Here is a 144179-nt window from a genome sequence, read left to right as displayed (position 1 = left end):
AATATCACTGATGAACATCGATGCAAAAATCCTTAACAAAATTCTAGCAATCAGAATCCAACAACACATTAAAAAGATCATACACCATGACCAAGTGGGCTTTATCCCAGGGATGCAAGGATTCTTCAATATCTGCAAATCAATCAATGTAATACACCACATTAACAAATTGAAAAATAAAAACCATATGATTATCTCAATAGATGCAGAGAAAGCCTTTGACAAAAGTCAACATCCATTTATGATAAAAGCTCTCCAGAAAGCAGGAATAGAAGGAACATACCTCAACATAATAAAAGCTATATATGACAAACCCACAGCAAACATTATCCTCAATGGTGAAAAATTGAAAGCATTTCCTCTAAAGTCTGGAACAAGACAAGGATGCCCACTTTCACCATTACTATTCAACATAGTTTTGAAAGTTTTGGCCACAGCAATAAGAGCAGAAAAAGAAATAAAAGGAATCCAAATTGTAAAAGAAGAAGTAAAACTCTCACTATTTGCAGATGACATGATCCTCTACATAGAAAACCCTAAAGACTCCACCAGAAAATTACTAGAACTAATTAATGAATATAGTAAAGTTGCAGGATATAAAATCAACACACAGAAATCCCTTGCATTCCTATACACTAATAATGAGAAAACAGAAAGAGAAATTTAGGAAACAATTCCATTCACCATTGCAATGGAAGGAATAAAATACTTAGGAATATATCCACCTAAAGAAACCAAAGACCTATATATAGAAAACTATAAAACACTGGTGAAAGAAATCAAAGAGGACACTAATAGATGGAGAAATATACCATGTTCATGGTGGAAGAATCAATATAGTGAAAATGAGTATACTACCCAAAGCAATTTATAGATTCAATGCAATCCCTATCAAGCTACCAACGGTATTCTTCACAGAGCTAGAACGAATAATTTCACAATTTGTATGGAAATACAAAAAACCTCGAATAGCCAAAGATATCTTGAGAAAGAAGAATGGAACTGGAGGAATCAACCTATCTGACTTCAGGCTCTATTACAAAGTCACAGTTATCAAGACAGTATGGTAGTGGCACAAAGACAGAAATATAGATCAATGGAACAAAATAGAAAGCCCAGAGATAAATCCACACACATATGGACACCTTATCTTTGACAAAGGAGACAAGAATATACAATGGAGAAAAGACAATCTCTTTAACAAGTGGTACTGGGAAAACTGGTCACCCACTTGTAAAAGAATGAAACTAGAACACTTTCTAACACCATACACAAAAATAAACTCAAAATGGATTAAATATCTAAATATAAGACCAGAAACTATAAAACTCCCAGAGGAGAACATAGGCAAAACACTCTCCGACATACATCACAGCAGGATCCTCTATGACCCACCTCCCAGAATATTGGAAATAAAAGCAAAAATAAACAAATGGGACCTAATTAAACTTTAAAGCTTCTGCACAACAAAGGAAACTATTAGCAAGGTGAAAAGGCAGCCTTCAGAATGGGAGAAAATAATAGCAGATGAAGCAACTGACAAACAACTAATCTCAAAAATATACAGGCAACTCCTATAGCTCAACTCCAGAAAAATAAATGACCCAATCAAAAAATGGGCCAAAGAACTAAATAGACATTTCTCCAAAGAAGACATACAGATGGCTAACAAACACATGAAAAGATGCTCAACATTACTCATTATCAGAGAAATGCAAATCAAAACCACTCTGAGGTACCATTTCACGCCAGTCAGAATAGCTGTGATCCAAAAGTCTACAAGCAATAAATGCTGGAAAGGGTGTGGAGAAAAGGGAACTCTCTTACACTCTTGGTGGGAATGCAAACTAGTACAGCCACTATGGAGAACAGTGTGGAGATTCCTTAAAAAACTGGAAAGAGAACTGCCTTGTGATCCAGCAATCCCACTGCTGGGCATACACACTGAGGAAATCAGAAGGGAAAGAGACACATGTACCCCAATGTTCATCGCAGCACTATTTATAATAGCCAGGACATGGAAGCAACCTAGATGTCCATCAGCAGATGAATGGATAAGAAAGCGGTGGTACATATACACAATGGAGTATTACTCAGCCATTAAAAAGAATACATTTGAATCAGTTCTAATGAGGTGGATGAAACTGGAGCCTATTATACAGAGTGAAGTAAGCCAGAAAGAAAACACACCAATACAGTATACTAACACATATATATGGAATTTAGAAAGATGGTAACAATAACCCTGTATATGAGACAGCAAAAGAGACAGTGATGTATAGATCAGTCTTATGGACTCTGTGGGAGAGGGAGAGGGTGGGAAGATTTGGGAGAATGGCATTGAAACATGTATAATATCATGTATGAAACGAGTCACCAGTCCAGGTTCAATGCACGATACTGGATGCTTGGGGCTGGTGCACTGGGACGACCCAGAAGGATGTTATGGGGAGAGAGGAGGGAGGAGGGTTCAGAATGGGGAATACATGTACACCAGTGGTGGGTTCATTTCGATATTTGGCAAAACTATTACAATATTGTAAAGTTTAAAAATAAAATAAAATTAAAAAAACAAAAAACAAAATAATACAATATATGCAAATTACAAGCAAATATGTAAAATATACACAAGAGTAGCAGATCACCCCAAGATAATTCAAACGAATTTAGTGAGTTACTGAAATAATTAAGAAATTCTCAGTCAAGTTCAGTTTGGGTACATATTCCATCATGTTTGTTCTCAAGGTATTGGAAATCTAATTTGATAATGCCCTTTATGTGATGGAGTAATACTCTAAATGACTTTGACTAGGGCAGTGATAGTTCATAAATGGTGACATAATTCTTAATAATAATCTTTCTCAGAAAATGGTTTGCAGCCTTATCATTGGTTTCTGTAGGCAGATACATTTGCAGAAGAGACAAAGAAGGAAATAAGAACTTGTATTTAGGCCAGCCTTTCTAAAACATGGGACTATTGAACTTTGGGTACAGATTTTTTTTTTTTAATGTTTTAGGGGTTAACCTATGCATTTTAGAATACTTAGCAACTTCCCTCGACTCTACTAAGAGATCCCAGTAAGAGTCAACTCTCTTACTGGCAGTGTGACAACCAAAAATGTCTCCAGATATTGCCAGATATTTGGCTGACAACCATTGATTTAGATTAGCAAAAAATAACAAATAGGTGGCCCTCATAAAGGACTTTGGGCACTCATAATAAATGCCAGAGTACTGCTGACTTTGAGGACACGTTATGAGTATCGTAACTATGTCATCATTAATATGCTCCAGAATGCCTTGCTGTTTTCTATTTCCTTTTTTTTATCATGTAGCCTCACAATAGCTGTATCCCTGATACTCCAATAAATGCATATAAGTTTTTCTATGCTCTGAGTAGCTTATTCTTAAGCTTAAATGGATAATGTTGAAAGGGTAGAGATGCCTTTTTTATTTGAAATCACTCAGTTATTAGCTCTGGAAGGTTCATGGGTGGAACACCTCTATTCCAGTTGGTAGGATTTTCACAAGGCCACTAATGGCAAAACATCAATGAAAATAAATAGACTATATGCAACTGAAAGACAAAGACCTTTTCAAATAAGCACTTGACACTCCTTTTCTTTTTTCTGTCTCTTTTTCCCCATCTGAAAATTGTCACATGAATTCAGCATTGAGCGTAGAACAGGACAAGTTGTTTTTTTTTTTTTAATTTAATTTTATTTTTTTAACTTTACAATATTGTATTGGTTTTTCCATATATTGAAATGAATCCACCACAGGTAAACATGTGTTCCCCATCCTGAACCTCCTCCCTCCTCCTTCCCCATACCATCCCTCTGGGTCGTCCCAGTGCACCAGCCCCAAGCATCCAGTATCGTGCATCAAACCTGGATTGGCGACTCGTTTCATATATGATATTATACATGTTTCAATGCCATTCCCCCAAATCATCCCACCCTCACCCTCTCCCACAGAGTCCAAAAGACTGTTCTATACATCAGTGTCTCTTTTGCTGTCTCATATACAGGGTTATTGTTACCATCTTTCTAAATTCCATATATATGCATTAGTATACTGTATTGGTGTTTTTCTTTCTGACTTACTTCACTCTGTATAATAGGCTCCAGTTTCATCCACCTCATTAGAACTGATTCAAATGTATTCTTTTTAATGGCTGAGTAATACTCCATTGTGTATATGTACCATAGCTTTCTTATCCATTCATCTGCTGATGCAAACTAGTACAGCCACTATGGAGAACAGTGTGGAGATTCCTTAAAAAACTGGAAATAGAACTGCCTTATGATCCAGCAATCCCACTGCTGGGCATACACACTGAGGAAACCAGAATTGAGAGAGACACATGTATGCCAATGTTCATCACAGCACTGTTTATAATAGCCAGGATGTGGAAGCAACCTAGATGTCCACCAGCAGATGAATAGAACAGGACAAGTTTTAATAATTAACCACCCACACAGACACTGCACTGGCTAATTTTACTGACACATGAACCCAGGTTCTCATAGCCATTTGGGGAGAGGAGAACAAAAAGGCTGCTTTAGAATAGACCTATTCTCTATGTTTTCCCATGAAAGTAGTACACGTGTGTGCAAATCAACATAGGTGTAAACATTGCCTCTCTCTTTCTCTGTTTTCTTCCTTCTTACCTGACCATGATTTCTCTTTAATTTCTTACTTGACTGTGATTTTTCTTGTAGCTCCTTGAAAAACTAATGCAATTGCAGGCTACATTGATAGATACATAGATATAAAGTTGGGTCTATGAGGAAGAGCATATCTACTACTTGGGGCCATTCAGCACACAGCTGTGTTGGGGCATTTTTAAACAGTAATGATAATAACGCATTTCAGAGTTACAATGAGCTCTTCTCTTAGTGCCAGGTTTTCTCTTTATAATGTCTGCCTTTATATTCTTCAGGATAAGTCATATTTCAGCTCCCTTTTTTATCATTTTAGGTAATGTTAAGGCTCTAACTTTAAGGATTCTCTACTAAATTTGAATCATCCCATGATAACCTTCATTCCATTATTTTCTCAGATTTTTAAACATGTTAATTACTAGGTAGGATTTGTATCAGAGAAGGCAATGGCACCCCACTCCAGTACTCCTGCCTGGAAATCCCATGGATGGAGAAGCCTGGTAGGCTGCAGTCCATGGGGTCGCGAAGAGTCAGATATGACTGAACGACTTCACCTTCACTTTTCACCCTCATGGATGGGAGAAGGAAATGGCAACCCACTCCAGTGTTCTTGCCTGGAGAATCTCAGGGGCGGGGGAGCCTGGTGGGCTGCCATCTATGGAGTCACACAGAGTTGGACACGACTGAAGTGACTTAGCAGCACCAGGATGTGTATACTTTTATTAATTTTAATCTATATACCTTGAAAATTTGTGAGAACTCAAGACAAATCCAGTTTTTATATTTGTAGCAAAGAAAAGAGCAATTATTATTTGTCTCTTATGATAGGGATTCAGTACTACTTCTTGTCCTGTCAATATAACGTGTGTGTGTTCAGTTGCTCAGTTGTGTCTGACTCCTTGTGACTTAGTGGGCTGTAGGCCACTAGGCTCCTTGGCCCATGGAATTTTCCAGGCAAGAATACTGGAGTGGATTGACATTTAAATACAACTTACACAATGACTTAAGAAGACTTGTAAGAGTCTGACCTCTATCTGTGCCAATATTCAACAGTAAAAGCTTCTTTTGATAGTAAAATCCTCATCTTCATCCCTGATTTAAAAACTGATTATCTATCAGAATAGATTCCAAATAATCAGTATTAATAAATGAGTAGAGTAACAATGGTTATGTGTTCATTTTATTAAAATTCAAGGTAAATCTTTTATTGTATTTTCTTAGAAAATGTTATTTTTTGTATAAATTTATCATCTTTTTTATATCACACAATATAACCTTCATTAAATTTTGTCCATCTATGGAAAAGTCTTATGGAAATGTTGTCTGCAATACTTGGCAGCCTAGAGAGTTGTTCTTACTTTGATGTGTTGTGATTATAATAAGTGTGATAAGATATAACTTGTTATTGATATAATTTTTTATTAAATCGAGTGTCTATTTTTAATTGTATTTTTTCCCCTGAGATCTACCTACAAAAAAAAAAAAAAAAAAAAGTTGAGGTTGAAGGACAAAGGTGGATCATTGGTAAAGAATCCACTGCCAAAGCAGGAGACACAGGAGACACATGTTAGATCCTGGGACAGAAAGATCCCCTGGAGAAGGATCCCTGTATTCTTGCCTAGAAAATCCCATGGGCAGAGGAGCCTCGTGGACTACAGTCCCTAGGGTCACAAAGAGTTGGACATGACACAGCGACTGTGCATGGATGCACAAATAAACCTGAGGTTTTGTAGAAAAGAAAGCATAGTGTTTGGAAGGAAGAAAACACATTTTAGCAGGTTTCAAATATCAATGAATGGACATACCACAAACATTTTTGTTTATAATTTATGAAAATTTTATCAATGACAAAAATTTTAGAACTCCACAGGGAACTTTGTTCTCTTATTCAATGGGAATATTTATATTTGAAATGTAATCAAGTTTAGTGGATGATGACATGCAATGCTCTCATTCTAAAGACTCACTAGGTATGTCCTCATCAGCTGCACTGTAGAATTTCTCAAGACATTTTAATTCATGAAGTTTATAGGTCTTTTTCTTGCAATCATCAATATTATGTGCCAAAGGTTGTGAATTTTTTATCTTACTTTGAATTTTATTGAATGTCATTTTTGCATTCTAGCATTCAGTTCAGTTCAGTCGCTCAGTCGTGTCCAACTTTTTGCGACCCCATGAATTGCAGCAGGCCAGGCCTCCTTGTCCATTACCAACTCCCGGAGTTCACTCAAACTCATGTCCATCGAGATTGTGATGCCATCCAGCCATCTCATCCTCTGTCATCCCCTTCTCCTCCTGCTTCCAATCCCTCCCAGCATCAGAGGCTTTTCCAATGAGTCAACTCTTCAAATGAGGTGGCCAAAGTATTGGAGTTTCAGCTTCAGGATCATTCCTTCCAAAGACCATCCAGGATTGATCTCCTTTAGAGTGGACTGGTTCGATCTCCTTGCAGTCCAAGGAACTCTCAAGAGTCTTCTCCAACACCACAGTTCAAAAGCATCAGTTCTTCAGTGTTCAGCTTTCTTCACAGTCCAACTCTCACATCCATACATGGCCTTGATTAGACGGACCTTTGGTGGAAAGTAATGTCTCTGCTTTTGAATATGCTGTCTAGGTTGGTCATAAGTTTCCTTCCAAGGACTAAGCGTCTTTTAATTTCATGGCTGCAATCACTATCTGCAGTGATTTTGGAGCCCCAAAAAATAAAGTCTGACATTGTTTCCACTGTTTCCCATCTAATTCCCATGAAGTGATGGGGCCAGATGCCATGATCTTAGTTTTCCAAATGTTGAGCTTGAAGCCAACTTTTTCACTCTCCTCTTTCACTTTCATCAAAAGGCTTTTTAGTTTCTCTTCACTTTCTGCCATAAGGGTGGTGTCATCTGCATATCTGAGGGTATTGATATTTCTCCCGGCAATCTTGATTCCAGCTTGTGCTTCATCCAACCCAGCGTTTCTCATGATGTACTCTGCATATAAGTTAAATAAGCAGGGTGACAATATACAGCCTTGACGTACTCCTTTTCCTATTTGGAACCAGTCTGTTCCATGTCAAGTTCTAACTTCTGCTTCCTTACCTACATACCGATTTCTCAAGAGGCAGGTCAGGTGGTCTGGTATTCCCATCTCTTTCAGAATTTTCCACAGTTAATTGTGATCCACACAGTTAAAGGCTTTGGCATAGTCATTAATGCAGAAATAGGTGTTTTTCTGGAACTCGCTTGCTTTTTTGATGATCCAACGGATGTTAGCAATTTGATCTCTGGTTCCTTTGCCTTTTCTTTTTTTTTAAATTTTATTTTATTTTTAAATTTTACATAATTGTATTAGTTTTGCCAAATATTAAAATGAATCCGCCACAGGCATACATGCGCTCCCCATCCTGAACCCCCCTCCCTCCTCCCCCACCATACCATCCCTCTGGGTCGTCCCAGTGCACTAGCCCCAAGCATCCAGTATCGTGCATCGAACCTGGACTGGCAACTCGTTTCTTACATGATATTTTATATGTTTCAATGTCATTCTCCCAAATCTTCCCACCCTCTCCCTCTCCCACAGAGTCCATAAGACTGTTCTATATATCAGTGTCTCTTTTGCTGCCTCGTACACAGGGTTATTGTTGCCATCTTTCTAAATTCCATATATATGCGTTAGTATACTGTATTTATGTTTTTCCTTCTGGCTTACTTCACTCTGTATAATAGGCTCCAGTTTCATCCACCTCATTAGAACTGATTCCTTTGCCTTTTCTAAAACCAGCTTGAACATCTGGAAGTTCATGGTTCACGTAATGCTGAAGGCTGGCTTGAAGAATTTTGAGCATTACTTTACTAGTGTGTGAGATGAGTGCAATTGTGCGGTAGTTTGAGCATTCTTTGGCATTGCCTTTCTTTGGGATTGGAATGAAAACTGACCTTTTCCAGTCCTGTGGCCACTACTGAGTTTTCCAAATTTGCTGGCATATTGAGTGCAGCACTTTCATAGCATCATCTTCCAGAATTTGACATACCTCAGCTGGAATTCCATCACCTCCACTAGCTTTGTTCGTAGTGATTCTTTCTTAGGCCCACTTGACTTCACATTCCAGGATGTCTGACTCTAGGTCAGTGATCACATCATTGTGATTATCTGGGTCGTGAAGAATTTTTTTGTACAGTTCTTCTGTGTATTCTTGCCACCTCTTCTTAATATCTTCTGCTTCTGTTAGGTCCATACCATTTCTGTCCTCTACTGAGCCCATCTTTGCATGAAATGTTCCCTTTGTGTCTCTAATTTTCTTGAAGAGATCTCTAGTCTTTCCCATTCTGTTGTTTTTCTCTATTTCTTTGCATTGATAGCTGAGGAAGGCTTTCTTAGCTCTCTTTCTATTCTTTGGAACTCTGTATTCAGATGCTTATATCTTTCCTTTTCTCCTTTGCTTTTCACTTCTCTTCTTTTCACAGCTATTTGTAAGGCCTCCTCAGACAGCCATTTTACTTTTTTGCATTTCTTTTTCATGGGGATGGTCTTGATCCCTGTCTCCTGTACAATGTCATGAACCTCATTCCATAGTTCATCAGGCACTCTGTCTATCAGATCTAGTCCCTTAAATCTATTTCTCACTTCTACTGTATAATCATAAGGTATTTGATTTAGGTCATACCTGAATGGTCTAGTGGTTTTCCCTACTTTCTTCAATTTAAGTCTGAATTTGGCAATAAGGAGTTCATAATCTAGCTGCTGCTAAGTCACTTCAGTCGTATCCGACTCTGTGAGACCCCACAGATGGAAGCCCACCAGGCTCCCCCGTCCCTGGGATTCTCCAGGCAAGAACACTGGAGTGGGTTGCCATTTTCTTCTCCAATGCATGAAAGTGAAAAGTGAAAGTGAATCTAGCATTAGAATGCAATTAATTGTACTTCTGAACATACAATTTTGTGACTTAAAATTATAAATAAGTAATATAAATATAAAGCATTGAATTTGGGGAACAATTTTAAATAATATTTATAATAAATGCTCTAGTCAAAGTGGGTCTCCCTTGTGGCTCAGCTGTTAAAGAATCTGCCCACAAAGTGGGAGACCTGTATTCAATCCCTGGGGCTGGGAAGATCTCCTGGAGAAGGGAAAGGCTAACCACTCCAGTATTTTGGCCTGGAGAATTCCATGGACTATATAGACCATGGGGTCACAAAGAGTCAGACACAAAGAGTCAGACACAAAGAGTCAGACACGACTGAGCAACTTTCCCTTTCACTAGTCAAAGCATTTGAAAATACATTACATATATAAAATATTTATTTCAATGTTATTTTATATGATAACCATATAAGGACTATATGTTTACACACAAATGCACATATTAAAATATATATTTTTTTCTCCATGTGTAGGGTATTTGATTCAAAGATGGTGAAAAATCCTGCTCCGTCTAGTGATCTACTATATATTGCAACATACAGAACTCGAGGGATTTACTATGTCTCAAGGCAGATAGTTCTTTTGCTAGATGAACGTGACAGTGACCAGTATCCTCTTTAAGTGGACTGGGAGCCATGTCTTTCTAAGTCACATATTAATCCTGATTCTGCTTTCAACAGTGACAAAGAATAACTTTATGCTCTTTCTCTGTCCCTTGACAGAGCTTTAGATATTTGAAGACAGCTGTCATGTGTCTTCACTAAGACCTCTTTTCTCTGGGGAGAAACTTTCTAGGCTTCTTCCTCTTATTTTTTTTTTCTTTTTTTCTCTCTCTCTCACTTTCTCTCCTTCTCTTTCATTTTTTCTCCCACTATGCTTCATGCACTTCCATCAGCTCACCATTCTGGATGTCCTTCACTGTACTGTCTCTTATTTTTCAATTCCTCTTTTAAAATCTGTCACCCAGAATTCAACACAATACTAATTCATGTGGTTTGAATGGTATGCAACACAAGTTTAATAGTATTATGTTCTACTCTCTAAACTTCTATTAATGCAATCTAGTAAGAGTACACAAGTGATTTTAATACTACATTACACCATTGGTTTATTTTAAGATTGTGTTTAAGATATCAGAAAGATAATGATAGCCAAAGGTTGATAATACTGGACAAGATGAAGCAGGAAGGACTGGTCATAATTTAGGCCAGCAGCAAGGTGAAAGCTGGACTAAATGGCCTATCACAAAAATTACAGGGGTAGAGAAGATCATCAGTGGCAGAAGCTAGACAAGGGATACCAATAAAAAATGACAAATACTGGACAGAGCTATTTCACTGGAAAGCGAACATTTTGGCAAACAAAGAGTAATTAAGAAATCTCCAGGTACTAAAGAATCAGAGTACTTTTAAAACATTTGAGGGAAAAGGAACCCTTTTTGGAGTACTCTGATATCCCAGTATTATTAGCATTCAAGCCTTAATTTGCAGTGTGAATTTCAATACTTTTACTTGGATCCATTTTAGTAATAAGGAGATAATTTATTAATTTGAGATAAATTAACATAATAATTGATGACGGGTTTTTAATTTGTACAACTGCTTTTGGCAGCAGCTTAGCAATTGCTACTAAAGTTGAAGATGTAAAATTTGAGACCAGTAGTTTTCAGTGTCTATCCAAAATTTCTCTCATATATGTAAACAAAGAGATGTATATGAGCATCCTCAATACTGTCTACAATGACAAAAAAGGTGAAACATTTTCTAATAGAGAAACAAACAACAATTTATTAACTGAGGTTAAAATGACTATATTAGATCTTTATATGTCTCCATAGTAATGTGGGCTTCCCAGTTTGTACTAGTGGTAAAGAATCCACCTGCCAATGCAGGAGACCCAGGAGACGCTGGTGCAATCACTGGGTCAGGACGATCCCCTGGAGTAGGAAATGACAACCCACTCCAGTATTCTTGCTTGGAAAATTCCATGGACAGAGGAGGCTGGCAAGCTACAGTTCATGGGGCCACAGACAGTCAGACACAACTGAGCAATCAAGCACACACACATACACACAGTAATATGGGGAAAACTGTTGGCCAAAACGTGGTAAAAATGGTACCAAATATATCGATAGCCAAAATAAGTATAGAGTACATTAACTTAACTGTTAAAGAGAAAGGGACTCTCAGATTACAAAACAATAAAATATCTAAATAGAGTTTAAGAGAGACACATAAAATAATACCAAAGAATCAGTAACATATGTATAATTTTCTTTAAATACATGTCAAAATTAGAAATCAATATAGAACAAATTATAAAATACAATTTGGGGAACTTAAAAGAAATGCTGCTAAATAATAAATGAATTAAGAAATCATAATGCTAATTCACACTGACCATGGGGTTCTCAAGGCAAGAATATTGAAGTGGTTTGCCATCTCCTCCTGCATGGGACCATGTTTTGTCAGAACTCTCCACCATGACCCGTCTGTCTTGAGTGTCTCTGCATGGCATGGCTCATAGTTTCATTGACTTAGACAAGGCTGTGATCCATGTGATCATTTTGGTTAACTTTCTGTGATTGCGGTTTTCTTTCTGGAGGTGGTGAGATTATAGTTCTTACTTCTGTCTGCTCTCTGATGGATGAAGGTAAGAGGCTTGTGCAAGCTTCCTGAAGAGAAAGATTGTCTGTGGGGAAAACTGAGTCTTGCTCTGGTGGGCAAGGCCATGCTCAGTAAATCTTTAATCCAATTGTCTGCTAATCGGAGGGGCTGTGTTCCCTCCCTATTAGTCCTTTGGCCTAAGGTGGCCCAATCCTGGAGTTTACAAGCTCTGTGGTAGGGCTACTATATGCTTAGTCCCTCAATTGTGTCTGAGTCTTTGTGACTTCATGGACTATAGCCTGCCAGGCTCCTCTGTCCATAGGGATTCTCCAGGCAAGAATGCTGAAGTGGGTTGCCATGCCCTCCTCCAGGATGGAGACCTCCAAAAAGGACTTATGTCAACACATACCTCCTGGAACTGCTTCTGCCAGTGCCCTGTCCCCACAGCACACAACTTCCAATCCATGCCTCCTCCTCTGGAAACCCTAATAATGCTCACAGGCAGGTCTGACTCAGTCTCTTGTGACATCATTACTCCTCTCCTTGGGTCCTACTGTACACAAGGTTTTGTTTGTGCCCTCCAAGAGTCAGTTTTCATTGCAATCCCAAAGAAAGGCAATACCAAAGAACGCTCAAACTACTGAACAACTGCTCATTTCACATGCTAGCAAGGAAATGCTCAAAATCCTTCAAGCTAGGCTTCAGTAGTACGTAAACCAAGAACTTCCAGGGTACAAGCTGAGTTTAGAAAAAGCAGAAAAAACAGATTTCAAACTGCCAGCATCTACTGAATCATAGTAAAAGCAAGGAAATAAAAAAAGAAAACATCTACTCCTGGTTCACTGACTATGCTAAAGTCTTGGACTGTGTGGATCACAACAAAGCTTGGAAAATTCTTAAAGAGGTGGGAATACCAGAGCACCTTATCTGTCTCCTGAGAAACCTGTATGCAGGACAAAAAAGCAAAAGTTAGAACTATACGTAGAACAACAGACTGGTTCAAAACTGGGAAAGGAGTACAAAAAGACTGTATATTGTCACCCTGCTTATTTAACATATGCAGAGTACATCATGCAAAATACCACACTGACTGACTCACAACCTAGAATTAAGACTGCCAGGAGAAACATTAACAACCTCAGATATGCAGGTGATACCACTCTAAAGGCAGAAAGTGAAGCTACCAAAGTGAAGAGGAAATAGAGAGTCTCTTGGTAAGAGTGAAAGAGGAGAATGAAAAAGTTGGGTTAAAACTCAGCATTCAAAAAACGAAGATCATGGCATCAGTCCCATCACTTCACGGCAAGTAGGTGGCTAAAAAATGGAAGCAGTGACAGATTCTATTTTATTGGGCTTGAAAATCACTGCGGACTGTGACTGCAACCATGAAATTAAAAGACACTTGCTCCTTGGAAGAAAAGCTATCATGAACCTAGACAGCATATTAAAAAGCAAAGACATCATTTTGTCAACAAAAGTCCTTATAGTCAAAGCTGTGATTTTTCCAGTAGTCACATATGGATGTGAGAATCGGACTATAAAGATAGTTGAGCACCGAAAAATTGATGCTTTTGAACTGTGGTGCTAGAAAAGACTTTTGAGAGTCCCTTGGACAGCAAAGTGATCAAACCAGTCTATCCGGAAGGAAATCTATCTTGAATATTCAGGAAGGACTGATGCTAAAGCTCCAATACTCTGGCCACCTAATGAGAAGAGCTGACTCATTTGGAAAGACCTTGATGCTGGGAAAGATTGAAGGCAGGAGGAGAAGGGGACAACAGATGAGATGGTTGGATGGCATCACTGGCTCAATGGATATGAGTCTGAGCAAACTCCAGGATATTGTGAAGAAGAGGGAAGCCTGGCATGCTGCACTCTGTGGGGTCACAAAGAGTCAGACACAACTTAGCAACTGAACAATGAACAACAATGCTAATTAGAAAATATTTAGAACTGAACAATCTGCAGAACATATTAGGGTTAGTGGCTAGAAAGTCTCAATATCATACAATAGTCAATTGTTACCTAACATTTAACTTCAGTGTAAATATTAAATACCTTTTCTTAAAGTTTTACAAATTCATGTAGAAAACAAAGGACAGAATTGCCTATGCAATTTTGAAGATATGTGAGGGTATACTTGCCCTCCACATATAAAAATCTGATATAAATCTAAATTAAGATGGTGGAGTGCTAGTAAAGAAATAATAAAGGTAAAAGGAAAAATGCTCAAAAACAGCTTATTGTAAAAACTGGAAATTTGCCTGTGATGGAGGAGTCACTGCTTTTCACCATTTACAGATGAAGAAACAGGCACTGAGTTTTAGAAACTTGGTCTAGACTCTGTAGCAAGCAAGTAGCTCAGTCTACTCTGTCCCAGATTTTTCAGTGTGAGGATTTGATATTGCAACCTCTATGCTGCTGAGAGAGAAAAGGAAATGTGTGCTATAAAGAATCATGTGGGAGTCACTGGTATTGATCATCAAACACTTCTGGTGCTCTGTCATTCGGTGCACATGATAAGCTGCACTTCTCAATTGATTTTGGAGATAGGCATGATAATGAGAATTGCTTTGGACAACAAAATGGGAGAGTACATAGGGTATCTCACTGCCATGCAGAGGGTGAAATGTCACTGTATGATTTAGATTCTATGTTTCTCTCCCTATGCTGTTTTGATTGGGTCTCTGACTGAATTTGCTGACTATGTCATTTATGTAATTTGAGCAAAAATCACACCTTTGTTATTTGAATCCACTGATAATTGGCAGCATAATCTAGCCCTACCTAACAAAATCAATAATTATGTGAAAAAAAGACAGACTGAAAGACATATCACTCAATCTTTGTACCTAAGTTAAACCATGAAATGCATTTTTACTTCTTTCAAGGCCACACTTTAACTCATACAGACTTTAACTCACAGTTAATCCAGTCAAAGAATTTTTTAATTTAAAATGCAAGGAAGTAATAAATTAATCCCCTGGATTCAAAATGTCACAGAGACAGATTGGGCTAATGGCTAAAGCTCTATATGGTTAAACTTGTGTTTTAACATGAGTTAAAATGAGCCACTGACCCTAATATGTTCTGCAGATTGTTCAGTTCTAAATATTTTCTAATTAGCATTGTTGTTCATTGTTCAGTTGCTAAGTTGTGTCTGACTCTTTGTGACCCCACAGAGTGCAGCATGCCAGGCTTCCCTCTTCTTCACAATATCCTGGAGTTTGCTCAGACTCATGTTAAAACTTGTGATCTCTCCTATAAGAGAGATCTTGATATTTAAGAGCCAAATCAGAAAGGAATCAAATAATGTTGGTATAATTCTTTTCAACTGGTCTGAAAAGCCAAATAGTAAAGTAATGGTGACTTACCACATTCAGATGATCTCCTGGGAAGAGGATAAATGAAGTATTTAATTCCTGCATATGATTCAAAACCAGGAAGCCAAATCCCAGCTTGTGTTTTGAGAGTCAACCATCAGGGTAATTTCTGGCAAGAGCTCTTCTATTCTGTTAAGACAAAAAATGTATGAACGATTCAGATTAGCTTCCTGGCTTGATGCAAATCACAGGAAATTGCTTAAATTTCTACTATTCCTTCTCTACAGAGAAACTGCCTGTGAGCAATTTTCATTTTTTATTCATAGAACATAGAAAAGTTGGTTAGTAAATTTTATTATTATCAAACACAATAGCTTTGTCAGATATGTGAAGTGTCAACTACCATTTATAAGTATCTAAGTGAAAGGAATGAAATATTTTAGGGCTGTACATGGAAAGACATAAAACTACAAACCAATTTGTGCACTAAAAGGAAAACTATATCAATAAAAGTTTTATTTTCTCAAGTTAAGAAATAGGAATCTCTCTGATGATTAGAAAACTATTTATTCATTCATCCATTTTAAAAATTCTTTTTCAGTCTTATTGAAGTTCAGTTTGGAAAAGGAAATGGCAACCCACTCCAGTATTCTTGCCTAGAGAATCCCGTGGACAGAGGAGCCTGGTGGGCTGCTATCCATAGGGTCACACAAACTTAGACACAACTGAGGTGACTTAGGAGCAGCAGCAGAGGTTCAGTTGCTAAGTCATGTCCAACTTTGTGACCTCATGAACTGCAGCACTCCAGGCATCCTTGTCCTTCACCATCTCCCAGAGTTCACTCAAACCTGTGTCCATTGGTTGGATGACCCACCCAACCATCTCGTTCTCTGTCATGCCCAAGAGTCCCACCACAAAAAACAAGAACAACACTCTTCTATATTTTCTGAAATCTTTATTTACATTTTGCTATTTTTACCATAATTTTAGCCTTTAACTCATTTCCTATTTCAGTTTATTTTGACAGAAAGAGTATAGAATTTGAACTCAGAACTAGGTTTCAATTGGAGAAGGCAATGGCACCCCACTCCAGTACTCCTGCCTGGAAACTCCCATGGACAGAGGAGCCTGGTAGGCTGCAGTCCATGGGGTCACTGAGAGTCGACACGACTGAGCGACTTCACTTTCACTTTTCACTCTCATGCATTGGAGAAGGAAATAGCAACCCACTCCAGTGTTCTTGCCTGGAGAATCCCAGGGACGGGGGAGCCTGGTGGGCTGCCGTCTATGGGGTCACACAGAGTCAGACATGACTGAAGCGACTTAGCAGCAGTAGCAGCAGGTTTCAATGCTAAATCTAATAGTGACCCTCTTGGCTTAATTCCATAAATTCACAAAGCCTTAGGTTTCTGATCTCAAAACTAGAACAATATTTACTCCATAGGTTTTATTCTAATTTGGGAAAATTTATAGAAAACTTCTAAAATGCCTAGAGTACTGTTATTACTCAGTTGCTCAATAGTGTCTGACTCTTTGCTACCCCATGGACTGTACCACTCCAGGCCTTCTTGTCCTTCAACATCTTCTGAAGATTGCTCAAACTCATGTCCATTGAGTCGGTCATGCCATCCAATCATCTCATCCCCTGTCATCACCTTCTACTCCTGCCTTCAAGCTTTCCCAGCATCAGGGTCTTTTCTAATGAGTAAGCTCTTCTCATCAGGTGGTCAAAATATTGGAGCTTCAGCTTCAGCAGCAGTTCCTCCAATGAATATTCAGGACTGATTTCCTTTAAGATTGACTGGTTGGATATACTTGCAGTCCAAGGGACTCTCAAAAGTCTTCTCCAATGTTGTTTCATTGTTCCATTCTGTTGTTTCATTCTGCTCTTCCCTGGTGGCTCAGAGGTTAAAGCATCTGCCTGGAATGCGGGAGACCCGGGTTCAATCCCTGGGTCAGGAAGATCCCCTGGAGAAGGAAATGGCAACCCACTCCAGTACTCTTGCCTGGAGAATCCCATGGAGGGAGGAGGCTGGTAGGCTACAGTCCACAGGGGTGCAAAGAGTCGGACACAACTGAGCGACTTCACTTATGTTGTTCCATGTCCAGTTCTAACTGTTGCTTCTTGATCTGCACAGAGATTTCTAGCAACAGGTCAGGTGGTTTGGTATTCCCATCTCAAGTGATGGGAATACCAGACAGACTGACCTGCCTCTTGAGAAACCTATATGCAGGTCAGGAAGCAACAGTTAGAACTGGACATGGAACAACAGACTGGTTCTAAATAGGAAAAGGAGTATGTCAAGGCTGTATGTTGTCACCCTGCTTATTTAACTTCTATGCAGAGTACATCATGAGAAACGGTGGGCTGAAAGAAGCACAAGCTGGAATCAAGATTGCCGGGAGAAATATCAATAACCTCAGATATGCAGATGACACCACCCTTATGGCAGAAAGTGAAGAGGAACTCAAAAGCCTCTTGATGAAAGTGAAAGTGGAGAGTGAAAAAGTTGGCTTAAAGCTCAACATTCAGAAAACGAAGATCATGGCATCTGGTCCCATCACTTCATGGCAGATAGATGGGAAACAGTGAAAACAGTGTCAGACTTTACTTTTTGGGCTCCAAAATCACTGCAGATGGTGATTGTAGCCATGAAATTAAAAGACGCTTACTCCTTGGAAGGAAACTTATGACCAACCTAGATAGCATATTCAAAAGCAGAGTCATTACTTTGCCAACAAAGGTCCATCTAGTCAAGGCTATGGTTTTTCCAGTGGCCATGTATGGATGTGAGAGTTGAACTATGAAGAAAGCTGAACGCTGAAGAATGGATGCTTTTGAACTGTGGTGTTGGAGAAGACTCTTGAGAGTCCCTTGGACTGCAAGGAGATCCAACAATCCATCCTAAATGAGATCAGTCCTGGGTGTTCTTTGGAAGGACTGATGCTGAAGCTGAAACTCCAGTACTTTGGCCACCCCATTTGAAGAGTTGACTCATTGGAAAAGACCCTGATGCTGGGAGGGATTGGGAGCAGGAGGAGAAGGGGACGACAGAGGATGAGATGGCTGGATGGCATCACCCACTCGACGGACATGAGTTTGAGTGAACTCTGGGAGTTGGTGATGGACAGGGAGGCCTGCGTGCTGTGATTCATGGGGTTGCAAAGAGTCAGACACAACTGAGCGAGTCAAAGGCTTTAGCATAGTCAATAAAGCAGATGGAAAGGTTTTGGTGAATTCTCTTGCTTTTTCTATGATTTAACAGATGTTGGCAATTTGATCTCTGATTCTTCTGCCTTTTTAAAATCCATCTTGAACATTTAGAAGTTCTTGGTTCACATACTGCTGAAGCCTGGCTTGGAGAATTTTGAGTGTTACTTTACATGTGAAATGAGAGCAATGTGTGGTAGTTTGAACATTCTTTGGCATTGCCTTTCTTTGGGATGGAATGAAAACTTACAGTTTCCAGTCCTGTGGCCACTGATGAGTTTTCCAAATTTGCTAGCCTACTGAGTGCAGTACTTTTACAGCGCCATCTTTTAGGATTTTAAATAGATAAGTTGGAATCCCATCACCTCCACTAGCTTTGTTCATAGTAATGCTTCCTAAGGCCCATTTGACTTCACACTCCAAGATGTCTGGCTCTAGGTGAGTGATCATACCCATATGCCTACAGCATATGAGGTGCTCAATATATGTTGGTCCCCTTAAATAAGTCAACTTCTTTAAAATTGAGAAAATATGTGAAAAATAATAAAAAGTCAGTTTAAGGCAGGGATCTCTAAAAACATAGTTATGAGATAGTAGTAAATACTAGACAATAGATATTATTTGAGATTAATACAGATTATTATAGTATAAATAAATATTGCTACATATTGAACTTTGAATATTTGTTAAGCACTATCCTAAGTAGAAGAAAATAAAAGAATGAGAGTATCTTCTTTAAAGTGTTTATATCTATGCATCCTTCATAGTCTAACTGAAGTGAATTTGACTTCTTTCATCCTTTGCCTGATTTTTCTTCTTAAAATGGCAAAGTGTTATGACTGAGGAGGATGGAGATTTCAAATTAGAGAGAAAAGCGTAAGGCAAGAAAATTGGGTTGATTTGGGGCAGGCCTTGGCTGTATATTATTGAGAGTGTACATGGTGGGGAAATGGGTTTGAAGAGGTGAAGATGAAGTCCTTCAAAAAACAGAATAAATTACCATGATCACAGTCCTGTTTTCAAAATTTTATTTGTGTTCATCCTAGGCAGAGGAGATATCTCCATTTATATCATTCTCATATATTTTTATGTCACTGATCTTGGTATATAGAATTTGCATTAGTAAATTCTGACTGGAGAACTATTATTTGTTACATTGATTATATGGTAAAATTTACTCTAACTTCTAGACAACAACTTATAAGTGAATTTTTGAGACTGCCTTTATTGACTGTCCATATACTTTGTAGACAGAAACTAAAGAGTATGTGGAAAGAGTTATAAATTGATGCCATATTATGTAACAAAGAGACATTTCTTCAACAATAACAAAAAATGAATTAAAGAAATGATGACATGTAACATGAGAGTGTGAAGAAGTTATATTTTCTCAACTATTTAACTTAGGAAGTATCACAAAATATGCTATGTAACTGAGATCTCAAGCAACGATCAGTTCAGTTCAGTTCAGTTGCTCAGTCATGTCTGACTCTTTGCAACCCCATGAATTGCAGAACACCAGGCCTCCCTGTCCATCACCAACTCCTGGAGTTCACTCAGACTCACGTCCATCGAGTCAGTGATGCCATCCAGCCATCTCATCCTCTGTCGTCCCCCTTTCCTCCTACCCCCAATCCCTCCCAGCATCAGAGTCTTTTCCAATGAGTCAACTCTTCACATGAGGTGGCCAAAGTACTGGAGTTTCAGCTTTAGCATCATTCCTTCCAAACAACACCCAAAGCTGATCTCCTTTAGAATGGACTGGTTGTATCTCCTTGCAGTCCAAGGGACTCTCAAGAGTCTTCTGCAACAAGTGACGATAGAATATGCCTATTTCAGAGGACTGTTAGTGACTATGGAGTACCGCATACACCTTGATGACATCCAGTATTAAATTTTATTCAGAGAAAAAATGTTTGGATAAATAAGCTGTAGAATTTAAGGATAAAGTTACTACAAACTTCTCTTCTAGAAACTGGAAGTGTTTTGCAAGTCATCAGTGTGAAAGTATAAAAGAAGTCAAAAAAAGGAAAGAGTAGATCTCAGTTTTTCTCATCTGCAATCTCTTGTTCAAAAGGAATGCCTATTAAGACAGAGAATCACAAAAGTAGATCAAAGTAATCTACCTGCCTTTACTTCTTTTCCTTTCTACTTCCTCCTATTTTATCCTATTTCCTTGGCCAGGATCCAAGACAGAAATCATATCCCTAGATAATTTTATGCCCAAGAAGAAATATTATCTAAGAAAATATCTTGGAGATGATTCTTCTTAAGATGACCCTTCTTTCCCTGATTTGATTCACCAAAAAGACTTTTTTCCCCTTACTCTGAGATTATTATGAGTTAGATAACTCAGCATTATTTCAACCTGGACTCCATCCTGGGCCCCTCATTCAAAGAAAACCTAGAAAAGTTTAAGTCATGAGCCACCTTTTATGTGATTTAACACAAATACTACCTATTTAATAGAATGTTTAAGACCTGTTAGAAACAACTGATTACATCATTTGCCCTGGCAAGGCAGAAAACAATAGCTTGCTATTTGACATAGGCTTAATAAGATGAGGGAAATTGATTAGGGGCCTTTAAAATGTCAAAATAGTTTAAGAAAGCTGACCTGTGCATGTGCTATTTCAAAGACTAATGGTAATAATTATGGTATAAACTCACACTTAATAAAATGCAGCAATAGACTTTATGATAAAGAAAAAGAGAAATCTATGTAGAATTATTATCTTCCTGCTGAACGTGACACTGTCAACCAGGAAATATTTCAATTATTTCTTGAGGGTTGCTATTCACTGGGAATATATCCATTGTTTTCAATCTCCTTGAGTTAGATTAATATGTGTGATATCTTACACCAGAAGACGTTTTGATTGTCATGGGGAGAGAGTCATTAGAACATAACCTTAATTCAGTGGTGACTAGTGACATTATTTTAGTCATTGATAGCAACTTTTATTGACAGAATAGCAACCTATTCTTATTCACAATCTGTCAACCTCTTCTGAAGTCATTAAACTTAAGCTCTGTATGACATAACTTAATATTAGAGGCATTGACCTTCAGCAATTTTGTGTGAACATGGTTGACACCTATAATGGTCACAGGAAGTTCAGACAATTAGATTGAAAAAATGAGTTTCACTGTATAACAGTATACTCCACCCCCAGGTTTTATTGTTGATGGGTTAGATATACATCATGTCAATTTTTAAAGGTATGTTGCCATCTTGAAATATTATAGACATACTTATCCAAAATCCCTCAATGACTGGAGAATGACTTTCTATGTTTATTATATTTTTTAAAGACTGTTAACAGCAGAGGATTCAAGGGAAAAAAAATTGAAGTGATAATTGCGTAAGTCTACAAACAGCTTTTTACTTCTCAGAGATAAGTACTCTGTAAGTATACAGTGGTGAAAATTTTGCAATATCATTGACATAGCTATACAAATATTCCACCAGATTTTGCACTAGTTTATAATTTATGAGTATTAGTTACTGAGTAGTGAAGAAACAGCTATCATTACACCATCTAGAGTTCTCATACCACTTACACAGCTGGATTATCTTCTCTTCATCTCTCCACATATATGTATAACTAAAATATTTCCAATTGTTTATTGCATATATTTTATGATATTTAATAAACTAATAGTGACATACTGAGCTTTTAGCTAGATTAGCATAAACATTACTTAATAGTTGAGTGTGAACATTGTAGTTTGACAATATACATTCAGATGCCAACTCTTGAACTTCTAGCTCTGTGATCTTGGAAATGTTGATTAGCAAGTTTCACCTTATTTATTCAACTACAAAATGGGAATAATTTATAAATATATTATTTGTAATAATAGTATATTTCATGGTATATTAAGTAAACTCATTGCCTGTCCCAGAGCAACTATTCAGTATGTTTTATTTTGCTTCTGCTAATAGTGATGGTGATACTATCATATGTTGTATGTTTGCTGCTGCTGCTGCTAAGTCACTTCAGTAGTGTCTGACTCTGTGCGACCCCATAGACGGCAGCCCACCAGGCTCCCCCGTCCCTGGGATTCTCCAGGCAAGAATACTGGAGTGGGTTGCCATTTCCTTCTCCAATGCATGCAAGTGGAAAGTGAAAGTGAAGTCGCTCAGTCGTGTCTGACTCTGCGACCCCATGGACTGCAGCCCACCAGGCTCCTCCATCCATGGGATTTTCCGGGCAAGAGTACTGGAGTGGGGTGTTGTATGTTTACCCTGTGGCATTTCAACATTAAGGCTAAGAAATCTATTAAATTACATAGGTTGAGCTGAGACATTGAGAAATTTAGATTTGGTTTTCAGAGTTGAGGAATGTAAGTTCTATTTAGTTAGAATTAATCGTTCACAAATAAGTGAGCTACCTATGTTTATCTGGATCGTTACAGGCTTTTGAGTCCCTCTCCTTTCAAAGTCTTCTGTATTTAAACATTCTGTTTCTTTTACGCTGTGATGCTGAGGCATTTTATGTTACAGTTTCAGAGTGGAATGGCATAGTATGGAATATCTAGATTTCAATTCTATTTCTTCAAATGAATAGCTGGATTTTTATTCTATAAGTTATTGAGTCTTGTTAACCCTCCTTTTCTTTCCAAATGTAGAGAGTAAACATTGAAGAATTATTTTTAAATGTTTAAATAGTCAGATCCTGGATTCTGAGAGATTTGGGTTTGAATATACACTCCACTATTTCTTGGCAGTATGATAATGGGTAAACTAATTGAGCTCTGTAATCATCAGTAAATTGAAGTGGTAAATTGCAGTGTAAATTGAACTCTGTTAATTGAAATGGTATATGTAGCTACTTGGGCTTCCCTGGTGGCTCAGTCGGTAAAAAATCCACTTGCAATGCAGGACACTTGGATTCAATTGCTGGGTTGGGAAGATCCCCTGGAGGACAGCATGGCAACCCAGTCCATTATTCTTGCCTGGAGAATTCCATGGACAGAGGAGCCTGGCAGGCTACAGTCCATGGGGTCACAAAGAATCGGACAGGACTGAGTGACTAAGCACACACAGGTAGCTACTTCATTACTTCATAAGAGTATTTTGATAAATAAAACACTCAAAACAATTTACAAATTGGCCTCATAGAGATATATGCTCAATAAATGTGTATTACAAATAAGTAACAAAACTCTATGGGAAGTACTTATCAATTTTCTTCCTTTCTTTTCCCACTTGAAACATAAATATATGCTTTGAGAATGCTTAAATCCAGATTAATGAAAGCAAATCCTCCAAGAGTCAAGGTATTCCTAGGAGACCTCTAAATTAGGTCCACAGACAGTTGATGACTGTACTTGTATGTGAAGACAGCCCTCAATAGACACACTGGTCAATACACGTATTAGAATTGATTTTCTTTGGATGTTGTGAGCTTTCCCTATGAAAAGACACTTTTTTCTATAGGTATCATTTCTGCCAAATGAAATCCAATAGCTTTGTTTCTCCTTTTTAACTATTATACACATACTTATGACAAATGAATGGAGCATGTTTTTCCTTTCTTCTTTTTTGGAGGGGAAATGTTGTTAATGAGGCATTTCACGGGTTGCCAAGTTGGTTTTCTATCACTGGTATTAGTAAACTTTAGAGCAAAACATACAGGTTTAAATGTTTTTCCCTATATACACGTATGGTCAGAAGAGTATTTTAACTGCACATATCAATTTGTCAATTAAAGGGATGAAGGCTATATTCAAAGTAGTTTAAGACTTTAAAAACAGTCTCAATGTCACTCAGCACATCAGAGTTACCCATTACAGGAGTCATCGGCCTCCCTTTGCAATAAGCATCTCGAGGTCCCATGCTGTTGATATTGGCTCAGGAGAAATAAATAAATTTGTCTTTTCCAGTTGTCCCTGCAACTTCTCTAAAACTGTCAGTAAGGCTTCTGAGAGACCATAATAGGTTGCAAGCCTGACTTCTCAAAACAATTTCAGTGAGTTTTAAATTGCTCAAATTAATATGTTCATTTTGGGGTAGGAAATCAAACTTATAATGCCGATTAATTTATTGCCTAATTTCAACTGTGTGATTTCAAATTGATATTGCTTGTCATTTCTCTCTACTGAGAGAAGAAACAAATTAGACAAGTACTTTAGATAATTCTATTATTACATTAAATAAAATGAATGCACAATTACTGCTTTAGCATTGTAATTTCATATTATTAGAGGTATGATACAGTTTCTTAGAATCTCAAACAAAGTAATACTTAATTTTAAATAAAAGTTATAACTTTGCAATGACAGGTAAATTTCTAAACCCTTTGGACTGTGACACAGCTATTCTTCTGTAGATGTTCCTAAATTTCCCCTCCCATCAAACAAAACACAGTAGCCTTCATCTGCAGGGTTATGGTCATCTTTCTATTTGCCTTGGAATCCATTCTGAATCCTTTCCTGTCCTGCTCTGTATTGCAGAAAATTATATGATTATAAATCATAATCTCTTGCCTACTTGCTTTTAAGGTGATTCAGTCAATGAGAGTCTTCAGCAGAAGACAAAGTTGGGAGGTGGTGCAAGATGGTGTATTTTTCATCTTTTTCTTGGAGCAGCTGAATCTTCACTAGACAGCTTTTAACTTCTGTGATCTCAGCTCTAACCAAAAGGAGCTAGTACTTTTCTAGTTTCCACCTGTTTGGCAGGAGCTCCTGATATCTAGTTACATAATTTACTCTTTGTCCCTCTAGCCCTAGAGATGAACATTTCTTGCTGTTTCATCTTTTAGTTATTTCATTGTCCTAAATCTAGAGTATGTGTATTTTCTGACTGAATCCTAACTAATACACTTAAGTTAAAAAATAAAATATCTGGCCTCTACCTACAAGAAACTATATTCCTTTTTTCTGAAATCTTCTGGAATTTAGTCATAATAGATAAATTACATTAAAGAACTTGCCAGAACATTTTCCAGAAGAAGAAAGGTCTAAAAGTATATTTTATTGGTTATACCATTTACACCTAAACTATATGAAAATACTGCATATCATCAGGTTAACTAATGTACAAAGGAAGAAAATAATCATATGATTATCATGATTCAAAACAAAGAACATTTTTTTTTAATTCAAATTCAGCATGTGTGTATGTGTTAGTTGCTCAGTTCTGTCCATCTCTTTATCATCCCATGGACTGTAGCCCACCAGGCTGTTCTGTCCATGGAATTGTCCAGGCAAGAATACTTGTGTGGGTTGCCATGTCCTTCTCCAGGAGATTTTCCCAATCCAGAGATTGAATCCAGGTCTCCTGCATTGAAGGCAGATTCTTTACCATCTGAGTCACCAGGGAAGACCTCAAATTCAGTACCCATTCTTAACTGAAAACACACACACACACATACATATACCCACACAGACACTTGTGAAAATCTTAAGACACTATAAATTTTAAGGTATTAAGAAGATTAGGGCTCAAGTCATAGAAAAAATACTTTTAATGGTAAAATGAAGTTTTCTACTGAAATCAAAAGAAGCATAAAATCACCTGCTGCTATATGATCATGTAATTTTGTTTTTAATCAATCCAATATGACTTAAAACAGAAATAAGAGCTTTAGTAATAAATAGAATAAAGATAAAATTTTGACCATCTGCTCTGAAAACCTAAAAAATACTGGGAAAAAATCAACCAAAAGAATAGGAATAATTAGTTAATTAAAGTCAATAAAATATATAAAATTATGTAACAATAATTAGTAACACATGTTCTTGTAATAAGTAGTCAGAAACATAAGAAGAATTAATTCACAAGGACACAAAATTTTAGAGCCATTCTAACAAAACATGTGCAAGATTGGTATGTATGTATGTGTGATTAAATGAGAATATAGTATATTCTGAATGTATAATATTGCATGTTAATTATTCCTAAATGTGCCCTAATAACTACTAAATATATTTGAGTCATAATAAGTAAAACAATATGATACATATAGACTGAATAGAATCTCAACTAAAGAACTTAGAGTCCATGATTTTGACTTTTGTTAAACAGATTTTTCAGAATAACTTGGAGGAGGTAAATATTTAACAATATTACCTAACAGAAGCAAAAGATATTAAGAAGAGGTGGGAAGAATACACAGATGATCTACACAGAAAAGATCTTCATGACCCAGATAACCATGACAGTGTGATCACTCACCTAGAGCCAGATATCCTGGAATGTGAAGTCAAGTGGGTCTTAGGAAGCATTATTATGAACAAAGCTAGTGGAGGTGATGGAATTCCAGTTGAGCTATTTCAAATCCTAAAAGATGATTCTGTGAAAGTGTTGCACTCAATATGCCAGCAAATATGGAAAGCTCAGCAGTGGCCACAAGATTGGAAAATGTCAGTTTTCATTCCAATCCCAAAGAAAGGCAGTGCCAAAGAATGTTCAAACTACTGCATGATTGCACTCATCTCATGCAGTAGCAAAGTAATGCCCCAAATTCTCTAAGCCAGGCTTCAACAGTATGTGAACCGTGAACTTCCAGATGTTCAAGCTGGATTTAGAAAAGGCAGAGGAACTAGAGATCAAATTACCAGTATCAGCTGGATCATTAAAAAAAGCAAGAAAGTTCCAGAAAACACATCTACTTCTGCTTTATTGACTACATCAAAGCCTTTGACTGTGTGGATCACAAAAAATTATAGAAAATTCTGAAAGAGGTGGGAATACCAGACCACCTGACCTGCCTCTTGACAAATCTGTGTGCAGGTCAGGAAGCAACAGTTAGAACTGGACATGGAACAATAGACTACTACCAAATTGGGAAAGGAGTGTATCAGGGCTGTATATTGTCACCCTGTTAATTTAACTTATATGCAGAGTACATCATGAGAAATGCTCGGCTGTATGAAGCACAAGCTGGAATCAAGATTGCCGGGAGAAATATCAGTAACCTCAGATATGCAGATGACACCAACCTTACTGCAGAAAGTGAAGAACTAAAGAGCTTCTTAATGAAGGTGAAAGAGTTGGCTTAAAACTCAACATTCAGAAAACTAAGATCATGGAATCCGGCCTGATCACTTCATGCCAAATAGATGGGGAAATAATGGAAACAGTGAGAGACTTTATTTTTTTTGGCTCCCAAATCACTGCAGATGGTGACTGCAGCCATGAAATTAAAAGACACTTGCTTCTTGGAAGAAAAGCTATGGCCAACCTAGACAGCATATTAAAAAGCAGAGACATTACTTTGCCAACAAAGGTCAATCTAGTCCAAGCTATGGTTTTTCGGGTAGTCATGTATGGATATGAGAGTTGGACTATAAAGAAAGCTGAGCACTGAAGAATTGATTCTTTTGAAATGTGGTGTTGGAGAACACTTGAGAGTCCCTTGGACTGCAAGGAGATCCCACAAGTCAATCCTAAAAGAAATCAGTCCTGAATATTCACCAGAAGGACTGATGCTGAAGCTGAAACTCCAACACTTTGGCCACCTGATGTGAAGAACTGACTCATTGGAAAAGACGCTGATGCTTGGAAAGATTGAAGGTGGGAGGAGAAGGAGACAACAGAGGATGAGATGGTTGGATGGACATGAGTTTGAGGAAGTTCCAGGAGTCTGTGGTGGACAGGGAATCCTGGCGTGCTGCAGTCCATGGGGTCACAAAGAGTCAGCCACGACTGAGCGACTGAACTGAGTTGAACTATTATCTTATTTAATATAAAAGCTACCTTAAGTTTCTACGTTCAGAGTTTTCTTTTTAAAGGTTATATTTCCTTTTGGGTAATCTCTTTAGTTTTAAAATTTCATCTAGAGCTTCCCTGATGAATCAGCTGGTAAAGAAATCCACCTACAATTCAGGAACTGTTTGAGACCTGGGTTCGATCCTTGGGTCAGGACGATCCCCTGGAGTAGGAAACAGCAACCCACTCCAGTATTCCTTTCTGAGAAATTCCATGGACAGAGAAGCCTGGTGGGCTCAGTCCATGTGGTCATAAAGAGTCAGACACAACTGAGCACACACACACCTCATCTCTATGAATAAGGCCACCAAATCATTCTCTTTATTCTTTTCTTTTTCCTGATAATGAAATGCATATTTCTAAATAAAGCAAGTCCCGAACTACGCTCAGGATTTTTACCCACTTCATCAAATTGTGATCTCATTTTCACTGACAACCAGCTAGCTACCTGTTCCATTTCTGTCTCCTCCGTAGTTTTGAAAAAAAATAATTGAGAAAATTTAAATGATCAGTTAACACTCACAAAAATGATATGGTGTGAAAAATGAAGATGTCACTTTTTCTGTATGATTCTACCTCCCAATGCTTGAGTGATAAAAAGATAAATAGCTCATTCTGCTCTGTTAGGAGGGACAGACTTCTCAGTAATAACACTGTAACCATGGATACTAAAACCACCTCTTAGTCTTCAGGTGCTAATTATGTTCAATACTACTCTTTCTAAAAGCCTTGTTAATTTATGCGCTCTTCAAGGTAACTTATCTAAATAGTTTTTTTTTTTAATGTAGATCTAAAAAGAGGGAAATTGTATATCCTTCCCAAAGTCAATGCGCAAGCATAAATGATCATTTCCATGCTAATGATGAATTCTATTTATTATGAAACAGCTATTTAAGTAGTTATTTACATATAATTCATACATTGAAGTACTGCTGCTGCTGCTGCTGCTAAGTCGTTTCAGTCGTGTCCGACTCTGTGCGACCCCATAGACGGCAGCCCAGCAGGCTCCTCCATCTCTGGGATTCTCCAGGCAAGAACACTGGAGTGGGTTGCCATTTCCTTCTCCAATGCATGAAAGTGAAAAATGAGAGTGAAGTCACTCAGTTGTGTCCGACTCCTAGTGACCCCATGGACTGCAGCCTACCAGGCTCCTCAGTCCATGGGATTTTCCAGGCAAGTGTACTGGAGTGGGGTGCCATTGCCTTCTCTGACACTGAAGTACTACATTAACATAAATTTTAATGTATAGAATATGGCTTGCTATCAGTATTTAAAAAATAGATAATGTAATTTCTTACAAAGTTTCAGAATGCATACTTCATTTAAAAACTGTGTTCTTTGGAGACATTATTTTTAGAATCCTTGTAAACTTTTAAATTTTGAAGAATGTTGCCTCATTTGGTAGGCACATTAGAACTTCTATTTAGAGGTAGGATGAAGTAACAAGCAAAAGACTCAAACATAACAAGAGCATTAGATATATTTGTAAGAAATTCAGATCAGTTGTCTCAGGGGCAAAATATTCAGCAGAGCTTTTGGTGGAGACAAGGAATTTCAAGTATATGGTTACTTTGGCACTCATGGCATTTACCTTATTCGGGAATTCCAAGGAGTCAGAGTGAACACAGAAGCACACAATGTTGGAAAAACAGCATGGGGAATTAAGAAAAGTGATCTAAACCTGCCAGAGTAAGGGATCAGAAAATATCAAGATTTCAGTTGAAAACTCTGGAAGCCAACTGACAACCTAGAGAATTCCATGGACAAAGGAGCCTGATGGGCTATAGTCCATGGGATCGCAGAGTTGGACACGACTGAGGAACTAACATATAGCAGAAGTAAACTAAGTCTCACCAAAGGTGAAACCCAGGATTTCCCAAGCAAGAATACTGGAGTGTGTTACCATTTCCTTTTCCAGGGAATTTTCCTGGCCTAGGGATGGAACCTGTGTCTCTATAGGCAGATTTTTTACTGTCTGAGCTACCATGGAAGCCCAAGATGAAACCCAGTTTTAGCATATCATGTGCGTGAGCCACCCAGAAAGCCCAGGGCAACATATCCCTAATTAAATGAAGGTGATCAGTCATCAATGAATCAGCTTAGTAGCAGAAGTGGCGAACACTGTTTTCCAAAAAGATAACATTAACTTAAGTACAAATAATATGTGTGTGTGTGCTCAGTCATGTCCAACTCTTTGCAAACCCACGAACTGTAACCTGCCAGGCTCCTCTGTCTATGGGACTGCCCAGGCAAGAATATTAGAGCGGGGTGCCATTTCCTCCTCTAGAGAAGCTTCCTGACACAGGGATCAAACCCACATCTCTTGTATCTCCTGCATTGCCAAGAGGATTCTTTAACACTAGCACCACCTGGGAAGCCGATATACAAGCAATCAAATATCATTAGGTATGTTCTGAAGGAGATAAGGAGATGGCAGCATCTTGAAATCTATTTTGTATCTTTAGTGGGGACATCTTGGCTAAAGAAAGAACAAATGCAAACATGCTAACAACAGACCTCCTAGCTATTTAAGTAAGAGAATTCTTAAATGTTGAGTACTATTAACAGAAAGTAGTTGGTTTATGTAGGTTCTCTATGGCAAACAATACTGAAATTTGTGAATGTATAGCTAAGCTTGTTTCAGAACGTCAGGTAAACTATATAATTTAAAAACATAAATCTATTTTATAAATTAATTGGCTCACTCTATTTAAGCAATATACCATATGCACTGCTCATCTTCAGCTTTCTGGTTAAATCTAGAGCTGAATGAATCCTGTAGTGGGAAAAGAAGGAATTTTTACTGCTCTGTTTTATCCCAGAGATAATACCTGATAGATATATCACCGAAGGAGCCACAGAGAAATTTCTAGCTATTACTTCTATGCAAAAGGATTAATTTCATTCATTGACCAAAAGACCACCAGCTGCTATCATGCCACCATATTGGAAAGTATCCTAAATCATAGGATCAGAGGTTCAGGTCACTTCAGTTCAGTCACTCAGTCATGTCTGACTCTTCAAAACCCCATGAATTGGAGCATGACAGGCCTCCCTGTCCATCACCAACCCCGGGAGTTCACTCAGACTCATGTCCATCAAGACAATGATGCTGTCCAGCCATCTCATCCTCTGTCGTCTCCTTTTCCTCCTGCCCCCAACCCTTCCCAGCATCAGAGTCTTTTCCAATGAGTCAACCCTTCGCATGAGGTGGCCAAAGTACTGGCGTTTCAGCTTTAGCATTATTCCTTCCAAAGAAATCCCGGCTGATCTCCTTCAGAATGAACTGGTTGGATGTCCTTGCAGTCCAAGGGACTCTCAAGAGTCTTCTCCAACACCACAGTTCAAAAGCATCGATTCTTCAGCGCTCAGCCTTCTTCACAGTCCAATTCTCACATCCATACATGACCACAGGAAAAACCATAGCCTTGACTAGACAGACCTTTGGTGGCAAAAAAATGTCTCTGCTTTTCACTATGCTATCTAGGTTGGTCATAATTTTCCTTCCAAGGAATAAGCGTCTTTTAATTTCATGGCTGCAGTCACCATCTGCAGTGATTTTGGAGCCCCCCAAAATAAAGTCTGACACTGTTTCCACTATTTTCTCATCTATTTCCCATGAAGTGATGGGACAAGATGCCATGATCTTTGTTTTATGAATGTTGAGCTTTAAGCCAACTTTTTCACTCTCCTCTTTCACTTTCATCAAGAGGCTTTTGAGTTCCTCTTCACTTTCTGCCATAAGGGTGGTGTCATCTGCATATCTGAGGTTATTGATATTTCTCCCGGCAATCTTGATTCCAGCTTGTGCTTCTTCCAGCCCAGCGTTTCTCATGATGTACTCTGCATGTAAGTTAAATAAGCAGGGTGACAATATACAGCCTTGACGTACTCCTTTTCCTATTTGGAACCAGTCTGTTGTTCTATGTCCAGTTCTAACTGTTGCTTCCTGACCTGCATATAGGTTTCTCAAGAGGCAGGTCAGGTGGTCTGGTATTCCCACCTCTTTCAGAATTTTCCACAGTTTATTGTGATCCACACAGTCAAAGGCTTTGGCATAGTCAATAAAACAGAAATAGATGTTTTTCTGGAACTCCCTTGCCTTTTCATGGTCCAGCAGATGTTGGCAATTTGGTCTCTGGTTCCTCTTCCTTTTCTAAAACCAGCTTGAACATCTGGAAGTTCATGGTTCACGTATTGCTGAAGCCTGGCTTGGAGAATGTTGAGCATTACTTTACTAGCATGTGAGATGAGTGCAATTGTGCGGTAGTTTGAGCATTCTTTGGCATTGCCTTTTTTGGGGATTGGAATGAAAACTGACCTTTTCCAGTCCTGTGGCCACTGCTGACTTTTCCAAATTTGCTGGCATATTGAGTGCAGCACTTTCACAGCATCATCTTTCAGGATTTGAAATAGCTCAACTGGAATTCCATCACCTCCACTAACTTTGTTCGTAGTGATGCTTTCTAAGGCCCACTTGACTTCCCATTCCAGGATGTCTGGCTCTAGGTCAGTGATCACACCATCATGATTATTTTGGTCATAAAGATCTTTTTTGTACACTTCTTCTGTGTAGTTCTGCCACCTCTTCTTAATATGTTCTGCTTCTGTTAGGTCCATATCATTTCTGTCCTTTATCGAGCCCATCTTTGCATGAAATGTTCCCTTTGTATCTCTAATTTTCTTGAAGAGATCTCTAGTCTTTCCCATTCTGTTGTTTTCCTCTATTTCTTTGCACTGATCACTGAGGAAGGCTTTCTTATCTCTTCTTGCTGTTCTTTGGAACTCTGCATTCAGATGCTTATATCTTTCCTTTTCTCCTTTGCTTTTCAGTTCTCTTCTTTTCACAGCTATTTGTAAGGCCTCCCCAGATAGCCGTTTTGCTTTTTTGCATTTCTTTTCCATGAGGATGGTCTTGATCCCTGTCTCCTGTACAATGTCATGAACCTCAGTCCATAGTTCATCAGGCACTCTGTCTATCAGATCTAGTCCCTTAAATCTATTTCTCACTTCCACTGTATAATCATAAGGGATTTTATTTAGGTCATACCTGAATGGTCTAGTGATTTTCCCTACTTTCTTTAACTTAAGTCTGAATTTGGCAATAAGGAGTTCATGATCTGAGCCACAGTCAGCTCCTGGGCTTTTTTTTGTTGACTGTATTGGAGAAGGAAATGGTAACCCATTCCAGTGTTCTTGCCTGGAGAATCCCAGAGATGGAGGAGCCTGCTGGGCTGCTGTCTATGGGGTCGCACAGAGTCGGACACTACTGAAGCAACTCAGCAGCAGCAGAGCTTCTTCATCTTTGGCTGAAAGAATGTAATCAGTCTGATTTCAGTTTTGACCATCTGGTGATGTCCATGTGTAGAGTCTTCTCTTGTGTTGTTGGAAGAGGGCGTTTGCTATGACCAGTGCATTTTTTTTGCAAAACTCTATTAGTCTTTGCCCTGCTTCATTCCGTATTCCCAGGCCAAATTTGCCTGTTACTCCAGGTGTTTCTTGATGATCAGAGGTTAGTCTTTTTTAATCATAAGATTGGGAATTCAGGACATGCATTGGAATTAATTTAGTCAAATCATGTAATTTCATAAGTACAAAACTATTCCAAGAAATGTGAGATTTGATCAACATCTTGTAACTATTTTCAGATAAACCAGTATCTAAAAACATTTTTAAATTTTTATCCAAAATATTTTTAAACACCATGTTTCTCAGTGACACAATTTTTACAAGTCCATCTAATTAAAAGCAATAAGGAACATATTTGTGGTCTATCTTACAATGGACTGTAGGAAATCAATAAGTTATACTTGTTCCCTACACACATTTTTTGAGCACTTGAAAGAAAACTACTGCAGATGTCAAAATCAATTCCTGAAATGAAAGATACTTGACTTTTTTTGTTTTTGTTTTTTCTGCAATTTGGTGAAACTTTGTAGTTGAGATTTTCCTGAACCTCTTCAAGGGTACAACATTTTGAAGTGAAATGCTCCAACATTTATTTGATAGGCTCTGTACACAGGTAGAGACATGAAGATTCTCTCTACAAAATAATGTTTTAAAATGTTTGTTCTTTTTTGTTAATGCTTGTTCTTTTAATGTATACCATATATAGACAGTGACTATAAAATCTGGAGACATATAGAATATATTTTTGTCTTGCAAATAATATCAATATATTAAATTTGTATATAGAGCTATACTTTGAAATGACATAGCCAATAGTTAACTCTCCACCCAGTATCACAAGCCCAAACCTAGGAGTTATTCTTGACTTTCTCCTTTTGTTTACTCCTATAATAAACAGCAGGATTTTCTCTTTATTTTACCTAATAAATATCTTTAGTTTGTCTATTTTTTAATCTCCTCTACCGCCATATTAGTCCAAAATTTTTAAAAAATTCTATTTGGGCACAGTGGATGACTGAGGCCAAGCCTAGTGCCATCATCAGGGCTCCCCATTTGCCTCACATAACGACCTTTTCTCTGCCTTTTGTCATTTTCTAAGGGGTGGTGGTGGTATTGCTATCAAACTTATGGGACTTTTTTATGTTTTATATTGACTCTGAAACATGGGTCCAGTAATAAAGTTAGGATACGCCTTTGCCTTTGGTGCAGCTAAAATAAAAATAATGTTTCTTTTCCATCCTTGAATAAAACCAAAAACACAAAGATATACGGTCTTCATTCTATCACAAAAATTAAATTCAGATTGATTTTGTGTTTGCATGGATAAAAAATAAAAACGTCATCCTTGGGCTCCATCAATTTATGGCTGCATCTCTAAGCCTCACACATAACTAATCTAATAGGTGCTCCTTCATGTGACTATTTGTTTGGAAAAAATTTACTAGGTCCTTACCAAGGTATATTTTATTTTCCATGTAAGCATTTTCACCTATTTCTTCTTTTCTTCCATAAAGATATTTTAAGAACTATCCTCCTCCTCTATAATCCTCTATACATGCACACATTGATATGCATTATAAATTTAATGTTTAAAATGAAATGCAGCAGTCAAGATGTGGAATGGCCAGGTTGGAGTATGCTTAGAGTTGACTTTATGCCAGAACAGCCATTAAAAATCTCTTCAGCAGTATTCTTGTAGTTACTCTAAATCTCCTTATATTTTTCCCTCTGAGGTAAAATGTATATATACTGAAATACTCACAGATTAAATGAAATTTGATACATTAATACATTGAAACATCCACTGCTTTGTTCAAGACTGAACATTTCCTTCACTTCAGAATGACCCCCTCAGTTCCCTTCAAGCAAATTCCCACTCCACATAGGGTAAAAAATTCATATTTCTATTCCCATTTATTAGTCTATTTTCTCTGTTTAAAAAAAATTGTGCAAACCAAAAAATATAATATGTACTCTATTGTGTCTGGCTGGAAACACAGGAGATATGGATTCCATCCCTGGGTTGGGAAGATCCCCTGGGGGAAGAACAGGCAACCCACTCCAGTTTACTTTCCTGGGAAATCCCATGGACTGAGGACCCAGTAAATGGAGTCACATAGTCAGACACAGCTGAGCACACGTACATAACTTTATTCAACATAATATTTCTGTGATTAATACATATCATTGTATGTATTTATTTTCGTTTAGTTTATATTGCTGTTTGAGCATTCTTTGGCATTGCCTTTCTTTGGGACTGGAATGAAAACTGACCTTTTCCAGTCCTATGGCCACTGCTGAGTTTTCCAAATTTGCTGGCATATTGAGTGCAGCACTTTCACAGCATCATCTTTCAGGATTTGAAATAGTTCAACTGGAATTCCATCACCTCCACTAGCTTTGTTCATAGTGATGCTTTCTAAGGCCCACTTGACTTCCCATTCCAGGATGTCTGGCTCTAGGTCAGTGATCACACCATCATGATTATCTGGGTCATGAAGATCTTTTATGTACAGTTCTTCTGTGTATTCTTGCCACCTCTTAATATGTTCTGCTTCTGTTAGGTCCATATCATTTCTGTCCTTTATCGAGCCCATCTTTGCATGAAATGTTCCCTTTGTATCTCTAATTTTCTTGAAGAGATCTCTAGTCTTTCCCATTCTGTTGTTTTCCTCTATTTCTTTGCATTGATCACTGAGGAAGGCTTTCTCATCTCTTCTTGCTATTCTTCGCAACTCTGCATTCAGATGCTTATATCTTTCCTTTTCTCCTTTACTTTTCCTTCTCTTCTTTTCACAGCTATTTGTAAGGCCTCCCCAGATAGCCATTTTGCTTTTCTGCATTTCTTTTCCATGGGGATGGTCTTGATCCCTGTGTCCTGTACAATGTCACCAACCTCATTCCATAGTTCATCATGTACTCTATCTATCTGATCTAGGCCCTTAAATCTATTTCTCACTTCCACTGTATAATCATAAGGGATTTGATTTAGGTCATACCTGAATGGTCTAGTGATTTTCCCTACTTTCTTTAAGTCTGAATTTGGCAATAAGGAGTTCATGATCTGAGCCACAGTCAGCTCCCGGTCTTTTTTTTTGTTGACTGTATAGAGCTTCTCCATTTTTGGCTGCAAAGAACATAATCAATCTGATTTCAGAGTAGATTATCTGGTGATGTCCAGTTGCCAACATCTGCTGGATCATGGAAAAAGCAAGAGAATTCCAGAAAAACATCTATTTCTGCTTTATTGACTATGCCAAAGCCTTTGACTGTGTGGATCACAATAAACTGTGGAAAATTCTGAAAGAGGTGGGAATACCAGACCACCTGATCTGCCTCTTGAGAAACCTATATGCAGGTCAGGAAGCAACAGTTAGAACTGGACATGGAACAACAGACTGGTTCCAAATAGGAAAAGGAGGACCTCAAGGCTGTATATTTTCACCCTGCTTATTTAATTTCTATGCAGAGTACATCATGAGAAATGCTGGGCTGGATGAAGCACAAGCTGGAATCAAGATTGCCGGGAGAAATAACAATAACCTCAGATATGCAGATGACACCACCCTTATGGCAGAAAGTGAAGAGGAACTCAAAAGCCCCTTGATGAAAGTGAAAGAGGAGAGTGAAAAAGTTGGCTTCAAGCTCAACATTCAGAAAACAAAGATCATGGCATCCGGTCCTATCACTTCATGGAAAATAGATGGGGAAACAGTGAAAACAGTGTCAGACTTTATTTTGGGGGGCTCCAAAATCACTGCAGATGGTAACTGCAGCCATGAAATTAAAAGAGGCTTACTCCTTGGAAGGAAAGTTATGACCAACCTAGACAGCATATTCAAAAGCAGAGACATTACTTTGCCAACAAATGTCCGTCTAGTCAAGGCTATGGTTTTTCCAGTGGTCATGTATGGATGTGAGAGTTGGACTGTGAAGAAGGCTGAGTGCCGAAGAATTGATGCTTTTGAACTGTGGTGTTGGAGAAGACTCTTGAGAGAGAGTCCCTTGGACTGCAAGGAGATCCAATCAGTCCATTCTGAAGGAGATCAGCCCTGGGTTCTTTGGAAGGAATGATGCTAAAGCTGAAACTCCAGTACTTTGGCCACCTCATGCGAAGAGTTGACTCATTGGAAAAGACTCTGATGCTGGGAGGGATTGGGGGCAGGAGGAGAAGGGGACGACAGAGGATGAGATGGCTGAATGGCATCACTGACTAGATGGACGTGAGTCTGGGTGAACTCCGGGAGTTGGTGATGGACAGGGAGGCCTGGCCTGCTGCGAGTCATGGGGTCGCAAAGAGTCGGACACGATTGAGCAACTGAACTGAACTAAACTTATATTGCTGTGGTAGTATGCCATGGCTGAAGCACACCAAAATTTCTTTTTGTTTTTTGTTCACTTTTAGTGGATATTTGAGTTATTTCCATGTTTGCAGCTGCTGCTGCTAAGTCGCTTCAGTCGTGTCCGACTCTGTGCGACCCCATAGATGCCAGCCCTCCAGGCTCCCCCGTCCCTGGGATTCTCCAGGCAAGAATATTGGAGTGGGTTGCCATTTCCTTCTCCAATGCATGAAAGTGAAAATTGAAAGTGAAGTCGCTCAGTTGTGTACAACTCCTAGCGACCCCATAGACTGCAGCCTACCAGGCTCCTCCATCCATGGGATTTTCCAGGCAAGAGTACTGGAGTGGGTTGCCATTGCCTTCTCCATTTCCATGTTTAGCTTATGAATAAATCTGCTTTGAACATATCTATACAAGTGGCTTGCTTGGTTATTTTATTTTATTTTTGGTTTGTTTGTTTGCTTTTAGACATAACTAAGGTGTTGCGGAGAAGGCAGTGGCACCCCACTCCAGTACTCTTGCCTGGAAAATCCCATGGATGGAGGAGCCTGGTTGGCTGCAGTCCATGAGGTCGCTAAGAGTCGGACAAGACTGAGCAACTTGACTTTGACTTTTCACTTTCATGCATTGGAGAAGGAAATGGCAACCCACTCCAGTATTCTTGCTTGGAGAATCCCAGGGACAGAGGAGCCTGGAGGGCTGCCGTCTGTGGGGTCGCACAGAGTTGGACACGACTGAAGTGACTTAGCAGCAGCAGCAGCAAGACAGACGTTGAAAGCCAGTCTCAGAAGTTAATGTTACTTAGCTTTGAGAAAAACTGACAAATAGTTGTAAAAAGGAGTAACATCATTTCATTTGTCCACTAGCAATGTATAGGTGTTTTGATTGCTTCACATTTCGCCAATGATTGATGTCAATCTTCTTCATATTAACCATTCTTTCTGTGTGACTTGGTAACACATTGTGATTGTAAAATGCATTTTCTGATGACAAATAAACTGAGCATCTTTTGCCCGTATTTATAATATTTATTTAGGTTTCTGACTATGTATTGATGTTCTTGAAATATTTTGGATATGAATCAATTTGTATTCTGAGTTGAATTGTATGAATTATGTATTCATGTGTCATGTACAATGTACATATTTATTTGTTTGAAGTAACTTGTTCTAAGAAAACTTTCCTTACTGAAAAATCACTAAGATGGTCTCCTTATTTCATCTTAGACTTTGCATGTTTCTTGCTATATTTAGGACTAGGATCTATCCATTTTGTATGTAAAGTCATATAGGTGAAATTTTATTTACTCATTTTTTTAGATATAAATATTGAATTTTTCCAACATCATTTGTTAAAAAATTTTCTATTAAATTGGCTCATAATTTCAAATTAATTGTCAGTATAAGGAAAAGTATTATATATATATATATTTGAATTTATTAGTAAGGATAACTAAAACATCTATATCAATTCTGAGTCTGCTTCCACTTTCTTCCTTCCTGATCATGGGTCCTATTTTCATGCTTCATTAAATGTCTTATATATATTTTTTAATTTCATTTTAGATATTGTGGGGAAAATCTATAGAAACTGAAAGTCCCTTTATCTATTTGTCTACATCTAAAACAATACTACATTGCTTATGATGATTGTAGCTTTATACTTTAAAAAAGCATTATAATTTTTATTGCTATTTATTCACCTCTCTAGTTATTGAGTTTTATCATATGTCTTTAGCTTGAAAATTTTCTTTTGGATTTACTTGTAGTAGAAATCTGTTGCACATAAATTCTCTAAACAATTGACTGAAAATGATTTGCATTGCCTTCATTTTTGAAGAATATTTTTTTCTGTATGCAGAGTTTTAGGTTGACTATTCTTTTTCTTTCAGCACATTAAATCTATCTTGCAATAATATTTGGCCTCCTCTCTCTTTCTCCTTCCCTCATACCCTCCCTCCTCTTTCTCTGCTTTTAATGTTTTTTTTTTTTTTTTTCCCTCTGTGGTTTCAGCAGGGTGACTATAATGTGCCAAGGTGTGCACCACCACCCTCTCCCCCTGCCCTTGGGCTTAATCTCTTTGAATATTTCCCCTGTCGCATTTTCTTTCTCTTTTTGAAGATCCAACTGTAAATGTTTTAGTGCATTCGATATTGCTCCATAGGTATTGAAGGTTCTGCTCATTTTTCACTGTTTTCTTCTATTCTTATATTAGTTTGCATTCTGGCTTACTTATCTTTTCTTGTGTTGGATTCAGTCTTTTATTGAGCCCTTCAAGTGAAATCTTCATTTTATATCATATTTTTTCTAGCATTTCAATTTTACTCTATTTTAAACTTCTATCTCTCAGCTAAACACTCTCATAAGTTCATTAAGATTTTCCATGTTTATAATAGATCCTTTAATATCTTTATCAATTACTTTAAAGTCCCTCTCTGATAATTAAGGCATCTGTATCAGTTCTGGGACTGCCTCTACTTTCTTCTTTCTTGACCGTGGATTCTCTTTTCATGCTTTATTAAATGTCATGTAAATGTTCTATTGCTAGACAGACTGGAAAAACTATAGAGCTTTCAGTTAATAATGTTTATGCCTACTAAAGGCATGTCTTCTCTTTATGGCTTCATGTTTGTAGTACTAAGTCAATCTAGTCTCTAGTTGAGATGAATCAGCTTTTTGGCATATTTAGTTTGGATTCATTTAATTATTAAGTTCACATATTCTGAAGGCAAAATTGTAACATGTTTTTTAGATCTCAAGATGCAAACATGAACAATATTCTGGAGACGTTTTCTTTTTCAATTAACAACTCAGCCCTCAACTTTCTTAACTGTGGGATATTTCTGTCTGTTTTTTAGCTTGACTACCAGTTTTCTGAATTTCTGCAAAATTCATTCTACTTTCCTGTTCCACTTACCCATTACTTTCTTCATCTAAAAAAATTACTTCTTTAGTTGCAGAAGGGCTTCCCTGGTTACCGAGATGGAAAAGAATCTGCCCACAATGTAGGAGACCCCGTTTCAGTCCCTGGGTTGAGAAGATCCTCTGGAGAAGGGAATGGCAACCCACTCCAGTATTCTTGTCTGGAGAATTGCATGGACAGAGGAGCCTGGAGGGCTACAGTTCACAGGGTCACAAAGAGTCAGACACAACTGAGTGTGCAGGTATTTGATGAGTTTCAAAGGTGTGTGTGTGTGTGTGTGGCACCTGCATGCTCAGTCATGCCCAACTCTGTCCATGGAATTTTTCAGGCAAGAATACTAGAGCGGGGTTGCCATTTCCTACTCCAGGAGATCTTCCAGACCCAGGGATCAAACCCAGTCTCTTATGTCTCCTGCCTTGGCAGCCGGTTTCTTTACCAGTAGCGCCACCTGGGGTAATCAGTGACTTGGTTCAGTGTCTGTCTGAGCATTTGTGTCCTGAATTCAACTTGAGAAGGCCTTTGACTCTCAAGGAGGAAAATTCATTTTGCCTGAGAGCAAACTCTGTCAGGTCTCTTGCTATGCTTCATCATACTGTGTCATGCATGTGAGAAGGTTTGTGAGAAAAATGTGCCAGGTAGATAAAAATGTTCCCTGGTGCTGCTCAGGGTACTAACCCATCACACTAAACAACACACAAGTATAGAAATTCATTGGATGCTGGCTTTACCTCTGTTTATGATAGATTTTTCTTCTTCACAGCTCTCTGACAAAAATGGAAGAAACCATGCTTCTCTTTTCTCCGAGATAGGGCTTGTCACTTCCCTGTAACTTAGTTAATTTAGGTTTCTTTGTAACCTCTGCTCTCTGATTTTCTTAATCTCACATTTTGTAGTTTATCTGGCAAGTTTCTGTGATCTGAGTGATGACCGTGTGCTCTTGTGACTTCCTTCAACTATGTGGTAGTGAAAGTTTAACCTCCAGATTTTTGCTTCCCCACTGGTTTTTTATTTCAACTTGTTTTCAAATGATAAACTTTTTTTTTCTTCTTCTTCTTCTTTTTGTACTATGGACTTGGTTTATCTGTATTGATTCTCAACAGCACTTAGGTTTCTACTTACCTTTACCTCTTTGTATTTTTGCCACACTTAAGACTGACCCCTTGAGGTCCTGTCCTGTTGGCTTATAGTTTTTCTTTCTGGGAACATTTTGAATGGTTTCTGAGATCCTTTTAGATTTTCACTTAGACACATCATAGTTTTTATTCATGTTGTGCTTAGTATTATAAGTCTTTGGGAAGGGAAGCCCTAATACTACTCGGAGAAGCAAAATTAGTATTGGTCCATTAAATGTTCTTGAATTTTATTGCTTTTGGCTGTTTGATCTTATGCATTATATTTTCTTATCAAATCTAATCACATCTTTGATACTACATCTTCTAGGTGAGTAATTTTAGTTAAATTGAGCATCTCTTTTTACATTTCAAACATAGACCTCAAGATGAGATTTTTGCTTTTATCATTGCACTAGCAAATAATCTATTTTTCTGCAATAGATACAAAACAAAATTATAGTATTGTTTTTAAAGCACTAAAAATGTAGTGACTATGTTACTTTGAAAATAAATCATGCAGAGAAATCACTAGCAAAATCATGTTTAAAGACAATGTGTTACAAATGAAAGTTACATATGCCATATTTTTCTATTTTACCTAAGCCTAAACTAACCATTATATATCTAAAAAAATTTTTAGATTCATGTTTTCAAAGTAATCAGTATTTTCATGACATGAGGAAAATTACAAAGACACTAAACATGCACAATTTTATTAAATTATTAAACATTCAATTTTGTGTATTTTGTGATTCTATGTTGTATACTTTTCTCTAAATTAAAAAAAGCTAAGTGTAATATTTTCCTCTGTTTAATTCCTTGTCCTTAGGTAATTCTCAAACCTCATTGGATATTCATGGGCATCAATGGCAACCTTTTAAAATCTGTATTCTTGGACTTCCCTGGTGGTCCAGTGGTTAAGAATCCACCTGCCAATGACGGGGACACGGGTTCCATCCCTGGTCTGGGACGATCCTACATGCTGCTAGCAACTGAACCCGTGTGCCACAATCACTGAGCCCATGTGCTGCAATGACTGAAGTCCATGCATCTAGAATCCATCCTCTGCAACATCAGAAGCCATTGCAATGAATAGCACACACACGCCACAACAAAGAGTAGTCCCAGCTTGTTATAACTAGAGAAAACCTGCATGCAGCAACAAAGATCCAGAGCAACCAAAAGGAAATAAGAAAAATCTATGAATTAGAATGATATAAATATGACTAGTTGTATATATTTTTTCTACTGCTTGGGTATACCGATGTAAAAGACAGATATAACAGTCATCAAGAGGTAAGGTTTTACTGGATACTACCTATGTATGATTTTCCATGCATCTATCTGGTTTGGGGTTCACTGAACTTGGGTATGCTGATTTTTTAATCTCATTTACCAAGTTTTCAGTCAGTATTTCTTTGGTTATGTTTTCTATGACATTCTCTTTCTCTGTTTTTCTGAGATTCCAGTTAAACTTTTTGTTAATCTCCTTGACAGTCTGCCATCTGTTTTTAAAGTTCTGTCCCTTTGTTTTGAAGGTGACCAGGCTAGGTTTATCACAGCTATGAGATGGCATTGGAAGGAGTAGTATTTTGAGATTGAGATTATTCTTAAGTCTGAGTTTGTACAAAGAGTACTACAAACATTTAACTAAGTTATAGTGGTGTGTGTGTGTCTGTATTAATTCAATTTTATTGATGCAGAATCTTAAAATAGTAGGAGACAAGTCCTTTGACAGATAAATACATGGCAAATATTTTCTCCCAGTCTGCAGTTTATTTCCTTAAAAGTATATTTTCAAAAAACCAGTGTATTTTTAATTTTTATTAAGTCCTATATGTCAACTTTTTCATTTATATTCAGTGCTCATTCTGTCCTAACAATAAAGTTTTCATAGTTTAAGTTTGTCACTTTGCTTTTAAAACTTGTCATTGCCAGGGCAGATGTTCCATACTGAACTGTTCATCACTGATGTCTGTTTCTTTAAATCAGCATTGCAGATAGCAACAAAGCACATAAAATATTATGTAATTCTTTCCAGCTTCACCAGAAGCTCAGAAATGCTGTGTCTGACAGTATTGAGCATTGTGGCCTAAGGGAAGTGCTGAAATTGTTTGGCAAGTCTCATTTTCTATTTTGATGGTATTTTTATCTTGCTAAAATAAGCTGTACAAAGAGCGATTAGGCAGCAAGACTGTGGTTTTCTAATTGATGCCCTGGCCTTTAAATCTGCCTTCACATGAGCTGTGATATCCTAAAGAAACACTTTACTCAAGGGGCCATTAAGCAGAAATGCTCTTTCCTAATAAATGATGTCTTGCCCTTTCAATTTGTCTTTCTCAAGGTGGTTCTTTATTTAAGGGGTACCTTGAAGAAGGAGAAATGAGGAGGAGTGGGAAAGACTAAAATGTATTCCTTACCATTATCTCATGCCTAATAACCCATGTTTTACATTTTTCTTCATCAAAGTAGTCACTTAAAGAGGAATCCATTTTATCATGAGAAATTTCAGACCTATAATGTCTACAGTCAAAGCACTTTCCTATGTATTTTTCTTTTCTAAAGAAGGATAAGTTGTATTATACTTAGTGAGACTAGCCTCACGGAGGCCACTCAGTGAACTTAACACACACCCACTCGAGGTTGTGGGCTACTGTTTGATATGGACTTGAGGACTCTAAAGGTACGAATGTATAAAGGCATGACAATGAATCTGAGCTGGCAGGAGAGACACAGAGAGAGAGAGAAGGAAACAGATTCTAGTGCATCGGGAAATAGCTACATTTCTCATGGCAGGGGACAAGGGCATATTCCCAAAATACAAGTGGCACACACAGAAGAAAGAGCCTGCAAGGAGTCATTTATTATCTGCCCCAAAGGACCGACTGCAATGGTATTTGTGATCCTTAGAAAATTTAAGAAAAGAAGAAAATGAAATCAAGGCAGAACCAAAGGAAGAGTAGTATGGTGGTAAACACATTACTCATTATCACAAGGAATGAAGTTGAATACTACAGATCAAGTCTTCTGAAGCACCTATAGAAGTTTCCTTCAAGAGAAAGACTCAGTTCTAAATACCTGCCTGATCCAGAGAGGACAAATCCACCTATAAATTTTCCTTATCAGGTGTGAACCTCATATTCCCCTTATGATTCTCTCTCCTACCATTTAGATACCACTGGTAGGATCACAAACTTTGGTTAACTATGTGAAGGAAGAGAAGAAATAATAAGAGCAGGAAAGAAATAAAGATCAACTATATCCTTATCCTTGAATGGATTACAAAAGTATCTGCATACCTATAACCTGCTCCAGCGGCCCTGTTTTATCTGTGAATATAGATTAAAAGGGATGCAGATTTTGGACAGGACTCTTGCAATTGCTGACTTCTGACTTAGAAGGGTGGTATCATTTCCAAAAAGTGACAGAAAAACCAAAGATCCATCTGATTTTTTTACCTACTGGCAAAATGAGAACTGACACAACAGAATAAGTGTACAAGGAGGAGGGAGACAAAACTGAAATTGCATTTTGCATATATCCCAAGAGTCCCACTGCTTCACCACAGAAAGTTAATACCTAATTTCCAAAGCCTCTGTCTCTAGCACAGTGTTGAAGAGAAGAGGTGACAGCAGGCATCTGTTAGTTCTTTCTGATGATTCCCAAAGGTCTTCTCAAGTTTTACCATTTGGTATATTTGTTATTGAATCTCCATATACTGTATACTCTTCATGAGGTTTCTTAATAAAGTTCTTATCTATTTCCATTTGCTGGAGGATTCCTTTTCATTGCAAATAAGAATTGAACTTAATTAAATGATTTTTCTGCATATACCAAGAAGCTTTTATTTTCCTCTTTTAATGTGTTAATGTGGTGGATTTTTTAACTGCTGAGATAAACCCATTATAGTTTTAATATATGACTAGAATTTTTATTTACTGAAAAATTTATTAATTTTTATATTTTGTTCATGATTAAGTGTTTTCTTTTGCTATGTTTGCTATTAAGATTATGCTGGCATTAGAGAATATAGTTTAGTAAGATGTATAAATATTATTATATAATAAGTAGTATTTATGCATGTAATTGTTTAACATGTATATGCAAACTGTATATAATTGTTTATATATATATATAACTTGTATATGATTATTTTGTGTATGTATATAAATGTACACACACACACACACACATATATATATATATATACTTTTTAAATTTCAAGTTTTATGTACACCATTTCTTTTTTGGCATACTTTCTCTCTCAGTGCCCTTTTTATAGAATTTTATGCTGACAGATAAGTTACATTAGCACTTGATGTTATTTCTCTATTTTTAACTATCAGAAGTCTGTTTTCGATATACATTTTGTTACAGGCTTTTATTTCTGAAAATTTTCATATTTTTTTCTTTAGTCTTAATGTTATATATTTAATTATTATGAGTCTAGATATTGAGCTATTTCCTTTATCCTAATAAATATTTGATAGGCTTTTCAATTTCAAAATTCTAGTCTTCCCGTTTAGAAAATTCTCTTATAATGGTTCTCCACTTTTCATTGTCTTCTACTTTTCTGGATTTTTTTTATTTGACCAATGGTGGGCCTTTCAATCTATCTGTTCCTCAGAGATCCAAAATCTTTCTTTTATATTTCCCATTTATTTTTATCCTTCTATGCTAGCTTTGGGTGATTTATTCAGTACATGTATCAATTCACTAAATGCCCTCTTAATGTGTTCAGTCTGAAATCAGTCATATCTACTGAGAATATTCTTTTATTTAAATGAAAAAACTTTTTTTCACTTTTAAATGTTATATTTTGTTCTTTATTATAGCAAGCTATTCTTATGTTACTAATATCTAAAACATTTATTTTTGTTTATTGATTATTATTCTAAATTTAATCCCTTTGAAAATTACTTTTTAAATTATTTAAAAGTATTTTATCTTCTGTGTTTTTATTTTAACCTTATGTATGGTGATTTGAATCTATGATTGTTAATATACAGCTATATTTCTTAATACATTTATATTTGTTAGTATGAGATCTTGTCATGTGTTTCTTTAATTTTAAGCTCAGGTTAGACAGGAGGTACTTTTGTTTATTTGCTTGATTTTTCACTTTCTTAATTCATTCCATATATTCTAACAAGTTTATATTGCTCTCCACTAGTGTCTTGGCCAACATCTCAGAAATATGAATCTTAGATTGATTATTTGGATTTCTGTCCACTGTTGAATCACTGATAATGCAATATTTACTCCATTACTGGAGAAAAGCGTGTTCAATTTTATGGTCACTGGATATATATGTGTTATCCCATTTCCCCACACTTGAGAATTATTTTTACACCATTGATCCCAATAATGGTTAATTGTAGCTTTTTAAAATATTGCTGTACTTCAATTACAGCAAGGAGTCATCTCCACTTCCCAAGCAAGGATGGAGCACTTTGGGTATGTTGAATATCCAGCCAACACTTTGTTTCCATGGTTCTCCCCCTTCGTTTAAAATAGAAATATCTGGAGATGTTTTTTAAAAACTGATGCTCAGACCACACACACACCCTTTTCAACTTCTTATTTAAACTGGCCTAGAGAAGGGAATTATCAAGGGTATTTGAATTTATTTGCAATTCCTAACATGCAGCCAGAATGGAAAACACTGGCCAAATTGGCACCTGGAGCACAAGTCTTAACTCTAGCCTCATCCATTGCTTTGTATTTCACTTTGGTTTCTGCTCCATAGAGGTGTTTACAGTCACAAACTGTCCAATAAATTGTCCTTTAGTGAATGATGAAGACACAAATCTGTTCATTAAATACTTAATTGTCAGGGACTAAAGAAGGCTGGGCCATTCTCACATTCCCTTCCTACGTTTCTCATTAATGTGACATCACTTATTGACTGTCTAATGTGTGCTAAGAGCTATATTAGGACTAACAGAACTGAATAAGCTTTAAAATTAGAAAGAGAAAGATAGGCAAATAGGCAAACACAATAAAGTTGAACAAATACGTGAACACTAGAAGCTGTAACAAGAACAGTGTAAGTGCTTTGCTGATCATGACTTAAGAAAAACTGAAGGAGGAATGTTATTCAGTCATAAAATGAAGGAAATTGTGTCATATGCAACAATTTAGATGAACCTTGGAGACAAGGTGACAAGTGAAATGAACTAGTCACAGAAAGACAAGTACTGCATGATTCCACTTCTCTGAGGTATCTAAAGTAGTCAAACTCTTACAAGTTAGAAGCAAAGAGTAGAACAGTGGTTGCCAGCATTTAGGGATAAGAAGACATGGAGAGCTGCTGTTCACTACATGCAGAGTTTTTCAATCATGCAGTAGGCAAATGGTCTAGAGCTCTGTATTATAACATCGTGCTTACAGTTAACAACACTCTACTGCACACTTAAACATCTGTGAAGAGGTCTTGTCTCATATGATCTGTTTGTTGTAAAAAAGGAAAAAAAATGGAAGAGAAGGAGGTAGCCAGGGGAAAAGTCACAGACAAGCAAGTCCAAGGAAAGAAAGTAATGATAACAAAGAACTGAATCTCAAGAGAGCACTGGGGAAATCAGGTACTTTAGTTCAATTTGCTTGGAGCTTAGAATGAAGACACTGGGTGACACAAGTGGGCTCCTTCAACCTCAATAAAGAATTCAGGTTGTACCCATAAATACAAAGCGTTTAGAGGAAATGTCAATATAGTTAATATTTGGATCACTGGTTTTCAACACTTTTGTTAGTAGAGACATTTATTTCCAGTAAAATCTAACATGAAATTACAATGTATAAAACAGACCAAATTAAAGGTGCTCTGCTTTTCACTGAGAAGTACTGCCGTGGATTCCTTCCAGCCCAAACTCTCCTCCAAGGCTACACCAAGGAAATTCCATGTGCACAGGGAGAGAAGATTGAAAGTGTCTGACAAAGAGAAACCTTAAGCTGATAATTTTATCTAACTTTTAATTAAAGCAAGTTTTGTTTGATTATCTGTAAATCCCCAAATTATCAGCCAACACTACCTCACACACTTCTACTATCTTCTGACCCAAGGTTGGTGGTGACTGATGCATGATAAAGTAATTACTATAAACTGTTTTCTAATATTTAGCATAACATTGACCTTGCTAGTGATTAATTACATTACTTAAAATGTCTTATCTGAATTATGAGGATAATTATAGTTTATTTATAAATGTTTATATTTTTATAGATTGCATATTAGCTTGTCCCCCCCAAAAAATCTATCATAGTATTATTTACAATATTATCATAATTATTTTTTCTAAACATTTTATTTTTAGGAACATTTGATCTATATATATAATATAAATATAATATGTATACATATGCAAATGTATGGTACATAGTTTTAAAAGTCGTATATGTATATATAGTCTTTAATAATAGTAGTGTATATGTAAATAGATACTATATATAGATATATCTACATATATATTGTAGATATGGCATATAACTATATGTGATTAATATACTTAGCTTCACTGCACTTTTGAAATTCATTGTAAATCTATTTTAAATGTATACAATATTTTACATGCCTTGTTGATACAGTTATAGGCATGCCAGAGGGCTGCATATAAAGCAAATAAGAAACTATTTTCTATATGGAAAGAAAAAGGATAAACAGCATAAATATACTTTTAGGGGAATATGTTCATTGCATAAGTGTTTGCTATGGGTATGAATTTAAAAATCTCAGTTATTTTCTGAAAATTGTGTTAATTAAATTATTAAAAGAAAATGTTATTGGGTCAAGTTGGCAAACGTTTTCTCTCAAAGTAAAATATTTTGTCTATAATGGATGTCAGATATTTGATTCTAGATAATTTGGAACGGCTACCACCTAAATTCATTGCCACAAAACATTCTGAAATTTCTGAAAGAGAGAGAGAGCCATTGGGAGAGACAGAGAAGGAAAACGAAGAGGAGGAGGAGAGGGAGGGAGGGAGGGAGAGAGGGAATGAGGAAGAGAGGAAAGAAGGATGAGATAATTGCTTAGCTTCTTAAACCAAAACAACAAAAATCTTCCGTGGTGTTGCTCCCATTGTGTAAGGCAATTTCAATACATAAACTAAGCAATTAAAACACTTCTATGAATATCCCCTGGCTCCCTGGTGGCTCAGTAGTAACAAATCCACCTACCAAGCAGGAACATGGGTTCAAGCTCCTGAGATGGGAAGATTTCCTGGAAAAGGAAATGGCAACCCACTCTAATATTCTTGCCTGGGAAATCCCATGGAGAGAGGAGCCTGGTGGGCTACAATCCATGGGGTCACAAAGAGTCACACGTGACTTAGTAACTAAACAACAATGAATATCCCCAGAGAAACAAAATCTCAAGCCCAATCTGTCAAAAATAATAAAAATAGAACTTTGTCATTCAGTCAGCAAAGGCCCCAAAGGAAGTTAAAGCAACTGACGAACGCACTGCTCTTGGCTGAGAACATTTGTGTTGGTGCTAATTACTGCCTTGAACACAGACAAGACGGGATGGTAAAAGATTGGTAGAAAGGCTCCAAGACTGTGTCTATACAGGCTTCTGGAATCTGACATGGTTGAATGGTTTGCTTCTTCCAATTTGCTACAGGCCATTGATGTGACTGAATGGCAGTGGAGTCCCTGAATATACGTTCTGACTCTTACTTGATCATAGGATCATATGGAGCACAAGGCTCTTCACTGTTTTCCTTACTCAAAAATTACACTGTGATTTAGATTTTTTTTACCGAGATAAATGCTCTGCTATGAATCTTCCACCTTAAGCATTCTTTTTGAATTTATTTTGAAAAGCAAACTCTCCAACAAGGTAATGTGTCCAAAATATGTGTATTCAGAGCTGTGGAGGGCTTAGTTCTTAAAGTATAAAAAAGCAAGAGAAGGCAAATGAATTAAATTTGTCCTTTACTTGCATTTATATGGGTAAATATTGATGTGGGTAAATAGACTTAGTGTGTATGTGTGTGTGTTTGTGTGTGTGGAGGGGGTGTATGTTACTTGTGTGTTGGTAATTTTTATTTGTCTAAAGGAAAAAAAAAAAAAACACAGGGACTTCCCTGGTGGCTGAGACGGTAAAGCGTCTGCCTACAATGCGGGAGACCAGGTTCAATTCCTGCATCAGGAAGATGCCCTGGAGAAGGAAATGGCACCCCACTCCAGTACTCTTGCCTGGAAAATCCCATGGACAGAGAATCCTGGTAGGCTACAGTCATGGGGTCGCAAAGAGTCGGACACAACTGAGTGACTTCACTTTACTTCACAGGAAAAATAAAAAAGAATGTTCATACATGATTAAAAATCATGTATACTGTAAAGACCCCTATGCTGGAGTCAAGAGGCTTGCCCTACACTCTTTATTCTATTAATAATCAATTAGGATTTATCTGATAAGATTGGAATGATAATAGATCTTGGACCTGACCCAAGATCTTCTGATTATCGGCTATAAAGTAGATTTATACTAATTGCCCAACAATTTTGTAACTCTGAATGGAGAGCTAAAAAAGTAAAAAAGTAGGGCCCCACTGTGGGCCTCTGGATGGGAATAGTTCAGGTCCATAGCTACTTCTGAATATATAGGATCTCAGAAAATCATATAACTCTGTTGAACTTATTTGCTATTCTATAAAATAATGATGTAAAATATGTCTCAAGGATTGAGGTATATAGCTCATATAATTATGGCAATGGCTAGACATTGGAATATCAGCATCAAAATACCCACAAGTATTTTGGTTACTATCTCTTCATCTGGAATAAGCTTTGGGGTGGAATTTTACAAGGTATAGTGAAATTAGACCATAATATTACAATGTAGAAAGCTTCTTTCTCTCCTTAACCACAAAGCTGGCTTTGATCACTTTAGTGATGTGAAAGACTAACAAAATAGAATTAAATCACAATGTGCTCATTATTTCTCTTCCTATAGACCAGGCACCAAGCTAAGAGCTTTACCTGTACTAACTAATTTTATGCTCATAGCAGCCTTTGCTATAGTTTCTATCATTTTATCCCCATTTTACAGATGGGTATACTGAAACAAAAAGATATACAACTTGCCCAAAGACCTCAGCTAGCAAATAAGGGGATAGGAATTTATATTCAGGTAGTCTAACTTGTAGTAATCAAGGTCTGAGAGGATGGAATAACATTCAGTTCTATCTCATGCATTATTATTTTTGAACTTGTATATGCCTCTTACTTGTAAGCTGTTTACTCTTGGTAAGCACCTTGACATGCAACCTGTCACACTGTTTACTTCAGTAGCTGCCTATGTGATTTGTTCCCTCACCTTCATTTTCCCTCCTGCAATCAATTTCACAGAAAGCAACCAAGTTGATATTTTAAGAATCCAGTCCGCTCTGCTCCAAAACCATTCAGATTTCCAGTCTTTCAAATTACTTTGAAGATTTTTATCTGATACTCGGAGAGTACCCATATGTACTCATCCTATATTTTCCCTTCTATAAGTCCACCAAATTGTGGTTCTCAAATTTAAGTGTTTAGCAGCTCCTGAAAAGGGCTTGACTTTTCACATATTATGTCTCTGATTATGCTATAGAGATACCTTTTTTCATACCCTGTTTCTGCCACTTGGCCACTATCTCTGATTCAGGATAGAATTTAAATGTAATTTTGACCATCATTTTTCCCTGATTCCCCCAGCCTAGAAGTCATTTCCTCTTCTCTGAGGAAATTTTGGCACAGAATTTGTCCTTTTAGAGTGTGCTTATAATAAATCAATAAAGTATATGTGTGCATGTTCATGTGTTCATGTTCCAGTGAGTTGTTTCTATCCTACACATTTTTGTACCATTTTTGGTGCATATCAATGTGTTTGTATCAACTAATTATCAATAAATGTTTTATATGAGTGAATGAGTGAATAACAGGATCAGTTGTTGGCTATCTGATGGCTTTCTGCTGGGAAAATTTGATTGTCCATTTTACTGATCTTATAAGGTCTGTTAATCACATTGTAAAGGTATTAAAAAGGTTAAAAAAAAAAAAAAAGGAAAAGAGACCTTGGAAAGCAAAGTAAATTGAAGTGACATCATTGACTGTTACTGCAGAAGCCACATATCTGCAGAAACATATCTTTACCTGAGTTCTACCAAAATGTGATCAATATATTAACAGACTTTAATAAAAACAGTCACCAACTTTTAGCAATCAACTCTAACACTGAAAGCAAAAGTGCCAGGCATAATCCATAAAGTCATTGAGCTTTAGATTAATTCAGTCACTTGAAAAACACTTGTTCCATTTCCAGAGAGTGTAATCCAGAATTCTGTGTCCTCTGAGAAAGCCAAGATCTGAGAGTAATTAAGGATCTAGTAATTCATTTAGAAAGGTATATTGTAAGTGTCTGTTATGAAGCATGCATAAATGCATTTATCTTTGTGTCCATAAAACATTTGTAATCAATCAAAAGTTTTGTTCAAATACTATAATGTAAATAAACACCCACTCCATTGCATGCAGACTAGATGAGAACACCTGAGGCAGACCAGGGGAAACCCAAGAGGCAGCCCCTCACTGGCACCTGACTCCTTTCTTGGTTTGTTCTGAGTCCTTCATGACAGACACTTTGTCTAAGGATGACAGCATTTCATCACCTTCAAGAGATTAAAGCTCCCTTTCAAATACTGGTTCCAACACTGTTCAAATGTGTCAGCAGAGTAGAAAATTCAATGAAGATCCCTGAGGGTGAGATGCCAATTAGGTATAAAGATGCCAAGTTTTGCCTGGGAACAATGGGGAGGCCACAGAGACTATTCAAATGGCACAGGTTTCCAAGCAGTCGTTTAGTCCTATTGACCTTAGGGCATTTTTCACTTTCTTTGTTCTTTTTTGAAGGGGTGGGGTGCTGGGGATGGGTTCACTGGGGAGGCATAACTCATCCTGGGTCACAGACTGAAGTTATTCTGACAACTGATGGCATTGCTTTTATTGAATAATGTGTCAAAATCATAATCAGGCTTAGAAAACCTGTTTCTACTTATTTTACTTGGGTGTTAAACTGAAGAATTTACAATCAAAACTGTCTATTAACCTTTGAGAAACAGGGGGGAATTTCAGTCTCTTACCACAGCTCAATAAAAGAAATATATAAAATGTATGTGTGTTTGTGTGTATCTGGGGGAAGTAATTTAAAAATAATTAGCTTTTAATTTTTAATTAGCACTTAAATTTTGATTAATTATACAATAATAGCAGCTATGTTTTTATCTAGTTTAATAAATATAGACAGCACTGTGGCAGATATACAAGGGAAAGGAACCAATGGCAGATAAGTTCTCATGGGAAGAAAAAAGGAAAATCTCTGCAGCAAAGCATTGGAAGAGCAAAGCAAAGCACCCAGAAAACCCAGGTTACCCTCAGACAGTTCTGAGGAAAGTTGGGATACAGGAAGTGAAGCAAAGATACAGAAGACCAGTATCATGTTTCCCCCAACTGAAAGTAATCAAAACACACACACACACACACACACACACACACACACACGTGTCTTGTAGATAAAATAAAGGAAAATAGCCCTGAATAAGCCCTTCTTTTCAGGCTGACACTATGGACTGGGTCTTTACATGTATTATCTTAATAATATATGTAAAATAATTCATGTAAAGACCCCAGGACAGCAATGAGATCAAACTAGTCAATCTTAAAGGAAATCAACTCTGAATATTCATTGGGAGGACTGATGCTGAAACTGAAGCTCCAATACTTTGTCCACCTGATTCAAAAAGCTACCTCACTGGAAAAGACCCTGATGCTGGGAAAGACTGAGGGAAGGAAGAGAAGGGGGTGACAGAGAATGAGATGATTGGATGGCATCATGGACTCAATGGACATGAGCAAACTCTGAGAGATTGTGAAAGACAGGGAAGTCAGGTTGCTGCAGCCCATGGGGCCTCAAACAGTTGGACATGACTGAACAACTGAACAATAACAACAATAACAAATCTTACTTAATACACAAACACAGTGAGAGGTAGTATTCTCATTCCCATTTTACAGATACTCTGGAACATTAAAAAAAATTCTCAAGTTCATATAGTTTTTCACATAGCAAGACAGTAAACTAAAATTCTAAATGGAAAGGTCACACACACGATTTGTAGAATGGGACAAATATTACTTGACAGAATCAAAATTTAGCTAATTTATACCAGATTGATACCATGTGTTTTATAATTTAAAATTGAGTTTAATCAATATTAATTAAATACCAGTACATTATATTCCAGCAGATTTCATAAGAATTGGAGGAGAAAGTTGTCATTAGTATTACACCACATAAAAGGATAAAAATGGTTTTAATTGTCAGGTGCACAAAGGGATTCAAGTGTGTAGTATGACTACTGACACTTGAAATTTTGGCTGCATGAAGTGAAATATGACATCTGAAACGAAGACTTAATCTGTTCTAAATGTAATAAATCAGTTGTAACATAAAATGCTCTGTAAAGTTCTATTTGGCATATTCATGAACAGAGAAAGGAAAACTGAGAACAGTCTAAGAAGAGAAATGGAATATTAACAGTCTAAACACTCTGTAAGGATGATCTGTTAGACCATAAAGAAGGAAGTCAAGATAATGTGGTAATTCTGTATTTGAAAGATTATCACATAGATAATTATTCAGGGAAATATCTTTTGTCCACGCAAAAAAGAAAAATCCTCACTTCAAATTATTGTTGTTGTTGTTATTTAGTCACTAAGTCGTGTCCAATTCTTTTATGAATCCATGGACTATAGCCACCAGGCTCCTCTGTCCATGGGCTTTCGCAGGCAAGAATACTGGAATGGGTTGCCATTTCCTTCTCCAGGGAATCTTGCTGATGCAGGGATTGAGCCCGTGTCTCCTGCATTGGTAGGCAGATTCTTTATAACTGAGCCACAAAGGAAGCCCACTTCAAATTATTATAGGTTAGAACCTGCAGAATAAATACATGTAATCCAAATAACTGAAATATATATATGAATATCTGTATGATTCTGGAGGAAAATAGTTTCTTAAAACATACATAAAAGCACTACACATAAAAGAATAATGTATTTGATGGCATAAAATGAAAATTAATTAATACTAAAATTTCTATAGTCAAATTCCAAACAAGTGACAGATGGTGAGACTTCATTTATATTTCTTATCACCAAGAAAGGATAAGTATCCGAATGCAAAAATTGCCCTCCTTGAATCAACAAGAAACTATTCCGCAACTTAATATCAGCACTGTATATGAAATAGTGTTTTACATAAAAGGAGAGTCATTTAGAAAACAAACAATAAAAAGATGCTAACTTCACTATTAATCAGGCAAGCAATAGAGAGATGTTTTACCACATCCATAAGGATGAAAAATTTGCGAATTACCAGTTATTGTTGACAATGTGAGATAAGAGGAACTCAAATGCTGTTGAGAGAAATACAGTTTATTCAGTAATTTTATAGGGCCCTCACAATTTAAAAAAAATTGAGAATAGTTCTCTCAGCCCAGCAACTTCACATGTATAAGATTTGAAAGCTTGTATTCACAGTATCATTGTTAGTTTGAGACATAATGGTAAACACCTAAGTGCACATTGATTATGAAATGACATGTTATAGACACATAGTACACTACTAGGTCAGAGATAAAGTGAATAAACGAACTAGACCAAAATCAGGTCAGCACGCCCAAACACAAACAACCGAGAGTTGCAAAAATATACTTATGATGCGGGAGGATCCACATGAAAAAACAAAGTAAAACTATGTTGTGGATTTGTATGTGTTAAAGTATACAAGCATGGGCCAAAAGTATGCACATCACATTTGCAGTAATCTTTTCCTCTGAAACATAAGTGAAGGTAATAGGCTGGGGAAGACGGTAAGGGAAATTTCACTTTTTCTATTGTCTTGTTTGTGTTAAAATTAATTTGAAGTGAATACAGCACTTTAACATTAGCTGATTCTGAGTGATGAATACAAGGATGTTTACCATATTATTTTCTTGATTCACTTTTGTTATTTAATTTTGTTCTATAATCAAAAAAGAAATATATATATATACACACACACACACACACATATATATATATAGTTTAGATGTGGTCTGTCTAATCTTGAAGAAATGATGGCATTTAATAGCTTTCAGGCCAAAATTTCTCAACTATTGAAAGAATGGCCAAAAAAGGTCATGAATCCTTAGCCTGAAATTTTTCAATGCAAGTCTCTGTAAGAACTTTTCGTAAAAAGTAGTGGAATTGGATGGCAGGTTAGACTAGATAAATATTGAGGTCCCTACTAACTCTAAGAAAATGAATTATAAAACATCTTCTTAAATGAACTCTTTATTGCTTATTTTTATCATCCAGAATTAATATAGTTAAAAGTCAGCTAAAATTTTCACTTTTTAAATTAAATGTGTATCTCAATACAAAAGAAACATGAGGCTTCAAATATTGAACTACAAACTTTTTATGCTCAGCCACACGACAACTTAGATTCAGCTTCATCAACTGCCTCTGAATTTATGGGTCTCAAGGAGGGAACGGTATTGTGGCAGAATTGAGAATTTTGTATTTCAACACTTAAATATGGGCAAGCAATCAGACTCAGGATTACTTGTCTGTCACTCTTCACTGATTTTATTTGCCTTTTCCTGCTCTGAGCCCTTTCAATTCCCCTCTGAACATCTTTGGGAAACATTACTGTGGCATTCAGTCAACCAGGACAGCTTAACTAAAAAAGAGTTGGCTGGTTTTATTCATAGAGACAAAATGCAGGGAGCTGCAACAATGCTCATGATGTGAACAGTCTGGAGTGAGGCACTCCCCTGGACTCATGTCTCAGATGGCCCACGGAGAGAGGTGGGATTTTGTATGCCCGGAGAAAGGGAGTGAATGTCAGTTCAGCTGCCAGGCAAAATGTAACAAAAGGGAGAAAAGGCCAATTGAGGTGTTCTTTAAAATCTTTGAGTGTCTTTTACCCTTTTCATTGCAACTGCTGCTTGTACAAGCTTTGTCAACCCATGCCTACGTGGGAAGAAAGGAACAAAGAACAAATGAGAGAATATGCTCGCTAAAGAGCTGCATTCGAGCCCCTGCCATGGAAAGCAGGGCGAAAGGGTCAGATGTCTGATGCTGCATCAGCACTCAGCTGGAGGGAAAGCACAGAAGAGGTGGAGGGAACGACCCCTTTCCTTCTGAGGGGCACGACACATGTCCTTGGAAAGACTCATGTAGAGTGTTTTACCTCCTCAATGAGGCAGAGGCAGGATACATGCTACCCGCTCATCTTTAATTCATTTGATGTGAAAACAGTCTGGCTGTAAAATAGAGTGAGGGAACAAAACCCTAGAATCAACAAAATAAGTCTCTTTAGAGAAAAAAAAAGTAGTGGATGTATTTTCTATTTTTATATATCTTTGCCTTGGTCACCAAATATCAGACTGAGTATTTGTTCAGTAAGAAGGATTCATTATGTTTATATTTTATTATATAGAAATATTGCTAGAGCTTATGAGAATACAGTGGTACCCATGGTTTGTATAGGGCTTTATCATCACATTTCCAATAATCTGGATATATTGGAAAATGTAGGTAATATTTCCATTTTTCAGAAGAAATTGAGATACTTGTATAAGAAGTACTCTTCCCATTCCCACTGACCAAATGTTTGTGTCCCAACTAAATTCATATATTGAAGACTTAATTCCTAATGTGATGGTGCTTTAAAGTAGAGTCTTTGAGAGGTAATTAGGTCATTAGTGTGGAGGCCTAATGATGGAATCAGTGCTTGCTATGGTCTGAATGTTTGTGTTCCCCCAAAGTTTGTCTGTTGAAATTGTAACTCCCAAAGTATTATTACTAAGTGGAGCATACAGGGAAGTGCTTAAGCCATGAGGGAGAGGCTCTCATGAAGGGGATTAGTGCCTTAGAAAAGACTCCAGAAAGATACATAACACCTTCTACCATGTGAAGACACAGGGAGAAGGTGCTTAGTGGGGTCCTACTCTTTGAGACCCCATGGACTTCAGCCCACCAGGCTTCTCTGCCCATCGAATTTTTCCAGGTAAGAATACTGGAGTTGCTTGCCATTTCCTCCTGCAGGGGATCTTCCTGACCCAGGGATCAAACTTGCATCTCCTGCATCTTCTGCATTGCAGGTGGATTCTTTACCTCTGATCCATGGAGGCCTCTGCAAATCAGTAAGAAGTTTCTAACCAAGAACCTAACTTGCCAGCACCTTAATCTTGGACTTTCCAGACTCCAGAACTGTGAGAAATAAATGACTGTTGTTTTAGCCACCCAGTTGTCAGTATTCTTTCATACCAGCTTGAACTAACTAGGATATCCAAGGTTAACAAGCTAATTAGTAGCAAAGTCTGATTGAGAATTCAGAATCTAGTCAAAGATGTTTTTGTTTCTTTTATTATACTGAAATAGTATTACTAATTTAAATGTTAAGCATTTATAATTTGTCACAAAGAAATATTTATAAGGACTGGATAGATAATACAAATATCTTCATTGATTATGCATAGAGAAATGAGGATTTATTATACATGAACATCTAGAGACTGTGGGCATTGTATAACTCATTCAAAATATTGTTTAAAATGCATGAGTTAAACAAATCATATTTATATATATATATATACACATACATTCATATATATGATGCTTCTTATATAGTAAGCTGAATAATATATGATTGTCATTATGATTTATATTTACTCTTGCTATATTGTGGGAAATTAGACCTGAATCTGCAATGGGCAAAAACAAAGAAACATTATCATTAACAACAGCAAAAATATATCATGAACTTATATATACCAAAACTAATTTTTATTGAAAAGATCTGAAGTCTCTTCATATTAGAATAACTTAAACATTTTTAACTGGATGGATATTTTTGAAACAAATCCTTGTATGCATCTCTTGTGGGTAAGATGATCTAGGTAGGTATACACAGAACAATAAACAGAATAGAGACAAACTAGAAAATAGTGAGTATGGTTAGTATTTAGAAATGCCAGCCTCAGGGTTCTTAAATACGTAATGATCTTATTTTCCAAATTGGAACATATTTGAAAGTGAAGGGAGAGCTCTTAATAAGTATTTTAGAATCATGGGTGTGACCTGAGAAGTATGATTCATATCAAAATAGACCATTAAATACTGTCTTGAGATGGAAACAGTTTTCCATTTAAACCCAGGGGCTGGAAATGTGAAAATAGTCCTTTCTGACTTGATACTAGACTAATAGGTCAAACAAAATCTCTGTAGCAAGAATTAAAGCATTGAATGACATCTTTATTTTTATTGCAATGATTTCATTCAGTAGTAGACTAAAAAAAATACTATGCTTAATTTTTTTCAAGCTGCATCAAAATCGATTCTTGAATACAATATGAAACGTACAAAGATTTCTCCCAGTCAAGTGTCCATTGTCACTTTGACAACCTATAAAAGTTCTACATTAATCCTGCCCAGTGACTTGTTACATTCCTTTTTGGCCCGAAGTCATTTGTGTCTCCATTTCGTACAATTTTCGATTTAATGAGAAAAACATTACTTACCTTTTGGAAAACTTGAGTTACTATGTTTTCCAGATGCCTTATTACATTTTTTTGAATGAGTTTCAATTTATCACCTGAAGACAGTCTATCAATACAAAGCAAGGTCAAAAATTTTCTAATTTTCCATGTTCAACCTACATATAATTTCACTAAAAATACACAAAACACCAACATTCTGTCATCCTAATGAAATTGATGGCTATCACGTAGAATGAAATTTGGATTATGTTTTCTGCAATATTAATTCATATTTTTGAAAGAGTACATCATTTCACAGTGAAAAAAAATCCTATTCTGACTAAAAAAAAAAAATCCTATTATTTAAAATTGCAATATTCCAAGACAACACATTGTTGAGACATACTGAGATAGAATATGCTCTTCAGTTTATTGATAAATTTGACTTAAGCGATCATTTTATTTCTATTTTCATAAGCTATGACATCACATGTAGTGCCCATATTTATAACAGCCTAAATATATTTTTTATAAAGACATCATTTCATACTATTTAGGTACATGTTTAGAATGAAACTCCTTAATCTATGTGTGCTTTATGGCCATTTGGTCAGTATGGGGAAAAAACAAGTTGAAGGCAACAATTTTCATTTTCCTTTCTTTGATTTCACTTTTTTTTCCAACAGGAAGTTATCCGAGTCATTCCCCCTTGTTAACATATTTCTTCATCAACTCTAATTGCAAACCATTAAATTAGATTGCCTTCTTTTAATCTTTGCTGTCTTCAATTCTCCTATGAGTAGGAATATTATAAAATTCCAGATTTGAAATATATATATATATATATATATATATATATATCTTTCTTAGCACTGAGGGAAAAAAATCACATTTAATAGAATGGCTTTTCATCATAATGCACCTTAACATGTGCAATTATGATAATTTGAAGACTACACACTTGCATAGAAATTGAAAATGTTTTCATTAAGGAAGAAAAGCTATCATATTAAATCAGATGGCATTTTCAAATGCAGCCCTCTTAGGTCTTTATAGAGACTTTAGATTTAGAGAAGGCTTCAGGCAAAAATGCTACAAAACAAATAGTATCACTTAAAAGGCCAATTTATATTCCAATATAAAGTTTATAGAGATAGATTTCAAAAGTAGGTAGTAGAATCATCATGAATAGATTGTATCATCTGTAAAATAATGTACATTATGACAATTCTAGTCTAAATTTTAAAAAGAGGGAAGAGTAAGCAGTATTAGAAAATCCTGTACCCAGGGTAGATCCTGTTTCTATCTTGATTTATTGCATGATAAGAAATTGGCAATGGCTACTGGATGGGAAAGAATGTGTACTCTGTTATTTTAATCTGTAGTATGTTCCCCTGATAGAACTAACACCTCAGCATTTATTATGAAAGAAAAGAAAGAAAGTGAAGTTGCTCAGTAATGTCCGACTGCAACCCCAGGGACCGTAGCCCACCAGGCTCCTCTGTCAATGGGATTTTCCAGGCAAGAGTACTGGAGTGGGCTACCATTTCTTTCTCTAGGGGATCTTCCCAACCCAGGGATCGAACCTGGGTCTCCTGCATTGCAGGCAGACACTTTATCATCTGAACCACCAAAACAGCTGGAAATAGTACCTAATTTTTTTTTCATCCATTTTGGTGTTCTGCTGTCATATGGAGTCAGTGTAAGAAACACATTCATAAATTCTTGCTGCCCCTACCGAAAAACCCCAGTTATTGATACACTAGATGTATGTATATCTTTTAAACAGGTCTAGTTTCCACTTTACATGGAATAACAGGAAAAGTGTAAAAACTCAAAAGTGAAATTAAAAAATTATCAATTAAAAAAATTAAAATAAGGTTAATATGATGGCTTGAACAAAACGTTATGTTCTTACTGTAGTTTTGTAGTTAAATATAATCATACAGCCACCATGAAATTTTTCCCAACCAGACCACTTCTGCACATCTTCTCATTTATCTTTGGCATCTAGGATTATTGCCTTGTAGAGTTTTCAATTATATGTGTTTGCAACTCTAGCAGCACCTTTAGCCTGGCCAGGATTGTGTCTTGTCAGTGCATCTAGGAGAGAACATTTTCTCACATCCTTTACTGAGCCATGACCCAGTATTTGCACTTCCCTATTGCTCCCGGCTCAGCTCTGGGCCACTTTTCACTTTGATGATTACACTTACTGCAACTACTGGGCTTCAGTCCCTGTATTGGTTCTTGATCCTTACACACTATTATCAAGAATTGGGAGTCAACTAAGGGAACCCATGCAGTATGGACAAAATAAAGAACTATATGATTCACAGGACAGTTTTCATAGACTAGATAAAAAGTATATGTACACAAATGGGCTTGGTGCAGGGAATCTGTTTGCACTCACTTTTTATTGCCTCAGAGTTTTTATTCCTTTCAGAGAGTGCCTCTTTCAAACAGCTACCAGACAAGCATAATCATCTTTTAAAAAACCCCACGTCCCACATTAAATGCTGATTATGCAAATTATCTATCCATTTTCTTCAGTTTAAGGCATTTGAAAAGTGATAGTCTTCAGTATTATATTTTGCAAAAGTAAAACTGTTCAGTCTAGATTATTAACTGAGAAAGCAGGAACAGTAATTCAATATAGGAACTGTAGATTTAAGCATTTTCTCACTATAAGTCTTGTTACAAAATCTTCTGGTCATCTAATTGGGGACCTCAGTATTGTATCAAACAAGTATATGGACACACATACTCAAACACACACATCCCTGACACCATTATTACTTGGAGATAGTAAAAAGAAAATATTTTCATAAACATGATACCCTCCTTTAATTAACTTCACAAGATGGGGATACTGCTTCAGTATAACTAGTGGTAGAATACTTACTTCTCATTGCTCTCACCACAAGATCAGATTAGTTCAGTTCAGTCACTCTGTCATGTCCGACTCTTTGTGACCCCATGACCCATAGTATGCCAGGCCTCCATGTGTATCACCAACTCCCGGAGTTTACCCAAACTCATGTCCACTGAGTTGGTGATGCCATCCAACCATCTCTTCCTCTGTCAACCCCTTCTCCTACTGCCCTCAATCTTTCCCAGCATCAGGGTCTTTTCCAGTGAGTCAACTCTTCGCATGAGGTGGCCAAAGTATTGGAGTTTCAGCTTCAACATCAGTCCTTCCAATGAACACACAGGACTGATCTCCTTTAGGATGGACTGGTTGGATCTCCTTGCAGTCCAAGGGACTCTCAAGAGTCTTCTCCAACACCACTGTTCAAAACATCAACTCTTTGGTGCTCAGCTTTCTTTACAGTCCAACTGTCACATCCATAGATGACTACTGGAAAAACCACGGCCTTGACTAGACGGACCTTTGTTGGCAAAGTAATGTCTCTGCTGTTCAATATGCTAAGTTGGTCATAATTTTCCTTCCAAGGAGTAAGCCTCTTTAAATTTCATGGCTGCAGTCACCATCTGCAGTGATTTTAGAGCCCCCAAAAATAAAGTCAGCCACTGTTTCCACTGTTTCCCAATCTATTTGCCATAAAGTGATGGGACTGGATGCAATGATACTAGTTTTCTGAATGTTGAGCTTTAAGCCAACTTTTCTCACTCTCCTCTTTCACTTTCATCAGGAGGCTCTTTAGTTCTTCTTCACTTTCTGCTATAACGGTGGTGTCATCTACATATCTAAGGTTATTGATAGTCCTCCCAGCAATCTTGATTCCAGCTTGTGCTTCATCCAGCCCAGCCTTTTCATGATGTACTCTGCATATAAGTTAAATAGACAGGGTGACAATATACAGCCATGATATCCTTTTCCTATTTGGAACCAGTCTGTTGTTCCATGTCCAGTTCTAACTGTTGCTTCCTGATCTGAATACAGGTTTCTCATAAGACAGGTCAGGTGGTCTGGTATTCCCATCTCTTGAAGAATTTTCTACAGTTTATGGTGATCTACACAGTCAAAGGCTTTGGCATAGTCAGTAAAGCAGAAATAGATGTTTTTCTGGAACTCTCTTGCTTTATCGATGATCCAGTGGATGTTGGCAATTTGATCTCTGGTTCCTCTGCCTTTTCTAAAACCAGCTTGAACATCTGGAAGTTCACAGTTCACATATTGCTGAAGCCTAGCTTGGAGAATTTTGAGCATTACTTTACTAGCATGTGAGATGAGTGCAATTGTGTGGTAGTTGAGCATTCTTTGGCATCGCCTTGCTTTGGGATTGGAATGAAAACTGACCTTTTCCAGTCCTGTGGCCACTGCTGAGTTTTCCAAATTTGCTGACTTATTGAGTGCAGCACTTTCACAACCTCATCTTTCAGGATTTGAACTAGCTCAACTGGAGTTCCATCACCTCCACTAGCTTTGTTCGTAGTGATGCTTTCTAAGGTCCACTTGACTTCACTTCCAGGATGTCTGGCTCTAGGTGAGTGATCTCACTATCATGATTATCTGCTTCAAGATGATCTTTTTTGTACAGTTCTCTGTATTCTTGACACCTCTTAATATCTTGTGCTTCTGTTAGGTCCATACCATTTCTGTCCTTTATTGAGACCATCTTTGCATGAAATGTTCCCTTAGTATCTCTAATTTGCTTGAAGAGATCTCTAGTATTTTCCATTCTATTGATTTCCCTATTTCTTTACATTGATCGCTGATGAAGGCTTTCTTATCTCTCCTTGCTACTCTTCGGAAATCTGCATTCAAATGGGTATATCTTTCCTTTTCTCCTTTGCTTTTCCCTTCTCTTCTCTTCACAGCTATTTGTAAGGCCTCCTCAGAGCCAGTTTGCTTTTTTGCATTTCTTTTTCTTGGGGATGGTCTTGATCCCTGTCTCCTGTACAGTGTCATGAACCTCCATCCATAGTTCTTCAGGCACTCTGCCTATCAGATCTAGTCCCTTCAATCTATTTCTCATTTCCACTGTATAATCATAAGGTATTTGATTTAAGTTATACCAGAATGGTCTAGTGGTGATCCTTACTTCTTCAATATAAGTCTAAATTTGGCAATAAGGAGTTCAGCTCCCGGTCTCATTGCTGACTGTTTAGAGCTCAACACAAGATCAATTCTCATAAAAAATCTATTAATGTTTTACTTTATAAAGACCTGGTAGATATCCTAACTTAATATTTTTTCTATACCTGAAGCCAGATTTCAGTGTTATGGTAGGTTTGCTCCAGCTTCAGTTCAGTTCAGTTCAGTCGCTCAGTCGTGTCCGACTCTTTGTGACTCCATGAATTGCAGCACGCCAGGCCTCCCTGTGCATCACCAACTCGAGTTCACTCAAACTCACGTCCATCGAGTCGGTGATGCCATCCAGCCATCTCATCCTCTGTCGTCTCCTTCTCCTCCTGTCTCCAATCCCTCCCAGGATCAGAGTATTTTCCAATGAGTCAACTCTTCGCATGAGGTGGCCAAAGTACTGGAGTTTCAGCTTCAGCATCATTCCTTCCAAAGAATACCAAGGGCTGATCTCCTTTAGAATGGACTGGTTGGATCTCCTTGCAGTCCAAGGGACTCTCAAGAGTCTTCTCTAACACCACAGTTCAAAAGCATCAATTCTTCGGTGCTCAGGTTTCTTCATAGTCCAACTCTCACATCCATACATGACTGCTGGAAAAACCATAGCTTTGACTAGACAGACCTTTGGTGGCAAGGTAATGTCTCTGCTTTTGAATATGCTATCTAGGTTGGTCATAACTTTCCTTCCAAGGAGTAAGCATCTTTTAATTTCATGGCTGCAATCACCATCTGCAGTGATTTTGGAGCCCAAAAAAATAAAGTCTGACACTCTTTCCATTGTTTCCCCATATATTTCCCATGAAGTGATGGGACCAGATGCCATGATCTTCGTTTTCTGAATGTTGAGCTTTAAGCCAACTTTTTCACTCTCCTGTTTCACTTTCATCAAGAGGCTTTTTAGTTCCTCTTCACTTTCTGCCATAAGGATGGTGTCATCTGCATATCTGAGGTTATTGTTATTTCTCTCTGCAATCTTTATTCCAGCTTATGCTTCTTCCAGCCTAGCGTTTCTCATGATGTACTCTGCATAGAAGTTAAATAAGCAGGGTGACAATATACAGCCTTGATATACTCCTTTAAGGTAAGTGAGGATTTATTAATCTCACATGAAAATAATCCTCCAGATTTTAGTAGAATATGGAAGCTTGCTTTCAGTTCCATCACAGCACCCTATTTTCTCTACAACATCATCTTCATCAGTATTTAGACTTTTCTTTTAGCCACATTTATATCTCTGGTGCTCATTATATCATTGCTATTTAGCAAATAATTGTATGTATGATTAATTTTCATAAATACACACACACATATACTAATTGATAACATAAGATAGAATGAAAATGGAGTGTATATTGCAAACTATTCCCCTCTGCTTCATGAAGTAATTTATTCTACCTCATTCATTCATGTGAAACACCAGTTGTATGAAACAGTTTGAAGTTTAGTGTAAAACCATGTGGGTGTGCATGCTCAGTCACTCAGTCATGTCTGACTCTCTGTGATTCCATGGACTGTGGCCTGCCAGGTTCTTCTGTCCATGGGACCCAGGCAAGAATACCGGAGTGTATTGCCATTTCTTTCTCCGGGGAATCTTCTCAACCCAGGGATTTGAACCCTCATCTCCTGCATTGACAGATGGATTCTTTGCCACTGAGCCACCTTTTTTTTTTTAACATTAAAAAATTTTAAACCACTTAACAATCCACGAAATAAAGAGATCCTAGTAAAACATGAAACCCAGTCATTCTCTAAAGGCAACTGGAGCTCTCTTTGTCTGCTAAGGGGAGCCAGGGTTGGGGTGACACATGGCTGCCCCAGGAGCTGCCCGGATTCCATCTGTGACACACAGATGGGACAGCGGTCGGCCCAGGTGCTGATGACCTGCTGTGAGATGCTATAAAGTCACCCTGAGATGGGTCCCCTGACGGGCAACACACCACAGTATCCAGACGGGCCCTGAAAGATGGCAGCCAGAGCCCGGAGAAGATAAAGGGGAGAAAGAGATCAAGCCCTGTGAAACCATACAGGTAAAAAAAAACATTTATATGACAAAGGGAGAAACTTTACCATACCACTAATTATCAGGTACCCAGGGAGAATATGCAACAAATCTGCCTGAGGAGGGAGGAAATTTCTATACTGAGAATTTTTGTGTCAATGTTTCTGCTGATCTTCCAATTATTGAAACATTCTGTCAGGGCTTTTAATAAATATGTTTTTCATTGGGTATCATCTACTGGGTTGAAGGACTGTTCAGGGTATGGAGATGTTTATTGAACTTTCAATATTGGGATTTTTTTTGGCCTTGATTGAAAGCCTTTAAAAATTATGAATTATTTATTTGACTGTGGCAGGTCTTAGTTGTGGCACATGGGTCTTTGATCTTTTTTTTTTAATTAAAATTTTTTGAAGTATATTTGCTGTACAATATTGTATGTTACAGATGTTCAGTTTAGTGACTCACAATTTTTAAAATGTGTTGATTAATATAGACAGCAGGACAGTGGCCATGGAAGTTGAAATCACTAAAGAGTGTATAACAACTCACCTTCTGAATCAACTAGCCCTGAAAATGGAGAGCATTGGACACTCATTAGACTCCAGTATTGGGATCTTTAATATTAACTGAAGGTTCATTTTATATTCCTGTAATTTAATTTTTTAGCATCCTGGACAAGGTATTCAATTATCAGATGGTTTCTTCCTTGGTTTCATTTTTCTGAGGGTCTCCTTCAGAAATGCTTCTCCATTTAGTGGCCTCAGTTTAGAGAATTATTTTGTTTTTCTTTTTGTGTTACTCTAGTTGGCTTTAAGGCAATGGCACCCCACTCCTGTACTCTTGCCTGGAAAATCCTATGGACGGAGGAGCCTGGCAGGCTGCAGTCCATGGGGTCGCTGAGAGTTGGGCATGACTGAGCGACTTCACTTTCAGTTTTCACTTTCATGCATTGGAGAAGGAAATGGCAACCCACTCCAGTATTCTTGCCTGAAGAATCCCAGGGACAGAGGAGCCTGGTGGGCTGCCGTCTATGGGGTCACATAGAGTCGGACAGGACTGAAGTGACTTAGCAGCAGCAGCAGTTGGCTTTATAGCCAACTAAACTATTAAAAACCTCCACAAATGATGCTTAAAAGATGCCCTGCATTGATACATTATAAGCTTCAGACTAATATATCTTTTTTTGCATTTTTAGAAATTAGTTTTTACTTTACATTTGATTCATTCAACACTCTTTAAAATATCAAGATTCTGAGTGCCACAAGTTGCTTTCTGCAGGATATTTTTGCATCGAAACTGTCGTGTAATTACATAAATACATTATGTTAAAATACATCAAAATCTAAAAATAAATAAAATAATCAGACATAAAATGCTCATGTAGCACAGACTGGGTGAGCCACTCTAGGCATCAGTAACCCCCAGTGGATAATTAGGTTCATATAATTAAAACATCTTACAATAATAGATGTGCCCATAGGATCCTTGCAATTATTTAGAAGCTGTCATTGCATTGCTAAGACTGGGTTGCATCTCAGTCTTAATAATAATTAATTATAATTATAAATTATAAATTTATATATACTTAATAATAATAAATTAAAATATTTATTTTAATTAAATAAAATTTGTGTCTAGATACTGTTCCTTGATGAGGAAATTATAATGGGCTTAACTGTTATTATGTTATTTGTTTTAACAGATTATCCAGTACAGAAAGCAGCAGACCTGCACTGATATCTAAGATAAGAGTCCAGCTATAGAAGGCAAATTGAGCCAAGAACAGCATTTGCAGAGCGTCAGATAGCTAATCAGCGAATTGAAAATTTACAAAACCACTCAGCAGAAGCATGGGACATGCCCCAAAACAATAGAACAATGGTGGGTATAAGAAGACCTACATACAACTCAGTAAGTTAACGATTCCTAGGACATGCTCCTCTAAGCACATTAGAAACAAAATTATAAGAAAAGAATGACATTACCCTGAAACCTGAAATGATTTGCCATTTTTACCATATGTTACTACCTTGTTGCTCATTTCCATTGCACCATAACAGCCCTGGCATGACCAGGTAGGGACAGAATCTTTCCCTGCCTGACGTGGGGGAGGTGTTGGTGATGGAAGCATTACAGAAAGAAGGCAGTCTTTTCTCCCTCTCCACTTTTCCTTTGATAACAAAACTACAGCCCACTAAGTTCTTGAGACACGGCACTCTCTCACTTGCCTCCTTTTATGAAACTCAGAAGAAATGAAATTCATAACCCTGAAGCCAAAGCAAAGGTAGAAAGAAGCTAATGATGTACTCATTTCTTGTACTTAGTAGGAAAAAATGATATTTTTCCCATCAGAGCTGTACATTCACTTGTCAGGCAATCTCATCTCCGAATTCTCTCTCTAATAAGCATCCTAGGAAGGTTTTCACATGGAGTCCATAGACCTCAATTGCAGAGAGTATTCAATAATATTCCTCAACAGATGCTCAGTATATGATAAACAAAAGTGGCGAAGCCAAATTCACAGACAGATATTGTGCCCATTCTATACAGATCCAAAGGCCACCTCTCCTTAGAGAGGGATTAAAGTTTCTTCCTTAATCCAAAACAAAACAAAAAAGTCAGTACTATTGTCTTAACTTCCAGTTATTTCCTAAAACTGATAGATCATGTTTCAGCAAACATGAAAGTACAAAACAAAATGTTAAGAAATGGTTTTTAGAAATAATTCCTTACTTTGAAGCTATTAGTATACTTCAAGGAAAATATTAAAAATGTGTTTAATTTCACATACAATTTTATCCAGTAAATACTTAGAGAACACATTCTACTATATTAAAAAAAATGAAATTTATGGAAGTATCAAATATGTTTTCATTGTGAATTTGGTTAAAGTAACAATATTTCTAGCAGTAATCTTGTGTTTCATGACCTAGGAATCAAATAATGCTGCCTTAACTACTCAGATGTAATTTTATGAATATAAAAAAAGTGCTGGGAATTATTTGTTTATTATCATTTTGCTTTGGTTGCTGAACTGGGTGTGGTTTTCCAAGAGAGGGAATTAGACTGAAAATAGAAAAGACAAAAAATGATTAACATAATTTACTGTTAAATGAAAGACTAATGATTATTTGAAAAGAGCACTTATGACTTATTTAAACTTGGATTTAAGCAATTCATCGGAAATATTTAGATGTTAATCAGATAGCCCACCAGGCTCCTCTGTCCATGAAATTCTCCATGCATATATACTAGAGTGGGTAGCCATTCTCTTCCCCAGGGGATCTTCCTAACACAGGAATCGAACCTGAGTCTCCTGGATTGCAGGTGAATTCTTTACCATCTAAGCCATCGAGGAAGTCCAATCAGTTATATATCTTGTATATTTGAAACAAGTTATTTTTTCTTCACCAAACTTTTACTGAATGTCCAGTAGGTTTCTGGTAGATACTGAATACTCATGTTAATGTGACATGGTACCAGATTTCAAGGAAAGTTAAATGTAAGGGAACATACAGACAAGCCAACAACTACAGATTATTCTGGGAGAAGTGGAGGTGAGAAACCGAGAGCCTCAAGAGCACAAGGGAAAGCAATATAATCTACAGAGGCAAAAAAAAAAAAAAAAGAGTAAAAATATATTTACATAGATTTATTACTGTTCAGTTACTAACTTTGTATGATATTAGCTTAATGTTATCTAAAATTCATTGAAGTCTCAAAATTTTAGAAGTCTAAGATGATTGCAAAATAATTGTTAAAAAAGCAACTTTAAAAGAAATCAGACAAAGAAGAGCAATTATTATTTTCTTCAAAGTCTGAATTATTCAAGGTGAAATTTATGAAATCTAATGGAGAAGGCAATGGCAACCCACTCCAGCACTCTTGCCTGGAAAGTCCTATGGACGGAGGAACCTGGTAGGCTGCAGTCCATGGGGTCACTAAGAGTCAGACACGACTGAGTGGTTCACTTTCACTTTTCACTTTCACGCATTGGAAAAGGAAATGGCAACCCACTCCAGTGTTCTTGTCTGGAGAATCCCAGGGACGGGGAAGCCTGGTGGGCTGCTGTCTATGGGGTCACACAGAGTCGGACATGACTGAAGCGACTTAGCAGCAGCAGCAGCAGCTTGTGGTCAATGCTGGCTTAAAGGGATAATAAATTAAAAGGAGACACAAGAAAATTAAGATGTTTATTGTACCATTGGCAAGATCTATTGTGTTTATGGAATTTTTATATTATGATCTAGTCAGGAAATCTTTTACTTCTTTTCTTAGCTACTATATGGCTTTCTTAGAGAATATTTTCATTCTGCTTGAACCATATTTTGAAAAGAATTGAAAGCAAATGACTATTTTGAGCATGCCATTCTAAAATGAATAAAGTTAGTTTTTTTCTATCATGAACAGCCGATAATTGCCCCATTGACTAGTAAAGAGGAAAACATGGCATAATTGGACAGCAAGAATGAGAATCAATTCAGCTTTGGTCAACTCATCATAATTTTGAAGCACCTTTAATGAATTATGATCACTTCCCTAGAAAGCAGATAATCACTTGAGATGAGGAGATAGGTATCAAAGCAACTGATACAACACAGTGTAAGAAAACATGTGCAAGGCTCACGTGGAAGGGGGAGAGAGGCGTGGTCAGCTATTGTGGAAAGTGTGCTGGTAAATAAGGCATTCTGGCCAGATCTTAAAAGATGAGTGGAGTTTTGTCAAAGACAATAAGGAGAAGAACTGGAAAGAGCTACAGCAGAAAGAACTGTGTGTGTGCTATGAGCAATTATTTATGGGTGGATTAGCAAGTAATTACTTTGACGTGAACAATGAAAGGTGGGACTATAACTTGAGATACATCTAGAAAGTTAAATTAGTAGAGGAAAGATTATGAATAATGTATATTCTAGTCTTCCCTTTTCTTCTAATGACAATTAAAAGCAGATTATCAGTGGTGGCATCTATGTTCTTTTCTGGTTTTGTGAGTATTCTGCTGAAGTGTAGGGATTGGACATTTTTTTTTTTAACACTTCCCAATTTTTTTTTCTATTGACTTTTTTTTTTTGATATAAGGTTTATCATAGGGAGTTACAGAGGAATTAAGAACCGTGAGGCTGTTGTAATTACAACACGATAGTCACCATGGTCCCAGAAATTTATCAACTGGATTGTCAGAATGTCAAGGATGACAGGACGCTTCTTATTGTTCTTCAGGGTGCATTAACAACTTTAATGACAGTTTTCTTTCAATCTTTTTAGAAGAGGGTAGATTATCCTCTTGCTTTGTTTTCTGTGTGGACTTCACTTCAGTGTTTCCTGCTTCCATTTTCTACCATCCAATACAGTACGATACTATTAGGGGAATCTTATATCAAATAACCTCTAGATAGTTGATCTTTTTTAACAATGAATCCATAATTGGTTCTGGCTCTAGTCCCACAATCTACTGCGTCCAAGACAGAATAACACAGAAAAAAAGTGAAAGAAATAATTTCCTATGGCTGGTTCCTTCAGAAAGAGATGGTAGGCAGGGCTGGAACCTAAGATTTCAAAAATTGCTATCCATGAAACACAACTAAATATAGTCCTTCCTGGATTAGAAATTTTTAATCAGCCTCTGCCACAGAAATGTGAACTGAGGCCTCCACACTAATATCATACAATTAGAGTAAAACTCTGACTTTCTTCTGCCATATTGCTATAAAGAAGAAAAACACTATGGCCATCTTAAATATTTAAAAAGAAAGAAAACAAAAAGACTGTGAACACTGTGATTTGATGGTAGTTGCAAAAAATATGTCTAAAAAAAATATCTCATTCCATTATGATAGGTAAATTGATTTGATCAGCACTAGCCATCCATCCTTAAACACATACATGTACACACAAGCAACACCACGCTTCCTCTTCCCACATACCAACATTGGCACTGATTTAAACGTAGAACATAAATTATTACTCATTACTAGAACTGAAAATTCTAGGAAACTCTGTATGTGCAACATAAAAATTGACCTGTTTTCAAAATAGTGAGAGTATTAAGATGTAACTTTAACTGTTTTATTTCATTGATTTAGTTGCATCTTTTAAAAAATCTGTGATCATCAAAATGTTGCTTCCATTTGCTCAATATTCCTGTAGATCATCTCTAATCTGGAGGAACACATAAAAGAAATATGGAAAAGGTACAATTTAGAGAAAAAGGTACATGAAACCACTCTGCACAATTCCAAGTGGTTTTTTGATGATACTTTATTAAATGAGATATCAGACTTTAAATTTGTATTTATTTATAACTCATTGGGTACATCGTCCCATATTTTTTATGATTTCTGCTCCTCACAAAGTGCTCATAAACTAGCAAAAGTTAGAGAAGATTAAAGTCAGTACCTGGATATGTGAAGTGTAGAAACTAAAGAAGGCAAATTATCATTTTACAAGATTACATTAAGGCTTCTTTGTGACAAAAGAATGGGTTCAAGGCCACAAGTAAAAATGTCACAATCTGAGTGGCTTGTACCACCTCAATAAGTAGAAAATGAAAATTTTGTCCTAGAGAAATGGATTTTCTCACTCTCAGTTTTTCTTTAGGGCAGTGTTATGGCAGCTAGAGTAGTCTAAGATAATGTGTGATGTGTGCAGATAGTTTTAGTGACACATAATTATGTCCTAATTTCTAAAACATCTAAATTAGTGCATACTGCAATTAATCGTACCCTGTGGCCATCTGGCTACAAAATACATCAATTGATTGTGTGTGAAATGAAAATTTTGATACTGGCTTTCATGCAGAAACTAGCAACCTCAGTGGGAGTCTGGTGACAAGTGAAGAAGCTCAAGCCTTTACCTGTGACTTGACTCTGAGCGAATCACTTCTCACATCTAATCTCCAATTTTGCTAGCCGCCCAGGTCTTCTCAAAGATGTGTAAAATGGTTGAAATCTTTAGAGATTAAAGACAGCAGTGTGTAGCTCTCTCATGACGGAACTGGAGGAAAGGCAGGTAGTCTGCCTCCTGACCAGCTACTGCACTTACAACAAATCACCTGACTCTCTTCTTTCCCCATTTGCAAAATGAGTATGTTAGACCAGATGTTGCTTAATATCTAACCTGTCTTAAAAGTATGATTTTTAAATGCAAGCTTGTAATCTATTATTTTAAATACATAGATATCTAATGATCTCTTTGGTCCTGAAATTTTTCAGGTATCAGAAACATGCCATGAAAGCTAAGAAAGCTAAGAAAACATGGCCATGTGGTTGAAATAATTGCATTATTCTGATCATCAAATGAAGACATAAATCCCCTTATTTGTGAGTAAACTAGGATGGGGATGTGCTGCAAGAATTTAAAGACAGGCTGACTTTAATCTCACAGATTGAAGGTTCTGGGTGTGATTGAAAATGTTATGACACTGAACTCCCATCCGCATTATATCCAAAGCTGAATATGAACATTAAAATGGTCCAAAACATGCTGGCTTTACTTTGCTCTCTTAACAGAAAAGGTTTGCATTTAAAAATCATTCACTTACAACTGAGAAAATGACTTCAGTGGCCATAGAGTCTTCAGTGTGCCCCAAGGTGCTTTTACTGATAAGGCTACACTGTAATGTGCTTTAGGGGACTATCCTTATATTAGGTAGTATGGGTGAGTGAACTGTGTCACTATGATTTATGGTACCTCAGCTCTGCCAGGGGAGAATTCAGAGCTCCTCTTCTGAGGAGTTGCAGTCTTATTTCAGAGACTCAGTTTGGTGTTGCTAATTGGAAATTGTCAAAATGTGTTGCCTCAGTCCCATGAGAATTTACCAGGCTAACTTTACCCAAAAGAAAGAAAGAAAGAAAGTGAAGTTGCTCAGTCATGTCCGACTCTTTGCGACCCCGTGGACTGTAGCCTGCCAGGCTCCTCTGTCCATGGGATTCTCCAGGCAAGAATACTGGAGTGGGTTGCCATTTCCTTCTCCAGGGGATCTTCCCAATCCAGGGATCGAATATGGGTCTCCTGCATTGTAGGCAGATGCTTTAACCTCTGAGCCACCAGGGAAGCCCCAACCACTAGTAAATACAGTAACAACACTGATTCGTGTATACCTGCTTATGATTTTCCAATTGACTGAGGATAGTTTGACTGTGAGTGATGTTCTTGGTCTAAGCATCTGTAAGAGTAATTAAAGACGGCTGAATAAATTCACTATAAAAATATCAGGTAATATTAAACCTGAGACAATTCATCCATCAAGTATTTTAAAAACTTAATAAATCTCTGAACAACTAACATTTTAGCATCAGTTCAGGTGAATTCAGTTCAGTCACTCAGTCATGTCCGACTCTTTGCGACTCCATGAATTGCAGCACACCAGGCCTCCCTGTCCATCACCAACTCCCGGAGTTCACTCAGACTCACGTCCATCCAGTCAGTGATGCCATCCAGCCATCTCATTCTCTGTCGTCCCCTTCTCCTCCTGCCCCCAATCCCTCCCAGCATCAGGGTCTTTTCCAATGAGTCAACTCTTCGTATGAGGTGGCCAAAGTAATGGAGTTTCAGCTTCAGAATCATTCCTTACAAAGAACACCCAGGACTGATCTCCTTTAGAACAGACTGGTTGGATCTCCTTGCAGTCCAAGGGACTCTCAAGAGCCTTATCCAACACGACAGTTCAAAAGCATCAATTCTTCGGTGCTCAGCTTTCTTCACAGTCCAATTCTCACATCCATACATGACCACTGGAAAAACCATAGCCTTGACTAGACAGACCTTTGAAGAAGTGGCAAGAATACACAGAAGAACTGTACAAAAAAGATCTTCATGACCCAGATAATCATGATGGTGTGATCACTCACCTAGAGCCAGACATCCTGGAATGTGAAGTCAAGTGGGCCTTAGAAAGCATCACTACAAACAAAACTAGTGGAGGTGATGGCATTCCAATTGAGCTATTTCAAATCCTGAAAAATGATGCTGTGGAAGTGCTACACTCAATATGCCAGCAAATTTGGAAAACTCAGCAGTGGCCACAGGACTGGAAAAGGTCAGTTTTCATTCCAATCCCAAAGAAAGGCAATGCCAAGGAATGCTCAAACTACTGCACAATTGAACCCATCTCACATGCTAGTAAAGTAATGCTCAAAATTCTCTAAGCCAGCCTTCAGCAATACATGAACCATGAACTTCCAGATGTTCAAGCTGGTTTTAGAAAAGGCAGAGAAACCAGAGATCAAATTGCCAACATCTGCTGGATCATGGAAAAAGCAAGAGAGTTCCAGAAAAACATCTATTTCTGCTTTATTGACTATGCCAAAGCCTTTGACTGTGTGGATCACAATAAACTGTGGAAAATTCTGAAAGAGGTGGGAATACCAGACCACCTGACCTGCCTCTTGAGAAACCTATATGCAGGTCAGGAAGCAACAGTTAGAACTGGACATGGAACAACAGACTGGTTCCAAATAGGAAAAGGAGTACGTCAAGGCTGTATATTGTCACCCTGCTCATTTAACTTCTATGCAGAGTACATCATGAGAAACGCTGGACTGGAAGAACACAAGCTAGAATCAAGATTGCCAGGAGAAATATCAATAACCTCAGACATGCAGATGACACCTCCCTTATGGCAGAAAGTGAAGAGGAACTAGAAAGCCTCTTGATGAAAGTGAAAGTGGAGACTGAAAAAGTTGGCTTAAAGCTCAATATTCAGAAAATGAAGATCATGGCATCTTGTGCCATCACTTCATAGCAAGTTGATGGGGAAACATTAGAAACAGTGTCAGACTTTATTTTTGGGGGCTCCAAAATCACTGCAGATGGTGATTGCAGCCATGAAATTAAAAGACGCTTACTCCTTGGAAGGAAAGTTATGACCAACCTAGATAGCATATTAAAAAGCAGAGACATTACCTTGCCAACATTTTAGCATAAGGGTCTGTAAAGGGCTAGAATAAAAAGAAATATTTTTGGTTTCTTGAACTGTATGGTTTCTGTCACAACTATTCAGTTCTGTTATTATTGATCTGAATTAAGCATAGATAATATGTAAACAATTGGGTTTGGTTTTATAACAATAAAACATTATTTTGAAAAACAGGCAGTAGGCTTTGGGCTACTGGGCTCTGGGCTATAATTTGCTCTAGTAGTCTGCCTTACGATAAATATGGAGAGTCACATATGACATACATACAAATCAAATAAAAAGGAAAACACAAGACAAGAAAGAAAATAAGACAATGATATAAATGACAAATGTTATATAAATTCAGAAAAACAAGATTTCTGTGGATGGAAGTGATTCCTCAGGTGATGTACAAGTGATACAAATTGTACATACAATTTTTATTTCTATAAATTTCCTTTACCCAACTTCATGATGAGTACCTTGACCATGATCCTGTTAGTTTCTTTTATAATTCTTTATTTTGCTACATTATACTGTGGTACAATTTACATGTGGTCTGGAATGGGAATAACTGTTTGATGGCTATATTAGATGGCCCTCTGTGTTAGGATCAATCATGAAATCATTAAAAAAATGACTCTTACATAAAATTCTTTTCATGAATCCATCAAAAACTAAATTGACAAGCCTATTATACTCAAAAACTGGCAAGTTAAAATGGTTCAACTTGGAAGATAGGGATGAATAGATTCCTAATCCATTTATTTATTGCTTTCAGCTCTATAAATGATTTTATCACAAAGCTGTGATTCACAGTCAAATGCAAACAAGTATCAAGTTGTGAAAAGAATACTTTTCTCAGCAATTGAGTCACTTACACCAAGTATTTGTCTGCCTACTAAGCCCAGGTAGTTTTATCTACCAAGTTGAAATCATATTTTAGTTTCAAAATAATGGGTTAAAGCTCTTCTTGAAATCAATTATATGACTGTACTATTCAATTGGAACAATGCATTAGGAATTATATAAACACTCTTTACTGGCATTATTTATGCCTTCAGGAAAATTTTATCCCATACATCATTTACAATGTATTTGAGTGGCTTGTCAGCTTGTTGCTGGCTTGCTTTGCTTCAGAAAAGAAAAATCTTTTGCTTCCTGCCAATTTCTCCAAAGAACACAGTGAAAATTATGGCTACTCTGTGGCTGTGATTCAATGGTACTTACAATTTGCACTATTTTCTTTAATACGGAACCAAGATGAGACAACATATTTTTACCTTCCAACTGTTTTCTGTGATTAAAGCAGTGGGTGCCCAGGCACTCAGGTGTGAACCTTTATTCATGTCACAGCATCCTTCTTTGCATCACTGCTCCATCAGCCTTTATTCCAATAAAACTGGGTACAACCACATAAAAGCTTCAAATAATAAATATATACTCACCATGTATGTGCCAAGAATAGATTCATATACTGAAGTTTTAGCAAAATGTAAATTTAAATATCTGCACTTTTGCACACAAGATACTACTTGCATTTCCTATTTAAAGTACTTAATATTGGATGGTCAAAAAGGTCATTTGATTAAGGATTGTGACAATACTTCATTTTGTTTCTCTGCAAGGACAAGTTTGTTGGTTATCCCTCAAACTACTGTGCGGGCAATTGACTAATTTTTTGTCATGATTAAATCAACTTCAAATAATGTCTTCATAGATTTGTTATCTTCTCTACTTTTAGTGACTGTATCTATCAAAAATCACCCTAGACAACGTTATTCTTCACTTATCTAGGAAAAATCTATTGACACAACGGAGAGGCTACTATGCTTCATTTGAAAATGTCAGGAAAATAATCTATGGCTTCAAGACACTTTGGCCGAAATTTTAACACACAGGACAGTAGTGGCTAGGAGCACAATGGTTGCCTTTACCAACAAAAATCTAACTTTCAGACATCTACATTGTACTTCTTATTCACTTTCTGTTTGGAATAGCTGTATAAAGCCACCCCACTTGCAGATTTGGCACTTTGAACACAAAAAGATTCACGCTCTATTCTCAGATTAATAGAATTTGTGAGCTCTTATTATGCTTTGGCTAATTGTGTGCTTTAAAGCATTATTTTTGAGCTACTAGAATTCTTATTAAAATTCAGGATATAAAATAAGGAAAACAATGCAATTGGCAATTTAGGAAATGAAAACGATAGCACTGAAAAATGGGAAAATACTGTGCTTGAGGTGAGGCTCGATATGTAAACTGAGTTCTGTAAAAGAAACTGCCCAAGTGGTCATTGATAAAAATAGGTGTTGTTTTTAAGATTGTGGTGGTATTTTAGTGAAAGTCTGACTCTTACATATAATAAAATTTGTAAAATAATTGTGAACAAGTCATTTTATAATTTTTCCTCCAAAACAAACAAGGTACTTAGAGATCTCTAATAAAATCATATGTGTTTATTATTCATCTTATTATTTGTTATATATTTAATTTAATTTATATTTTATTATATGTGAAACACACTTTTATATTTTATAATATATAACATATTATAGATAAAAATATAAAATATTCAAAGTCTCCCTGTAGCCCACAAAACACATGGTGGAAATCCTTGCCTTATGGCTTTCATCAAATCCGCAAATCTAAAAGATTTCAGCAGCTCAAACTGCTCATCTATCTCTTGCCTGCAGCAAAAATTCTACTCCCTTGACTAAGGCAGGTGGAAGGCAGGTGAAAGTCCTTAATAACCCCTCTTACAGGCTCCCAAAGGAGAAAAAGGAAAGAAAAAGAAACTAGTATATTGATTAAAAGCATAACAAGTGCCAGATGGAAATGTACAAGGCCTAGAGGTAAAAGATTATACTGTGAGGAAGTGAAAGTCTGTCTTTCTACCTTATATCTGGTTTCCTTGCAACTTCCTACTGCCTTCTGAGGACACTTTCATTTTAGCTAGGCAGGGCTTTGGAAAAGGAAGGAAAGGTTGGAATAGTAAATAACAATACTTACATTTCTCCCTGGGTAGCTCTTGTGATTAAAAAATATAATTTGTAATTTTTGTAATATTATATTACAGATATAAATTTGTAATTAAAAAATATAATTATTCCCTTAAAATTTGGACAATTCACACCAGTCAGAATGGCTGCGATCCAAAAGTCTACAAATAATAAATGCTGGAGAGGGTGTGGAGAAAAGGGAACCCTCTTACACTGCTGGTGGGAATGCAAACTAGTACAGCCACTATGGAGAACAGTGTGGAGATTCCTTAAAAAACTGGAAATAGAACTGCCTTATGATCCAGCAATCCCACTGCTAGGCATACACACTGAGGAAACCAGAAGGGAAAGAGACACGTGTACCCCAATGTTCATCGCAGCACTGTTTATAATAGCCAGGACATGGAAGCAACCTAGATGTCCATCAGCAGATGAATGGATAAGAAAGCTTTGGTACATACACACAATGGAGTATTACTCAGCCATTAAAAAGAATATATTTGAATCAGTTCTAATGAGGTGGATGAAACTGGAGCCTATTATACAGAGTGAAGTAAGCCAGAAGGAAAAACATAAATACAGTATACTAACGCATATATATGGAATTTAGAAAGATGGTAACAATAACCCTGTGTACGAGACAGCAAAAGAGACACTGAGGTATAGAACAGTCTTATGGACTCTGTGGGAGAGGGAGAGGGTGGGAAGATTTGGGAGAATGGCATTGAAACATGTATCATGTAAGAAATGAGTTGCCAGTCCAGGTTCGATGCACGATACTGGATGCTTGGGGCTAGTGCACTGAGACGACCCAGAGGGATGGTATGGGGAGGGAGGAGGGAGGAGGGTTCAGGATGGGGAACACATGTATACCTGTGGCGGATTCATTTTGATATTTGGCAAAACTAATACAATTATGTAAAGTTTAAAAATAAAATAAAATTTAAAAAAATTTGGACAATTCTACAGTAAGTGTTAACCACAGAACTTCTAATGAAATATTTAGCAAAATTGTAATGAAATTGTTGCAGAAACGGGGACCCCTTCTAGGGCTTGAGAGTGGGCTCTTGTCTAACAGTAGAAAGAGAATTGTTCTAGAAGACACACGTGCTGAGAGAGCAAGAGGCTTTATTGGGAAGTGCCCAGGTGGAGAGCAGCAGGGTAAAAACCCAGGAGAATTGCTCTGCCGTATGGCTTCTTGTTGTCTAGGGTTTCATGGTCATTGGGTTAGTTCTGGGTTGTCTCTGGTCAATCACTCTGACTCAGGGCCCTTCCTGTTGGCCTGCTCAAACTAAGCCAAGATGGATTCCACTGGGAAGGATTCTGGAAGGTTGGTAGGACATATGGACTAGAGTCTTCTCTCTCCTTTAGAAAGAAAGAAGGTGAAGTCACTCAGTTGTGTCCAACTCTTTGCAACCCTGTGGACTGTAGCCCACCAGGCTCCTCCATCCATGGGATTCTCTAGGCAGGAATACTGGAGTGGGTTGCTATTTCCTTCTCCAGGGGATCTTCCTGACCCAGGGATCAAACTCAGTTCTCCCACATTGCAGGCAGATGCTTTAACCTCTGCTGCTGCTGCTGCTGCTGCTAAGTCGCTTCAGTCGTGTCCAACTCTGTGTGACCCAATGGACGGCAGCCCACCAGGCTCCCCCATCCCTGGAATTCTCCAGACAAGAACACTGGAGTGGGTTGCCATTTCCTTCTCCAATGCATGAAAGTGAAAAGTGAAAGTGAAGTCGCTCAGTAGTGTCTGACTCCTAGCGACCCCATGGACTGCAGCCTACCAGGCTCCTCTGTCCATGGGATTTTCCAGGCAAGAGTACTGGAGTGGGGTGCCATTGCCTTCTCCATTTAACTTCTGAGCCTTCCCCAATTCTTCCAATTGGTGGTATCTTGTTAGTTCTGCATTCCTTACCAGGACCTCCTGTTTAAGATAACTCCTGCAAGTGTTACTATGGAGCCTGGCCAAGGTGGGCAGTTTCAGTGGTTCTCCTAACAAAATAATAAGTGGGAAGGATAAATCCTGGCCTCATCAGCTGAAATTAGACACTTTCCCTGTCTTGGTCCATGTTGTGAGAGAGTTGGTAGTTCTTGCCAATGCATCCTGAGAAGGCATGCTGGCTTTGATAATCAAAATAAGTTTGATGAAATGATTTTACTCAGTTACAATTTCTTCAATCAAACAAGACATAATACGTACAAGATTCTATTTTGCCAAGAACAAGCTTTCAGTTGTCAAATTGCAATGAATTCTAAGGTGTATGATTTGTATTTGTCCATTCATTGTGAATATCCTTGATTGAATTTCAATATTTTTTATAAAGTGTCAACATGCTTCCAACAGTAAAAAGGCCAAGTCATTTAATTTTAATTCTAAACTGAATAAGTAAACTATAAGAGGCAGTTTGTTTATTTTGAAAAGGATTTTGTTTTAAAGGTACTTTGAAACAATAAATTTAGTAATGTATCTGAACAACCTATCTAGTTTAAGCTATATTATTGAGTTTGCAGATGGACAATTGGTCTAAATTGACAATTAGATCTAAATTGCATGATGGATGATCTGTTGTAACATATAAAGTCCTTGACTCTCAGGTACTATCTGTTTGTGTAAGAAATATATTTAGATCTTTGGCCCATTTTTTGATTGGGTCATTTATTTTTCTGGAGTTGAGCTGTAGGAGTTGCTTGTATATTTTTGAGATTAGTTGTTTGTCGGTTGCTTCATTTGCTATTATTTTCTCCCATTCTGAAGGCTGTCTTTTCACCTTGCTAATAGTTTCCTTTGATGTGCAGAAGCTTTTAAGTTTAATTAGGTCCCATTTGTTTATTTTTGCTTTTATTTCCAATATTCTGGGAGGTGGGTCATAGAGGATCCTGCTGTGATGTATGTCAGAGAGTGTTTTGCCTATGTTCTCCTCTAGGAGTTTTATAGTTTCTGGTCTTATGTTGAGATCTTTAATCCATTTTGAGTTTATTTTTGTATATGGTGTTAGAAAGTGTTCTAGTTTCATTCTTTTACAAGTGGTTGACCAGATTTCCCAGCACCACTTGTTAAAGAGATTGTCTTTAATCCATTGTATATTCTTGCCTCCTTTGTCAAAGATAAGGTGTCCATATGTGCATGGATTTATCTCTGGGCTTTCTATTTTGTTCCATTGATCTATATTTCTGTCTTTGTGCCAGTACCATACTGTCTTGATAACTGTGGCTTTGTAGTAGAGCCTGAAGTCAGGTAGGTTGATTCCTCCAGTTCCATTCTTCTTTCTCAAGATCGCTTTGGCTATTCGAGGTTTTTTGTATTTCCATACAAATTGTGAAATTATTTGTTCTAGCTCTGTGAAGAATACTGTTGGTAGCTTGATAAGGATTGCATTGAATCTATAAATTGCTTTGGGTAGTATACTCATTTTCACTATATTGATTCTTCCAATCCATGAACATGGTATATTTCTCCATCTATTAGTGTCCTCTTTGATTTCTTTCACCAGTGTTTTATAGTTTTCTATATATAGGTCTCTAGTTTCTTTAGGTAGATATATTCCTAAGTATTTTATTCTTTTCGTTGCAATGGTGAATGGAATTGTTTCCTTAATTTCTCTTTCTGTTTTCTCATTATTAGTGTATAGGAATGCAAGGGATTTCTGTGTGTTGATTTTATATCCTGCAACTTTACTATAATCATTGATTAGTTCTAGTAATTTTCTGGTGGAGTCTTTAGGGTTTTCTATACAGAGGATCATGTCATCTGCAAATAGTGAGAGTTTTACTTCTTCTTTTCCAATTTGGATTCCTTTTATTTCTTTTTCTGCTCTGATTGCTGTGGCCAAAACTTCCAAAACTATGTTTAATAGTAATGGTGTGAAAAGATGCTCAACATCACTCATTATCAGAGAAATGCAAATCAAAACCACTATGAGGTACCATTTCACACCAATCAGAATGGCTGCAATCCAAAAGTCTACAAATAATAAATGCTGGAGAGGGTGTGGAGAAAAGGGAACCCTCTTACACTGTTGGTGGGAATGCAAACTAGTACAGCCACTATGGAGAACAGTGTGGAGATTCCTTAAAAAACTGGGAATAGAACTGCCTTATGATCCAGCAATCCCACTGCTGGGCATACACACTGAGGAAACCAGAAGGGAAAGAGACACGTGTACCCCAATGTTCATCGCAGCACTGTTTATAATAGCCAGGACATGGAAGCAACCTAGATGTCCATCAGCAGATGAATGGATAAGAAAGCCGTGGTACATATACACAATGGAGTATTACTCAGCCATTAAAAAGAATACATTTGAATCAGTTCTAATGAGGTGGATGAAACTGGAGCCTATTATACAGAGTGAAGTAAGCCAGAAGGAAAAACACCAATACAGTATACTAACGCATATATATGGAATTTAGAAAGATGGTAACGATAACCCTGTATACGAGACAGCAAAAGAGACACTGATGTATAGAACAGTCTTATGGACTTTGTGGGAGAGGGAGAGGGTGGGAAGATTTGGGAGAATGGCATTGAAACATGTAAAATATCATGTATGAAACGAGATGCCAGTCCACGTTCAATGCACGATACTGGATGCTTGGGGCTAGTGCACTGGGACGACCCAGAGGGATGGTATGGGGAGGGAGGAGGGAGGAGGGTTCAGGATGGGGAACACATGTATACCTGTGGTGGATTCATTTTGACATTTGGCAAAACGAATACCATTATGTAAAGTTTAAAAATAAAATAAAATTAATTTAAAAAGAAAAAATAAAATAAGCAGGGTAACAATAAAAAAAAAAAAAAAAGAAAGAAATATAGCTTCCCTTAGTTGAAAATCATGATTAGAATGTTGAACATCTCCTTCCTTGTGCAGTCTTCAAAGTGAAAAGTCAAAGTGAAAGTCACTCAGTCTCTTAACTCCCTACATTAAAATTCTATCAATATGAGATATAAAATGTTATCTTTCCATGAAGATATAGTTACAATATCATGTCTACCTGCAAAATGTGAACTTTGAAATTTCCATAATGTTCATCATTATTTGTTCTGCTCCAGATACCATGTTAGGGATTTACATGGGTCATTCCAAATTCTTAAACAGCCTAGTAAAATGGTCACCATTAATACTCCACAGGTAAAGATACTGAGTCAGAGAAAGGAAAAATAACCTGTCCAAGTTCACACAGCAAATAAGCATCTAAGATTATTCTTTAAATCAGTATTCCTCTAACTTCAAAGAGTGTAGGTTGTGCCACTTGGGTACTGGTACTGTGTATACTTGTTCCTTCATGTTTTTTATCTCCCCTATTGGACTAAGCTCTAGAAAGCTCTAGGCAAGCTTTCTTTGTTTCCCTCAGACCTACCCATATGAATTACCTGGAAATCTCTTTTAAATGCAAATTCTGATTCAATAAGTCTGAGCCTGGCCCTGATAATGTGCATTTCTAACAAGCTCCTAGGTGATGCAGATGCTTCTTATTCCTGGGAAACATGTTGAGATGCAAAACCTTACAGACTTAGTAACATAGATTTTCACATAAACATTCATTCAATAAATGTATTTAAATGCAAAAATGTATGGTTTCATGAATGAACAAATAGCTTTCTCAGTGCTAACTAGGCAAATTCCCAACATGCTAGTAACTAAGAAAATTTCCATGGAGAACTGACTACAAGTACTTCTCCTCATCTTGGTAAAGGTGAGAAGTAACCAGAACACTCCCTCTGCACACTTGCAAAATGAGTAGGCATCCTCTGGGGTAGAATTCCTGCCAAATGTAAATACACTTCAACAGTGTACCTTTCTTGATCTCTGGTCAAACATTTGTGCCTGTAATGTTATCCTCCTCTGTGCTCACCATTGGTTACCTCCTGCGTTTTTTTCTAGACAAACTTCCTCTTATAATAATTCCTAAGCCTTCCTCAGATCACAGAACTGTCATTCAATTTTCCAGGCACATACTTGCATCAGTTCTACTATTTGTTTTTAAATAAGTATTTATGAAGCAGGTATTATTTGCCAGAATTTATAGCAGGCATTTGCCTCCATATTGATAGAAAATTTCATTGCACTTATTTGATTATTGACATTCTTATTTGGATTTAAATCCTATTGAAAACAAAGATTATGACTTAAGTATCCTATACTATAACCCTTATACAGTAACTTATGTACTATTAGAGTGCCTTGGACACAAAATTTATATTTGCTAAACAAAGCATGAGTTAATTCTTCAAAATGCAGGTATTTTAGCTATCACCTACCAAACATTTTAAAAAGAGTTAACAGTTATCATTCTCAAACTATTCCAAAAAGTTGTAGAGGAAGGAACTCTAATGAACTCATTCTGTAAAGCCTAATATCAAAACCAGACAGATATATCAAAAAGAAAAGAAAATTACAGGACAATATCACTGATGAACATAGATGCAACAATTTTCAAAACATTAGTAAACCGAATTCAACAATATATTAAGAGGCTCATATACCAGGGGGTTGGGGCCAGGGGTGGGGGGTGGTGGACAAGATGGTGAAGGAGTAAGTGGATGTGGAGTACATCTCTCTCAGACACAGAAGTGCATGCAGAAGGCCAGCTGAAAGCAGACAGAAGTACCTGACCAGCTGAAAAGAATATATCAGATCAGATCAGTCGCTCAGTCGTGTCCAACTCTTTGCGACCCCATGAATCGCAGCACTCCAGGCCTCCCTGTCCATCACCAACTCCCAGAGTTCACTCAGACTCACGTCCATTGAGTCAGTGATGCCATCCAGCCATCTCATCCTCTGTCGTCCCCTTCTCCTCCTACCCCCAATCCCTCCCAGCATCAGAGTCTTTTCCAATGAGTCAACTCTTCACATGAGGTGGCCAAAGTACTGGAGTTTCAGCTTTAGCATTATTCCGTCCAAAGAACACCCAGGACTGATCTCCTTTAGGATGGACTGGTTGGATCTCCTTGCAGTCCAAGGGACTCTCAAGAGTCTTCTCCAACACCACAGTTCAAAAGCATCAATTCTTCGGCGCTCAGCCTTCTTCACAGTCCAACTCTCACACCCATACATGACCACAGGAAAAACCATAGACTTGACTAGACGAAGCTTTGTTGGCAAAGTAATGTCTCTGCTTTTGAATATGCTATCTAGGTTGGTCATAACTTTCCTTCCAGGGAGTAATCTAGGTTGGTCATAACTTTCCTTCCAAGGAGTAAGCGTCTTTTAATTTCATGGCACAAAACTTGATAGGATGAAGGAACTAGGGGGAAAAACGGGAATGTAGTAAGATTGGACCTGCCCTTGCTGGGTGAGGGAACTGTAACAGGGGTCTGATCTCCATATTGGGGCAATTGTCTGAGTCTGAGGAGAAACATTTAAGGCCTAGAGTGAAACAGGTGATCTGTGGCAGCCTAAATGAAATGAGAATCAGACAGTCCTTGCCACGCCCATATATACCCCGGACAGGGACACAGGTCGCCTGGAAGATGCAGCAGCTGGGAGTTTAGGGATTGTGGAGCAACCCCAGGGTGAGGGCTGCTGTTGACTGCAGAGAGACAGATCAAGGGGATATGAGGGAGGAGATAGTGGTGGGAAATACCTGTGGAGGTGGGAAATACCTGTGGAGGAAAGCCAGGCAAACATGGAAGAAAGGTGATACTGCTGAGTCATGCATAGGGGGGTGAAACCATCACCAAAGCCTCTCTATCCCCAAATGCCAGCATCAGCAGCTGAACAATAGAGAGGCTGGCTCATCAGATGCCTGGTGCACTGAACTACAGAATAGGACCCCACCTAGGGTGCCCCTTTAAGTGCCTGTCGTGCCAAACAACAGAGAAAGACCCCAGGCAAGGGAGTCCTCTAAGTGCCTGAGCGGGCAGAGCCACAGAGAAAGACTGGCCAAAGAGGCCTTCTGATAACCAGCTACAAGAGACTTGAAAAAAGACTGATCAGGGCCATAACTCCTGAGGCAAAGGAAGTTTGTATCCCTGCACACTTGGTGCCACCAGGGTCCCCGCAAGCCAAGCAGCCACACCACCTTCATGCTCAACTCTCACTGGGGCAGAGCTGCCACAGGCAAAAAAAAAAAAAGCCTTGCATCTGTGCATTCAGGGTTTCTTTGGTAGTGTCCAACTCTTTATGACCCTGTAGACTGTGGCCTGCCAAGCTTCTCTGTCAGGGGGTTCTCCAGGCAAGAATACTGGAGCGTATTGGCCAATATAGGTTACCATACCCTTCTAGAGCACTTTATTTCCTGCTGCCCTACCACCAACTCCTCTGAGTACCTCCTACTGTCAGAACCCCTGTGACCCAAGCAGCTGCAACCACCTCCATACCTGCCCTTGGCAGGGGAAACCCAAGTCCTCCAGGGCAGCCTCAGGAGAAAATCCCAGTGGACAGCCCACATGCAGAGGTGGAAATAAAGCAACAATTGAAACCCAGGGGCAATGTGGCTAAGGAAGAAGACCCAAAACCTTCCCACCAGATATACAAGCGGCAGATTAAATCCACATGATCAGCTAGGCAGACTGTGTCTACGAAATATATAAAGGACATTGAGATCTCCCACAGAGGAAAACACACTACTTCTGATAGCTGTGGACATTGGAGGCAAAAACACAGAGGAGTAGGACCAGATTAGAATCTGAGCTGCCTGCACAGCAGGTCCAGAGATCAGCACCGTGATGGAGAGCATGCTAGGGAAGTGAGGTGGACTGCAACTCCCAGCGAGGGAAAGGACTCTAACAGCAGTGACTCAAGAAAAACCTTTATTATTCTTACGGTTTGACTTGTTCTGTAGATTCTTTTGGATTTTTTTCTTTTTTCTTTTTTTCCCCTCTGTTGTAGCTGTTGATTTTATCGGCACTATGACATCTAATTAAGCTTTGGAGCATTTTTTTTTTTTTTTCCCCTCAGTCACGTTTTTTATTGTTATAAACCTCTGCCTCTATGTTGGGCTTTTGCAGTTCTGTGGAGTTTTCCTTTTTTTTTTTCTTTTTTTTTTTTAATTTTTTATACCTATTATTTTTTTTACATGTATTCCTTTGTCTGCTTTTCCTACTGTTCTTTTTGCCTTACAGTTAATCTTTAATGTATCTTTAATGTAAATCTTCTTTATCTACCTCTATTTAACTTTGCATGTCTATTCTTCCTTTCTTTCCTTTCCTCTCAACATATTTGTTAATTTTATTTTCATTGCTTTATTCAACAACTGGCACCTTGCTTTAGTTTTGTTTTCTAGTTTGTGCTTTAGTTAGTTTTGTTCTTAACTGGTAGATATAATCTTTGGTTTCCTTTGTTTGCTGGGTCAGTCTATTATACTTTATTTTTGTTGAATTGTTTTGATTTTGCTTATGGGTGTATATCAGAGAAGACAATGGCACCCCACACCAATACTCTTGACTGGAAAATCCCATGGATGGAGGAGACTGGAAGGCTGCAGTCCATGGGGTCGATGAGGGTGGGAAATGACTGAGCAACTTCACTTTCACTTTTCACTTTCATGCATTGGAGAAGGAAATGGCAACCCACTCCAGTGTTCTTGCCTGGAGAATCCCAGGGACGGGGGAGCCTGGTGAGCTGCTATCTATGGGGTCGCACAGAGTCAGACACGACTGAAGTGACTTAGCAGCAGCAGCGTGAGTGTATATGTATATGTGTATATTCAGTCATGCTTTTTATTGTTGTTATAAACCTCTGTCTCTATGTTGGGCTTTTGGAGTTCTGTGGAATTTTCCTTTTTTGTTTCTTTTTCTTTTTTTTCTTCTCTTTTTTATAATTTTAATTAAATTTTTTTGGTTTTATTTATTTATTAATTTATTTATTTACTTTACAATATTATATTGGTTTTGCCATACATTGACATGAATCCGCCATGGGTGTACATGTGTTCCCCATCCTGAACCCCGCCTCCAACCTCCCTCCCATCCCATCCTTCTGGGTCATCCCAGTGCACCAGCCCCGAGCACCCCGTATCATGCATTGAACCTGGACTGGTGACTCGTTTCACATATGATAATTTACATGTTTCAATGCCATTCTCCCATATCATCCTACCCTTGCCCTCTCCAACAGAGTCCAAAAGAGCGTTCTATACATCTGTGTCTCTTTTGCTGTCTCGCATACAGGGTTATTGTTACCATCTTTCTAAATTCCACATATATGCATTAGTATACTGTATTGGTGTTTTTCGTTCTGGCTTACTTCACTCTGTATAATAGGCTCCAGTTTCATCCACCTCATTAGAACTGATTCAAATGTATTCTTTTTAATGGCTGAGTAATATTCCATCGTGTATATGTACCATAGCTTTCTTATCCATTCATCTGCTGATGAACATCTAGGTTGCTTCCATGTCCTGGCTATTACAAAACAGTGCTGCGATGAACATTGGCGTATATGCGTCTCTTTCAATTCTGGTTTCCTCTGTGTGTATGCCCAGTAGTGGGATTACTGGGTCATAAGGCAGTTCTATTTCCAGTTTTTTAAGAAATCTCCACACTGTTTTCCATAGTGGCTGTACTAGTTTGCATTCTCACCAACAGTTCAAGAGGGTTCCCTTTTCTCCACATCCTCTCCAGCATTTATTGCTTCTAGAGTTTTGGATAGCAGCCATTCAGCCATTTGGATAGCATGGAATGGTACCTCATGGTGGTTTTGATTTGCATTTCTCTGATAATGAGTGATGTTGAGCATCTTTTCATGTGTTTGTCAGCCATCTGTATGTCTTCTTTGGAGAAATGTCTGTTTAGTTCTTTGGCCTATTTTTTGACTGGGTCGTTTATTTTTCTGGAATTGAGCTGCAGGAGTTGCTTATATATTTTTGAGATTAATTCTTTGTCAGTTGCTTCGTTTGCCATTATTTTCTCCCATTCTGAAGGCTGTCTTTTCACCTTTCTTATTGTTGTGCAGAAGCTTTTAAGTTTACTTAGGTCCCATTTGTTTATTTTTGCTTTTATTTCCAATATTCTAGGAGGTGGGTCATAGAGGATCTTGCTGTGGTTTATGTCGGAGAGTGTTTTGCCTATGTTCTTCTCTAGGAGTTTTATAGTTTCTGGTCTTACATTTAGATCTTCAATCCATTTTGAGTTTATTTTTGTGCATGGTGTTAGAAAGTATTTTAGTTTCCTTCTTTTACAAGTGGTTGACCAGTTTTCCCAGCACCAAAAGAGATTGTCTTTTCTCCATTGTATATTCTTGCCTCCTTTGTCAAAGATAAGGTGTCCATAGGTGTGTGGATTTATCTCTGGGCTTTCTAGTTTGTTCCATTAATCTATATTTCTGTCTTTGTGCTAGTACCATACTCTCTTGATAACTGTGGCTTTGTAGTAGAGCCTGACGTCAGGCAGCTTGATTACTCCATTTCCATTCTTCTTTATCAAGATTGCTTTGGCTATTCGAGGTTTTTGTATTTCCATACAAATTGTGAAATTATTTGTTCTAGTTCTCTGACAAATACCATTCGTAGCTTGATAGGGATTGCACTGAATCTATAGATTGCTTTGGGTAGTATACTCATTTTTACTATATTGATTCTTCCAATCCATGAACACAGTATATTTCTGCATCTATTTAGGGCCTTTTTTATTTCTTTCACTAATGTTTTATAGTTTCCTATATATAAGTCTTTTGTTTCTTTAGGTAGATATATTCCTAAGTATTTTTTCTTTTTGTTGTAATGGTGAATGGAATTGTTTCCTTAATTTCTCTTTCTGTTTTCTCATTATTAGTGTATAGGAATGCAAGGGATTTCTGTGTGTTGATTTTATATCCTGCAACTTTACTATATTCATTGATTAGTTCTAGTAATTTTCTGGTGGAGTCTTTAGGGTTTTCTATGTAGAGGATCATCTCATCTGCAACCAGCGAGAGTTTTACTTCTTTTCCAATCTGGATTTCTTTTATTTCTTTTTCTGCTCTGACTGCTGTGGCCAAAACTTCCAAAACTATGTTGAATAGTAGTGGTGAGAGTGTGCACCCTTGTCTTGTTCCTGACTTTAGGGGAAATGCTTTTGATTTTTCACCATTGAGGATAATGTTTGCTGTGGGTTTGTCATATATAGCTTTTATTATGTTGAGGTATCTTCCTTCTACTCCTGCTTTCTGGAGGGGAGGGGTTATCATAAATGGATGTTGAATTTTGTCAAAGACTTTTTCTGCATCTATTGAGATAATCATATGGTTTTTATTCTTCAATTTGCTAATGAGCTGTATTACATTGATTGATTTGTGGATATTGAAGAATCCTTGCATTCCTGGAATAAACCCCACTTGGTCATGATGTATAATCTTTTTAATATGTTTTTGGATTCTGTTTGCAAGAATTTTGTTAAGGATTTTTGCATCGATGTTCATCACTGATATTTGGCCTGTGGTTTTCTTTTATGTGGCATCTTTGTCAGGTTTTGGTATTAGGGTGATGGTGGCCTCATAGAATGAGTTTGGATGTTTTCCTTCCTCTGCAATTTTCTGGAAGAGTTTGAGTAGGATAGTTGTTAGCTCTTCTCTAAAGTTTTGGTAGAATTCAGCTGTGAAGCCGTGTGTTCCTGGGCTTTTGTTTGCTGGAAGATTTCTGATTACAGTTTCAATTTCCGTGCTTGTGATGGGTCTGTTAAGATTTTCTATTTCTTCCTGGTTCAGTTTTGGAAAGTTGTACTTTTCTAAGAATTTGTCCATTTCTTCCAAATTGTCCATTTAATTGGTATATAGTTGCTGATAATAGTCTCTTATGATCCTTTGTATTTCTGTGATATCTGTTGTGATCTCTCCATATTCATTTCTAATATTGTTGATTTGATTTTTCTCCCTTTGTTTCTTGATGAGTCTGGCTAATTGTTTGTCATTTTTATTTATCTTCTCAAATAACCAGCTTTGGGCTTTGTTGATTTTTGCTATGGTCTCTTTTGTTTCTTATGCATTTAATTCTACCCTAATTTTTCAGATTTCTTTCCTTCTACTAACCCTGGAGTTCTTAATTTCTTCCTTTTCTAGTTGCTTTAGGTGTAGAGTTAGGTTATTTATTTGACTTTTTTCTTATTTCATGAGATAATCCTGTATTGCAATGAACCTTCCCCTTAGCACTGCTTTTACAGTGTCCCATAGGTTTTGGGTTGTTTCATTTTCATTTTCATTCATTTCTATGCATATTTTGATTTCTTTTTAGATTTCTTCTGTGATTTGTTGGTTGTTCACCAGCGTGTTGTTCAGCCTCCATATGTTGGAATTTTTAATAGTTTTTTTTCCTGTAATTGACACCTAATCTTACTGCATTGTGGTCAGAAAAGATGCTTGGAATGATTTCAATTTTTTTGAATTTACCAAGGCTAGATTTATGGCCCAGGATGTGATCTATCCTGGAGAAGGTTCCATGTGCGCTTGAGAAAAAGGTGAAATTCATTGTTTTGGGGTGAAATGTCCTATAGATATCAATTAGGTCTAATTGGCCTGTTGTATCATTTAAAGTTTATGTTTCCTTGTCAACTTTCTGTTTAGTTGACCTATCCATAGGTGTGAGTGGGGTATTAAAGTCTCCCACTAGTATTGTGTAATTGTTAATTTCCCCTTTCATACTTGTTAGCATTTGTCTTACATATTGTGGTGCTCCTATGTTGGGTGCATATATATTTATAATTGTTATATCTTCTTCTTCGATTGATCCTTTGATCATTATGTAGTGCCCAAGTTTGTCTCTTTTCACAGCCTTTGTTTTAAAGTCTATTTTATCTGATATGAGTATTGCTCCTGCTGATTTCTTTTGGTCTCTATTTGCATGGGATATTTTTTTCCAGCCCTTCACTTTCAGTCTGTATGTGTCCCTTGTTTCAAGGTGGGTTTCTTGTTGACAACAAATATAAGGGTCTTGTTTTTGTATCCATTCAGCCATTTGTTGTCTTTTGGTTGGGGCATTCAACTCATTTACATTTAAGGTAATTATTGATAAGTATGATCCCATTGCCATTTACTTTGTTGTTTTGGGTTCGAGTTTATACACCCTTTCTGTGTTTCCTGTCTAGAGAAGATCCTTTAGCATTTGTTGGAGAGCTGGTTTGGTGGTGCTGAATTCTCTCAGCTTTTGATTGTCTGTAAAGCTTTTGATTTCTCCTTCATATTTGAATGAGATCCTTGCTGGGTACAGTAATCTGGGCTGTAGGTTATTTTCTTTCATCACTTTAAGTATGTCCTGCCATTCCCTCCTGGCCTGAAGAGTTTCTATTGAAAGATCAGCTGCTATCCTTATGGGAATTCCCTTGTGTGTTATTTGTTGTTTTTCCCTTGCTGCTTTTAATATTTGTTCTTTGTGTTTGATCTTTGTTAATTTGATTAATATGTGTCTTGGGGTGTTTCACCTTGGGTTTATCCTGTTTGGGACTCTCTGGGTTTCTTGGACTTGGGTGATTATTTCCTTCCCCATTTTAGAGAAGTTTTCAACTATTATCTCCTCATGTATTTTCTCATGGTCTTCTTTTTGTCTTCTTCTTCTGGGGCTCCTAAAGATTCAACTGTTGGGGCGATTAACATTGTCCCAGAGGTCTCTGAGGTTGTCCTCATTTCTTTTAATTACTTTTTTCTTTTTTCCTCTGTTTCATTTATTTCTACCATTCTATCTTCTATCTCACTTATCCTATCTTCTGCCTTTGTTATTCTACTGTTGGTTCCCTCCAGAATGTTTTTGATCTCATTTATTGCATTATTCACTATATATTGACTCTTTTTTATTTCTTCTAGGTCCTTGTTAAACCTTTCTTGCATCTTCTCAGTCCTTGTCTCCAGGCTATTTATCTGTAATTCCAATTTGTTTTCAAGATTTTGGATCATTTTCACTATCATTATTCGGAATTCTTTATCAGGTACATTCCCTATCTCTTCCTCTTTTGTTTGGTTTGGTGGGCATTTATCCTGTTCCTTTACCTGCTGGGTATTTCTCTGCCTTTTCAGCTTGTTTATATTGCTGTGTTTGGGGTGGCCTTTCTGTATTCTAGCAGTTTGTGACTCCTCTTTATTGTGGAGGTTCCTCGCTATGGGTGGTGTTAGACAGGTGGCTTGTCAAGGTTTGCTATTTAGGGAGCTTGTGTTGGTGTTCTGGTGGGTGGAGCTGGATTTCTTCTCTCTGAGTGCAATGAAGTATCCAGTAATGAGTTTTGAGGTGTCATTGGGTTTGGTGTGACTTTGGGCAGCCTGTATATTGAAGCTCAGGGCTATGTTCCTGTGTTGCTGGAGAATTTTCATGGTATGTCTTGCTCTGGAATTTGTTGACCCTTGAGTGGTGCTTGGTTTCAGTATAGGTATGGAGGTGTTTGATGAGCTGCTATCAATTAATGTCCACTGGATTCAGGAGTTCTCTGGTGCTCTCAGGATTTAAACTTAAGCCTTCTGCTTCTGGCTTTCAGTCTTATTCTTACAGTAGCCTCAAGGCTTCTCCGTCTATACAGCACCAATGATAAAACATCTATATAGCACCAATGATGAAAAGTTTCTCCACAGTGAAGGACACCCAGAGAGGTACACAGAGTTACATGGAGAAGAGAAGAGGGAGGAGGGAGATAGAGGTGACCAGGAGGAGAAGAGGGGGAATCAAAAGGGGGAGAGCAAGCTAGCCAGTAGTCACTTCCCTATGTGCTCTCCACAGTCTGAATCCCTCAGAGATGTTCACGGAGTTACACAGAGAAGAGAAGAGGGAGGAAGGAGACAGAGGTGGTCAGGAGGATAAAAGGGGGAATCAAAAAGAGGCAGATCCAGCCAGCAATCAGTTCCCTAAGTGTTCTCCACAGCCCAGAACACAGAAAGAGATTCACAGAGTTGGGTAGAGAAGAAAAGGGGGAGGGGGAAGATAGAGGTGACCTGGTGGAGAAAAGGGAGAGTCAAAAAGGGGAGAGAACAATCAGGCCAGTGATCCCGCTCCCAAGTAAAATTGGGTACTGAAGATTGAGTTCTTAAAGGTACAAAGTTGATAACAGATACCAAAAGGCAAAGATTAAAAATCTAGAGTAGAGGTTAGATTCTCAAAAATACAATAAAAAAGTCACAAAAATTAAAAAAAATATATATATATATATATGAATTTTGCTTTAAAAATAAAGTCTTATTTTGCAATATAATAGTAGGTTATAAAAATGAAAATTAAAGGAGTAATAGGGGACTTAATTTTTTTTTTTAATTAAAAAATGATAATAGTAAAAATACATCTAGGACTTTCTCTGGAGCTGTTGCAGACAGTGTGGGTCAGTTAAGTTTCAGATAGTTCCTTGGTCCGGCTTGTACTTGTCAAGGTCAATGGGCCCCTTCCTATGTAGTTGGTACTAACTACAGGGTTTTAATCTCTTGCATCTGTCACTTCCAAACCGGTTCCCTCTGTTTATTTTAGCTTCTTCTGTTTGCTGATCTCTTCAGTGTCTAACTTCCACTCTGACACAAGAGGGGCGATGGTGGTCACTTTTTTTAGGCTCACTTGTTTAGTCGTGCTGTGGGGAAGGAGGAACACTGCAAACAAATATCATTGGCGTGTGCTCACAGTGATTCAGCCACACTGGGTTTGCCCCCAGCTCACAGCGTGTGTGCTTTCCCAGTCTACACTGCTCAGACACTAGGTTGCTCTGCCAGGAACTGTCTGATGCAGGCCCTGGGTTGCATGCACTCCCCAGGTCTAAGCCACTCAGGTTCAGGTTCTTGGGTACTCCACAAAGGTGCAGACTTGGTTGGGCCTGCATTTTGTGCTCATCCCAGGTATGAGCAACTCAGGTGACCAGGTTCTTGGCGAGCACAGTCGCCCCCAGTTAAGGCTGCAACTTATCACCTTCCCCGTCCCAGCCGCTCGGTTTTCTGGTTGTACAACAGGTGCATCTTCTCAGGTGTGCCATGTGTCTCTTCTGGGGAGCTAATCTCTGGCTGCAACCCTCCTGGCAGATGTCAACCATTCAGAATCCCAAGTCTTGATTAGCAATGAAGCCTGCTTGTAGTTTGGTAGATGATGCTTCTCTGGGGCTGCGATTGCCCCCTTCTGGCTCTGGCAGCCCTCACCTGCCTGTCTCTGGCGGGGGATGGGCCAGTCTGCAGCCAGCTAGCTCTGCTCAGTCCTTTATTCTGTGAGCGGGCCTGGTGGTGTCTCAGGTTAGGGCTTTGCATGGGCTAGCTATCCCACAGTTTGGGCTGCTATGTCAAGCTAGTTTCTTCAGATTGCCCTTGGGGCATTCAGGCCCGGTCCTTACCCCAAGCAATGCAGCCCGTGCCTCCCTGCCCAGCCCCCGCTTGCTAGTGGGGGATGCGAGCGTCTGGGCTGCTCTGCTGGGAGTTGCTGTTAGGCACGTAATCTGTTGGTTTTAATTATTTATTTATTTTTCCTCCCAGTTATTTTGCCCTCTGAGATTCCAAGGCTCGCCAAAGACCCACCAGATAGAGTATTTCCTGGTGTTTGGAAACTTCTTTTTTAAGACTCCCTTCCCAGGACAGATCTCTGTCCCTACCTCTTTTGTCTCTCTTTTTATCTTTTATATTTTGTCCTACCTCCATGCAAAGACAACGGCTGCCTTTCTGGGTGCCTGATGTCCTCTGGCAGCATTCAGAAGTAGTTTTGTGGAATTTTCTTGGGGTTCAAATTTTTTTTTGATGAATTTGTGGGGGAGAAAGTGGTCTCCCCATCCTATTCCTCTGCCATCTGAGGACCACCCCCCTAAATTTAAAATTTTTAAACCTATTATATTTTTTCTACATTTATTCCTTTGTTTCCCTTTCCTATGGTTCTTGTCTCCTTGCAGTTAATCTTTAATGTATATAAATCGTCTTCATCTACCTCTATTTAACTTTTCATATCTATTTTTTCTTTCCTTACTTTCTTTCCTTTCCTCTCAACATATGTATTAGTTTTGTTTTCATTGCTTTATTCTCCACTTGGCACCTTGTTTTAGTTTTGTTTTCCAGTTTGTGCTTTAGTTAGTTTTGTTCTTAACTGGTAAACATAATTTTTCGTTTGTTTGCCAGGTCAATCTACTGTACTTTAATTGTGGACTGTTTTGACTTTGCTCATGGATGTATATATATATAGGTGTATATTCCATTATTTTAATTTTTATTTGCCTGATTTTGTAACTGCCATTTATCTGGGTTTCTCATTTTGGGGTATTTGTTTTAATCTCACTTAATGCCATAATAAACCACTTGGGGAATCTTCATTCCTGACTACGGATCAAGCTTTAAGCCTTTGGAGTGGGAGCACTGACTCCGAGACCCTAGACTACCAGAGAACTAACCCTAGGGAGAATCAGATAGTGAGAACTCACACAAAGGAACCACGTGAATACAAGCCCTGGCATCACCCAACCACCAGTAGCACCCTGCGCAGCCACTTCATCTCAACAAAAAACAAAACTAAAAAACAAACCCAATCACCAGAAGACAGGATTACCACTCAGATGTTCCCATCAGAGGAAAAGCAAACAAACAAAGCAAAAAAACTCAACACAAATCTCACCTTATACAAAGCTTACCCAAACCACTGGGCCAAACTTAGGAGAGCAGAAACAAAAGGAAGAAAGAATTCAACCTTGAAGCCTGGGAATAAAGAGATCTCAAACACAATAAGTTTAAAAACAATGAAAAGGCAGAGAAATACTATACAAATGAAGGAAAAACACTGAAAACACAGAAGTCCAAATAAATGAAGAGGAAATAGGCAAACTACCTGAAAAAGCATTCAGAAGAATGATAGAAAAGATGATCAAAAACCTGGGGGGGGGGGGGGAATGGAAAAAATGCAAGAATCAATTAACAAAGACCTAGAAGAATTGAACAATAAACATACAGAGACAAATAACACAATTACTGAAATTAAAATTTCTCTAGAAGGAATCAATAGCAGAATATCTGAAGCAGAAGAACGAATCAGTGAGCTAGAAGATAAGACGGTGGAAATAACTTCTGAAGAGCAGAATAAAGTAAAAAGAATGAAAAGAACTGAGGATAGTCTCAGAGACCTCTGGGACTGTATCTAATGCACAACATTCGAATTATAGGGGTCCCAGAAAAAGAAGACAAAAAGAAAGGATATGAGAAAATTTTTGAAGAGATTATAGTTGAAAATTCCTCCAACATGGAAAAGGAAAGAATCAATCAAGTCCAAGATGCACAAAGAGTCCCATACAGGATAAACCCAAGGAGAAACACATCAAGACACATACTAATCAAACTAACAAAGACTAGACACAAAGAAAGAATATTAAAAGCAGCAAGGGAGAAACAACAAGTAACATACAAAAGCTAAGTCACTTCAGTCGTGTCCGACTCTGTGCGACCCCATAGACAGCAGCCCACCAGGCTTCCCCGTCCCTGGGATTCTCCAGGCAAGAACACTGGAGTGGGTTGCCATTTCCTTCTCCAATGCATGACAGTGAAAAGTGAAAGTGAAGTTGCTCAGTCGTGTCCAACCTCAGCAACCCCATGGACTGCAGCCCATCAGGCTCCACCGTCCCTGGGATTCTCCAGGCAAGAACACTGGAGTGGGTTGCCATTTCCTTCTCCAGTAACATACAAGGGAAGCCCCACCATATGCTTAACAGCTGATCTTTCAGCAGAAACTCTGAAGGCTGGAAGGGAATGGCAGGATATATTTAAACTACTGAAAGGGAAAAATCTACAACCATGATTACTTTATCTAGAAAGGATCTCATTCAAAATTGATGGAGAAATAAAAATCTCTTCAGACAAGCAAAAATTAAGAGAATTCAGTACCACAAAACCAGCTTTACAACAAATCTTAAAGGGACTTATATAGTCAAGAAATACAACAAAAGAAAAAAGATCTACAAAATCAACCCCAGAAAATTAAGAAAATGGCAGTAAGAACATATATATCACTAATTACTTTAAATGTAAATGGATTAAATGCTCCAACCAAAAGACACAGACTGGCTGAATGGATACAAAAGCAAGATCCATATATACACTGTCTACAAGAAACCCACTTCAGACCTAAAGACACATACAGGCTGAAAGTGAGAGGATGGAAAACTATAGTTTATGCCAGAGGGAAGAAAAAGAAAGCTGGAGTAGCAATCCTCATATTAGACAAAATAGACCTTAAAATAAAAAATATTACAAGAGATAAAGAAGGACACTACATACTGATCAATGGATCAATCCAAGAGCAAGACATAACTATTGTAAATATCTATGCACCCAACATAGAAGCACCTCAATACACAAGACAAACACTAACAGACATAGAAGTTGACAGTAACACAATAATAGGAGACTTTAACACCTTACTCACACCATTGGACAGATCATCAAAACATAAAATTAATAAGGAAACATGTCTTAAATGATACACTAGATGAGATGAATCTCATTGATATATTCAGGACATTCCATCCAAATGCAGAAGAATACAGCTTCTAAAGTGAACATGGAACATTCTCCAGGATAGACCACATCTTGGGTCACAAATCAAATCTCTGTAAATTTAAGAAAATTAAAAATATATCAAGCATATTCTCTGATCATAACATTATGAGACTAGATATCAATTACAAGGAAAAAAAAAACACTAAGAAACAAACACATGGAGATTAAACAGCACATTTCTAAATGGTCAACAGGTTACTGAAGAAATCAAAAATGAAATCAAAAAATTTGTAGATACAAATGACAATAAAAACATGACAACTCCAAACCTATGGGATGCAGAAAAGCAGTTCTAAGAGGGAAGTTTATAGCAATACAACCCTACCTCAATAAACAAGAAAAACATCAAATGAACAACCTAACTTTACACCTAAAACAATTGGAAAAAGAAAAACAAACAAACAAACAAACAAAAAACACAAAATTAGTAGAAGGAAAGAGATCATAAAAATCTGAGCAGAAATAAAAAGAAATGAAAGAAACAATAGTATAGATTATAAAATTAAAGCTGGTTCTCTACAAAATTGAGAAACCATCAAGCCTGACTCATCAAGCAAAACAGAAAGAAGGGTCAAATCAACAAAATTGGAAATGAAAAAGGAGAGGTTACAACAGACAATGCATAAATAGAAAGCATTATAAGAGACTATTATGAAAAACTATATGGCATTAAAATGGATAACCTGGAAGAAATAGTTTCTTAGAAAAGTTCAATCTTCTGAGACTGAACAAGGAAGAAATAGAAATAATGAACAATCCAATTACAAGCACTGAAATTGAAGCTGTGATCAAAAATCTCCCAAAAAACAAAAGCCCAGGACCAGATGGCTTCACAGGAGAATTCTATCAAACATTTAGAGAAGAGCTAATGCCTATCCTTCTAAAATGTTTTCAAAAAATTGCAGAGGAAGGAACACTTCCAAACTCATTCTATGAGGCCACCATCACCCTGATACCAAAACCAGACAAATACAAAACAAGAAAACTACAGTCCAATAGCACTGATGAACATAAATGCAAAAATCCTCAACAAAATTTGAGCAAACAGAATTTAGCAACACATCAAAAAGCTCATACACCATAATCAGGTTGGGTTTATTCCAGGAACCCAAGGATTCTTCAATATATGCAAACCAATCAATGTGATACACAATATTAACAAATTGAAATATAAAAACCATATGATAATCTCAATAGATGCAGAAAAAGCCTTTAACAAAATCAGCACCCATCTATGATTTAAATTGTTCAAAAAACGGGCAGAGAAGGAACCTACCTCTATAAAGCAAAGGCCAAATATGATAAGCCTATAGCAAACATTATTCTCAATGGTGAAAAACTGAAAGAATTCCCGCCTAAGATCAGGAACAAGACAAGGGTATCCACATTCACCACTATTACTCAACATAGTTCTGGAAGTCCTAGCTATAGCAATCAGAGAAGAAAAAGAAATTAAAGGAATCCAGATTGGAAAAGAAGAAGTAAAGCTCTCACTGTTTGCAGATGGCATGATACTGTGCATAGAAAACCCTAAAGATAGTATCAGAAAATTACTAGAGCTAATCAGTGAATTTAACAAAGTTGTAAGATACACAGTCAATACACAGAAATCACTTGCATTTCTATATACCAATAATGAAAATTTAGAAAGAGAAATTAAGGAATCAATCCCATTCACCAATTCACCATTGCAAGAAAAAGAATTAAACATCTAGGAATAAACTTACCCAAGGAGACAAAAGAACTATACACAGAAGATTATGACGCTAATGAAAGGAATCAAAGATGACATAAATAGATGGAAAGATATTCCATGTTCCTGGGTAGGAAGAATCAATATTGTGAAAATGACTATACTACCAAAAGCAATATACAGATTCAATGCAATCCCTATCAACTTACCAATGGCATTTTTCACAGAACTGGAATAAAAAACTTCACAATTCATATGGAAACACAAAAGACCCTGAATAGCCAAAGCAGTCTTGAAAAAAGAAGAATGGAGATGGAGGAATCAATCTTCCTGACTTCAGATTATACTACAAAGCTCCAGTCATCAAGAGAGTATGGTACTGGCACAAAAACAGAAATATAGACTAATGAAACAAGATAGAAAGCCCAGAAATAAACCCATGCACTATGGGTACCTTATTTTTGACAAAGAAGGCAAGAATATACAACGGGGCAAAGACAGCCTTTTCAATAAATGGTGCTGGGAAAACTGGACAGTTACTAAAGGATGAAATTATAACACTTCCTAACACCATACACAAAGATAAACTCAAAATGGATTAAATACTTAAATGTAAGATTGGGAACTATAAAATTCTTAGAGGAAAACCTAGGCAGAACAATCAATGACATAAATGAAAGCAAGATCCTCTATGACTCACCTCCTAAAGTAACAGAAATAAAAATGAAAGTAAACAAGTGGGACCTGATTAAACTTAAAAGCTTTTGCATGCAAAGGAAACTACAAGTAAGGTGAAAAGACAACTCTCAGAATGGGAGAAAATAATAGCAAATGAAGCCACTGACAAAGGATTAATTTCCAAAATATACAAGCAGCTTCATATAACTCAATACCAGAAAAACAAACAACCCAATCAAAAAGTGGGAAAAAAAAAAAAAAACCTAAACAGACATTTCTCCAAAGAAGACATACAGATGGCTAACAAACACACGAAAAGATACTGAACATCACTCATTATTAGAGAAATGTGAATCAAAACTATAATGAGATATTACTTCACACCAGTCAGAATGGCCATCATCAAAAAGTCTACAAACACTAAATGCTGGAGAGGATGTGGAGAAAAGAGAACACTCTTGTACTTTTCGTGAGAAAGTAAATTGATACAGCCACTATGGAAGATGGTATGGAGATTTCTTTAAAAACTAGGAATAAAACCACCATATGACTCAGCAATACCACTACTAGTCATATACCCTGAGGAAACCAAAATTGAAAAAGACACATGTATCCCATTGTTCATTGCAGCACCATTTACAGTAGCTAAAATGTGGAAGCAACCTAGGTGTCCATCGACAGTTGAATGGATAAAGAAGTAATGGTTCATATACACAATGGAATATTACTCAGTCATAAAAAGGAATGCATTAGAGTCTGTTCTAATGAGGTGGATTAACTTAGAGCCTATTATACGGAGTGAAGTAAGTCAAAAAGAGAAAGATAAATATTGTATTCTAATGCACGTGTACGGAATCTAGAAAAGTGGTACTAAATAATTTATGTACAGGGCAACAATGGAGAAACAGACATAGAGAACAGACTTATGGACATGGGGAGAAGGAAGGAGAGGGTGGATGTATGGAAAGAGTAACATGGAAAATTACATTACCATATGTAATATAGATACCAATGAGAATTTGCTGTATGGTTCAGGAAGCTCAAACAGGGGCTCTGTATCAACCTAGAGGGGTGGGATGGAGAGGGAGATGGGAGGGAGGTTCAAGAGGAAGGGGATATATGTATACATGTGGCTGATTCATGTTGATGTTTGACAGAAAATAACAATTCTGTAAAACAAATCCTTCAATAAAAAATAATTTTAAAAAGAGGCTTATATGCCTTAACCTATTAAGGAAAGTAGTTTGTTTAAAGGAGAAATGAAGAGACACTAAAGAAATTATTTTCACCTTGATTGCACATTTACAGATACATATCTGCAAATAACAATAAGATGCCCAGCCCAAAGGGACTTAGAAAATTACATAGTTTATTATTTTAAACAATACTTCTAGAAGCAAATAGCACTCCCAGAGTTGGTTCCCAGCAACTCAGGAGTGCAATCAATGACACAAATTTCTTTTGTTACATCAGCAACCCTAAATATGGCCATGATCCCTCTATAACCACAGGACAGTTGCTGCATGAGATTTATGAAACATTGCCGCATCCAGGGAAGACGAAAACAGGCATTTTTCCATGTGTCTTTTTGGGGAAAAACTTTTTTTCATAAAAATTACAAGTGAATTTTCCCTTTGATCCAATTTTCCAGAATTAGATCAGTATCAAAGAGGTTATGGGGCGGGGGGTGGGGGGGGTGGAAATCCCAAATTTGGGATTCTTCAGAGATAGATGAAATCTATCATTAAATAATGTAGTGGGGTAGTTGGTCCTGACCTAATGGAAGACTGTGTATTTCAAAGCACATACCATTACTCATCTTGAGGGCTACCAAAACCTAAAATATTATCATCAGTAATGGTGTTTAAAAGATGTGTTAAACTTTCACCAAGTCAGTTGCAGACATTTAGAGCTTAACTATTAAATGTACTTTTAGTGTGGTATCTATATATTTTTTTATAAACCCAGTAGAAGTCTATAGAGAATAAGTTAATTTCAAATAAATCACTTAACAGGCAATTGGCAGGTAAGTCATACATACATACATATATATATATATATATATATATATATATATATATATATAAGATGCATGTATATTTTAATGTTAAACTTTATGAAGCTAATATTCTGTAACCTGGTTTATGTAGACAACAAGTGTACACTAAGAGAATATTTAGTTCGTTTTTCTTCATATGAGAAACTGAAACTGTCATTTTACTCCTATGTTGCAGAAGTTTTACCCCTATTAAATGCATAAGTTATTATTTCTTTGAAATGGCTTATATTAGCTGATTCTAAAATTTACATGCAAGAACAAAGGAATTTACATATCTATAACAATTGAAAAAAATGCAAAGTTTGAAAAAATCACACTGCTCAATTATAAGGCTTACTATAAAGCTACAATAATCAAGAAGGCAGTATTGACAGAAAACAAAAGACACGGTCACTGGAAGAGAATAGATGGTGCAGGCAGAGACGCGAAAATAGTCATTTGGTATTTAGCAGAGATGAAAGAATAGCTAAATGGAGAATAGATAGCTTTATACACAAATGGTATTGTAATAATTGGCCATCCATAGGCAAAAACAATAGATCTTGATTGACTTAAGTCACACACCTCATACAAAGATCAACTTCAAATAAACTATAAATCTAAGTGCAAGTCTACAGTTGCAAAACTTTCAGAAGAAACTCAGGCAATATTTATCATGACCCAAATTTAGAACAAAAGTTCAGTGCACCAAAAGTTAATCTGATGATACAAATGATAGGACTTCATCAGAACTGAGTGAGCATGTTGCTTCCTTTCGCTCCCTTGTGCAGTAGCATGAATCCCAACAAAACCTTCCCTAAATTCCTTCTCTATAATCAGTATTTTTGATTAAAGAGTCTAACCTTGGTCTCTATCATGCTTCATGGTGACACTGGAAATGCTTGTGGGGCCTTTTTCCCCTCCCTGGGAGAGGATGCAGTCACCTCCAGGACACAAAACAGTTCCCGTGGGTGACAAGGGTCTGCCCGAATCTCTTATTTTCAGTGTCACAACATTTAGTAAGTCTGCCTTCTGGGTCTCTGAGGGCCTCAGTACCTCATTCCGGTGACACTTCCCCCTCCCGTTTGTCCTCTTCCCTCTCCTGATACCCCTCTCTCTCTCTGCTTCTCCTTTCTCTGTCCTTACCTATTTCACTATCACATCCTTCCCAGAAACAGTGAATGCACAGTGGTTACAGCACCACTCCCCTCACTGTGTGAGACCTGCTCCTTCTGGCCAACAATAGCTCATCTTGGCTGAATGACAAACAGGTGGGAGAGGCTTGCCTCATACCCTGCAGATGTTGGTCCAGGGAGATTTCTGAGAGTGATAGATGTTCAACCTTCATATCATGTAGTGGCTAAAAGTCCAATCATCACAATATTCTCACCCCCCTACCCCTTTTTTTCTTGTCCCCAAGCAAAGTCCCATTAAGAACAGGCTGAAGAAGCAGATTTCTATGTACACCTGTGAGTACAAAGCCCACCTGTGAATCAGAGTCCCTCAGACAATGTACAAAGGGCTGGTTCCTGGGACTGATTGCCCTGGTGGGCAATGGACAGAGGACAGAGTGCCCCCTCCTTCACTGGCCCATTTTTTGAAGTCCTGGAACTGGTGTCTGAATAGACCCCTGCAGAGGGCCAGTTTGAAAGGGCAATCGCTCTCCATCTGAATCACTTTTTCTATCTTTCCTATTTTTTTCTTCTTACATGTGCAGGCCTTTATGGAACTTTACTAACATTCCAGTCTGAGGGATTCTTGCTGTGTGTGTGTGTTGCCTCTATTTCTGTGTCACCCCCAAAAGATTCACAACCAGAGAATTTCACAGACCCACTTTCAACAACCAACTAGCCATCAGCACATCAAGCCTCCTTCTCAGGCCCCCATTTCTTCCCCTTCACCATCACGTTTAGCCTCTGGACCTCCCCTTACCCAGTCACACCAGAAACCCCCAAATTAGATCCCTCATAACATCCCCAATGGGTTTCCAATCAAGTTTGAAGTTAGCCCACACTTTTGCCCCACAAAAGTACTGGGAAGTAGCTGATGGGAATGGACGGATTACTAGAGTGAATGCTGCTGCTGCTGCTAAGTCAAGTCAGTCGTGTCTGACTCTGTGCGACCCCATAGACGGCAGCCCACCAGGCTCCCCGTACCTGGGATTCTCCAGGCAAGAACACTGGAGTGGGTTGCCATTTCCTTCTCCAATGCACAAAAGTGAGAAGTGAAAGTGAAGTCGCTCAGTAGTGTCTGACTCCTAGCGACCCCACGGACTGCAGCGCACCAGGCTCCTCCATCTATGGGATTTTCCAGGCAAAAGTACTGGAGTGGGGTGCCATTGCCTTCTCGCACTAGAGTGCATGTCCTCTTCTCAAATCTGTAAGGAGAGGTTTGGCAGGTTCTCCTTACAGGTTTAGGGATGAATCTAGGGCTGGAGTTAACGTTTTCCCTGACCTGAAAGGACATCAGAGTTGTTCTGGTCTACTGTTGCACCCTGGCTGGAAAGGAGTGTAGACTGAGAAAGAGACCACACAAACAGCTACTGCCACCAACCCCACCAGCAAATTATCAACTGGGTGGTAACGCAACCTCAGATCACGGTAGTGCAACCTGAGATGATGACCCATGCTGCAACACTGAAGATCACTTAGTCCAGGCTAGGATGAGATTATACTATTTATCTACCAGAAGGAATAAAAAGATGCATAATGAAACCTGTAAACTGTAATAAAAGTCTAAAAGTTTTACACAGGAAAAAGATGACATCCTGAGTCAAATGACAGAGGCATTCTGGAAGTATTTGAATACACACCCTCAGTCCACAGAAGGGAGGTCACTATCAGCCATGCATTTTATCATCCAGTCCTCTCCTGATAACACGGGGGGAATTACTAAAGCTTGAGGCTGAGCCATAAACCTCATTGTCAACCTTGGTAGAGGAGGCCTTCAAAGTCTATTATAATAACCAACATTTAACAAGAGGGGGTCAATAAGGATAGAAGAAGAATAATGATAAAACAGCTTTCACCTGCTGTGATTCAACCTTCCATCTCAAGGGGACACTGGAGGGCCAGGAAAACCTGACAGATCCAAGAAGCCACCTGGGCCAAAACCAGCATGCCTTTTGTGGGAAGGAGGGACAACGGAAGAGGGAATGTTCTGAGTACCCTCCTGTGATATGTGCAAGAGACAACCTCAACTGGCCCCAATTCCTTGGCAATCTCTCCAGTGAGAGATTCCTTACCAACTGATGGGACTTGAGTGCCTGCCAACTCCAGACCTTACATGATCCATTTTCATCACTTGGAGGGAACATCAGGACACCCTCAACATGGCAGGTAGGAGAACTGAATTCCCTATAGACGTTAGGACTGCCTGCTCTGTCCTAACTTGGCCAACTGGCTCCCTCTCCAACTGTGACTGTACTGTGATCAGAGTTATGTGCCGCCAAAGGTAAGGCAATATACATATCCCCATGCCTGAAGAGTCGAGTCCATTATTATTACTTACTCCTTTTTGTTTATGCCAGAAGAATGCCCTATCCCCCTCCTTGGAAGAGGTTTGCTAAATAAATTAGGAGCTAGTATATTCTTAGAATGTGGTGAAGTCCAAGAAAGTAGAGAATTAAGCAGAGAGTGCATCAATTGGCAGCACCAGCTGATCTACGTTTTTGTCATCAAAATATTCCCCCAAGACATCCCCCAAGCAATTAGAGAACAGCTGGATCTTGTATTTTGGCATACCTCAGTGTCAAAAAGGGCAAAACTGCATCCTCCCAAAAGAAATAAGATTAAAGCCCTAAGAAAAATACCCCTGGAAGAGGCAATATCCTTTAAAGCCTGAGACACTGAGAGGGATCCAACCGCTGCTTACCAATTTCTGAAAGAGGGACTCCTTGGGCCCTACAAATCCCCTTGCAGTACCACAATTCTCCTGGTTCTGAAGGCTAACAAGGATTATTAATTTGTGCAAAATTTAGGAGCAGTGTATAAGGCCGTCATCCCCATACACCCAATGGCACCAAACTCACACACTCTCCTCACCCAAGTGTCAAGGACTGCTCAGTACTCCTCTCTTGTGGACCTGTCCTGTTTGGGACCTCCCAGATGCATGTCACTGCATTCCTCACATCCAGACTCTCAGTAGCTTTTTTACTTTGAATGGAGGGGCCCTGACACCTGGAGGCTACCCAAGATACTGTATGTTGCTTCCACAGGGTCTTAGGGACAGGCCCCATACTTTTGGAAATATATTACAAGGAAGCTGAGGGACATGAGCCTTGAAAAGGGAATATATTGATATATTCTGCTACAATATATTGATAATTTTGATAAGTAGTGAGACAAAGCAAGATTAAGATAAGAATACTGTTCAGTTCAGTTCAGTCACTCAGTCATATCTGACTCTTTGCGACCCCATGAATCACAGCATGCCAGGCCTCCCTGTCCATAACCAACTCCCGGAGTTCACTAAACTCACATCCATCGAGTTGGTGATGCCATCCAGCTATCTCATCCTCTGTTGTCACCTTTTCCTCCTACCTCCAATCCCTTCCAGCATCAGAGTCTTTTCCAATGAGTCAACTCTTCGCATGAGGTGGCCAAAGTACTGGAGTTTCAGCTTTAGCATCATTCCCTCCAAAGAACACCTAGTGCTGATCTCCTTCACAGGACTGGTTGGATCTCCTTACAGTCCAAGGGACTCTCAAGAGTCTTCTCCAACACCACCGTTCAAAAACATCAATTCTTCAGTGCTCAGCTTTCTTCACAGTCCAACTCTCACATCCATACATGACCACTGGAAAAACCATAGCCTTGACTAGATGGACCTTTGTTGGTAAAGTAATGTCTCTGCTTTTCAATATGCTATCTAGGTTGGTCATAACCTTCCTTCCAAGGAGTAAGCGTCTTTTAATTTCATGGCTGCAGTCACCATCTGCAGTGATTTTGGAGCCCCCCAAAATAAAGTCTGACACTGTTTTCATTGTTTCCCCATCTATTTCCCATGAAGTGATGGGACCAGATGCCATGATCTTCGTTTTCTGAATGTTGAGCTTTAAGCCAACATTTTCACTCTCCACTTTGACCTTCATCAAGAGGCTTTTGAGTTCCTCTTCACTGTCTGCCATAAGGGTGGTATCATCTGCATATCTGAGGTTATTGATATTTCTCCTGACCATCTTGATTCCAGCTTGTGCTTCTTCCAGCCCAGCGTTTCTCATGATGTACTCTGTATAGAAGTTAAATAAGCAGGGTGACAATATACAGCCTTGACGTACTCCTTTTTCTATGGTCCTAAATATTTTCTAATGGAATATGTATTAAGACTCTCCAACCATGGCTTATATCTCGCAGTAATATAACACCATTGGTTGACTGGGGAAGTTAAGAAGCTATCTGGCTCTACTAATGGACACCACAGACATGACATTAAAGGTTTGCCATACCCTAAACCCAGCATCTCTGTTTCCAGTTGTTGAGAGGGGAGCCTTATAGCATCAGTGTGTAAATGAATACTATACAACAAACCTATTCCAGCAGGTTTGATCTTCTTGATGAACCTCTTGATATCCCTGAGGTTGAATGGTTTCTGATGGGAGCAGTTTTACAGAGATGGGAACAAAAATGTTGGGGTGTGTCTTAGTTAGTTTAGATGAAGTCATAGATGCCAAGGCCCTGCTACCCCGACTTTGGAAAGAATAAGAAATTAAATATTTTTACTGACTCAATGTGGGTTCCATGTGTTACATGCTCACTCTGCCATTTGGAAAGAAAAGAAGAATGTTAAGTGCTAGAAATTCTCTCAGAAAACATAAAGATTGAATTCTGGCTCTTTTACAAGCACTGATGTTCCCAACCCAGGCAGCAATAATTTACTCTAGGAACCTACAGAGGGAAGCATCCTTTGTGAGCCAAGGGTTTGAGAGCAATGACTGAACTGCTAAACAGGATGCTCAACTGTGAGAGCCTGAGCAAGTTATGGCCCTAGTGATTTGCCCCCCTGAACTCTCTAGCCTTCCCCAATATTCCCCCAAAAAACAAGAAAATTCTGAGAAACAGGCTATAAGAAAGGAAATACAGGCCAGTATAAAATGGATGACAAGGTTCTAGTCTTTGGAACCTAACAATGAAAATTCCTTAAGAGCTTGCATGATGCCCCCCACTATGGGAGGAATGCATTATGGGACTTGATGCCAAAGGCTTTTTCGGGGAAGGGGCTCAAAAGAACAGTGAAACAACTAATGTTTGCTGGTGATTTATGTGACCCCCCTTCATTACTCAGGCTAATTCAATGCCAAGGGAATGATCTAGGTGAAAATGGCAGCTGATTTCACACAAATCACAAGAAGATAGAAATAAACTTTTGTGTTTGTTGATACTTTCATGGGATGGGTTAAAGTCCTCCTCACCTGATCTGAAAAGCCCCCTGAAGTCTCTAAGCCCCTTTTAAAAGAAATAATTCCTATATTTGGACTTCCAAAGTCCCCTCAAGACCGTAAGAGACTCCCCTCACCTCCCTTAATAGCCAAAATCACACGGGAGCTTACAACACTCCTAGGGATAGACCACAAGCTACACACTTCTTGGCATCCCTAATCTTCAGGGAAGGTAGAAAAAAAAATGACCATACATTATAGAAAACCTTCGCAAAGCTCTGCCAAGAGACTTGTGAACTTTGAACCAACGTGTTTCCTATGGCAATCCTCAGGGTCCATGTAGCCCCCAGGAGTATTCTGGGGCTAAGTCCAGTTGAAATGACTGATGGGAAACCTTTGCTTGATATTGACATTCTTTTAGATGAGGAAGAGAGCCAGCCCGTGTGATATGTTATTAATCTAGGACAAGTTCAGAGGGCAAAGGAGGGCTATGCCAGCAAGGTGCTGCCAGCTCCCAGTAAAAATACAGCAGAAGGGGCATTTCCTTCACAAATTAACTCCAGGGACAAAGTTCTTCTCAAAACTTGGAAAGCAGGGTTCCTTGACGACCAACTGTTGCCAAAATGGAAGGGCTCCTATAGAGTAATTTTAGTACATTCATTGCTATTGAACTGCAAGGATATCTAGTTGGGTACATTTGTTCAGACTAAAGCTTTTATCTCCAAAATCCCTGTAGGTCATAACAGGGGAACAATATACCTGTGAGCTGGTAGAAAACCTATTAGAAAGATAGGCATCAACAGATAAATAAAAACATGTGATAGGTTAGATTCCTATTTTTGCCAGTTTTGCTATTGTACTCTTGCTTGCATTTTATAGATTAGCTGAGCCACCCCTACCAGGGAAGCAGCTCCTTTGTCAGTGCTGGCTCAAAAGGGAACATTTAAAAGAATGCTAAAAATCCTATCAACACTCCAACTGGCTACTGACCCCCTTCTTGGATTTCCAAATCTGCTGGTTCCAATGGTGAATAATGATCTAAACTGGGGACAGTTGCCACCCCCTGACATCTGCTAGTCACACTTGATCCTTCCAGGGGGCTACTCAAATACTTTAACCTGACTCCCCCTTACAACTGGACCCAAGGAGTGGGGTACGTTATGTTAAACCACACAAACAGCCTTTGTTTCACAAGCCCTGAGGACTCCCAGAGGTATAAAAGTACACCAGATATCCTTCCTGCCTCTTCTATGCATAGGGGTAATCTTTTCTCACAACCTTACCCTCTGGTGTCCTGTTTCAAACTATGCCCCTATCCCCCTAGACAACACGGAATGTGAACAGTAGGAAGGAAACATCCCATTAACCTGGTCAATGCAATTCAGCCCATCCGTGGGATACCAAACAGCTGACCTTCTGCTCTCCATCCTCTAACAAAACCAACCAGATCATACTCACACATTTTATTAAGACCTTTATAACATTGTATCATCTAAAGTACCAACATCTAAAGTACCAATATATCCCTAGTGGTGAATCAGATGGTGAAGAACCTCTCTGCAATGCAGGAGACCTGGGTTCAATCCCTGGTCAGGAAGATCCCCTGGAGGAGAGCATCGCAACCCACTCCAGTATTCTTACCTGGAAAATCCCTATGGACCAAGTAGGCTGGCAGGCTATAGTCCATGGGATTGCAAAGAGTCAGACATGACTGAGTGACTAAGCACAGCACAGTTGCATGGGTACTAAAAACTGTTATATTCTTCAAGGACTAAAAGCTCTTAACAACCACGAGACAGACATTCAGGACTTTGCTCCTGAAGGGTTTGTTTTCCTCTGCAGACACCCAAACCATCATGTTACAGAATTATGACCAGACACTATATTTTTCCAGCCAAGTTATGTTCCATAAATGAATTGATAATGTCCACTTGGTCAGGGCTTCCCAGGTGGCTCAGTGGTAATCTTTCTGCCTGCAATGCAGGAGACCTGGGTTGGGAAGATACCCTGGAGAAAGAAAAGGCAACCCGCTCTAGTATCCTTGCCTGGAGAAGCCCATGGACAGAGATACCAGGAGGCTACAGTCCATGGGATTGCAAAAGAATAGGACATGCCTGAGCAATTATAAACAACAATACAACATCTTCATAGGAGAATGCACTATAGAGACTACAGGGTTAAGAAGGATATTTATCTAAAATAAGACCACTCTGGGTCCACCAAATCCAGTACTGGGAATGATCTTAGCAGGAGCAAGTCTGGCCATAGAGGATGCTTTACCAATCATGAAGCAACACTGAGAAGTCCTACCAGACAGCTTGGTTATATAATGAAACAGTAGGGAAAGTCTCAATGGAACTTAAGACTGCTCTTGTTTCTTTAAGTTAATGTAGTTCTTGAAACAATCATCTAGCTCTTGATTACCTTCTTGCAGAACAAGGCAGAGTTTATATAACAATTAGTATTTCCTGTGTTTGTTAGCCATCTGTATGTCTTCTTTGGAGAAATGTCTATTTAGTTCTTTGGCCCATTTTTTGATTGGGTCATTTATTTCTCTGGAGTTGAGCTGTAGGAGTTGCTTGTATATTTTTGAGATTAGTTCTTTGTCAGTTGCTTCATTTGCTATTATTTTCTCCCATTCTGAAGGCTGTCTTTTCACCTTGCTAATAGTTTCCTTTGATGTGCAGAAGCTTTTAAGTTTAATTAGGTCCCATTTGTTTATTTTTGCTTTTATTTCCAATATTCTGGGAGGTGGGTCATAGAGGATCCTGCTGTGATGTATGTCGGAGAGTGTTTTGCCTATGTTCTCCTCTAGGAGTTTTATAGTTTCTGGTCTTGCATTTAGATCTTTAATCCATTTTGAGTTTATTTTTGTGTATGGTGTTAGAAAGTGGTCCAGTTTCATTCTTTTACAAGTGGTTGACCAGATTTCCCAGCACCACTTGTTAAAGAGATTGTCTTTAATCCATTGTATATTCTTGTCTCCTTTGTCAAAGATAAGGTGTCCATATGTGCATGGATTTATCTCTGGGCTTTCTATTTTATTCCATTGATCAATATTTCTGTCTTTGTGCCAGTACCATACTGTCTTGATAACTGTGGCTTTGTAGTAGAGCCTGAAGTCAGGTAGGTTGATTCCTCCAGTTCCATTCTTCTTTCTCAAGATCACTTTGGCTATTCGAGGTTTTTTGTATTTCCATACAAATTGTGAAATTATTTGTTCTAGCTCTGTGAAGAATACTGTTGGTAGCTTGATAGGGATTGCGTTGAATCTATAAATTGCTTTGGGTAGTATACTCATTTTCACTATATTGATTCTTCCAATCCATGAACATGGTATATTTCTCCATCTATTAGTGTCCTCTTTGATTTCTTTCACCAGTGTTTTATAGTTTTATATATATAGGTCTTTAGTTTCTTTAGGTAGATATATTCCTAAGTATTTTATTCTTTTCGTTGCAATGGTGAATGGAATTGTTTCCTTAATTTCTCTTTCTGTTTTCTCGTTATTAGTGTATAGGAATGCAAGGGATTTCTGTGTGTTGATTTTATATCCTGCAACTTTACTATAGTCATTGATTATTTCTAGTAATTTTCTGGTGAATCTTTAGGGTTTTCTATGTAGAGGATCATGTCATCTGCAAATAGTGAGAGTTTTACTTCTTTTTTCCAATTTGGATTCCTTTTATTTCTTTTTCTGCTCTGATTGCTGTGGCCAAAACTTCCAAAACTATGTTGAATAGTAATGGTGAAAGTGGGCACCCTTGTCTTGTTCCTGACTTTAGAGGAAATGCTTTCAATTTTTCACCATTGAGGATAATGTTTGCTGTGGGTTTGTCATATATAGCTTTTATTATGTTGAGGTATGTTCCTTCTATTCCTGCTTTCTGGAGAGTTTTTATCATAAATGGATGTTGAATTTTGTCAAAGGCTTTCTCTGCATCTATTGAGATAATCAATGGTTTTTATTTTTCAATTTGTTAATGTGGTGTATTACATTGACTGATTTGCGGATATTGAAGAATCCTTGCATCCCTGGGATAAAGCCCACTTGATCATGGTGTATGATCTTTTTAATGTGTTGTTGGAATCTGATTGCTAGAATTTTGTTAAGGATTTTTGCATCTATGTTCATCAGTGATATTGGCCTGTAGTTTTCTTTTTTTGTGGGATCTTTGTCAGGTTTTGGTATTAGGGTGATGGTGGCCTCATAGAATGAGTTTGGAAGTTTACCTTCCTCTGCAATTTTCTGGAAGAGTTTGAGCAGGATAGGTGTTAGCTCTTCTCTAAATTTTTGGTAGAATTCAGCTGTGAAGCCGTCTGGACCGGGGCTTTTGTTTGCTGGAAGATTTTTGATTACAGTTTCAATTTCCATGCTTGTGATGGGTCTGTTAAGATTTTCTATTTCTTCCTGGTCCAGTTTTGGAAAGTTGTACTTTTCTAAGAATTTGTCCATTTCTTCCACGTTGTCCATTTTATTGGCATATAATTGTTGATAGTAGTCTCTTATGATCCTTTGTATTTCTGTGTTGTCTGTTGTGATCTCTCCATTTTCGTTTCTAATTTTGTTGATTTGATTTTTCTCCCTTTGTTTCTTGATGAGTCTGGCTAATGGTTTGTGAAAAGATGCTCAACATCACTCATTATCAGAGAAATGCAAATCAAAACCACTATGAGGTACCATTTCACACCAATCAGAATGGCTGCAATTCAAAAGTCTACAAATAATAAATGCTGGAGAGGGTGTGGAGAAAAGGGAACCCTCTTACACTGTTGGTGGGAATGCAAACTAGTACAGCCACTATGGAGAACAGTGTGGAGATTCCTTAAAAAACTGGAAATAGAACTGCCTTATGATCCAGCAACCCCACTGCTGGGCATACACACTGAGGAAACCAGAAGGGAAAGAGACACGTGTACCCCAATGTTCATCGCAGCACTGTTTATAATAGCCAAGACATGGAAGCAACCTAGATGTCCATCAGCAGATGAATGGATAAGAAACCCGTGGTACATATACACAATGGAGTATTACTCAGCCATTAAAAAGAATACATTTGAATCAGTTCTAATGAGATGGATGAAACTGGAGCCTATTATACAGAGTGAAGTAAGCCAGAAGGAAAAACATAAATACAGTATACTAACGCATATATATGGAATTTAGAAAGATGGTAACAATAACCCGGTGTACGAGACAGCAAAAGAGACACTGAGGTATAGAACAGTCTTATGGACTCTGTGGGAGAGGGAGAGGGTGGGAAGATTTGGGAGAATGGCAATGAAACATGTAAAATATCATGTAGGAAACGAGTTGCCAGTCCAGGTTCGATGCACAATGCTGGATGCTTGGGGCTGGTGCACTGGGACGGCCCAGAGGGATGGTACGGGGAGGGAGGAGGGAGGAGGGTTCGGGATGGGGAACACATGTATACCTGTGGCGGATTCATCTTGATATTTGGCAAAACTAATACAATTATGTAAAGTTTAAAAATAAAATAAAATTAGAACAAAACAAAACAAAACAATTAGTATTTCCTGCTGCAACTGGATCAATGTGACAGGACAGGTAGAAGTTAATATTAAGGAAATATACACCCAAGCAGAATGGCTTCACAATTTTGGCAGGAGAGATACTTCCTCCACTGTCTGATCAATAGTTATGCAAGTCCTCCAAAAGTTAACCTAGTTGCTTTCCTTTCTAGGCTCTTTAGTGGCTATTATTATTCTCCTTTTTGGCGCTTGTCTGTTTATCCTTTTGATGAAGTTGTGTCTTCTAGGCTTCAACAGTTTCAAATAAGACTCATGATGATTTGAAGATTTCAACCCATTCCAGAAGAGGATAGCTCAGGTCCCTTCAGGTCCTTGAAACAGTCAGTGAGGGACTTCTACGATTCTAGAGTAGGCTAGAGTTGGTGGCCTTTGTCCAGTAGGAAGTAGTTTCAGAAGAGACATTTGGGCCTTTAGCCCTTAAGAATAAAGGGTGTAGAATTCCCTGGGGGGAATGAGACAGGCTGGAATCCGGGATCTTCTACTGGAGTTGTTGCACCTGAATAAACATTTCTTTGAGCAACACAACACAAAGAAATAGGGACTAAAATATACCACATGCATGGGAAGTCAGGGAAAATATGAAAAATAAAAGGCCAAAGCCAACTGCCACTTCTGAGTGCCTGGAGCAAAGCAGGGTACTATACATGATCCCCCACACAGTGCCACCAAGGGGATGGGCAGACCACCTAAGTCACCCTTCCTGCCCAACCCACATAACCAACCCCACCTTTTCCCATTTAAGGACTCAGCCAGCCCCCCACCACCTCAGGAAGTAAGCATGGGAACCTGTTAAATTTTTTTTCATTCCCTCATGCTGTAGCTTGAGTCTCAATAAAACTTTGCCTGAATTCCTGGTCTAGCCTTTTATCAATTTCTATTTATTAAAGAGCTCAAGAACCCAGTTGGTATCAATAAGAACCAGGGCACCAAGAAGGGAGATTGGAACTTGTGGCCTGAATCTAACCAGGCCAGTTACCCATGAAAACAAAAACAATCAAAATAAAAACTTACTGGATGAGCCTCAGAAAACTGTGAGATAATAATAAAAGGTATAGTATTTCTATGATCAGAGTCTCAGAAGGTGAAGAGAAAGAGTGATACTGAAAATGTGACTTACATCATTTGAAGAAACAGCTGTAAAGTTCTTCAGGAAGCAGGGAAATGATGGCAGAAGAAAACATGAAACATGAGAAATAAAGGAAGGGCAACAGATATGATAAGTTTCTGGGTAAATATGGGTAGATGATTTTTTTCCTCTTGAGTTCTGTAAAATATGCTTGATAGCTAAACACAAACTACATGACGTTATATTTTTAAGTTTCAGATGTAGAAATAATGTTTTAAAATTCAGCTACTCTGGAAAATAATTTGGCAGTTTATTATAAAACTAAATATATACTAACTTTATGACCTCGCCAACCCTATGCCTAAGGTATTTATCCTTGAGTTATGAAAATTTATATTCATGAAAAACCTTGAATATGTATATGGATAGCAGCTGTATGTATAATTGCCAAAACTAGAAATAATCCAAAAATCCTTCAGTGGGTAAGTGGTTAAATAAACTATGGTACAACCACATGATGGAGTACCATTTATTAATAAAAAACAACAAATTATCAATACATACAACAATTTGTATGGATCTTATAGGCACTATATTGAGTGAAAGAATACAGTCTCAAAATGTTACTACCTAAAAGGTTGCATGCTATGAGAATCTATGTACATATACCGAATAGAAAACCAAATTTTAGTGATGGAGAACAGGTTGGTTATCAGGTTTAGGGTAGGATGAACATGTGACTATATATGGAGAGCATGCAGAATTATTCTGTTGACAGTGTTTATTGTATGAGTCTATACATACATGAAAAATCACAGAACTAAAAAATATTAAAACCTGTACATAAAAATGAGTTTAAAAATTGAATTGTTTAATAATTTAAATACAAACACACATAGTATACACAGTGTTTTGAGAAATATATTTTCTAAAGACACGTAATTCTATAGAAATTATGCACATATGAAGCAGTAATAACCTCTTTGTCATCATGTTAGAACTCAAACACTTGTCAACGCATATAAATTTTATGGACTTCTCTGGTGGCTCAGCGGTAAAGAATCCACCTGCAACACAGTAACCACAGCAGATGCAGGTTCAATCCCTGAGTTGGGAAGATCCCTTGGAGGAGGGCATGGCAACCCACTCCAGTATTTTTGCTTGGAGAACCCCATGGACAGAGAAGTCTGGTGGGCTACAATCTACAGGGTTGCAAAGAGTTGGACAAGACTGAAGCGGCTGAGCACACAGCACATAAATTTTATATGTCAGTTGGACAAAAAGTAGAGGCAATTATGTGTCATCTGCATTTCTTTCCATATGCAACACAAGTAATAAGGCAGAAGAGGAATATGAAAAAGCTTAGCCTTGGTTCTCATTACCAAACCCAGACGCATCTTTGTCATTATATAGCAGTAGGAACCAGGCATTGTCTAGCCTTCCTTTTATCTCACCTTCTGCTTTAGATTTTAGTTGCGATTCTTGCTGCTGGTCCTAATTCAATTCCTCATGAGATATTTAAACTGGTGTCATGTGATATATTGTTTCTCTATATGCAGATAATTTACTACCACTGTTTGCATACTCAGAATTTTCCTCTGCTCATTTTTCAGATCACAAAAAGCTATTTATAAAACAGGATTTATCTGTCAGTTGGAATAAAATTGAACTCCCGTTGCACATATCTCTTTAATGACTTAAACTTGTCAGTGACTATTATATATTTCATTGAATTTTTTGCTGCTATCAGTTTCTTACCAGCTTGGATTTCTTTGTCTCTTCCCTCTCAAAATAAGGTTTTGAGAGCATCTTTCATTTCATCTCTAAGTGAGGATATTATAACATATATGAAGAATGGTTTTGGTCATATTTTTTTTATTAATCAGTTTTAAGAAAACTTCATTTGTTAATTTTCTTATACTGCCTAGGTTTACTTTCTTTCCTGTTACTTTAAAAAAAAATTCTTTAGCATTTGTCCTCCACTAGAATACTGAGTGATCTATTGCAACTTAATATTATTGTATCAAAACATATTATTAATAATATTGTATCAAATGGTATTGTAATATTTTGATTATTATAATATTATTATATCAAAACTAGACATTTCAAGTATCAAATCCCTAAATCAAATCCCTTAAGATTATACAGTGGAGGTGACAAACAGATTCAAGGGATTATATCTGATAGACACAGTGCCTGATAAACTATGCATAGAGGTTTGTGACACTGTGTAGGAGGTAGTGATCAAGACCATCTGCAAGAAAAAGAAATGAAAACGGGCAAAATGCTTGTCTGAGAAGGCCTTACAAATAGCTAAAAAAAGAAAAGAAGCTAAAGGCAAAGGAGAAAAGGAAAGATATACCTATTTGAATGCAGAGATCCAAAGACTAGCAAAGAGAGACAAGAAAATCTTCCTCAGTGATCAATGCAAAGTAATAGAGGAAAACAATAGAATGGGAAAGACTAGAAATTTCTTCAAGAATATTAGTGGTACCAAGGGAATATTTCATGCAAAGATGGGCACAATAAAGTATAGAAATGGTATGGAATTAACAGAAACAGAAGATATTAAGAAGAGGTAGCAAGAATACACAGAAGAACTATACAAAAAAGACCTTCATGATCCAGATAACCATGATGATGTGATCACTCACCTAGACTCAGACATCCTGGAGTGCAAAGTCACATGGGCCTTAGAAAGCATCACTATGAATAAGGCTAGTGAAGGTGATGGAATTCCAGTTGAGCTGTTTCAAATCCTAAAAGATGATGCTGTGAAAGTGCTGCACTCAATAAGACAGCAAATTTGGAAACCTCAGCAATGGCCACAGGACTGGAAAAGGTCAGTTCCCATGCCAGTACCAAACAACGGCAATGCCAAAGAATATTCAAAGTACCACACAATTGCACTCATCTCACACACTAGAAAAGTAATGCTCAAAATTCTCCAAGCCAGGCTTCAACAGTATATGAACCATGAACTTCTAGATGTTCAAGCTGGATTTTGAAAAGTCAGAGGAACCAGAGATCAAATTGCTAACATCCATTGGATCATAGAAAAAGGAAGAGAATTCCAGAAAAACATCTACTTCTGCTTTATCAATTATACCAAAGCCTTTGACAGTGTAGAACACAACAAACTACGGAAAATTCTTAAAGAGATGGGAATACCAGACCATCTTACCTGCCACCTGAGGTATCTGTGTGCAAGTCTAGAAGCAACAGTTAGAACTGGTCATGGAACAACAGACTGGTTCCAAATCAGAAAAGGAGTATGTCAAGGCTGTATATTGTCACCCTGCTTATTTAACTTATATGCAGAGTACATCGTGAGAAACACTGGGCTGGATGAAGCACAAGCTGGAATCAGGATCGCCAGGAGAAATATCAATAACCTCAAATATGATGATACCACCCTTATGGCAGAAAGTGAAGAGGAACTGAAGAGCCTCTTGATGAAAGTGAAAGAAGAGAATGAAAAAGTTGGCTTAAAACTCAACATTCAGAAAACTAAGATCGTGGCATCTGGTCCCATCACTTTGTGCAAATAGATGGGGAAACTATGGAAACAGCTAGAGACTTCATTTTGGGGGGCTCCAAATTCACTGCAGATGGTGACTGCAACCATGAAATTAAAAGATACATGCTCCTTGGAATAAAAGCTATGGCCAACCTAGACAGCCTATTAAAAAACAGAGTCATAGCTTTGCCAACAAAGGACTGACTAGTCAAAGCTATGGTTTTTCCATTAGTCATGAATGGATGTGAGAGCTGAACTATAAAGAAAGATGAGCACCAAAGAATTGGTGCTTTTGAACTGTGGTGTTGGAGAAGACTTTTGAGAGTCCCTTGGACTCCAAGGAGATCAAACTATTCAATCCTAAATATTCAGAAATCAGTCCTGAATATTCATTGGAAGGACTGATATTGAATCTGAAATTCCAATACTTTGGCCACCTGATGCGAAGAACTGACTCACTGGAAAAGACCCTGATGCTCGGAAAGATTGAAGGCAGGAGGAGAAGGGATGACAGAGGATGAGATGGTTGGATGACATCACTGACTCCATGGACATGAGTTTGAGTAAGCCTGGGGAGGTGGTGATGGACAGGGAAGCCTGGCTTATTGCAGTTCAAGGGGTCTCAAAGAGTTTTACATGACTGAGTGATTGAACTGAACTGAACTGATCAAAACTTTCTCCACCCACAGTCATGGCTTTGTATTGTTGCTTGTCTTAAGTCTTAAATCCTAACCCCAGAATTTTCAGTTACAGATTTGTACATTATACACACTACCTTTGTTTCACTTGTATCAGATCAGATCAGATCAGTCGCTCAGTCTTGTCCGACTCTTTGCGACCCCATGAATTGCAGCACGCCAGGCCTCCCTGTCCATCACCAACTCCCGGAGTTCACTCAGACTCACGTCCATTGAGTCAGTGATGCCATCAGCCATCTCATCCTCTGTCATCCCCTTCTCCTCCTGCCCCCAATCCCTCCCAGCATCAGAGTCTTTCCCAATGAGTCAACTCTTTGCATGAGGTGGCCAAAGTACTGGAGTTTCAGCTTTAGCATCATTCCTTCCAAAGAACACCCAGGACTGATTGCCTTTAGGATGGACTGTTAGGATCTCCTCGCAGTCCAAGGGACTCTCAAGAGTCTTCTCCAACAACACCACAGTTCAAAAGCATCAATTTTGGTGCTCAGCTTTCTTCACGGTCCAACTCTCACACCCATACATGACCACAGGGAAAACCATAGCCTTGACTAGACGAACCTTTGTTGGCAAAGTAATGTCTCTGCTTTAGTAATCATTAAATTTAATGCTTACATCATCTCCAACTGTAGAAAATTTTCTTGTATGCAGAATCCAAGATTTTCTATTTGTTTGACTAAGCAAACTAATGGAGAAGGCAATGGCAAGCCACTCCAGTACTCTTGCCTAGAAAATCCCATGGATGGAGGAGCCTAGTGGGCTACAGTCCATGGGTCGCTATGAGTCAGACATGACTGAGCGACTTCACTTTCACTTTTCAGTTTCATGCAATGGAGAGGGAAATGGCAACCCACTCCAGTGTTCTTGCCTGGAGAATCCCAGGGACGGCAGAGCCTGGTGGGCTGCTGTCTATGGGGTCACACAAAGTCGGACACGACTGAAGCGACTTAGCAGCAAGCAAACTAAAGTTCTGGTGAATAACAGATATCTAGTAATGTGGCTTAACTGAAAAGCAGATAGATATTAAGGTATTTATATTTATTTTCTATTTATTCTCTTATTACCATTATATTGGGTTTGGATGTCTTGGGAAGTATTATTGTTCTCTTGCCCTTATTACATCTTACATCTAATAAGATTATTTATGAGTATAAATTTCTAAAACGTATGTATACAGAAAAGAGCTACATGAACTGACCAAATTAACCAGATTCTTGATCAAGTAGATCTTCAGTGGTAGCACAAATTAATTATGAAGTGATTATAATTTCATTGAGAAACTTCTTAGCACTCTAATTATGCTCCCAAGCTTTTCCAGAATCTGAACATGGGCAATATTCTATATCTATTCTAGTGGCCTAGTGTGGCCACTAGGTTTTGAACACAGTCCTGCAATCTTCCTTTGAGCCCATAAATAATAAAGAATGTTCCCCATTTTTGGTCCTGAGAAATACTTTCTGGTATTCAGAGTATCATGTGTTCACTAAGGTATTTCTTCTGATGCTCTTAGAGATTCCAGTTGGTCCTGCATGCACTGTGACAGACTACAGAAGGTCCACTCTTCTCGTGGAGAGATATGGTAAATGGTCCCCTACCAATAAGCCTCAGCAGACTCAACTGCTTTGAACAATATGGTAGAAGTGATTCTCTGCCAAGTGTTTGGCTGAGAAATTAAGGCTATCAGTTTCCACTTCTTGCCTTTTTGAACACTCCCTCTTAGACCCAGCTGCCATGCTTTAAGGAAACTCAAGCAGTCTAATGAACAAATCCATTTGAAATGGAACTGAAGTCCTTGGTCTGTTGTCCTTGCTCCCAGTCAGCACCAACATTTCAGTTATGTCAGAAAGGCCATATGGAAAGTGTGTTTTCCATTCCCATTCAAATTTCCCAGCTGAATCCCAAAGTGGAACAGAGGTGAGCCTTTCCTGTCATACTCTACCTACACTGAAAATTGGGGGCAAATAATTCACTGTTGCTGGTGTAGGCCACTAGATTTAGAGCTGTGTTTTTTTTTTTTTTTTTTAATGTAGCAATAGGTGAATGAAGCATGAGCCCTGGTTTTATATATATATGTATATATATATATATATATATATATATATATATATATATAATGATATATGTATCAGATCATTTATTAAGATCAGTTTTACCCTTTGGGGACCCTGGGCTCTTTCACCCAAATTTCAAGACACATATTTGGCCTTGGCTCACTGCCAGCCCCATCATTACACAGATACACGTGGTCATGTTTTCCTAGACCGTGCCACACTGGGAAATGTCAGCTTCTCTGAGAGCTGACACCTGAATCTTCATCTTCTGTTTTTCAACCTATATATCCATCTATAATTATCTCCTCACCAGGGATTTCTCCAGGTTTCAGGTTATTTGCAAACAAAGAAGACTGAACCAAGTTTAAGCTAAAGTAGTTACTGAATCAGGTAGTTAGCTCTATTTTGTTCCTGATGCTTTTTTTCCTTACATGGGTGATTTTACTTTTTGTTAAAACTCTGGAGAAAATGACAGATAAGGGATTTCTCAGGCTACCAAGGAAGAAATTTGCCTTCTCAAGAGTTTGATCATTTGACTCATCTCTTATACATTGAGTTTTTTTTAGTAGGTGTTAAGCTATCTTTTAATTTTTTTAATTGTGCTAAAAGCCATATAATATAAAACATACTGTTTGAACCATATTTAAATGTACAGTTAAGTGACACTAAGTATATTCACATTGTTGTCCAACTCTCACCAGCATCCATCTCAAATTTTTCACCTACCTAAACAGAAACTCTGTCCCCATTAAACACTAACTCCCTATTTCCCCACACTTCACCCCCTGGCAGTTTCCATTGTCCTTTCTGACTGTGTGAATTTCTCTGTTCTAGGTATCTCGTATGGTAGGTAGGTAGGTAGGTGAAGTTGCTCAGTCGTGTCCGACTCTTTGCGACCCCACGGACTGTAGCCTACCAGGCTCTTCCATCCGTGGGATTTTCCAGGCAAGAGTACTGGAGTGGGTTGCCATTTCCTTCTCCAGAGGATCTTCCCAACCCAGGGATCAAACCCAGGTCTCCCACACTGTAAGCAGACGCTTTACAGTCTGAGCCACCAGGGAAGTCTCTAGGTATCTTGTATAAGTGGAATCAAATAGTAATTGTCTGCTGCTGCTGCTGCTGCTAAGTCGCTTCAGTCGTGTCCGACTCTGTGCGACCCCATAGACGGCAGCCCACCAGGCTCCCCCGTCCCTGGGATTCTCCAGGCAAGAACACTGGAGTGGGTTGCCATTTCCTCCTCCAATGCATGAAAGTGAAAAGTGAAAGTGAAGTCAGTAATTGTCTGCACCTAACATATATTGGGAGAAGGCAATGGCAACCCACTCCAGTACTTTTGCCTGGAAAATCCCATGGACGGAGGAGCCTGGTGGGCTGCGGTCCGTGGGGTCTTGAAGAGTCGGACATGACTGAAGTGACTTAGCAGCAGCAGCAACATATGTTGGAATGCATTTTTAAAGTTAACTTAATACACGACTTACAAACAGATTGTACCTTTTTTCCCCCTGTGCTATACAGCAGGCTCTCACTAGTTATCTCTTTGGTACATGGTAGTGTGTACATATCAATCTCCATCTCCCAGTTTATCCCACCTGCCTTCCCTCCTTCATGTCCATATGCTTGTTCTCTATATCTGTATCTCTACTTCTGCTTTTCAAATAGGTTTATTGTACTATTTTTCTAGATTCCACATGATTTTTGATTATGTATTTATTACAATCCTGCTAAAGAGTACCTTTCTTGATCCTCTTTTCCCACATTTTAATCTTTAGAGAAGTCCATCTAAAACCTCAATATTATTAAAAGCATGTTCTTTCAGTGTCAGTTTAACAGCTATACTTTTATGTAAATCTACTCAACTGTATTTCTTATACAGTAAAAGAAAAATAGCAGTTTTCAACAATTTTACTACAAAAAACGTTGTTTCCAAAACTTCCTACAAGTCAAAGAATAGAAAATATGCCCATTTTATCTTCCACATTGTTGTCCTGATTAAACTTCTGAATCAATATAATCAAAGTATTTATACTAACTAGAACTTTCTAAAAATTACTACTAATGTCTTTGCATGGTTCTACTTTATATGATTTAACCCCATCTCCATCTATCTCTGAAAATGTACTTTAGGTACGTTAAACTTCATCATGTGCTAAATAAATACTAGACGGTAAAACATACATGAGATTGATGCTTAAAGGAAAGGAGGCACACATCAAAATATATAACTGACTGGAGCTGCTTTACTTGGATGGAACTGGCCTTTGTTTTACTATGTAATTTTTCTCTCTGATAATTTCAAAGAAATCAAAATTTTAAGTGTGCTCTCACAAAATAAAATTCATTGCACTCAGTTTATTCTTTAAGCAGCATCTGATATATATTTCTGGTACTCCTTTATAAGTCATATCATATTTCATGTCATAAATGAAAAATACATAGACTATCTGGCTACTGCTCACCTCTTTCTTTATGTACACAATTATTTCTCATACTCATGTCCAATCTTCAGCTAGACCATGTCTCCTAACGGGACACCTAATATATTATATTCAACAAGAATCTTTCTGGGCAGAATTGAGGGTTAAATACTCTGGGTGAATGGAATTGGGTATCATTTCTCCTGCCAGATTGGAATACCTTTTGTCTTGAGAGTCAGGTGCTGTTAGTCAAAGCTGCTGCTGCTGCTGCTAAGTCGATTCAGTCATGTCTGACTCTGTGCGACCCCATGAATGGCAGCCCACCAGGTTCCCCCGTCCCTGGGATTCTCCAGGCAAGAACACTGGAGTGGGTTGCCATTTCCTTCTCCAATGCATGAAAGTGGAAAGTGAAAGTGAAGTCACTCAGTCGTGTCCAACTCTTAGCGACCTCATGGACTGCAGCCTATCAGGCTCCTCCATCCATGGGATTTTCCAGGCAAAAGTACTGGAGTGGGGTGCCATTGCCTTCTCCGGTTAGTCAAAGCTAGATTGTACCTATCCCCACAAAGACGTCTTTTCATCACTACAATTATATGAGAAAGGCAGGGGGAATTCCCTGGCAGTCCAGTGATTAAGACACAGAGCTTTCACTACCACGGGCCTGGATATGATCCCTGGTCAAGGAACTAAGATCCTGCAAACTATGTGGCATGGCCAAAAAGAAAAAGAGAGAAAGAGAAAGGCAGGTCTGGACATTGGTATTAGAATGGGATACCATAGGCATGCTAATTATTTGGAACCTTTTTAAAGTCATTTACAGGCTTCCCTGGTGGCTCAGCAGCAAAGAATCTGGCTGCATGCAGGATCCCCAGAAGAAGTGGATTCCATCCCTGGGCTGGGAAGATCCCTTGGAGGAGTGCATGCAACCCACTCCACTATTCTTGCCTAGAGTATTCCATGCACAGAGGAGCCCAGCAGGCTACAGTCCATGGGGTCACAAAGAATTGGACACAACTAAAGCAATTTAGTGTGCAGACACACACACACAGTCATATACACTCAGCATTAGAAAATAACCTGGGTGTTATATGAATGAGAGGTAACTGTATTCAAGTTTGTGAACTTTGTACCAACTAATTTATCTTTGGCTCTAACATGTTTTTCTAACTCGGCGGGGAGGGGGAAGAAACCAAAAAACCCCCCAAAACCTCTGCAGAGAATTAGATCCACTTACCTTTACAGGAAATAGACACTCACTATATCCTCAGCCAAACCCAGCACTCAATTCCCTAGGTTGAGACTGTCCTGTTTCTGGCTTTGTTTCTCTGCACAATATTCTGAGAGTTCGTGATCACACCATTCATTAACACCCCCTCTCCTCCGCAGGTGGTCTGTCCTGCCTCTCCCTTCCCTCCTCACCCTTAGTTATAACCCTGCTGACTGCTTTGCAACAAGTATGGCCCCCTCACAAAAGGAATGTGTTCCGGAGTCTAAAGACAGGTAATTGATTTTCTTAAACCAATAGAAATTACTTCCTAAAACTAGACTAATTTCTCAAGACTCTAGACTCCTTGAAATACTCTCCCTCCAAAATAGTCAGTTCAGTTCAGTTCAGTTCAGTCACTCAGTCATGTCCGACTCTTTGCAACCCCATGAATCACAGCACACCAGGCCTCCCTGTCCATCACCAACTCCTGGAGTTCACTCAGACTCACGTCCATCGAGCCAGTGATGCCATCCAGCCATCTCATCCTCTGTCGTCCCCTTCTTCTCCTGCCCCCAATCCCTCCCAGCATCAGAGTCTTTTCCAATGAGTCAACACTTCTCATGAGGTGGCCAAAGTACTAGAGTTTCAGCTTCAGCATCATTCCCTCCAAAGAAATCCCAGGGCTGATCTCCTTCCGAATGGACTGGTTGGATCTCCTTGCAGTCCAAAGGACTCTCAAGAGTCTTCTCCAGTTAGCCCTATGTTAAAAAAAAAAAAAAAAATAGATGATCCTTCCAGTTGAAACTTTTTTCATTTTCTTCTTTTGTTTAGGTACTGTAGCCTAGAACAAGCAAACTTGTTCTTTGATCCATATGCATTGTCAAATATCAATTATATTATGATTATCTGGTGGGATGTAAGTGTCTGTTAAGGAAAAGTTGTTGTAGCTAAACATAAGACAAAAGTCCAAAAGAGTGAAACTGATTATATCTTCATCTCTACTTATAGCTCCGAGCTCCATTCCCCCCACCCCACCCCCCCCCACAGAAGGTGAAGATTTGTTTCTGGAGGAGTGATGGCTGAAATAAATCTGGAAAAGGATGGCAAGATGAGGTGTTTCTCTTGAGAATAGTTTGGAACAGAGACAAAGGGGGCATGTTCTTCATATATCTGTAAAGAGGAAAACTGAGCTCACTTATTCATAGACAAAATTATCAAGTATACACTGTTCACCTTATAGTCCTAATGGTTCCCACAATCATCTTCCAAGTTCCCCTACAGAGATAGGGTTGTAAATTATATTGGATGATAGCTGACAATGTGTGTATGAGGAGGGGATTAGACAAGCCAATGGCTGTCCTAATTTGTCATCCTTGGCCACAGACTGCTCATCCTACGGATACGTTTCTTGGAGTGAAATCTAGGAAATGAGAGTGTGAACAAAATTCTCTGCTCTACCTGCATTCATCCTCTCACTGTCCTGAAAACACAGCTGATACAGTTTCAGGTCCCTTGCCTTCATCCTTCTCCCACTAAAGTGAAATCCTTAGTGCCTTTTATTTTTCTGTGTCGTTGGTGAGCATTTCAGGGATTTGCTTAAGCCTTGCCTCCTCCAGCGAGCATTTTCTGACACACTTTTCATAAGACTCTTTCTACCCCTTTGGTCTTTTAAGCCCTGGGTTGGCGGTGTACTGTTGATCTCTCTTTATTACTAGGGAGCCATCAGATTGAGAGCAACTATATATCAAATACAAGTTTCTCTCAGTCTTGACACACTCTCTTGAGGCTTCAATTTCTCTCTTTCAGGTTGTTTTCTTTTTCTTCCCTCACTTTCAACCTTGTTGGAAAAATGTTTACATTTACCACCTACAGTTCCCACCACTTACTTCTGACCTGTTAGAAACCACCTGCTAGAAAGGTTACTTTGTAAGACCTAGAATGTGGTCAAACACAAGAGAAAAATTGAAATGAACTTCTGTATAAGAGATCAGGGTTTGCCTTTTGCCTCTGGTAGTGGTGATTTAGTCATTAAGTCATGTCCGACTCTTGAGACCCCATGGACTGTAGCCTGCCAGGCTCCTCTGTCCATGGGATTCTTTAGGCAAGACTCCTGGAGTGGGTTGCCATTTCCTTCTACCTGTACTAAATATGTGATTTTTTAAGTAAGTTACTGATTTTAGATGAATTTAGCTATAACTACTTGCTATGAGGCTTCTGGTCAATATGGAGTAACAGGATTAAATATACCTTCTTAAACAACTAAAATAGTTGGACACAATGTAAATGACAATGCTTTCAGCACAAGGCACTGATGCTTGAGATAAGGGAAACAAACCAGATGATGAAATTATTGCCCCAACTTTTCCAGGTCACACAGAACAAGGAGGAACCTAGGCAGAGGCCAACAGACTTCCTAAATTGAGATACGGTTGAGAATGCAGGAGGCTAAGTTGGCAAGAATTTGTAGAATATAATCCAAAGAGATTTCTTGATAGACAGGAAAGAGCCACATAAAAAGAAAAATGCTACAAACAGAGACAGCTCCCTGGAAAGATCTCAAGCTCTGGAGACTTTCAGAAGGTTCCCCTTGAGTTTTCAGTTGCGTACGGGTCAGTGCAGCCTGCGAAAGAACCACCAAACAGGACTAGGTGACACAGTCTTCAGAGCTCACAAAGAGCTGAGAATAGTTAGGATACCACCACATAGAGTGGAAAAACTTATATAGGCCATTAGGTAGAGTATTCAGAAGATGAATATTTTGTCTCAATAATGGAGCTAAACTAACCCTAGACTTAACAGTGCTCTGGTCCCACATAACAACTCTCAAAAGTAAGCCTTAGAAGGATTGAACTTCTTCCAACAAAGTTAATTGTATCCCAGCTCAAAATTAGAGGAATACATAATTAATCATCTCTGAAAAGGGTAAAATCATAATCTCTAGCATCCAATAAAAAATTGCTAGGCAGTAAAACAAGCAAGGATATATAGCCCATGATGAGGGGAAAAATCAATAAATTAGAAACAAACAGAGACATTACACAGCTGATAAAATGGTAGACATGAAGCAGTTTTTATAACTATATGCCGTATATTCAGGAAAGTACAATGAAAAATGAGAATGTGAAAGCACGGAAGATGTGTAAAATGTCCCCAACTGAACTTGTGACGATAAATACCATATGTGAAATCTCCTAGGTTAGTTGTCTATAATTCTCATTCATCTCAACTTCTTGATAGCTTAGGACATACTGGTTTTCTTTGAAATAATTTCCTCCTTCAAATTCCACAAAACCTCTCTGACCAATACTGCAAGTTCCCTGGGCACAGGAAGACAGCAAGTTTAATTGGTATCTGGTTGGAAATACAAGTCAGATCAGCTTCTAAGTTATCCAATACTTTATTTTGAGTATTTAGTATTGGGTACACTGCTGCTGCTGCTGCTAAGTTGCTTCAGTCATGTCCAACTCTGTGCAACGCCACAGATGGCAGCCCACCAGGTTCCCCCATCCCTGGGATTCTCCAGGCAAGAACATTGGAGTGGGTTGCCATTTCCTTCTCCAAGGTATGAAAGTGAAAAGTGAAAGTGAAGTCCTTCAGTCATGTCCAACTCTTAGCGACCCCATGGACTTCAGCCTACCAGGCTCCTCCATCCATGGGATTTTCCAGGCAAGAGTACTGGAGTGGGTTGCCAGTGCCTCCTCTGATTGGGTACACTATAAGCATGAAATAGGGGAAGGAAAAAAAAAAAAGGTAGGTATGAAGCTAGAGAGAAAGGGCTAAGAAAAGAGGTAAAAAGAGGGAGAAGATTGAGGAAAGGAGAAAGGGAGGGAGGGAAGACTGTTGACTGAGCCATAGAACTGACAATTTCCAAATGGTATAAAAAGCTCAAGGAAATTAACTCATCTCATAGAGACCTAATGTAAATGTATAGGTTCATTTGCAAGACCTGATCAAACAAACATGTTTAATTATATCATCTTCCTTAAGTGAAGGCATATTGAAAGTAATCATTATACAGTAATTTAAATTCATTGATTTAAATACCAAAGGGATATATAATTTAAGTGTGGAGCACTTTAAAAGCCTACAAAGCATATGCTGAAGAAGCAGTCAATAAGAACTTACTGAGAAAAGTAAAATCTTCTGTGATGGATGGGGCACTTCAATCAACTGAAGTGCTCTGAAGCTAAAATTCATACACAAGAGAAACACACCTTAATAAAGCTACTTATAAACATTAGGACTCATGGAGATGGACCACCTAAATACAGCAAAGGCCGCTCCACTGAATAGAAGCAATTCATATATTTGGAGTAACCAAAGAACAATCCTGCTGGCAAATAGAAGCAAGGATTTGCACTATTCTCTTCAGGCTTAAAAACTCTTCTGGCGAGAATCAGAATAGCATTCTGTCCAGTTCTCTCTTTTGGGAAGAAAGAAGCAAATTATAACAAATCAACTGAGTGTGTTTGCCTTATCAAGGGGGCTTTCCAAGTGGTGCTAGTGGTAAAGAAGAAGCCTGCCAATGTAGGAGACATAAAAGACATGGGTTCAATCCCTAGGCTAGGAAGATCCCCGATAGGAGGGCATGGCAAACTGCTCCAGTATTTATGCCTAGAGAATCCCATGGACAGAGGAGCCTGGTGGTCCATAGGGTCACAAAGAGTCAGACATGTCTGAAGCGACTTTACATGCACCCACACATGCCTCATAAAGACAGGAGGCATCACCAGCTCAGAAAGGGAAAATTGCTTCTTCACAGGGGCTTCAATGGGAAATGAAAAGGAAACAAAGTACACGATACAATTCTCTAAGCTTCTTCACTGACTCCCCAGAACCACACAGAAGGACTTCTCTGTGAACCCCGCACAGTTATTAACTCTTCTTAAATGTCTAAATGACTGGTTAACCCTGCTGCTAATATGTGGAAATATCCACACTTGAATGTCATCTTCTCCTTAATTTTATTAGTTTGATATATATTATTGTTGCAAAAAAAAATAAATCAACCTTAAATTTGTAAAATAGAGGGGTTTACAAATGTTATACAGACGCTGGGAATTTAACAATCATGCATTATCAAAGCAGAGCTCTGTCCTTGAAACCTGTACACTTTCCTTAGGATTAATGGATTCTAAACATGTTTTCACTTCTTACAAAATGGTTGTCGTGCATTTTTCTTTTTCCTGATTTAATCCCCACACAACTGTGTTGTCTTTTTGTTTAATATCAGTAAGTCTGGGCTGCTTTCCACTTCTGAGCCTTTCACATTTGTCTTTAGCAGTCTGATAGCTGGAAAAACTGTAAACTGTATAGAGTTTGGCTGTAATATCAGTACTTATGCTATAATTTTAGGGTTTTGTTCTTTTTTTCCTCCAGACTGTGACACTGTATACAAATCCTCTTATACCTTATTTTTAAAAAAAATTAAGGTGGATTTCAAGTCATAGAAGGGAAAATTTTCCTTCCAAAAACATTTTCAAGGCAAATAATAGCAGGTAATCTCTTGTTTCAGAAATGTTTGCTAGCTTTTACAGAAAATGTTTTCCTTCTTTCCTTTTCTCCCTCCTCCCTTCTTCCCTCACTCCCTTCCTTCCTTCCTTGTTCCCTTCTTTCCTTCCTTGTTCCCTTCCTTCCTTCCTCCCTCTCTTGCCTTATTTTTCTGTTGAAATATTTTAAAATAAATCCTAAGAATATTATTATCTGTATATCAGGATATCTTTAAAAAAATAAGGACCTTAAAAACCATGGCAGATCTAATATAATTATTTATAATTCCTTTGTATCTAATACCCAGATTATAATCAAATTACTGTAATTCTCAAAACCATCTTATTTTTCTGTTGATTTGCTCAAAAAAAATTAGAACATGCTGTAATATTATATACATATTACATTTAGTTACTATATCTCTTAACTACAAAAAACTTTCCTTCCACAAGACTTTTTAAAATGCTATCTATACATTAATGAAACTGGGACAGAATTTTCCACTTTCTGGTAATTAGATCATCATGTTTTTTAAACATATACACTTTTCCCCCTTATTTCCTCCTGTGAACTAGTTAGACCCTTATTAGTATTAGCAATTAAAAGATTGCTAATATTCTGGTTCAATCATTTTTGCAAGAATCCAATAGAGGTGTTGCTTCATATTTCCAATTGCATCACACCAGTAGGTAAATGATGTCTGCATATTTCATATTCAGCGATTTTAAGTTTGGTCAATGAACTTAGGTTTGTCAGCCTAATCCATTAATTATAAGTTTCTCATCAACCATCACCTTAATCATTTTCAATATCCATTGATAATCACTGATAAGATACATTATTTTATTAAAAGTTGCAAAATGGTGCTTTTCTAATTTCATTTTTCTTCTGTGTTGATTTTTGGGAGTCAGTACTCCATGGGTCTCTTGCTTTGCTCCACATATTGAGAGTAGTGACACTGATGACTTTTGCTCTAGAATATCCCTAAGGATATACGTTTAATGAACAAGTTCAGGATTCAGAGATGAAAAGTCACCCTTGAGCATAAGCCAGATTTGCTTTTGGTTTTTTTTTTTTTTTCTTCAAAAATTTTATTTATTTAATTTAATTTTATTTTATTTTTTAACTTTACAATATTGTATTGGTTTTGCCATATATCAAAATGAATCTGCCACAGGTATACATGTGTTCCCCATTTTGAACCCTCCTCCCTTCTCCCTCCCCATACCATCTCTCTGGGTCGTCCCAGTGTACCAGCCCCAAGCATCCAGTATCGTGCATCGAACGTGGACTGGCAACTCGTTTCATATATGATATTATACATGTTTCAATGCCATTCTTCCAAATCATCCCACCCTCTCCCTCTCCCACAGAGTCTAAAAGACTGTTCTATACATCAGTGTCTCTTTTGCTGTCTCGTATACAGGGTTATTGTTACCATCTTTCTAACATATATATGCGTTAGTATACTGTATTGGTGTTTTTCTTTCTGGCTTACTTCACTATGTATAATAGGCTCCAGTTTCATCCACCTCATTAGAACTGATTCAAATGTATTCTTTTTAATGGCTGAGTAATACTCCATTGTGTATATGTACCACAGCTTTCTTACCCATTCATCTGCTGATGGACTTCTAGGTTGCTTCCATGTCCTGGCTATTATAAACAGTGCTGCTGTCCATGTTAACAAAGACAGAGAAGGCAATGGCACCCCACTCCAGTACTTTTGCCTGGAAAATCCCATGGGTGGAGGAGCCTGGTAGGCTGCAGTCCATGGGGTTGCTAAGAGTAGGACACGACTGAGCGACTTCACTTTCACTTTTCACTTTCATGCATTGGAGAAGGAAATGGCAACCCACTCCAGTGTTCTTGCCTGGAGAATCCCAGGGACGGGGGAGCCTGGTGGGCTGCCACCTATGGGGTCACACAGAGTTGGACACGACTGAAGTGACTTAGCAGCAGCAGCAGGTTAACAATTAAAACGAGTTCCTTTGGAGCAAAATTGAAGAAGTTTGTTTGAAATCCATTATAAAAGATCATTGTTTCTAGAGCTTAGTGTTCCTTTCCCTTAACACAGTTCACTAAATAGCTGACATTATCTGACTTCATCATGCAACCCTGGGAGAGCTGAAGTTTGGGGAATCAGTGGAAGAAAATGGCTACTATAATACTATTGATATGAGTAATGAACTGTCCTTTTGCTATTACTCAGAAGGTTCATGTCTTCTGCCAGCATCCACAAAACTGTGGCAGGCTAAATTCTAAGCCTGAAAATGGAGTAAAATCTCAGACCCTTTATAGTTCTTGACATTTGTTAACTGGAGTTCTTCTCCAAGGAAGAATCACTTCATCACACTATATCACAGATTTGGTCACCCTGGGAGGAAATTCATATAGAAAAAGAAGGATTGAAGTTTGTCTTCCCACAAATACTCTAGCTTTCAGTATAAGCTGTTGTACAATAGCCAAATTTATCAATAATTCCCTTTTTATGTCTTAATTCTTATTTTTGGAGTAACATAATGACTCATGAACTTACATATATATATACACATACATATGTGTGTGTGTGTGTGTGTGTGTGTGTATATATATACACATACATATATGTGTATATGGAGAAGGCAATGGCACCCCACCCCATTACTCTTGCCTGGAAAATCCCATGGGCGGAGGAGCCTGGTAGGCTGCAATCCATGGGGTTGCAAAGAGTCGGACACGACTGAGTGACTTCACTTTCACTTTTCACTTTCATGCATTGGAGAAGGAAATGGCAACCCACTCCAGCGTTCTTGCCTGGAGAATCCCAGGGACAGGGGAGCCTGGTGGGCTGCCGTCTATGGGGTCGCACAGAGTCGGACACGACTGAAGAGACTTAGCAGCATATGTGTATATATAAAGCAACCGCTGAGCACCATGGATTTGATGCTCATGTTGTCACATCTTTGGCCAGTGTGGCCATTCAAGTTGACTCTGGTGTCCTAACATAATCTCATACATTTCTGATAGATTATTTGCTTTCTGGTTCAAACTTTATGGGCTTCTTTTATCTCTTTTCTGTCATAGACCTGAAATCAGCTGTTTCTTCAGGGACCCTGCTTTGTTTTTATATGAAATTCTATGTGGAGATTGCACTATGCCATATTTTTTATTGCTAAGTAGTTTTCATAGCTTCTAGACAATAAGGTACGGGTTTTTAGAAAAAAAATTGAGTGCATAATGATATTTCCTATTCAAAATTAATATTTCTGAGATTTTATTTAACTTGGATTAATTTACATTTGTATCTATTATTCTTATGCTAAAAAAACATTGGTTCCCAATGACATTAAGTTAATTGTTAATTTGCTATACCTTTCGTAGGGCTTCCCAGGTGTTGCAGTGGTAAAGAATCTACCCGCCAATGCAGAAGATGCAGAGACACAGGTTCGATCCCTGGGTCAGGAAGATCCCCTGGAGTAGGAAATGGCAACCCACTCCAATATTCTTGCCTGGAAAATTCCATGGACAGAGGAGCCTGCTGGGCTACAAAGAGTCCATGGAGTTGCAAAGAATTGGACATGACTGTGCACAGACACATACGTATTGTAGATTGATAATGATTCATTTGTTTCTATTCATTTATTTCTCCTTTTCAAAATTTATATGCAGCAAAATTCACCATTTTGGGTGCACAGTTACATTAACCTGTACACAGACATAGATTCTTTTAACCACCAACACTGAGAGGATACAAAATGATCCCAACACCCCCCAAAATTCCATCCTTTGTATTCAAATTCTTTCTATGCTGCTTATTTCTTTCTTTTTTTTTTAAACTTGGCTGTGCCAGGATTCAGTTGCAGCACTCAGGATCTTTAGTTACAGCATATGGCTCTTTTTAGTTGCATGTGCCCCCTCCAATTCTTATTTTTAGGAAAAAGACTTCAGCCCCCAGACCTTACCTGAGTACCAAATGGCCAGCTCAAACAGTTGCTAATTGGGGAAAATAAAGGAATGCAAAACCAAAGGAGGAGCAATGAAAAAACAAGATATAGCAGGGATGAAAGCAGAATCTTCATTTCTCCTCATAGGATATCTTTGAGTTCTGCAGAAACTAAGGCCCCTCAACCAGATGGAAGATGGTAACTATGTGGTGAGACCCCACACTCACTTAAACCAGAAGGCCAATAATTGAGGGTCCTGGAACACTGTCCTCTTACCTTACCATCAACCAATCAGAAAAAAAACACACACTCTGCATACTTTACCCCAAATTTTGCCTTATATACACTTCTCCCCAAAAGCATTGGGGAGTTTGCGTTTGTGAGCACAAACCTCCCATTCTCCTTGCTTTACTCTGCAATAAAACTTTTCTGTTCCAAACTCTGATGTTTCAGTTTGTTCAGCCTCACTGTGCGTTGGGCCTCCTGAACTTATATTCACTGAACAATAAACAGTGAAGTGTTCTGATTAATATATGTATGTAATATTAAGAAACAATTTTAAAGCAAAAAATGTTAAGATATTATTCACAAATTATCTAATATGAGTTATATAGTAATTAGATTGGCTGGGAACATTTTCTAAAAATTAATAAAATTTAAGTTTCAGCACTATATTTGGAGGAGAAAAACCTTATTCAGATTTTTTTTAAAAAGATGTTTTTAAAAAGTGGATTAAAAAAAACTCAATAGAAATTAGCATGTCTGCATTCATTGAGGTAATTACCTGCAATTTTTGAAATAATTTACTTTTCCGTCTCTAAAATTACTGTTATGTTCATTGTATTCCTTTACATTTAAAATAATTAAGAGAGTAAGTATTAATTAGACCTTTTGGCATCTAAAATAGTCGAATCTTTGCTAAATCTCTCCTTTTTTATGACATTTGTTAGGAAGGATAACCAAACTGTTGGACTATTATACTTGCTTTATTGAAAAGGAGCAGATTGGAGTATATTCAAGTTATATCTTGTAATACTGTTGCTAAAGCTTAAAACTTATGCTTTACTTTTATGTTTTTAAACATTTCTTATTCACATCACATTTATTTGTTAATCAATTTTTTCTAATTTAACATAATTATGATTTAATCTATATAGCCATCACTACACATATGAAGGCACAGAAAAACAGTATCGGCTAAAAAGATGCAAAATGTGAGTTGCTAGTTAAGTTTTATTCGGAGCAAAATGATGACTGCAGCCCAGGAAACAGTACCTCATATAGCTCTGAGAGACTGCTCCAAAGAGGTAGTGAAAGTGAAAGTTGCTCAGTCGTGTCTGACTCTTTGTGACCACATGGAGTACACAGTCTATGAAATTCTCCAGGCCAGAATACTGGAGTGGGTAGCCTTTCCCTTTTCCAGTAGATCTTCCTGACCCAGGAATCGAACCAGGGTCTCCTGCACTGCAGGCAGATTCTTTACAGCTGAGCTACCAGGGAAGTCCAGAGTTGCTCTGAAGTGAAGTGAAGTTGCTCAGTCGTGTCCAACTCTTTGCAACCCCATGATTGTAGCCTATCAGGCTCCTCCATCCATGGGGTTTCCCAGGCAAGAATGCTGGAGTGGATAGCCATTTCCTTCTCCAGGGTATCTTCCCAACCCAGGGATTGAACCCAGGTCTCCTGCATTGTAGGCAGACTCTTTACTGTCTGAGCCACCAGGGAAGCCCCTCTAGATGAGGCTTAAACTCACAACCTCGGCATTGCTCATAAGCATCCTGTTCTATAAGTACCGTGCACTAACCAATTGTGCCACTGGAGCTCCAGTAAAGAAGTAATGGGGGAAGGTCAGTATATAAGATTCTGGTGAAGGGGGAGTTCAAAGCAATCAAGTGTTTACAAAAGGTTTTGTGCTAGTCACGAGCAGCTGATGCTACCATGAAGGGATTTAGTGATTTTCTGGACATGAAGTGATGCAAAGATTGGAATCATGAAATCAGTTCCTGGAAATAACTACCTAAAGACCTGCTCCAACAGTTTCCCTGGAGCACAGAGTACTTACCTCTTCACCCTGAATTCCCTCAGGGGGTCCTGAAGGTTGGCAGTTGCAATAGCACAGGGTTCAATCTCCGCAGCGGCAGATGGCAAATGCTCTTGCTGTTGTGGTTCAGTTGTTGGCAGATGTTCTTGGCAAGTGCCAATCTGTAGTTGACAACAGGGAAATAAATGTGCTACTTTATGGTTCAACTTTATGCACAGTTGCTGGTTGAATGTAAAGAATGTTTGCATGAAATAAGAAGCAGTAAAGTGGTAAAAGGGCTTCCCTGGTGGCTCAGATAGCAAAAAATCCACTGCAATGCAAGAGATCTGGGTTCAATCCCTGGGTAGAGAAGATCTCCTGGAGGAGGGAATGGCTGCCTGCTGCAGTATTCTTGCCTGGAGAATTCCATGACAGAGGAGCCTGGCAGGCTACAGTCCAAAGAGGCGGACACAACTGAGTGAACACTTTTTTTTTTTTCCACTTTCAAAGTAGTTGAAAGCTGTTCTGCTTCTATTAGTGAGATCAGGGTTTGAATTCTGCCTCTGCCACTTATGAACTGTGTGTTCTCAACAAATTTTATGTATTGAGCAACCTCTTCATCATTCATAAAATGTGAATAATACTAGTATTTACCTTACCCATTGTCATGGAACTCTAAGGACAAATAGTTTCAACACACACACACACATACATCTCAAAAGTGTGATTACTATAATAGAAATTCTAGGTTGCTGCAAGGTATAAAATAAAAATATCTGATTTAGATTGGTCAAGAAATTTTCTCTGAGGAGGTGACATTTATATTTTATTTACTCTGTGATTGCTATTATTGATGAAAGTTAGATCTAGTTATTTGACTGCCACAGTTGTTGATCTTAAACAAATAGACTGCCAATTATTTCTCCAGCAAAAGTGGTCTTATTTGAGATTGGCAAAGAATTGCAGTTTGTGGTATGATACGATGGCAAGCCATGTGTAAGTCCTATGCAACAAGGAGAGAACTCCTTTAAAGAAAGGTAAAGGAAATTGGGATGGCTATAGTAAAAAAGGTCCATTAGAGGAATTGAGTGTTGGAAATATAGTGGTTTTTCATCGGCTGAGTTGTCAGTCTTTCATTGGCTGAGCCCTTGCCAGGTAAGAAGAAGAAATCTTGCACCTTCCTGTTAGATTCTACTCCTGTAGGATTGAAGGCTCTTCTGTTGGGCCTCTCTACTCTATTTTAGTTGAGATTTCTGTTTATTACTTTTTATACAGTATACATCTTAAAAGACTCTAAAATAAAAGTAGTTGAAAGAATTTTGGTCAGTTTCTTAAAATTAAAAAATGACTCACAATGAGCTGCTTGTGATATGAAATGAACTTCATTTCTTCATGATTTCTCTTACACAGTTCATGAGTCACTTCAAAATGGTATGGGGAGGGAAGTGAGAGGGGGGTTCAGGATGGGGAACACGTGTACACCCATGGCAGATATATGTTGATCTATGGCAAAACCAATACAATATTGTAAAGTAATTAGCCTCCAGTTATAATAAATAAATTTATACTAAAAACACTCCCAAATAACATTGCTATTTTTGTTGCTAACAATATTAAGATATTAACATGTAATGCATGTGCATCTAAATGACACGATCACAGGTGCCCTGACAGTTCGAAGGCGGATCATAAAAAGCCAAAAAGTGGGTGGTGGCCCAATTTCTGTAAATCTGTGCCCCTTTCCCAAAATACTTGGAATAGCCTCCAACTGGTTAGCCTATAAAATTATTCAGCCCATAGAAACTAACCACCTCCGCACATTAGGGCCACTTTCCCCTTCTGAGCTGGACTGTATCCTGCCTATGGAATGTTTATTTCTCCAAATACATATTTCAATCTCTCACTTTACTATGGATCACTCTTGAATTCTTTCCTGTGCAAGGACAAGGACCTTGTTTTGTCAGCCCATCCCAGGAACTCACTGGAGACAAGACATTACCATTCTCTCTTGCCCTTTCCCCTGCCACAAAATCGCCAAGTTTCAAACTTGACTGGAAGCCAGTTTTAGTCTACATGTTTCTGAAACCAAATCATGAAGTGAAGTTAATACTATTGATCAATTTTCCTCCCACCTTCCCAACTACCTAGCCTCAGAAATTAATAGTTTAGCTAAAGAATGAGCATAAAATAGAAGCAAAAGATTAGCTTTTAACTCATAGGAAAAATAGCATTTAATTGGAAGAGCTAAGATTTGCTAGGTAATAAGAAATAACACCATATGGATGTTATAGTGAATAGACCTTCAGGGCAGACACTGGGAGATAGAAGTATTTTTTGGATAAACCTGTGGTAAAGTATCTGCCTGAGGATTCATAAGAGAGTCTAAATTCAAATTAAGAGAATCAGAAAATTTGCTTAGAAGTTATAAAAGTGCAGGGAAAGGAGCAACCAGCAGCAAAGAGTGCTGATCTAATTTATCACATTGTCCAATTTTTGTAAATTTTTTATCATACAGGTAATTATATGAACTAACTTGTAAATGTACAATTTTTATATTTTAAATATGTAATTAAAACATTTGCTATAGCACTGAACTGGTTTGAGGTTGCTCTCTGCCCACTTATCTTTCAGTGATCTGGAGTGCAAAATCTACCATGTTTGCTAATAGTCTCCCTTCAGCCAGATCCTCTCTCCCATGTGCCATGAGATTGAGGGAAACTTTGCCTCTTACAGCCTGCCGTCCAGAGCCTCATATTGCTCAAGCTCTCAGAAAATTTCCCATGGGATTAAACAGCCAAGGTCTTAGGTATACTCTCAATTTCAAACTATCATAATAGCCTCCTCATGAATAGTTCTCTTTTATAAAACTTTGCAAGCTGGTACATTGGGGAAGACTGGGTAAAGGGTGATGGGATCTCTTTGCATTACTTGTAACAAATACATATAAACTTACAATTACCTCATAGTCAAATGTTTAATTTCAATAAGGTATGAATAATACATAGAGCAGAAATTTTTAAATAAATAGTAAACTTTATCTTATATGTGTTATATATTTATCACATATAAATAACTTTGTTGTTTATTTGCTAAGTCATGTCGGACTCCTTTGCGACCCTGTGGACTACAGCCGGCCAGGCTCCTCTGTCCGTGGGATTTCTCAGGCAAGAATACTGGAGTGGGTTGCCATTTCCTTCTCCAAAAAGCTTACATACACATATTTAAGTCGTTTAAGTCGCTTGCTCAGTCGTGTCCGACTCTTTGTGACACCGTGGACTGTAGCCCACCAGATTCCTCCGTCCATGGGATTCTCCAGGCAAGAATACTGGAGTGGGTTGCCATTTCCTTCTCCAGGGGATCTTTCCGACCCAGGGATCGAACCCAGGTCTCCCGCATTGCGGGCAGACGCTTTAACCTCTGAGCCACCAGGGAAGCCATAGAACAAACTGGTTCCAAATAGGAAAAGGAGCACGTCAAGGCTGTATATTGTCACCCTGCTTATTTAACTTCTATGCAGTAGTACATCATGAGAAATGCTGGACTGGAAGAAACACAAGCTGGAATCAAGATTGCTGGGAGGAATATCAATAACCTCAGATATGCAGATGACACCATCCATATGGCAGAAAGTGAAGAGGACCTAAAAAGCCTCTTGATGAAAGTGAAAGTGGAGAGTGAAAAAGTTAGCTTAAATCTCAGTATTCAGAAAACAAAGATCATGGCATATAGTCCCATCACTTCATGGGAAATAGACGGGGAAACAGTGGAAACAGTGTCAGACTTTATTTTGGGGGGCTCCAAAATCACTGCAGATGGTGACTGCAGCCATGAAATTAAAAGACGCTTACTCCTTGGAAGGAAAGTTATGACCAACCTAGATAGCATATTCAAAAGCAGAGACAAATTGGTGATGGACAAGGAGGCCTGGCATGCTGCGATTCATGGGGTCGCAAAAAGTCGGACATGACTGAGCGACTGAACTGAACTGAAATATTTTGTAAAAATTCAATAAATCATCTTTGCATTATTTACTGATTGCATTTAGCAAATCTTTAAAATTACAATGACTGTAATCAATTTGCATTGAGATATCATAATAAAGATATGTAAATTCACACTACTTCAGGTTTGAAACTCAAATTGCCAACACAAATACAATCTATATGCTTCAGTTCAGTTCAGTTCAGTCGCTCAGTCGTGCCCAACTCTTTGCAACCCCATGAATCGCAGCACAGTAGGCTTCCCTTTCCATCACCAACTCCTGGAGTTCACTCAGACTCACGTCCATCGAGTCAGTGATGCCATCCAGCCATCTCATCCTCTGTCGTCCCCTTCTCCTCCTGCCCCCAATCCCT

The sequence above is a fragment of the Bos grunniens genome, chromosome 11 (genome assembly GCF_055505025.1).
Source record: "Bos grunniens cultivar Pamir isolate PY7600 chromosome 11, Bosgru_T2T1.0, whole genome shotgun sequence".
NCBI classification, from domain to species: domain Eukaryota; kingdom Metazoa; phylum Chordata; class Mammalia; order Artiodactyla; family Bovidae; genus Bos; species Bos grunniens.
The sequence above is the reverse complement of the archived record's forward strand: the minus strand, read 5'-3'. Positions refer to the sequence as shown.